This window comes from Psammomys obesus, unplaced genomic scaffold (assembly GCF_907164565.1).
Source record: "Psammomys obesus unplaced genomic scaffold, mPsaObe1.curated_primary_1811, whole genome shotgun sequence".
Taxonomy (NCBI): domain Eukaryota; kingdom Metazoa; phylum Chordata; class Mammalia; order Rodentia; family Muridae; genus Psammomys; species Psammomys obesus.
Genome location: NW_026596166.1, coordinates 10,350,328 through 10,487,681, shown reverse-complemented (window position 1 = coordinate 10,487,681; position 137,354 = coordinate 10,350,328). Strand labels below are relative to the sequence as shown.

At 45.1% G+C, this 137,354-nt stretch overlaps 1 protein-coding gene and 2 pseudogenes across 4 annotated transcripts; all 3 read right to left on the bottom strand.

Annotated features, from left to right (window-relative positions):
- Positions 1-6,694: 6,694 nt before the first annotated feature.
- LOC129667651 (zinc finger protein 844-like) lies at positions 6,695-10,778 on the bottom strand (annotated as a pseudogene).
- Positions 10,779-18,025: 7,247 nt separating this feature from the next.
- Positions 18,026-118,375, bottom strand: Nin (ninein). 4 transcript variants are annotated; one of them, XM_055595512.1, is made up of 30 exons: positions 118,233-118,375; positions 109,070-109,273; positions 96,251-96,332; positions 84,816-84,985; positions 70,558-70,597; positions 68,992-69,182; positions 64,210-64,356; positions 62,895-63,062; positions 62,339-62,475; positions 61,879-62,019; positions 61,479-61,653; positions 58,186-58,296; positions 57,700-57,789; positions 54,641-54,779; positions 52,937-53,058; positions 51,658-52,139; positions 48,739-50,784; positions 47,343-47,468; positions 47,175-47,244; positions 45,528-45,740; positions 42,113-42,226; positions 38,813-38,935; positions 37,973-38,086; positions 36,968-37,114; positions 35,332-35,511; positions 34,092-34,241; positions 32,639-32,740; positions 28,354-28,551; positions 24,493-24,606; positions 18,026-21,892 (listed from the first exon to the last, which is right to left on the bottom strand). In XM_055595512.1, exons 2-30 carry the CDS (start codon positions 109,250-109,252, stop codon positions 21,683-21,685), a joined length of 6,285 nt encoding a protein of 2,094 aa, XP_055451487.1. In that variant the 5' UTR covers positions 109,253-109,273; positions 118,233-118,375; the 3' UTR covers positions 18,026-21,682. The 4 variants fall into 4 exon arrangements, with proteins under 4 accessions (XP_055451487.1, XP_055451490.1, XP_055451488.1 ...); XM_055595513.1 differs by lacking the exon at positions 18,026-21,892 and adding an exon at positions 24,107-24,411; XM_055595515.1 differs by lacking the exon at positions 48,739-50,784.
- A 5,118-nt stretch (positions 118,376-123,493) lies between these two features.
- On the bottom strand, positions 123,494-123,907 carry LOC129667607 (ubiquitin-conjugating enzyme E2 C-like; annotated as a pseudogene).
- Positions 123,908-137,354: the final 13,447 nt, after the last annotated feature.

The window sequence follows — 137,354 nt, the reverse complement described above, 5'->3', positions numbered from 1 at the left end:
GGTGAGGTGAGGTGAGGTGAGGTGAGGTGAGGTGAGGTGAGGTGAGGTGAGGTGGCAATGAAGGGAAGGTGAAACAGAATTGAGGAAGCCACAGCCTAAAATACAAACACAGCTAATAGCTTAGGAGAAGCTTGGGACTCGTGTGAGCCTAGTTTAATAAGGGAGGATAGAAAATACCAATGGAGTCAAAAATAGGCATCCCACTAAAACCACCACCAAAAAGTTGCACCTGACCTAAGAAGAAAAATCATGTCTTTTTCTGAAGAAATCAAATGGTCCTATAACAAAGGTTTTGGCCATCTAATGTTTGTACAGCCTGCAACAGAAAGAGCCAACTCATGATCATGGACAGTTTTCCAGCAAATAGTCTATGGTCCCACTTCCAAATGTGTAACTGTAGGTTTAATGTGTTATTTTTAATATAAATATATCAAGGATTTCCAGAAATTTTAGAAAAATTTGTAACATTAGCGATAGAAAGATAAACAGAAAAATAAGCCCCAAAGAAACTTTAAGCAATGATTACTGCCATTAACAGACAGACAGAAGATACTGCATCCATAAGTAAATGCTATGAATAAACATTCAGCAACCAATAAAGAACTCTTAGAAATTAAATACAAGGATTGCCAAGATAAAAACAGAACAAGGGTAAAAGAAAGCTGAGAAAACTCCACCGAAAACAGAACAACACACCAGGATGGCACATGGGTAAGGGATAATAAAAGGGGCTTTTTATAAGAAACCTAATAAAGATGAGGCCCAGAAAAAGGTAGAGAAGATATCATGAAAATTTAGTGTAAGATGGTTTCCTAGTGATGGAATTTCCTAATTGAAAGGAATCCTGGGTGCCCCTCAAAATTGGTGGGAAAGTGACATTTTATTATGTCATTATGAAATTTCAGAATATCAAAGTTATTAAATATTAAAGTTCTTAAAAGCTAATATTAAAAATAAAAGACAGTTGTAAAGGATTGAGAATCAGGGCTAGTTTCATATTTTTCGTCAACAAAAAAAAATGTGTCAGAAAACAATAGAGCAATGCCTTCAAATAAATGAGGGAAAATCAGTTTACAAGTCCATATCCATCCAAAATATGTAAAAACAAGGAGAGAGTATGAATAAGAGAGTTTGAGAAGATTCAGAAGATAAACTATTTTAATCTAGTAAATTACTGGAGCTAAGGTCTTCTGAAATTAGAGAATAGAAGGGGTTCCCACTCCTGCTTCCCATGAGTGCCACTGAGCATGGGGAAGGGTGCTGAGGAGGGAGATGGAAGCAGGAAATTGTGCTGCTTTATTCAGTGTGGTTGTGCCACAGACTGATTTGCAGAGTGATGGAGGCTGAAGAGACTACTACTGTTAACTGACTAGTGTGACACTTGATTATGCCTACTCTTGCTCCTAATCGTCTAGGTTAAGAGTAATGTGGAGGCCACACAAGGTATTCTGAACGCCTAGATGGAGGATTTAACTTCTGAAATACATACCTCAACTATACCACAATGTAGCCCCACTTGGACATCGCAAATACTTCCAATTAAAGAACAGAACTGATAATAACCATACATGCAACAAAGGAACCCAGATGTGCAAGTCTCAATGCAGTAATATAAGAAACATAAAAAGCAACATAACTTTCATGAATTACTAATTGCATATTAATGGTCTCCAGTGAAAGTGAAGTAGATAAAAACCTCAGCCCACAAATAATGATTATAAATATAAAGAAAGAAATAAAAAGAAGATACCTAAGCTGGGTATAATGGCACAGGCCCTTAATCCCAACATTCTGGGAGGCAGAGGCAGGCAGATCTCTGTGAGTTCAAGGCCACGCTAGTCTACAAAGCAAGTCCAAGAAAGAAAAAAAAAAAGATAACAAGAGAACACAAACAATTGGAAGTAATAAGGAAATCTATATTATAGAAAAGAAGAATTTAATAAAATACAGAAGAAAAACTGAAGTGCTGGAAATGACAAACACAAAAGCACTTTGAAAGGCTTCACTGTTAGGGTAGGTCATGGAGAGGACAGAAAATCTGAGCTTAAGGAAAGGTAGTGGGATTGGAACATTCCAACAAAGATAAAGATAATACGGTGCACTTCAGGGTATTTGGGACACTGAAAATCATGGACATTGAGAAGAAGTCATTTCATTTGAAGGCATAGAAAACAAAGGACAAGCTATACTCATCCAGGAAGAAGCATCTCTAAACATGACCACAACTCCCAGGAAGTCTGAGTTTTACTCAAAAGACCAAACCTAGAAATCCATGGGACAGAATATGCTGAGATAAAACAAATGGATCGGGAAAAGCTATTCAATGAGATTATACCCAAGAATTTCCCAAACCTAGGTAAAGAAATGGACATTCAAGCAAGAAAGCACTTAGACCCCGATAGGTATGGCTAGAGAAGAAACTTTATGATATACCACAGCCAAGATGTCAAAAATATAAAGTGAAGAAACAATACTAAAAGCTGTAAGAGAAAACTGGCAGTTTTCCCACAGACCCAGAAACAGCATATAACAGATCTGTTATCAGCAAACCCAAAGCCAGAAAAGCATGGAATGATATATTTCAAGCTTTGATAGAAAATACTCGTCAACCAAGATTCCTGTGCCCAGCAAAATTATTAAAATAGATAAAAAGGTAAGACCAAACAAAGCAGTTCTTGACAAGTTAGCACTACAGAAAACTCTCAAAGGAATACTATACAGAGAGGGGAAAAAAGACACATTTCATGAAAGCAGTAGATGAATGAAAGAAAACTAGGAAGGAATTAATCTTGTACAATACAGTGAACATTCAACACTACCAGAGAAAGAAAGAAAGAAAGAAAGAAAGAAAGAAAGAAAGAAAGAAAGAAAGAAAACCCTGTCAATTAACCAGTCAACCAGAACAACAAAGTCATAAACAATAACAAGCCCTTTTCAGTTATATAACCTTGAATGCAAATGGCCTTAACCAATCAGTTAAAACACAGACTAACGGACTATATTCAAAAATACGATCCAACCATCTCCTGTCTTCAAGAAACTTAAATAGCTACGAACGAATCCATAAACTGAAGGTCAAAGGTTGGAAAACAAATTACCAAGCAACTGGAAGCACAAGAGGCTGCCATAGCTAAGATGCTCAATCCCCATCCAGAAAGGCAAAGAGGATGGACATCGGAAGAGGGAGAAAATAGGGAACAGGACAGGCGCCTACCTTGGAGGGCCTCTGAAAGGCTCTACCCTGCAAGGTATCAAAGCAGATGCTGAGACTCATAGTCAAACTTTGGGCAGAATGTAGGGAATCTTATGAAAGAAGGGGGAGATAGTAAGACCCAGAGAGGACAGGAGCTCCACAAGGAGAACAACAGAACTGAAAAATCTGGGCACAGGGGTCTTTTCTGAGACTGATACTCCAACCAAGGACCATTCATGGAGATAACCTAGAACCCCTGCACAGAAGTAGCCCATGGCAGTTCAGTGTCCAAGTGGGTTCCATAGTAATGAGAACAGGGACTGCCTCTGACATGAACTGATTGGCCTGCTCCTTGATCACCTCCCCCTGAGTGGGGAGCAGCCTTACTAGGCCACAGAGGAAGACAATGCAGCCATTCCTGATGAGACCTGATAGACTAGGATCAGAAGGAAGGAGAGGAGGACCTCCCTATCAGTGGACTTGAGGAGGGGAATGCATGAAGAAGAGGGAGGGAGGGTGCGATTGAGAGGGGAGGAGGGGGGACAAAGGGGGGATACAAAGTGAATAAACTGTAATAAAAATAAAAATACAAAAAAGCTGGTATAGCACTATTTATATTTGATATACTAGACTTCAAGCAGCTACATAGTGTACTTCATACGGTACACTATGTTACATAGAAATAAAAGGAACAATTACTCTAGAAAACTTAGCTATTGTAAATATTTATGTACCAAATCTTGGGCCTCCCAACTTCATAAACCAAACACTAAAAAGCATAAAAGACCATATAGGTCTGGACAAAATAATAATGGCAGATTTTGAACTGGCAAGATGGTTCAGTGGGTAAAGGTGAGCGCCACCAAGTCTGGGGAGTTGGGTTTGACCCCTGGGAACCAAATGATGGGAGGGGAGAACTGACTTCCATAAATGGACCTCTGACCTCCACATGCATGTTGTAGTACACACATAAAACACATACACATAAAGTAATGATGACAGTGGGCGATCTTAGTACCCTACTCTTGTATCTAGATATATCTTTCAAATTAAAAAATAAGCAAAGACACTTCAGAGCTAAATTACATCATTCATCAACTGAACCTAACAGTTATCTATAGCTAATTCGCATAACAAGTAAAACACATTTGTTTTCCTTTGTGGTGCATGGAATCTTCTTTAAGACTGCCCATACTCTAGCCTACAATGCAAGCTTTAATAAGTCAGACAAAATAATTTCCTGTATCCTATCAGGCCATAGTAGGAAAAGATAAGAGCTCATTAGCAGCATTGCTCTGAGAAAACCCAAAACGCTTGGAGATGGAGCAATATACTTTTAATATGCTGTGTGTACATGTGTATGCACACATGTTTGGTGTGGCATGCATGTGGAGGTCAGCGGACAAGCTGCAGGGGTCAGTGCTCGCCCTCCACCTGTTGAGGTAAGGCCTCTCATATTTCCGCTGTGACACTGTAAACTTCTGACCAGATGGCTGTGGACTTATGGTCCTTCTGTTCCCACATCCTTTATGTGCTAGGACTGCCGGCATCAAAGATGAAAGCTATCACCTCTGGCCTTTTTAATGTGGGATATAGTGATCAAATTGAGGCTGTTTTCGCTTGCATGGCTGTGATTATCCGGTGAGCCATTTCCCTGACCTCACAGGATACTTTTTGGGAGGTGGGCTGTCTCACTATGCAGTCCTGTCTAGTCTAGAACAGAGACACATCTTCTGCCTCCCAAGTTCTGGGATTAAATGCATGCATCACTTTGCTCAGCAATCCAAAATATACTTTTGAACAAGTAGTGGGTCCTGGTCTTTTAATGAAATTAGATTCTTGGAATCTAATACAAAAGAGGGGACAACATACCAGAACTGCTGTGATATATCTCGAGCAGTTCTAAGAGGAAAGGTTAGGGCTATCACTGCTCACATTAAAAGGTCAGAGGAGGCCTTGCAAGATGGCTTAGCAGGTAAGCACACCTGCCACCATGGTGATGACCTGACTTCAGCCCCTGGAACCCACACGACAGAACTGACTCCTGCAAGCGTTCTCTGACCGCCACATGTATGACACGTCACACACATACTCATTCACACAAAATAAATAAATATGAGGGTTTTTGAAATCAATAACCTAATGATGCATTTCAAGCTCTAGAAAAGAAAAAAAAATCCAAATTAAGCATATCTCAGGAAATAACAACGATATAATAAAGATGGTAACAGAAATTAGTGGCATAGAAACTGAAAGAACAATACATACAATTAATCAAAGGGTTGGTTCTTTGAAAACATCAACAAGATTGGCCAACCCCTAGGCAAACAAAAAGAGAGAAGAGATAATAAATTTAGAGATGAGAGTTTCTAGGACAGCCTCCAATGAAATCCAGAAGAGCATTGGGACTATCTTGAAAGCATGTTTTAACAAGTTGGAAAGTCTGAAACACATGAAAAATTTTCTAAACACATATGACCTAATAGAATTGGAGACAAAATATAAAAACAACCTAAATAGAATCATAATAGGCAATGGGATGGAAACAATAATTAAAATTCTTCCCACAAAGTAAAGCTCGGGGCTGGCCTTAATCTGAATTTTTTTGAACTTTAGGGAGGATTTAATTCAAATGTCTCAAACTTAACCACCCTAAAAAAGGAAGCCACTACCAAACCAGTATAATTCTCTACCAAAACCAGAAAAAGACACAACAAATGAGAAATGTAATCTCTCTCATGAATACAGATGCAAAAATCATCAACAAAGTACTCAGAAACTAAATTCGAAAATCATATCAAGATGATTATGCATAATAACCAAGTCAATTTTATCTCAGGGATAGAAGCTTTGTTTAACATACACAAATCAATAAATGTAATATACTACATCAGTAGACTTTTTTCTGTTCATTATTTTTAATTCTGCCTTACTTAATTTTGTAGAACATTGGGAAAAATAAGAAACATTTTTTAATAAAATACAACACAAATGACCTCTAGCTTAATTTTTCACAGACTTCATTTCACATTGAAATCTGTGCATTACTTTCAACACTCCAATCTTCCAGGTCCCACAAGAACAGCTGCTGAAACTCTGTGTACAACTTTCTGTCACATTGAAATTCCTAATATCTTTCACGTTCTTCTAAAAGGACAACATTTTTTTTTTTTTTTTTTTTTGCAACAAAATCACTTTTGAGGAACCATTTTTTGGTTGTAACCTGCTTCTCTTTTGCTTCAGGTTAACCCTCTAGTGAAAAGCAGCTCAGGTAATGAACAGGTTCAACTGGTTAATGTGCCCAGGTCACAGTCCATCTTTGTAGTTCCTTATGGTACAAACACAAACGAATAAAGAAAAGTAAAACCATGTGTAACCCTTTTTTCCTGGCTTCCTCTGTCACATTGTGACTATCTCAGCTAACCCTTCTGTTCAGCCCTCCTTTATGTCTCTACAAAATACACAAAAATGCAGAGGTTGAATTTATCACATTAAATATGCTCATAAATTTTTCTCCAGTATGAAATATTTCATTATAATGAAGAATATATTAATATTCATAAGCTTCATCACATTAAATATATTCATAGGGTTCTTTTCCAGTAAGGTTTCTTTCATGCCTTTGAAGATCAATGAGACATGCAAAGGCTTTACCACACTGGTTACATACTTAGGGTTTCTCTCCAGTATGTGTTCTTTTATGTATTCTGAGATTACTATGTTTTAAGGCTTTCTCACCTTGATTACATTTGTAGAGTTTCTCTCCACTCTGTGTTCTTTTATGTATTTGCATATTACTGTGTTGTGAAAAAGCTTTATCACATTGATTACATTTGTAGGGTTTCTTGCCAGCCTGAATTTTTTTCATGCCTTGAAGATCACAGCAATGTGCAAAGGTTTTATCATGTTGATTATATTCATAGGGTTTCTCTCCAGTATGTATTATTTTATGTATTTGGAGATTACTGTGTGGTGAAAAGGCTTTATCACATTAATTACATTTGTAGGGTTTCTCTCCAGTATGGGTTCTTTTATGTTTTCAGAGATTACTTGGACATGCAAAGGCTTTTTCTCATTAATTACATTTGTAGGGTTTTTCTCTAGTATGGATTCTTTTTTGAGTTTGGAGATGACTGTGTTGTGAAAAGGCCTTACCACACTGATTACATTCATAGTGCTTCTCTCTGGTATGTGTCCTTTGATGTATTCGGAGACTACTATGACATGCAAAGGCTTTATCACATTGAATACATTTGTAGGGTTTCTCTTCCATACATGTTATTTCATTTCTTCTAGAATGTTGACGATGTTCTTCAATATTAGGTCTTCCCAATTGTAGCCTATAGCAGTGGGGTTCTTGTAGGTCTCCAGCATTCCATCCTTGTAGATACTCTTCTGGGAAGGATCCAGTAAAACTTCTTCTTCCTGAGTGAAGTTTACAAGCACATCATCATAATTCATTGCACGCATGTCACAACTTTGGAACTCACCTGAATTCCCCTCACAGTATGGAGCAGCTGGCTCAGACCACATCCAACTAATTATTCAATTCTGCTCACCTATAGAGCTGAACTTGCAGCCTACATTAATTGACTTAAATCACATAATCATCTCTATAGCTACAGAAAAAGCATTTGCCAAAGTTCAGCATGCCTTCATGAAGGAAATATGAAAAGATAGAACATACTGCAACATAAGGTTGTTGCTAACCTTATACTAAACAGGGAGACATAAGATTCTTCGAAAATTTAAAATAAGACAAAGGTGGTCTTTCTCTTCATTCCTACTCAACTCAGTGCTTGAGGTCTTTTAACTAGAGTAGTAAGATAAGGACATAAAAGTGATTTTAAAAAATGGAAAGGAAAAAGTTAAACTATCCTTATTTGCAGACCACATGATCCTATGATTTAAAGTACCTGGGTTTGGTACAGGATTATACTGGTTTGGTACTTTCTTCCCTTTCTAGTGTGATGAAGTTTGAGACATTAAATCCTCTTTTAAAATTCAGAAGACTTCTGATTAAGACCAGGTCTGAACTCCAGAGAAAACTTTTTAGATCTGGTAAATACTTTCAGTAATTTTCAGGATACAAAACCAGCCTACAAAAATCAGTAGCATTATATATATATATATAAAATAACAAACTCACTGAAAAAGAAATCAGGAAAAATAATAAACAAGTAAATGGGTTAAGGAATTAGAGCTTCAAAAAGAAAAAAATACATATAGTCAATGAATATTTCAAATCCTTAGATATCAAGGAAATGCAAATTAGAACTATTTTTAGATTCTGTCACACCCCAGCACAATGATTATCATCAAGCAAATGAATGACTACAAATGCTGGCAAGGATGTGGGCAGAACAGAACCCTTATTTACTCTGGTGAGAGTGTAAACTGGTATTACAACTGTGAAAATTGTTCTGGAGGTTTCACAGAACACTAGGACTTTCGTGTGAGCCAGGTGTGTCACTGCCAGGTCTATATCTAGCAGATTCTATATCTTAGCACACATGCTTGACCATCCTTGTTTAACGCACAGTAGCAAGGAAGTGGGGTCAGCCTAGGTATCCATCAGCTGAACAGATAATGAAACTGTGCTGTGTATACCCAATGGAATTTTAGCTCTAAAAAAAATGACATTTTAAAAAATGGATGGAACAGGAAAACAGAAAATTATGACAACCCAGGCTGAGAAGGAGAAGGGTCACGTGTTCTTTCTCATGTTCAGATGTTGCTTCTGATTTTTACATGTGTATTTGAGAAAATGAATGTGTACAGAAAACCGAAAACTAGAAATGGGTACGTGAAGGGGGAAAGAGGTTTGTTGGTGCGGAGGCAATAGAACACGAGATGTGGTAGCAGAAGGGGAAACTGAGGAATAAAGAGTGTAAGCAGGCATGGGGCAGGAGAGAGGAAGATCAACCAGAATTACATATGTATGGAAAAGCCACAAGGAAACCTGCTGCTTTGTAGTTAATTATAACATAAAAGGAAATAAAAAGGAGTTTTCAATGTTGAATGGGAGTGTTCTATGCACATGTAAAAACAAAAACATTCCTGGAAGCCATACAGTTATTAAATAAAAATTCTAGTGTCAGGCATGGGCTACCTCCTCATAAGATGTCTTGTTGTAAGGACCTCTGTCTTTACAACAAGTTAGGGTTTCTTTTGCTGTGAAGAGACATGACCACAGCAACTCTTATAAATAAAAACACTTATTGGGGCTGGCTTACAGTTCAGAGGTTTAGCCCATTGTCATCATGGCGAGAAGCATGGGGGCACACAGGCAGACAAGGTGCTGGAGAAGGAGCAGAGAGTTCTATATTCTGATCCCCTGATCTGCAGGCAGCAGGAAGAAAAAGTGAGCCACTGGGCCTCTCTCTCAAAGCCCACCCCCAGGGACACACTTTCTCCCATAAGGCCAGGCCTACCACAACAAGGCCACAAGTCCTAATCCTAACCAAATAATGCCACTCCCTATGAGCCTATGGGGGCCACTTTTATTCAAAGCACCCTAACCCCCAAATGGTATAGGCTACTACCACTGTTGCTGGTTATCTAATGGAACATGAAGCGTCCTGAAGAGACCTTACGCTTTAGTTGTAGAACATACAGAATTGACGCTGGTCTGGAGGGACTGGGATGTGGCTCAGAAGACAGAGTGTGCCTAGCAAGCTTAAGGTGCATGCTTTCTATCCCTAATATCACAAGAGAAAAGAACTTGGGATTTCAGAAGTAATTGAAAGAACAATTAGAAATGAAATGTTGGATATGCTTCAGAATATAGAAAAATCTGGAAAAGAGGTGAGGGAAAGACAGTTGCAAATCGTACTTTGCCATGAGCTTTCCCATGTGAACACATCTTTAAACTTTCACCTTGAAGAGCCTAGTATCTTTAAAACTTCACCCAACACATAACCTGGGTCAAGGCAGGTCTGAGCGGGACTTACGGACGTACGATATCAAGATTCTTTGCCTTTGGCTGGAGGTGCTGATTACCTCATGCGGATCGGCACAGAAGACCTACAAATAACAATGTAGACAAAGGCCAGATTGAGCGGATGAGGAAGGAGGAGGGCAGGAACAGGAGGTTGTGGTCAGAAAGGAATTCCAGTTTGAGATGATAGCAGTTATCAGGTATGACTAACTAGTCCGTGGTTGGAGCAAAGGTGGAAATAAAGAAATCGAAAAGGTTAAGCAATCCAGCCTGCTAGAAGTCATGGGATAAGGCTAAAAACAAACCGTGAGCAATTGAAAAGGATGAAAGAAATTTCCTGTAAATGAATAGAGAAAGAAGAGAAAATGTTAGTGTAAAGAAAATGCATAAGGAAATGGAGTTCTTCCCGGTGGCTCCTGCATCAGTGAACTCCTAATTCTTGCGCATCTACCCAGCCACTGGGAATTCCAGACGACTGACGGCCAAATTTTATGTTCCCATTACGTGCTCCACTATTGCGTTCGCAAGGCTGTGAGGAGCCTGATGCTTCCAGACAAGCTGCTGTTGAGAAGCTCCCAGTGTCGCCTGCGAATCTTGAGCACGTGGAGGCTTGTCCACCAGGCAGGACCCGATGAGCTCAGGCATGACTACTTAACGGAATGGAATGCTCACATCTGACAATGACGGTAATCTCCTTAGTCATAGAACCATTCATCTTTCCAGCGACGCTTTGAGGGTAATTCTCACTTGGGATTATGGTGTCTAAAGATATAAAAGCGGGGGGGGGGGGGGGGGGGGGGGGGGGAGCGGGAGGAATTTCAACGAGCATTCTTGCTGCCTCCATTTATTTTACTCTGAGATGAGCCCATGGTCTTTCACTTAAAAACGGTTCCATTTCAAAGCCCAAGTCCTTGTTGGGTTCTAATGTTAATAGTAATAACTACCATTTGAATTACGGCCGCTGGTGGGTATAGTTGGGGGACCCACACTTAGAAGAGTTCAGAGTAACCCTGGACACTACGGCCTTTTACAGTGACTTGAAGGTTTCCTTTTATGATCAAACCAGTGTTTGGTCTTACATGTAAATATCCCTCTACTTGAGTCCTTGCACACATTTCCTCTGAATTCCTGGGCCCAAAACAATAAGGCTAAATAACGATATTCCAGTGACAGTCAGGCCCTAATCTCTAGAACCTATGAGTAGCTTTTTGCCAATTTAATGTAAGCCAGAGTCATCCGGAAGAGTGAACCTCAGTTGAGAAAATGCCTTTATCAGATTGGCCTGCAGCCTAGCTGCTAGGGCATTTTCTTAGTGATGGATGTGGGAGGGCCCAGCTCCTGATGTAAGGTGCTGCTCCTGGGCTGGTGATCTTGCGCTGTATAAGAAAGCAGGCTGAGCAAGCCGTGATGGGCAAGCCAGTAAGCAGGGCTCCTCCATGGTCTCTGCTTCAGTTCCTGTCTCCAGGTTCCTGTCTTGAGCTCCCGCCCCGACTTCTCTCTTCATGATGGACTGCGATGTGGTAGGATAAGGGGAAATAAACCTCTTCCTCTCCAAGTTGCTTTTCATCAGCATGTTCCAACAATAGAAAGCAAACTAGGACACTAGTTTTAGGAGCACGATGGGTTAAAAATGTGCAGGTAGGTTAATGAATTTAGGTTATCCCAGCCGGGGACATTGTAACCACAAGGGTTCTTATGGGTGGCAGGGAGGCAAGCTAACAGAAGTAGCAGACACAGCTGGGGAGGCAAAGTGTTCCCATGATGTGAGGAACTCGTGAGGAGCCAAACTAGCCACCCCCAGAAACTGAAAAACTCCCAGAGCCTTCCAGACGAGCCAGTTCTCTGATAATTGTGAGCCCAATGGGACTGAATTTGGACCTCTAATTTCCACAAATATGAAATAACAAGTTATTGTTGTTTTATATATATATATATACACACACACACATATACGTATATGTATATATATATGTGTGTATATATATATGTGTGTATATATATATATATATATATATATATTTTTTTTTTTTTTTTCCAGACAGGGCTTTGTAGTCCAGGCTAGCCTCGAACTCATAGAGATCCACCTGCCTCTGCCTCCCTGAGTGCTGGGATTACAGGCGTGTGCCAACTTTCCAAGAAGCTAGTTTTAACTTTTCTAGTCTTAGGGTAATCTTCCATGCACAGTAACTTGTTTTTCTCTAGAATGATAGTTCACCCAGAGGGATGTGCCAGAGGTGCTGGTCTGTGTGTTGACTGAGGAGCGCTTTGGCTGTCTGCAGATTCGAGCCGTTTACAAATGAAGCTACCGCGGACATTCAGCGCGCTTCAGCACTTGCTTAAGTGTGAGGGAGTGCTGTGGCTGGATTGCGCCCTAGGCTCACTTTTAACTGTTTAAGAGAAGGTTAAGCTGTTTCCCACAAGCCATTCGGTCGGTTTACAGCCTTTCCTGCAAAGTACATGAGTTGCAATTACTGGCCATTTTGGAATTCTGCTTGGTAGTTTTTAGTTAAGTGCTTTAGCAGGGACAAGGTGCTCTCTCACTGTGGAGGGTGGGTGGTTAAAAGAGTTCTTGATTTTGCTTCATGACTTGGAGAAAGGGTCTCATGCTGCTGCTCTACAAGTTTCCAACTCAAAATCGGCCTCCCAAATGCTGGGAGTATAGATGCTTTTGCTGTAACATATTAAAAATATGCACCATATGAAATATTTTATATGGTACCTGCTGCTTTATTGAAATCTTATTTTGCTTTTCTGGGATTTACTTATGGATGAGTATTGGGTATTCACTAATCTTTCAGTAAATACTTAGATTTACTTCATAACAGTTTTTAAAAGAATTCTTGCACTTATATTCAAGAGGAGTATCCTTATCCTGTTCTCTTATGATGACTTTCATATTGGTACCAGGTTAATTGAATCCTTGTAAAATGAGTTGGTACATATTCCTTTTTATTTTTTAAAATGTTTATTTTTTTATGAAAATAGATTTTTTTTCATATAATATATTCTCATTACAGTTTTCCCTTCCCCAACTCTTCCAGGATCTTCCCTACCTCCCCACACACCCAAATCCACAGCCTTTCCTTTTCTCTCCTTAAAAAACAAACTGGCATCTAAACTAATAAAATACTAATAATAAAAGATAAAACAAAAACAAACCAGAATAGGACAAAATAAACAAACTGAAAAAAGAGAGAGCCAAAGAAAAAGTACATACTCACCCACATACACAGAAACCCCATAAAAGCCCCAAATCAGAAACCATAACAGATAAGCAAAAGACCTGCAAGGTTAAAAAAAAAAAAGAAAAAGAAAGAAAAGCCCAGATAAGTCATTATGATATGAAACAAAACAAAACAAATTTCCGAAACTACCAGTGAATTTATTTTGTTGGCCATCCGCTCCCGGGCATGGGGCCTGCCTTTAAGTATATTTTGTCTAAACAGTGAGACTCTGTTGGAGAAAACCAGTTTTTCCTTCGTGGTTATCGACGGGAGATAGTTTTTGAGTAAGGGACAGGAGCTTGTGTCTACTCCCTCTCTCAGCTCTGTGATCCCATGGGGCTTGGACCTGTGCGTCCTGCTACGGTCACTGTGAGCTCATATGTGTATCTGGACTTCAGTGTCCAGACGGACTTGTTTCCTTTGTGCCTTTCACTCCCACTGTCACTTACAATCTTTCCACCTTCTCTCCCACAGAGTTCACCAAGCCCCCGAGGGAAGGAACTTGCTGGAGACATCCCATTTAAGGTCTCGCGCTTTCTACACGCTTCCAGTATGGTCTCTGTATCTGTTCCCATCTACTGCGGAGCAAGTTCTCCGATGGCTGAGCAAGAAGACACTGATCTACGAGGATAGCAGGGGGACGCTAGGAGTCATTTCGCTGCTACCCATATTGCCATGCTTAGAAGAACATGAGTATTCGGTTTTCCACTGTGCCGACTTTCTATTTAGTCTCAGGTTCTTGAGCAAGCCAACATGGGTTCCATCTCACAGCGTGGGCCTTAAATCTAACCAGATGGTTGTGGTTGCGCCCGCAACCTTTATGCCACTATTGCAGTGGGGTGTCTTGCAGGCAGGTCACCACTGTAAAAGCTTGCTGCTCAGCATGCAGAACCTGCCAGCGTCATGCCCACTAATCAGCTGGGGTAAAGGCTCTAGGCAGGTCCCGGCTCGGCTTCTCTGTATTCTGCGAGTTACGTTCGTGTTGTCTTTAGCAAAAGATCCTTACTCAGTTTGTTGGGAACGACCAAGAGCCTTAGCAATGGCCTAGGTTGTTTGGGGTGCCATGGGGGCCCTTTAGCCCCAATAACTCAGATAGATGTAACCCATCCCTGGTACCGGGGGTTTCATTCGGCGACGAGAGATGTCCACTTGGGGCCTTATCTTCCCCATTATTCGGTGATTCCATTTAGATTTCTTTCATGTATGTATATGTTTTAAGCTGTTTCTACGGTTCTAGGTTCCCATAGTACCCCCCCAAATGATCTTTACTGTTAGTTGTTCCCCTTGTATTCCCTCCCTTACCCCTTATTTCCCGGCTCTCCCTGCTTGAGCCTCCCATTCCTGTCCTCCTATCCAGTCCATCCATAACTGTCCATTCTGTTTCCTCTCTCCTCACCCCTCATCCACTATTAACTGTCCTCTATGGTTGTATGGATTGCTGACTGGTTATCAAACACTTAACTGCTAACATCCTTACGTAAACAAATACATACTGCATATGTCTTTTGGGGTCTGGATTACTTCTCCCAGGATGATTTTTGTTTGTTTGTTTCCATCCATTTACCTGTGAATTTAAATTTTTTTTTTTTTTAGTAGCTGAGCAATATTTCATTGCAGAAAAGTACCACATTTTCTCTATCCTTTTGTCTTAGTCAGTGCTCGATTGCTATGAAGAGATGCCGTGACCACAGCAACTCTTACAAAAAACAAAACAAAACAAAACAAAACAAAACACCACACACACACATTTAAGTGGGGCTGCCTTAGTTTCAGAGGTTTTAGTCCATTATCCTCATGGGAGGGAGCCGCACAGAGGTAGCTGAGAGTTCTGCATCCAGACGCGCAGGCAGCAGAAAGAGAGACTCTGGGCTCGACATGGGCTTTTGAACCCTCAACGCCCACCCCAGAAACTCACTTCCTCCCACGAGGCCACACCTCCTAATCATTTCCAATAGTGCTGCTCCCTGGGAACCAAATCCGTGAGCTTATGGGGACCATTTTCATTCAAACCACCCCATCATTCATCTGTTGGTGGGCAACTGGGCTGTTTCCAGCTCTGTCTGTTAGGGATAAAATAGCGACTAACACAAATGTGTAAGTGTCTCTGGAGGAGGTTGTAGAATCCTTTGGGTACATGTCCAAAAGTGGTATATGTTCCTTGTCTTTTTCTCTTGCAACTTCTAATGTTCTTTCTTCGTTCCGTAACATTTAATGCTTTGATTATTATCTGACATGAGGTTTTTTGTTTGTTTGTTTGTTTTTCTGATCCAGATGATCTGGTGTTCTACCTACTTCTTATACGTTGATAGACATTTCCGTTCTTTAGACTGGGGGGATATTTTCTTCTATGATTTTCCTGAAAATATTTTCTGTCCCTTTGACTGAGTTTCTTCTTCTTCCTCTAGTCCTATCACTCATAGATTTAGTCCCCCTCCCCACCCTTTTTTTTATTTTTATTTTTTTGGCCTTCCCAGATTTTCTGAATGTTTTATGCCCAGATTGTGTTTTTTAAGATTTAACTTTTTTTTTTCCCCTGAAGTATCCATTTCTTCCATCTTGTTTTCAATGCCTGATATTCTTTTTCATCTCTTGTATTCTTCTGGTGAGGCTTACCAGAGGCTCCTGTTTGAGTTCCTAAAATTTTCACTTCCAGTTTTCTCTCAGTTTGGATTTTCTTGAATGATTCTATCTCTACTTTCATGTCTTGAATTGTTCATGTCATTTCATTCATTGTGTTTTCACAGACTTTATTTTTAATGGACTTAATCATATCCTCTTTGAGGTCCTTGAGCATATTCATAATACCTGCTTTGAAGTTTTTGTCTTTTGCTTCAACTGTACTGCATTTCTCAGGGCCTACTATAGTAGGGTTGCTAGGTTCTGTAGAATGTGTTGTCTTGGGTGTTAATGATTGTGTTTTTCTATCTGGATTTGGGATGATTGTAATTCTAGGTGTTGATATCTTGTCTGTTTTGGCTTTCATTACTTGATTTCTGTTGCCCTCTTTGGATCTTGGAATGTGTGGTGGCTGTAGATTGGTAGGGAGTGCTTCTGAGTTCTAGCTAGGTGTGGCCACTGGTGTTCTGGGTAGAATGTTTATCTTGATATTGGGGGCTGAGGCAAAGGAATGGGGATGGTCTAGAAGTGGGGGGGGTCTAGAAGGGAGGAGGAAGACTGGATCTGCCAAGAGGTTTGGAGAGGTTCCCAGGAAGTGGAGTCAGAGAGGACAGACCCTTGAAAGTGCTTTGGTACTGGGCTGGGGATGAGAGAAACAGAGAACAGGAAGGAGAGTAGAGAACATCTAGCTGATTTCTAGGATTCCAGGCAGAGAATGCCTTTGGGTACTGGAAGCTGACACAAAGTAACGGGGTGAGGAAGGCTGGGCCCCCTGAGAGAATCTGATGAATCCCCCGAGAATAGAGGCAGAGAGAAAGGATAAATCACTGGCCTGGGACGAGTTTGTGTAGATACCCTTTATTTTCTTAAAGATTTACTTTATTTACATATATTTGTCTAAGTATATGCCATGTGTATGGTTTCCCTTAAAGGCTGGCTGGAATTATAGGCAATTTTCACCACCTGACTTGGGTGCTGGGATCCGAACTCGGGTCCCCTGAAAGTGCAGCAGGTGCCCTTAACTACTGAGCCATCTCTCTAGCCTCATTTCTTTTGTTTTAAATGAGGATTCCCTATACAAGCCACCTGACCTGGGCTTTCTTTCTAGGATGTCTGTAAGCATAGATTAAATTTATTCAGTGGACAAAATCCTACATCTATTTCTAACTCAGTATGGAAATGTATCTTTGAAAGAATTCAATTTTTGAAAGCTTCATTTTTTTTTTCCATATGTAAAATGGGGATAGTTTCTGCCTCCTAAGAGCAGTAAATGTGAAGTTGGTATAAAAGAGCTCCTGAGATGGGTCTGGGTCGACCAACCTTTGCATTCTACATTTTAGTGCTCGGCTTGTTAACAATGTGCTCTTGCTTTACACTTCGGGGTCTCTTTTTTATCACCTGTATCATCAGTTGTGAGGAGCTCCATTAAAATGGTCTGAACTGCTCACCTATGAAGATGGCTCAGTTCCACCTCTGAAGCATCCTGGATGTCAAGAAGGACCTCTAGGGTTAAGTCAAGATTCTGGGTGAATTATCCACTGCTACAGAGCACAAATACTACAAGCTGGCTGGTATGAACGTCATTACTTCCTTGACAGGGAGGGAATGAATGAGTCTCTGTGCTCTAATTCACAGCAAATTGCTGGGGGATCTTCTTTTTAAAGACTTAATTTATGTGTGAGAGTATGGACCTGCCGGAGTTTATGTGCGCCACATGCATGCAGGTGCTCTTGGAGGCCACCAGGGGGCATTGGATCCCCCAGAGCTAGAGTAACTGGCAGTTTTGGCCTGTTTGATGCAGGTGCTGGGGTCTGAATCCAGATCCTCTGTGAGAGTGGTAAACCTTCTTATCCACTGAACCATTTCTCCAAGTCCCCTGGGGCAGTCTTCTTAAAATGATGATTCTGACTTAGCATGCAGAATGGGACTTTGATTTTGCATTTGCGAAATTTGTTTCCTGCAGCATTTTCGTGGTTTCATTTAAAAGTCTAATGATACACAATGAAACTGCTCGTCAAAACTCCAAGACATAGAAAATCAGAGGCGTATTTGCAAAATTATTTATTTATATTTTAAGCTTCCATTAAGATCTTTCTGAGATAGAATGGCTACGATGAAATTTACAAATCTGATATAAACATATTCACATTGATCTTATCTGAACACAATTCTGGAGATGGGCTCTAGATTAACTCAAGTTTTTGTTTCAAAACATATTCCTTTAAATGCTGTGGGTACTGTTCTTACAATGAGAATAAACTTACATTGTAACATTAAAAAAAAAAAAGTAACTTTAATTTGCTATCAAATAGCTGTCCAGATGCGGGGAAACCAAGCCCTCATAGTGCTGAGAAGTTCAAACCCCAACCGACTGACTTTCCTGCACGAGTGCTTTGGTTGTTAGGCTTCGGCCTGGTTTTTGGCTTTGCTTAATGCCTCTCCGGAATGCTGCACAACCGCGGGTAATCCACTCAGACCAGGACTTGACTAACGCTGCGCTCCAGTGCACTCGGCCTTTCCATGACTGGGAATACCTTTGAAAGAGGCAGACAGAGCAGCGTGCTCTCCTTTCCTTTGCTCAGCAAAGTAAAAACGGAAATCAAAAATTTTCCACATGTAAAAAAAAAAAAAACTTTTCCCAAGAAGCCTTAATTATTTCTTAAAAAAAAGGTTTCTCAAAATAATACCTTCTCCGAATGTCAATTTATAACTGAAACAATAGACCTGTAAGATGTATTCCTCTACCTTACAAGTCTATGATTGCATGATCTGTTTATATAAAACATGCTGATGGCCAGATACACAAACAGCACATTGAAGCTTCAAGGAGAGATTCACATTTAAAGTGGCTTAGCTAGAATTAAAGTTTTAAAAAAACAAATGGAAACATGTGGTTTATTCTAAACCACACCTCCTTACTGCTCTCCATTCACAAATTTACTTTTTAGGTGAAGACCTTTAGATAAAACAAATCCTTTCTCCCTTTATGAAAGAACAAAAGAGTAAGGCCTTTAAAAAGTAGAAGACAGCAGACGGGCGGTGGGGGTCTTCTCAGCAAGGGCTCCAGTACTTTCTCAAAGCCTAAAAAACAGTGCTTTAAAAAAGAAAAGTAGCAGCCAGGCGTTGGTGCACACCTTTAATCCCGGCAGTCGGGGGGGGGGGGGGGGGAGGGCAGAAGCAGGTGGATCTCTGAGTTTGAGCACAGCCTGGTTTATAGAGTTTCGAGACAGCCAAGGCTATAGTGAGAAACCCTGTCTTGAAAAACAAAACAACCAACCAAACAAGACCAAAAAGAAAGAAAGAAAGAAAGAAAGAAAGAAAGAAAGAAAGAAAGAAAGAAAGAAAGAAAGAAAGAAAGAAAAAAAAAAAACAAAAACAACAAAGTGGCTAAATGACCATAAAACACACAACTTGTGATTTTGAAGAGAGTCACTGAAAAAAAATCTAAGAGTCAAATCTATGTATCATTTGAGGATTTTACATTTGATGTCTTTACAGCTTTAAGCTATATTCCACATGGTTCCTTTAAGCGGTTTCTCAAAAATAAACTGTTGTACAAATGCATATATTTAAGGTATTTGTAGAATACCTTAAATTGTTCTTTTTCTTTCTTTCTTTCTTTCTTTTCTTTCTTTTGTTTGTTTTTTTGTTTTCAAGACAGGGTTTCTCTGTGTAGCCTTGGCTGTCCTAGACTCACTTTGTAGACCAGGCTGGCCTCAAACTAACAGAAATCCACTTGCCTCTGCCTCCCCGAGTGCTGGGATTACAGGTGCACGCCACCGCACCCAGCTTCTGTAGGATACTTCTTATATTGATCATCCCCCTTTATTTAATTAAAGTAGGGAAAAACAAGACATGAACACTTCACTAGAGTAGCATTTTGATTTTGAAAAAATTCTAAATTGTACTCTGAAACTTTTTAAAAAATCCTATTTACAGTCATTATACAATTCTTTATGTACACATAAATACAAATGTATAAGAAACACTAACCTACACCTTCCACAATATAAAAAATAAAAATTAAAAAGCATGACAGACTTGGCCCCACGCCAAGCCGATGGCTGGAGAAATGTGCCTGCTGTTCAGGGCTAGTGGCATTAACATTGAGGACTTGAAGCATCTCACATGAACACTTCATACAGGCTTATTTTACCTCTGATCTTAGCTTAGATCTAGCCACAGTTTTAAGCGGAAATATTTTTTTTTTTCCTGCTAAAGCTAATGCCACATAAGTAGCTGAGAAAAAAGATTTAGAGGAGGCATAATACCAGATGTCAAACAGTTAATGTATGGTTATGGGGAAGAATTAATTCTTTTTCCTGGAGGGAAAATCAGAACTTTCTGATAATAACAGTAGTGTGAAACCAGTGTGAACTACTGGACCACAGAGAGCGTGCCACGTCAGAGCCCCTGTAGAGGTCCGGGGCCGGCAGCACTTGACAGTTGGGCCCCGTAGAATCCCACAGAGTTCTAGTGGAAATGGCTTGAGATTTCCTTCTATTATGTAACTTCTCAGCCTGTTTGACTTCTTCTGTGTTCCTGCCCATAAGCAACAGTTCGCTCTTCTCTCGTTCCTCTTGCAAAGCAAAACTTGCTACTTTTTCTCCTTCACCTCTATGGCATGCCTCCACAGTGTGAAGTTCCTATGTGCAGATATGAGGTATCAAAAGGTCAGAAGCATGGGAATCCTGACCTGCACTAAACAAACAGTGAAAACTCTTCTTGAGTCAGAGAGGCTCTCTACAGTCAAGGCCTTTGCAGAGAGCTAAGTGCACTAGAATATAGAAACAAAGATTCTATGGCTGTTAATATATAAGACAGGTAAGGTCATGTGGTCTCCACATCTCCAGTTCTTAGAGAGGCTGGGCAGTAAGTACTTCAGGAAGACAGTTTACAGATAGTTCCCTGAGCTCTTGATGCAAACTCAAAGGTAGGTCCATGAACTCCAAGGCTTGGAGAGAGGAAAGTGCCTCCGCCAATGCTCCACTGCAGTCTTTTTCTAACAGTGGCTTTTTACTCCAAAGCAGTCTGTTCAGTGGGCTCGCTAGGACGTCAAGAACGCAGCTGCATCCATTTTGTAGAAGACAATGTCCCGAACGAAAGCTTTAAAAGGAGGAGAAAGGCTGTTTAAAGAAAGTAAAGCTTTATCCTCAGTTGAGAGCGCAGTTGAGTTAGTTCTGATCCTATTATGTTGCAAGAACTGGCAGAACGTGGGGCTTTTCTGACCTCAGTGGCTAGCTACTGGCCAACCCTCCTCTGAACAGAACTGCAGTCAGCCAGTTAGTTCAAAGAGAAAGAACTATGATAGGCAGAATGATTCCAGTACTCAAATGTTTTCAAAAATAAAGATAATAATATAATAACTGCTCTAGTTAGACGTCAAACTTAAAGGGTGTCTGGATTGTGTACACAATTAAAAAAACCATTAAAAACTGGGATTTTAAGGTTCTTAAAGTTGTTTTCTGGTAGCTATCCAGAATGTAATTTAAAGGTTCAATGCTCATTTGTAGTTTAAATAGTGAAATAGTGATTTGTGGGATTCCTGTAAGCATCCATTTGGAGACTCCAGTTCCTCTGCTGGCTGACTTCGGGGGGGCTTGATGTTCTGCCATTGACAGTTTTTTAGTTAGAGGGTTCAGAGAACCTACTGACGTGTTCCATGAACCTCAGTAAAGTGCACAAAGGCAAGTGCATCCTTTGGTATGGCTATGACCTCAAGGGAGGTGTGGAAGTCAGCGGTGCTGGTGCCAGGTTCCTGACGATGGTGCTGAGGCTGGCGATCTTCTCTTCTAGGAGGTAATTTTTCTTCTCTGCTGTTTTCTGTCGCTGTTCAGTCATTTCCAGAGCTTTCAACAACTGGGCGTTTTCCACGTACAAATCCTTCACCATGGCATCTGCTTTCGTATTCTTGCAGAGCTAAGACAGAACCAGAAACATCTTGATTCCATTTGTGTTAACCGCTCCCAAGTTTAAGGGCTAACAGAGAGGAAGTCACTTAGCAATGGCAAATCATTTCTGCTAGCTGTACTCTTTGCGCTAGTAACTTTTAAAGTGTTAATACTCAAAGAAAAACATGGCTTTGTTCTGTCTGTATTCCCAAATACCAACTCTAATGTTGTAGCTATATTATAAACAAAGAGTGGATTATTCTTTAAGGGCTCCAAAATGAATTTTCCCACCCAAATGAATCCATTTTCTAAAAATACCAAAAATCCTTCTCCAACATAGCACTTTTAGATGTCAACTGTGTTGACACCCACTCTTAACAGATGTTTTTCACCATTCAAAACTACAACCTGTAGTACTTATAAATATAGTAGGATAGTTCCAACATTTAGTGCAGGAATTATTTGGGCAATTGCTTTCCTTCACCCCATTTTCTATCAGTCCTCCTCCCCAAAAGGAATAGCATTTTTTTTTTTTTTTTTTGGTTAGAATCTCTAATCCACATCAAGAGGGCAAATTTGCTAGCCAAGCATGGGTGCTTTAATTCCTGCTCCTGTTAATGCCTTCAGTCTTCTTTCCCATTTGTAGCCAAGTTCAAGCAAGTAACAAAATGAGTGGCTGCCTTGTTAGCATTTCCGGGGTCATAATGATCTAGGGGACTGGCAGGTAGACCACATCTCAGAACCTACCTGTGACTGTGACTGAAAGGTTGTAACTTAACCATTTCTTGCCTTTCCCCTCTCTTTCTCTTAATTAAGATATTTCAATGACCCTTCATTGCCTATAGCATAAACTCCAGGCTACGAGGCATGGCAACGCATGCCGTCTCCTTCCCTGAGTCTCCTCTCCGTTGTGTTCTCCTCTCCCAGGACAGTATGGCACTGCTGTGCATTTACAGATGTCCACACCCCACGTGCTTTCCCCAGTCCGTGAAGTGACTGCTGCCTAGGTGGCCTCCCGTACATTTTTTTCCTACTCTGCCCTCAAGACTTGGCTTAAGAGGCCTTCAGGAAGCTCTCATTAGGCTTCCAGACCGGTTCTCGCATCTCTCGTGGGTCCCGATACTGAAAATAGAGTTAGCTCCGGTCTGTTTTTAAAGCTGCCATCTGGTGAGATGCTTGGCTCCTCCTAGGTATGCTAGAGTTTGCACTTCCCATGCCCGGGGGCTTTGCTTTGTTCGCAGCTGCGTCTCTAGTGCCCAGAACAGGATCTGACACAGCAGCTTGTGCCGACTATACGAACACGCAAAGGACTGCATGGACAGATGCTCAGTAGCAGGGCTCTCTCCTCCCCTCTCCCTTGTTTAAGATACAGAGCAAAGGGAACTTTCTGCTTCTCTTTTTGCCCGCATTCGGACCTCTTTCCTGGGGTTGTCGTTTTTAGGTTCAATGTATCTAAAAACCCAGGGTTGGTAAATTCTGCTCTGTATCCAACCAGTCTGTCTCAGTCTCGGCTTCTCAGCTCTCTGAGGCTGCCACACTTGCCTGGGTGGTACTTCCTGCCTATCTCCCCCCCCCCCGCCCTTTTTTTGTGTGTGCATACACAAGTAGTTTCTAAACAGTATGGTCACGTCTATAATTAGTGGGTGAAAAGATCAAGTTCAGCGGTCTAGAATTTGGGGTTCAGACCCCATTTAAAGCCTATTCTTCTAAAGCCTGGTGATGGTAATGAGGTACTTAAAAACATCCATTTGTGTGCTTGTTTACTTATGTGCGTGGGGTCACGTGCATACACATGTCATGTGTAGAGGTCAGAGGACAACTTACGGGAACTGGTTCTCTCAGTCTACCACGTGGGTTCTAGGTATTGAAGTCAGGTTGTCTGGCTTGGTTGCACACACCTTTACCTAACAAGACATTTCATCAGTTCAAGGTACTTTTTGAAGTTGCTGTAAACTACTGGGAACAGGAAAGCCAACGTTCCACTTATTACCCAATTAAAAAAATGGATATATAATTTTCTGTTTACTTAGAGATATATATTTCATAGCTCTAAAAATATTTCATATTTTATATCTTGGATAAAAAAAAATATCTGCGTATTCAGTTTGAGCTACTGAACTTCCTTAGGAACACTTCGGATAAGAGCCACTGTCAGCAAATGTACATTCATAAAATTGTGGACACATAGGCCTTAAAGGAGTCTAGGAAGAAAACACAGAATGCAGAATTCATATTTTGGGGCATATATATATAGAAGTGATTCCTGAGTTCTCTAGACAGTTCCAGAAGAATTAACTTTTATTAACAACACAAATGAATAGCAATAGGATGCAAAACCTGGAATTAAGACTGGAGCATTGGGGCCGGAGAGATAGCTCAGCCAATAAGGTGTGTTCCTTGCAAGCACAGGGACCTGAGTTTGATTCCTAGTACCTACATAAAAAGCCGAGTGGTGCACAGTGGTAGCTCCTGGGCTGAGGAAGAGACCCAGGTCCTCTCAGAGAGCAAGGTGGAAAGCGCCGAAGGAACAACAGCTGAGGTTGGCCTCTGGTGAGAGAGTAAGAATGCAGTCTGTGTGCCCATAAAAACTGGAAGGTCAGGACAGACAGAAGTGACAAAGAGGCTTACTTGCTCTTGGAGCTGATTGACTTTTTCTTGGAGAAGCCTTTTCACCAGCTTCAGCTTTTGTTCAACTTCAATCATTCGTTCTTCCATGAGATTCACAAGGTGTTCCTGGCTTCCCTAAGGAAAAGAGGGAGAGAGAGGTGCATTATCATTTGAAAATCGTGCCTAACTCCCCATAAGATACCTAGAGAAAGGACAGCTGATGCTTTGTCTTTGTAACCAGAAGGATGGATTTCTAATGAAACAGGAGTTCTGGGCACTATACGCCTTGAACATGTTAAAAAAAGAAGTGCTATCATAGAGGAATCAGAGAAACAACAAAGGTTCTTACCTGTGGCACCATTGTCCCCTGCTCTGAACTCTCAACCCCGAAACTGAAACCCATGTGCACTCTGAACACAGTGGGTGCACAAGGCACATTAAAGCAGTGATCTGCCTTCCACTGTGAGTTGAGTCTTTGCAATTCTGGGAGCCTCTGAACATTGCAAACACTAGGTTTATTTGGGGTGGCCTAAAGTTTCCTATCAGCTTGCAATACATGCCCTTCATTTTTTTCTGAAATGACTAGCGACCCCCAAAGTGTTAACTTTTTATTCACAATCATCAGCTTCTTCCTGCCAGTTACCCTACTCATCTCTTTCCCAGTGGCTTGTCAGTGTGAAGCAAACATCTGGACTCGAGGATGCATTTATCATCAGAGCAGATTAGAAGTGCAAAATCTCTTCCTAGGCATTCTAACCCAGATAAAACCACAGGACAGGAAGAGGCAGGGCCTTTCCTCTCCTTCTCATACAACAAGGGTGGGAATTAGGAGACCGTGACTTTAGGAAGCAAAATGACCCTTGCTTACAAAAATGCCCACCCCAGGAAGTTCACATTTCAGAAGGTACTTCAAGACCTTAATTGGGTAACAGCTAAATATTTTTTAAAAATGCACATTTTGAAAAGAATGTAGGATGGTCAATCATAAATTGAAACCCATTATCGCTTAGATCTAAATAACAGCACTAAACCATGTGAAGAATTTGAAGACAAAAAAAATCTGTATTTGGTAATAGTTTAATATACAAAGCAAATTTCAATAAAAGGGCCTCGAATGTCTGGCTTTTATTTTATTATTTTAAAAAAGCCTATATTTTTAAAAATGTAATCACATTTTAATGTTTATGAGTAATGAGAAATGTTTGTTTCAAAAAGCAAAACAGAAAATCAAGGTAGCAGATAATTAAAAGAACACTGAGTACTGTAAAGGAGAAGGCAGAAGAAAAACAAAGAAGACAGTCATATATTTAAATTTCACTTTATTGTTGCATCAAAATTTCCCTTTTTTTCCGTCAAAAAGTATGATACATCTTATATAAAACAGTATAAATAACCCTGATTTTCTTCAAATTCCATATATAAAAGTAGTACCTTCTTAAAAAATAATTACAACATATGGAATGAGAAAATATATAGAATATATCTTTTCAAGAATCTTACATATCTGCTCTTGAATCCATATAAATAAGCTGACTTGTAACAAGTTCCAGAGTCTACCATAAATAAGAGTCTGCATAAATAAGAGGCAATACTGTGGAGGCAATACAGTGACGGGGACAGCTGGGTAACTTAAAGAGCACTTGATTCCGACATGCCCCGGCCCATGTCTGTGTAGGGTGTGCGTGTGTGGGTGTGTGCGTCTGAGACTTTGTCATGGTAACAAATGCCATCAATAGCAGCCCAGTTTTCAGAGGTGCCCAATCCTTCTGCAGGAATCTGCGTGCACTGCTCGCTGCTCCGGTAGCAAGGCCTAGAGAAAGAAGGCAAGCGATACACTTCACCCCAGTGTCAAGATCACGGCTTCCTGTTGGGGGAGTCTAAGTTCACGTACTTGTAAGGCAAACACACTCAGAAGCACACGCACAGTCACGCCACGTGTGCAAGCAAAGCAACGAAAAGGCAGACAAACCCCTCTCTCCATTCGCAGGCCCCGTGCAGATTGGCTCAGTGTGCAGTGTTCTTAAAACTAGAGTCAGCTCGGCCCCTGGAGAAAGGAGAGGCCTGCACGCCAGTCTATGTGCGCACCGGGCTACTCTCTGCTCTGGCTGAAGTATTTCTTGTGTGTGTGTGTGTGGGGGGGCAGTGGGCAGTTTGGGAGACAGGGTTTCTTGGTGGAGCCCTGGCTATACTGGACTTGATTTGTAGACCAGGCTGGCCTCTGAGCTCACAGAGATCTGCCTGCCTCTGCCTCCCCAAGTGCTGAGATTACAGGCCTGCACCACCATGTCCAGTGGATTTCTTTCTTTCTTTTTTTTTTTTTTTTTTTAATAATTTTATTTTATGTGTGAGGGTGTCAGATCCCTTGGAATTGTCAGGGCAGACAGTTGTGAGCTGCTATGGTGGGTGGGTGCTGGGTGCTGGGAATTGAGTCCAGGCACTTTGGAAGAGCAGACAGTGCTCTTAACCACTGAGCCATCTCTCCAGCCCCTTCTTTTTTTTCTTAACAGTTTTTGTGTGATACTGGGATTATTGGCACAAGAAATTCTCAAATATTGATGGGCAGATTAAGAAAAGCATGTATATGGGAGAGCAATGAGTGTATCTCAGTCAAATCACTAGAGGGTCCTTTGAAAAATGGAGGCCAAGTTTTTGGATTTCAACTACACAATGAAAAACTGAAGCTTCCCTTTCATACTCAACCACAGCAGTTTTTATTTTAAAATTTCACTTTACTGCCCGGAAGTTGAGGTGGTCTGTGCAGAGTTGGACTATCTCTTTAGCAGTCTACCCTAACAATCTTTTTTCTTCTGTGCAGCCTTGGCCATCCTGGATTCGCTTTGTAGACCAGGCTGGCCTCAAATTCACAGGCCTCTGCCTCCCCAAGTGCTGGGATCACAGGCGTGCGCCACCACCCCAACAATCTTCATTCAAAAAGCTGACTCTAATAATGGGAGGTGGGAATGGTACATAGAAAGTTTCCAAAACAGAGTTTTAAAGTACGTAAACAGAGACTTTTTGAAGGTTTGAAGGTTTTGTTGAGAAGGATAAATGACAAAGTGGACAGCACAGCACGGCACAGCACGACAGGTAACAGCTATCTACTGACAAGAGGAGAAAGACAGGAGAGAGAGCTAGTGTGACTTGCAAAGCTCTAAGGGGGTTAAGAAACTGGAAAACTCAAACATTCACTGGGGCATAAGTCTCTCTGAACGAGAAAGAACTGATGCAGGTTTAAACGAAAGAAGATTTTTATTCTGAGCTCTCACTCTTACCTATGACTGATTATATGGGTGAGAACAAAGAAGAAACTTCTGGAAAAAAAATGAGCATGTACTAACGAGAAACAAGGACTTGGAGCTTAAGTAGTTTTTCAAACTTGATTCTTTCAACTATTGAGTGAAATAAACGAGGTAACTAAGAACATGGCACCAGCTAACTAGCTGTGCATTCTGCATCGTTCCTTATGAAAAATCCCCACCTGGGACTTCGCAGACCTTGGCAGGCCACACCGTGTAGGAAGCCTAAGAATGTCCTGTCAGCAGAGATTCCTTCTCGAGGACTGAGTTTGTGACATTTTGGGCATCTGACAAGAATGTTAGGCCAACTATGTACTATACACAGGTAACCTTGGGCCTCCTTTGTCATGTACAAGCATGCAAAGGAGGCCAGCATACCAAACTGCCAAGCAGAGAGCTGGAGAATAAAGTGTAAAACCAAAGCAAATGCCGGCACCATGGCTCGGTGGGTGTGCGACTCAGGGAAGGCAGGACGGTGATGGGGGAGGTGGTCCTTCACCCCACCCTTGGCCGGGCTTCTTTTTCAAACAGTGCTTAAGTGAATGGGATGAGGTAACCTTCCCCACGGAGAAGAAGCCCTCTGTACCTGCGGTGTGTTGGTTCCGGAGGTCCGGGTGTCAAGCTCCTCCTGCAGGCGCTGGCTTCTCCTTTCTGCCCGCAGCAGCTGTTGTTGAAGCTGCAGAAACTGCTCCCTGGGCACCATCGGACAGGCTTGCTGCTGGAGCAGCTGCAGATCCCAGTGAGAGGACGGGCTAAGCGTCACAGTGGACCTCAGGGGCTGCATCTGAGAGACAGGACAAAGCTCGGTCAAGGGCGGGGCCTTCTGCCAAGGAAGGGGCCAAGCAGGGAGCACTGAGCCCAGGATCCCTTCATGGCTTTCTAGTCCCTGATCACTTAGAAACAGGACAAGACCTGGTGGATGTGCATGGGAAAAGCCCTTTTGTCGCCTCTTGGAGATAATACATTAAGTGGCCAGGTTTTCATAAAAAAATTTAAGACTTGAAAGAACGGAGCTTCTTCACTCTTTAGTGACTTTAAGGGCTGGAGGTACATGCTATAGCTAGACATAGCACATCTAAATTATATCTGTGATTTTGATTCTAGAACATTCAACCGCCTTTTTCCCTTTCATTAAAAGTGAGACGGGACCTGGGAACATGGAAGAGAGTGGATTTGCTTTAAGTTTCTCCCATTTTCCCTCTCATCCACAAAGATTTGTAAAGATATTCATGAAATCCATAAAGATTCATTGGCTATGTATCTTCTGACCCCAAGTTAATATTTTAAGAACATTGTATCTAAAATTATTCCAACCTGTCTTAGTTTATCTATTAGGAGTTACGCCCTTACATAGTAACAAGACAGGCAAGCCTGTGGCATCATAAGTTCATAACCCAGAACAAACCAGAATCGGAATAAAAGTATTTGTGGAAAACAACAAGGAAACAGTGTTACAAACATTCCGTTCAAAGCTAAGGGATGGAAAGGAATGCATTTTAGCCAGTGGAACATGCTACTTTTCATCTGTCAACACATCCAACAGATAAAAAAGGCCCAGGGAGAGGCATGCAACACATATGAGCAGGGGCTAAACTCAAGAGGAAGCACCCCGGGCCTGCGGGGAGGGAAAGGGACTCCTCAGACTTAGCTGTAATGAAATGTTAGGTCGTTTCAGAGCCACTATCCATTTTCTTAATTCTACATCTCTGAGATGGGTTACTGTCCATTTTGAAATAGGAGCAGTAGTAGTCGCAGATGTGAAAATATAAAATTATTCATGATTAAAGAATATTATAGATTATGATCCCACAAGTTTCTAACAGTGGGGACAAGTTTTTTTTCATACTGTTTTAAATACCGAGGAACCCCCTTAATCCCACATAAAAGCGAAATGGAAAATGAATACTGGCTCTTGCCCAAGTACATATCAACTGTCATAACCAACAGAAATACTACATGGACACAATGTGGAGATGTCCCCATGCTATGAAGGATCACAGAATGAGAGTGTTCTACCTTCACACACTAGCTCGGGCACAGAACTGCACCCTTCTCTGCCACTTCCAACCACTGAGTTCTAGGTAGAGGTTAGCCACAGACAAAACAAAAACAGAAGAAAATTACAGGAGTTACAGGAAGAGCAAGAAAAGTGCAAGTTACAAAAAGAGCGGGCATATTATGCCCATGAGTAAGAGTGTACAAGCAACCAGGGTCACCTGTTGCTGTGTGCCAGTTTTACAGTAAAGGGCCTTACAGCTGCCATTCTGCCATGGCACCCTCATCTGCTGGAATCTGGTTGGTTGTGAACTTGCCAGCTTTACCCGAACCCAGATCCAGTGAGCACCCAGTCTGAAGTTAAATCCCTTGCTAGATGGACACACAGAATAAAAGCATTTTTGTTTCATCCTCTAAACTGTGGGCTGCCAAGTGACAGACATAGCAGACAAAAAACTGCTAAGGTCTGGTATAAACCTTTCTCTGAATGTTCAAAATAAATCGCTTGCTGAATATTCAACTACTGTTACATTGTTGAAAAAGCCCAGGAACGGGAGTCAGTTTCAAGGCAAAATTCTTCCATTTCTCAGTCTACTTCTTTGCAATCTTTACTTGCACTGGAGTAGGTATTTGTCACACGTGCCCCTTAAACTAGTTTGTAGAAGAGGGAGATTCTCCCAAGGAAGTATGTGCAGCATATTAAGAATCATCTATAAATCATCTATGTCTCAAAGCCCCCGGCCTCAAAGACTCTGATAAGGGAATGCCTCCTCGTCCCCTCACTATCCCTCAACCCCAACAGGTGGGAATACTTCCAGAGAGGAACACACATTCCCTCGGGTGAGTACAGAAGACAGTGTGCAAGCCCCCGTACAACCATAGTGTAACCTGACTTAACAAGGCTGGTGGAAAGAATGGTTAATGCTGAAGGGTTATTGCTGAGAGCGATGAAAGGTTTTAGAAACAACAAACGACTAAAAACTTGAAAATGGTTAAAGTTGCAAAAAGTTGTAATATACATGTGTTTAAGAAGTAAAAACATAGCCCAAGCCCAACTGTATAATTTAAATAAGTGAACCGTATAGCATGTGAATTATTTCTAAAGAGCTGTTAAAAAAAAAAAAAAAAAAAAAAGACTAAAGCAGAGAGGATATAAGTTCAAGGACAGCCTGAACTACATGGTTAGATCCTATCTCAGAAAAGTCAAGGAGGAAAAAAAAAATATTCAGTCTGTATAACTGTATAGTTAATAACTCAATCTTGCTTCCTAGTGAGAGTTTCATTAGAATAGTGTATGAAATGTTTTTAGTTTAAATTCATGCTTTTTCCTCTTTCGGTTCCGGTGCCAGGAACACTGATTTTCCTTATCAGCAAATGTTTACTACTAGCGAAAAAAGAATGGCAGGAAATGGCTGGTGACAGTTAATAATAGACACTGGGGCCCAGAAGAAGGGGGCTTCCTAGGCTAGGGCAAGTAGGTGAAGAAGCAGCTTACTGGGAGAGCATGGGGACAGAGTCCGGAGAGTAAGGACATACAACATGTCACCTTCAATTTCTTACCAGACACACAGAGCTCAGCTTCAGATAGCTTACTCTTTAGAGTCTATAATTATTTCATCAGAGAAGCATAAGCATATCAAAGCCCAGGCTGAACCTACAGTTTTGAAAGCATTTATTATATGCCGTCAAAAACAGTTTAGGTCTCAGTATTTACAGCTCCATCAGTCTCCTCATTAGTGGATAGACCAGAGAATGTAACATTTTCAGAAACCTCAGTGGTCACTTAAATGTCAATGTGATATATTTCCCCAAAGTTCACATTATTTTTTAAAGCTAAGCATTAAAGCCACCTTGACATACATACAGCTTTACAAAGAAAATAATTCACCAGGAGTGGTGGTGACGCACACCTTTGATCCCAGCACTTGGGAGGCAGATACAGGTGGAATTCCAAGTTTGAGGCCAGCCTGGTCTACAAAGCAAGTTCCATGACAGCCAAGGCTACACAGAGAAAGCCTACCTTGAAACAAAATAAATAGAAAATACCTTCCTTCCTTTCCTTGCCTTGAAAAAAAAACTAAAGCAAAACAAAATGTATGTACACAGTATTTAAGAACATGAGAGGTATATTCTATGGGTACTTCTTTATACAAATTTTATAGTTCATTTAATGTGGGATTAATTTTTCATCTACCCACAGCAAAACATCTCAGGGAAGTCTTCACTTACTGAGGGCTGTACATTTGTCCATAGCCTATTACGGTACACAAAGGCACACTAGTTCCTGGGGCCCAATGCATAAACATTGGCCAGTTTTCCAAATCAGCTTAACATTTGTCAGCTGCACCTTTCACAAGGTAGAGCTGAGTTACACATGCAGCATAAGCCACGGACACTGCTTGCTTTTTGACCACTGGGAATCCAGCCCAAGGCTTCACACTTCCAAGGGAAGTCCCCACCACTGAGCTATATCTGCTCAATGAAAAGATGGCTGAACGCAGATGTTCTCAGCCTCCCACATACATCAGAGAGGTGGTCAGACAGTGATTACATCATAAAGCAGGGAAGGATAGCATAGGTCAAGAAACTGTTACATATACACCAATGCCAAGAGGGCCCTGGGCCCCGCAGGCAGGGTCTGTGTGATCCGCATTTATTGGCGTATACAGGTCTCTCCATCTGGGGCTAAAGTTAGTCTTTATTCTGTAAAACAGTGCAGACACCTGTGACTCAGTAAGCAAACGTGTCTGCTCATTTTGGGAAGAGAGACCTAAGAGTTAAGCCTGACGATGAAGACTGTCACCACAGGAACTCAGTGCGATGTCTAGTCTCTCCCATTAAATGGCTCCCGGGCGGGCACCCTCCACAGGACTCACCTCCGTTAGCGTCTCGTCCAGTCTCACCTCTTTCTTCCTCAGACCTTCATTTTCCAAGTGAATTGCTTCTAACTCTTGCTCAAGGGAACTCATCTGACCGACCTGTAAGAACACAAAACAAAACATAATAACTAAAAAAAAAAAAAAAAAAAAAAAAAAAAAAAATGAGTTGCTCTCTTTTATCTTGATAAATTTGTGTTAGAGATCTCTAGCCTTGGAAGAAAGCCAAGATAATTCAGCAAAGAAAACCAGCAAACAACACCTCAGTGCACAGCTGGGTTCTCAGCAATCCAGAGTTAACCAGGGAGTCTCACAGATTCCAGACTCTTCTAAGGCAGCTGGCTTTAAGCGTTTCTGCCACCCACTGCAAGAAAGATACATCACCCCACGACACAGGAGCCATGCCACCAGTGCACGTGTGCACAGGCAGTTCTAAGCACATGCCTGGTTGGAAGAAGAACTCGAGAAAACACAGCCCTTCCCAGTCCCCTTGAGCCAGCACTGCCCCAGAGTGTCGGACACACAATCTTGCTCCGTCTCGGACTTCAGATACTTGTTTCTCTTTAGGGTTTTACTAATAATCTTCATTTTTCCCCCCAGAAGTTTTCTCTTTGCTCTTACACATTTAATTTCATAATCGAGAGTGAAGATAAAAATCAAAAGCTTAAAAAAAAAAAATCAAAAGCTTTTCTTTGTAAATTTTTTTTTAAACTAAAATCTTTCTGGTTAAGATGCGCAATTGTTTCCAAATACTTATCAAACATTAGCTGGGAGGTAAGGAATTTTCCAGTTTCCTAATCCCCTCCCTCGGAGGAGCTCTGGAATCACAGTAGCACTTCCCACGGTCCACTCGGCTTTCTCCTTTTATTAGGCGGTAGCCGTGCCACGCTGTCTGTTTCTATCACTCATTCTTCTTAAAAAATACGACAACAAAAAAACCCTCAGTCTTCAAAAAATTTTCTTTGTTGGTTTGTCTATGTGTGTGTTGCTTTTAAAACCTAGATTTTAGGGGCTGGAGAGATTGCTAAGTGGTTTGGAGCACATGCCACTCTTCCTGATATTCTGAGTTCCTAGAAACCATGTTGTGTGGCTCACAACTCCATCTCTAGAGAGTCTGACACCCTCTTTTGGCCTCTACACTCAAGTGCACATACATTGACATACAATTTAAAATGAATTCTTTTAAGGGTGTATGTGTGTGTGTATGAACTGTCTTCCTCCTGAAAGCTTAAATTTTGTTTTTTTGTTGTTTTTGTTTTTTTTAAATCTTTACTCAATAAAAAAAAAAAAAAAAAAACAAAAAAAAAAACAAAACAATGACACTGTTTTGACAAGACTATAGAGGCATCAGAGGATCCGAGGAAGGCTCAAAGCCTGCCACTCACGGCAAGAGGCAAATGCTGGGAACAGGCTTGTCAGAACACAGCTATGTCACTACACTTGAAAAATCTACCTTCCTACTGGCAGGAGAGGGTTCTTTCGGAGACTGTTCACACTCTCTCTTTAAGGACAATTTTTCTTGTTCTGTGGGTGACACAGTACATGATTGGTTGAGTTGTTTTTGGTGCTTGGTGGGAAGAAGGCTGGATTCCAGGTGACGGACCTAGTAAGAACAAATGTAAGAGGAAGAGATGCTTACTTGTGTAATCACCCAGCCCGGAAAACAAAAATGGCAAACAAGGAATACTTCCAGTTACTATTTGGTTATTAAAAAGTACTTTTTTTTTTTTTTTTAAGCTGGTCAGGGTGGTAGAGGACTGTGGTCCTGGTTACCAGGGAGACTGAGGCAGGGGATCACCTGAGCCCCTAAAGTTCAAATCAGCCTGGGAGACATACATAGCAAGACCTAGTTGCTGAATTCTTGAAGCCTACTTTTTAAAAAATTTATTTCTAAACATCTTTTCTAAATAAACCTGGCTGAGCTTACAGACTCAACATGGGAAGGGCACAGCAGAAGAGGAAACTTCTGGGCCAGCCCCAGGACCCTGGAGCCAAGAGTGATGGAACTGCTGAGCTGAAAAGCAGTCCTGGGTCCTTATGCTGTCATGGAGAACCTTCAGAGAGGCTGAGGCGCAAGGCCGGTTGACTCCAGTTGAGACTGGTGCTGCTGGACTCGTGTATCTACATCTGCTAAGTTGGCTGTCCCATTCCCACCATAGTCTTAGCAACTGCAGATTTTTCTGCACATAGTAGGTGTTCTAAAGAAAAATTCACGGCTCTTAGAATTCCACAGCAGATGCACAGGCCAAGTGGCTGACAATACAGCACAGGTGTGTCACCTGGGTGGTTAGCAAAAACTTCAAAGATTGTTCTTGCCTCGAAACACTGAGTCTCTAAGAAGGGGCACCAAGTTTTCTCTTACAAAGAATTAGCCAGACCCTCAAGCCTTGAGTCTTGATTTTGCCATTTTGTTATTATTGGTCCGGGCAGCTAACCAGTTTGAATGATATCATAATTTCCACTGTCTTTAATAGGAGGATTAAAGTCATGGATTTGCTTTAATATACAACTCCTTATATAAAATGATATATTTAGTTTAAATATATGAAGATAACCATATATAAGTCAATGAAAGATTATTCATTCTCAAAGTAAGCCTGCCATCACAGGGTACTCAAATCTATCTAAAACTACAAACAGCTCGTTTTCCTGTCTAGCGAGTCACTCTCAGCAGTGTGCAGCTTCCAAGCTACCTTCTCCCGGGAGGTTGTGAGGTCTGCCTGGGTGATGTGCACCACAGCTTGGAGTCTGTTGCTGTCTGGACAAAGCAGCTGCGGCTCTTCATTCATCAGATGGTCCAGTCTGTCCCAGGATAGCCTTTTCTGCTGGCCACGGAGCCCTGAGAGTGGAGTGGTTGTTTCCGAGACCCAGTCCTGAAGAGAGAATTACGGAGTTAAAACTTACTAGCAAACTGACAGGTCACTTTCATCATGATACAGGTTTCCTGTTTACCTAATGACAATCCTAAGTGAACGCTTTTCAAGTTTATGTGTATATAGATACAGATATGAAGAAAATGATACTCTTAGATTTAGATTTTTTTTTTTCTTAAGGTTCAAAATGGTCATTGGCAAAATAGTCCAGTCGACTTCGATAGAAAGTGTCATGGAAGGGCTCTGACGTGGTACTCAAAGGACTACAGGGTCTAGAGGTGATATCGAAAAATTGCCTCCTTCATGGGAAGCCCTCTTAGAACCCAGCTAACACTCTTTCGAGTAACAGAAAACATGGAAAACTCAGAGGCACTGCAACTTGCATGCGTCCACAGGCTAATCCTCTCCGGCTTTCACACAGGCAACATGCTCCTTTTGAGGCTCCACCGCATGTGTCGTCTTGTAGTTGAGGCTTGATTTCAGGAATATGCTTCACGCTACCAAAGTAACCTTTTTTTTAAACCCTAAAAATAACTTCAGAAAATGTAAAAGGGTAGCACAGCCAGATAAACTGCTGCCTTTTAAGTCAAACATGAAAAAGAAAAGGAAGTTTAAAAGGCTTGAGAAAAAAAGTCAGCCCTTTGTTTTTTTTTTTTTTTTAATTAAAACAACTACCTCATTTTATTTTAAGTGCTAGCAACCAAGAGATAAAAATAACTGAATTCGGACCTAATTTTAATATAGAACAAAATTTCAACATCCACCAGACATTTGGAGCGTTGCTAATCATTTGTGGACACGTTAAGCAGCTCTGTGACATTTAAATGGGGTGTGTTTTTACAGCCCCACAAAGGCCAGCCAGCTATTTTTTAAGCAGCTTTTCCTAGACTCTCTGTTACCACGGAGGCAAGCCCGCTTGGCAGCTGTGACTTAATTGGCTAAGTCAGCACCATTGTCTCAGGCTACAGGTTTCCTTTTCTGTATTTTTACTCCCCCCTCTCCCCCCCCTCCCCGTAGATGGGTGTTCCTAGGTTAATTTCTCTTCATGTTTTTCTTGGCTGGTTTTATAGGTTCCCACGCATGCTCTTGTTTAAAGTTTGAAAATGCTTTATTTAGTTTTATTATTCTAAAATTCAACTCAGCTACAGTCTTTTAACGTCTTTGGCCTAAGCAAAAATGGTACATTTTGCACCTTTATAATTCCATTCATATGAGGTTCAGAAGCAAATAACCCTGACCTATAGTGGCGGAAAATGCAAGAGTGGGTCCCTGGGGTTATCAGCTGGAGGAGACAAAGGATATAAGGGGAAATGTTTTCCTGTTTGGTCCTAATAATAGCTACACAAACACATAAAGACAAACCTATCTGTAAAAACATAGTATGACATATACATGCAAACCCAATCAAACCGCAGACTAAAAGAATTTATAGCCTAATTACAAAATCAGAAATGACCTTGTCGACAGCATTCTGAAGTTGTCTGTGTAGAGACATCACTTCCTGCTTTAAAGCCTCCTTTTCCTGCTGAGTCACCTGCAGTTCAGATTTAATCTGGGCCATTTGAAGGTTTACATTCTGCAGAGTATCTTCTAAATTCTGAACCTGCATGGTAAGAACAGTTGTGCACAGTGACTCAGGAGTTCATGGTGAGAATAACAATGTGTGGTGACACAGATGTTCACGGTAGGAACAGTTGTGTCTGGTGCTTCAAGCATTCAAGGTTAGAACAGTTGTACTCGGTGACACCAATGTTCATGGTAAGAGCAAGTGTGTACAGTGACACGGCAGTCCATGGTCTCACATCGCACATCTCTGGAGACCAGCAAGGAGCCTTCCGTTACACCTTGCTATATCTAGTTCTCTTTCCAGCTGCTCAGCGGAAACTTGGGATGTTACATAGATTCACAGGATGCCCAGTTATGGTTAGGAAAAGCCAGGTACTGCTGATGCGCGCATCTAACAGACCGCCAGCAGCTGGGGGACAGAACCGAGAAACGCCGGCTGCCGTTGCCAACCACACTCACACTGAGGCTTGAGAAATGTCTTCTGAGTCTAGGCGCTGGTTTGCTAAGGACCTCTTGGTTGAAAGTAATAATTTATACTTGCAAAGTTCTATTTTACACTCATATCTCAGTTCAATTTAACCTTGCAGAAGGCTGGTTGATAGTTTGTTATTTCAGCATTAGAGGGCAGGTACTTGCATTAGAAGTCCCGCCCTAAATTAGGAACAAGCAGTCTCTTTAGGCACTGTCTTGAAATCTTCAGAAGTAAGCTCTGATGGAGACACTGTTTAAATTATTTTGCCATGTTGTACAGATGTCTCAGATGAGGTCCTGGGATCATTCTAAGGCTACTTGGGCCAGTCTCACCTGGAATATTCTTTCTTCTGGGCCTTTTATTGGAAGGTGAAAATACTAGAAAATACTAATTATGGAGACACAGCAAGAACTGTCTACACACCTTTTCCTGGGAAGCCACCAGCTGTGACTTCAGGCTTTCACTCTGCTGCTCCCAGGACTTCTGTTCCTGCTTCATTGTAGCGATCTTGTGCTCTAGAAGACTGGATTTTGCCAACTGTTTCAGGAAGGGAAGAAAGGGAGAACATTTTTGCAAGCTCATACAGACCCAGCTACAGTTTCCACCACTATCATCAAGAACCAGCCTATCTGCCTTTATGAGCAAGTGGGGTAGGGGTGGGGATGGGGGTGGGGGCTGGGAGGTGTCCATCACTTCCATCAAGAATGGGCCTATCTGCCTTAAGGAGCAGGCAGGTACAGGGTAGGAGGTGGGGGGCGGGGTGGAGCGTTCCTGGCTGCGTCCTACTTAATGTCAGGCTTCTCTTCTTTGCTGGGTTTTTCTTTTTCTATTTTTTTCACTCAATGTCTCCTATTTTGAGGGCCAGGAAGTGGGCTAAAAAGGCAATTGGAAATCTTCCGAGTGTATCGTAACAGGAAAATAAATAATGCCTACGGGGCAGGTGGAGCAAGAAAAGCAACATTGTTGTATTGTTAGTGAAAGCATAATAGAAAAAAAAGTGTTTGCCTATGAAATAGATCTCAGGGGATAAAAGCCGTATTTCTACTATATAATAGTGTTTTACATATATTATAAACACAGCAAAGGTAACATCATGATTCGTTCAGTGAGACAACATCATATTCTGGACTTCACTAGCCTAGGGTCACATAATTGCGTCTATAACTTTGGACCAATACCGGAAGCCCAGGGGCCACAGCCCATAGGGAAATGCCTGCTGTGACAAGCACTGTGCAATAATGGAAAGCCTATTGCTTTTACTACCTTATCTGCACAGCTGTTTAATTCTTCACTTAGGACCTCTTTTTCCTTCAGGAGTTTTTCGTTGTAGCTTAGAATGCTAGACATTTTTTGCTGGAAGTCAGAGACGTCAGGACATCTGTGTAGCTGTAAGAGATTAAACAAATGAGTCCTGTCATCACAGCTATGTTTATACTATAGACTTGAAAAGGAGGCATTTGTTAACAGGGCATTTGCGTGGCCCTGAAACCTCAGATACATTTCAAAGGACATACATCTTCTAGCAGCCTATCATTAACTTTGACTAACTGTTCCCAGCTAGCCTCTCACTGTTCCCTAGCTGACTACTGAAATGTCTGCTTCGACATGTGGAGGCAGATGCTGCCAAAGAGTGGTCCTAGCTTTCAGCTCTCCTGTCACAGTTAGACAGCTTGCTGCTCTCCTGCCATCGGTTTAACTTCTGCTCATGGAACACACGTTACATTCTTTTTAATCATGCTTCTTAAAAGATATTCAAAATATATTTCTCAAGCCATTTTAGTCAAGACCATAGGATTAGCCGAGCATGATGGGAGGTGGAGATGGATTTAGAGCAGTGGGTCTCAACCTGTGGGGTGTGACCCCTTTGGCAAACCTCTGTCTCCAAAAATATTTATACATTACGATTCGTAACAGTCATAAAATTACAATTATGAAGTAGAGATGAAAATAATTTTTATGCTTGGGGATCACCACAATATGAGGAGCTGTATTAAAGAGTCACAGCATTAGGAAGGTTGAGAAGCACTGATTTAGAGGATCAGTAGCTCAAGGCCAGTCCTGGCTATATACATAGGTGTTTCTAGTTCAACCAGGGCTTTATAAGACCCTGTCTCCAAAAAGATAAGAAAAGAGTTACATAACATGGTTGTACATACCTATAATCCTAGCACTCAGGAGGCTGAGACAGAAGATCAGAAGTATGAGGCAAGCCTGGCCAACTCATCAAGATCTTGCTTCCAAAACAAAAACCAACTAAGGGATTGGTATTTGCCACACACAAGGATCAGCAGGTGGCAAGTTAAGGCTGTGCCCTTCCCCTGGGAAAAGCCTGATGGGCTTTCCTGTGGCACGCTATTGGAGGGGACATGTGGGCTTCCTTCTCTCCACTGACAGCTGAGGCAAACCAGGCTGCTTCTGTTGCCTTCAGCATCCACGCTGGTACTATCAACACCCGGGATACTTTGCTGCAAAGGTCTTTCTGTACGTTGAAGGATGTTCCACAGCATCTCTGGCTTTAGCCACTCCCCTCCGTAACCCTAACCCCCAACTAGTGAAAACCTAAGATTCCCTGGTGTTGGGAGACAATTCTCACGCCAACCTAACTGGGAACCACTCTTAGGAGCAGATTGTGTCCCACGCCCCTTCCTATTCTTTATACATTTTTTTAATAAGAGCATTCCTCTTGTGTGTTGGTCCTTCCCATATTCAATTCTCTACAACCAGCATGATCAGCCATCTTCCTACCTGAAGGCCTCCCACAGAACATTGGAAATAACTAGGAAAAAATAGATTTTACAGGTTGAAGCTTGTTTTCAACCTATAGCAAATCCAACATACGTCATAAGCCTGTTCAAGTCAGAAGGAGATGAGAAAGCATCCTTTAAAGTAGCTGTGCATTAATGTAATATGGAACCCTCTCCTTTCCCCAGCATCTGGCTACCTTACCACACACCTGCAATGCTTGCCACTTGAGTATCTACAGACCAGCAGGGGACTTTCATGCTTCTTTTTGGCCTGATACATAATATATATGGAGTGCTTCCAGAGCTCTAAATCCCAGTGTCAGACAGGGTAACACATGGTCTCTGGCTCCCAGCTGCAGGGCAGCAAGGACAGGCTGGCAGCCGACGCCACCTCACTCAAAAGCCCTCATGACAAAATGACTTCCTTCCATGTGCACATAGGGATTCATGGCTATCTCATCTATTTATATCAACGCCCTGGAAAAAAGTGTGTAGTGAGGCGTGCCAAGTGATGTCCTCCTCGTGTCGCTCTTCTCCCAACTCTGCTCTTTCTCTTGTGCTCTGTAGCTTAGCAAGGCTCCACAGCAAACATGGCACACGGCATGCACACAGACTGGTCATTATCACTGAAAGGTGAGCAAGCAATGCTTTCAGTGGTCCAGCAGAAATGGGACACTGGAAGCAATGGCTCTGGGAGACTCTCACCTCACAGAAAGACTGAAGGTTAGCTTCCAGCATGGTATATGGAACCAACGAGTTCCTACTTGTGGCAGAAAAGATCCTCTCTACTGCAGTTCCTGACATAGAAAGAGTCTTACAGGACATGTGCTTGGCAGCAGTCCTTGTGGAGTGTTACCAAAGACATGAGTGCTCTGAGGTCTGACACCATTACTAGGCTATGGAGTCAATTAGAGATCAGCTCAAACAGTACAGATGATTTAGCTGTAGCGTGAACCGAATTACACTGACTGTTACAGTATTTAGGGAAGGACACTTTATGCTTACAGGCTGAAGAGACGCAGGAAGGAGCATTCTATAATCTGCTAGCACAAATAACAAAGTTATCTGAGGATAGGGCAAAGGAACGGAACAACTAAATTCTACTATAAAGTGAGACTGGTTCAACGGAAACCTTCTTGCACGTAATAAAAATAAAGAAGATTGGACGATGTTTCATCATTAGTTTTTTTGTTTGTTTGAGGTATACCCTCTTCTACATTTAAAATTCAGTCTTTGTTTGGAACTCTGAAATAGCTTTCTGAAAACCAAACTAATTTTTTTTGAGATAGGGCCTTATTGTGTAGCCTCCATTGATCCTGAATTCACAATCTTCCTGCCTCAGTTTCCTGAGTGCTGGAAACACAAGCAGGCAACATCCTGTTAAGCTCTACACGTTAAATTTATTAATGTGTGAGAGTGTAATCTGAGGATGCTGGAGAGCTTACTCTCCTAGGCAGCATCTCATGCCAGCCACAAAGAAAAGACCCAGGTGGGACCCACTTCATCTGGGTCCCCAGAAATCATAGAACAGTTTTGGAATTCACGAGTCAGAAAGTCACCGTCTTATCGGACAAACTAACATTACTTTTTCATCTGGCTGGGAGAAAGCAGAGCAACAAAAATTTGAAACTAAGATGGTTGGGATTCATAGAATTTTAGACTCTACCACATAAACAAGCTGTTTCACTAGGGAATTAGCAGCCGGAGTCCTTAGGAACACCCTTGTGAATTTAAGTCCTCAACTTGAAAGCTGTTTGAGCAACCATGATGCAAAGGGCATTTGGTGGCTGGAGATGCCACCCCAGCAGCCCAGACTTACCTGTTCTAGTTTCTCCAGTTCATCCTTAAGGAGGAGGTTTTCCTGTTCCACAATGTGAGTCTGTAGTTTAACTTCAGAAAGTTCTGCCTCCAGAGAAGACACCAAAGTGGAAGTCTAAGAGAAATGGCAGGTACAGAACGGACAGTCATTGCCTGGGGAAACTTCACCAAGCCCACAATCTCAAGGAAACAATACCAGTTCAATTGGTATTGCTCTGAGACCATTGATCCTCATAGTTAGTGAAAGAGCCAAATTATGTTCAAAGACTTTCCATGTATATAGCATGGACCTTATGACCGGTCCACGTCTTTGGATGTTTCTCTATTGTAAAGTTTCCTTCCCTTGAATAAAGGTACATTGATATTGTGCAAATTCTTTCCTCGAATTTCTAGCTATCCATCCCACTATACACCAGTACATTCTGGCTACGATTAATTATCACTTGGGGTTTTCCTATGGGTGACTTTCTGTTTTCTTCCTTCATTTCTGCACTTGTTAGGGTTCTATAAGAAAGAGCAACTGTTTCTCTCCATTTGTTTATTCAATCAATCTATGCTAATATGTACTCAGATATCTATCACACTTATTTCATTCTATACTTTATTTCAGTGATCAAACTGTTTGAGTCTGGGTTATTAGGAGTTCCTTTATGTGTGTGCCTGAGTTTTTTGAATTTATCCTGTTTATAATATTTATTTGTGTATGTAGCACCTTTTGCTGTTTGGCATGGTGAGACATTTTTCAGGTTTGACTTTTTTTTTCCCTGTTCTAACTTTGGAATCAGTAATTTTTCCAAGGTGCTTTTATAGGAAAATGGTATTTAGAATTCAAGATCTGGTTATCCTATATGAAAACACAACTATGTTTCTTTCTCTAGCTCTCTGTATGTATAGTGTGTGTGTGTGTGTGTGTGTGTGTGTGTGTGTGTGTGTGTATTTACTAATGTCTTAGGTTGTGAACCAACATCAGAGGGTTCACCTTAGCCCTCCACATTTCGACACTGCAACTTTCTTCTCCAACAGTGAGAAACACAGTTCTTAGTTTATGCTATATTCACTTACTCATTCACTTCTGGCTACACAAAATAACCTTGTATGCCCACATGAATCACGATTTCTGGCTAGATTATTAAAGCATTTATGGACTGTTAATTCTTTTTTTCTCTACTTTGCTTTCATTATATAGTGTCAGTTCCATTTGTTAGTGCTTGTGTTCTATTTTTGTGTTCCCACACCCGTCACGGTTGATTTTGTTTATCTGAGGTCTGTAAAGACTGCGTGAAACAGGGCTTCGATGGAGCTCGGCGGCAGAGCATTTGCCTGGTAGTTGCATAGCTCCAGGTTTGGGAGAAAGGCAAAACCAAACCAAACAATGGAACCAAAGCATGTGAAACACATAAGAGTCAGAGCTTTGTACAAGATAAACTCAACAAAGCGTGGCTCTCACCCTCAGCCATTCTACCTCATTCCCATTGCACTGCGCATGCCTTCCCACCTGACTCCTCTGCAACCATCTCTTCAGTGCCTGTTTATCACTCTTAGAGTTCCTTTAGATAGGTTGGCAGGCATGTGTGCTTCTTCTCCAGGGTCTCCCTTTTGTCCTTACATGCACGGAAGCACACCGGAGATCGTCTCTCTGACCCCACCACCCAGTTAACCTTCTCATTCTTTTTATGTCCCTCCCTATTTAATAGTTGTACCCATAATACGGATGCCGCCACAATGCCTAACTCAGTCACTCTCTCATGCACGAGCGTACTGATTGTCCCTACAAATCTGCAAATATGAACAAAGCTAGGATGAATATTCTCAGGTGTAGGACTTTTCATATTGTTGCAGGGATATTTTGAGGCCAAATTCCTAGCAGTGAGATTGCTGGGCAAAAGGTCAGCACAAATGTAAGTGTTAGGTAGTGCCAAAATACCTCTGCATGGTTTCAGTGCATGAGGCCCACAACGTACGGAGACGTCTGCCAATGCAGCCTTGCCAAGAGAACAGGCTGCTGTACTCTTTAAAATAATCTTCCAAGTGAGGACTTACATGCCAGTACTGTTTATTTTGCACTTCTCTAATTATGATTGATTTTTGAGTCTCTTTTCAAAGCTTTGAGAGACATTTTAATCTTAAAAAAAAAAAAAAAAAAAAAAAAAACTTCTCTGTTCTTGGTTTTTTTTTTTTTAATGTCCCTAAGTTTTTCTCTTCTTTTTAAAATAATTATTTTAAATTTATGGATCTTGAGTGCATATGTATGTGCCTGAATTGTATGTATGTGCACCACATGCACACAGTAGCCCTCACAGGGCAGAAGAGCCATCAAACCCACTGGGACTGGAGTTGTAGGTGTTGTGAGTTGCCGTGTGGGTTCTGGGAAACAAACAAGGGTCCTCCACTCGAGCACTAATGCTATTCGCCACAAGCCATCTTTCCAGCCCCGTCCCTAAATTTCAAGGGTTTTTACAGAGAGAGGCAGCATCTCTTCTTTCTGAGGTTAAAGACAACTTCCCACTAATGTTTTTCTGGTGTCTGAACAGTTTTGTTTCTTATATGTAGTGTCTTACTCCAGTTGGGGTTCATCTCATGTTATAAAATCTGAATCTATTCCTACATATCTACCAATTAGCCCAGGTACATTTTTTTTTTAACTCCATCTTGAACCCAGTAGGTTAAGAAAACACTTTGATTACAGATATTCTCAATATCATGGGGGATTAGTTGCAAGAGTGACCCCTTTCATTCCCCCCACAAGGTATCCAAATCCTCGGGTGCTCAAGGTCCTTTATAAATTGGCTCAATATTTGCACAGAACCTACTTACATTCATTGAAAGGCTTTAGCGCATCTCCAGTAGTACAATGTAAACAGTGAGTAAATATTTGTTACCTGCGATCTTTAGGGAACATCAACAACAGTATCAACTAAAAAAGAAATCTGTGCATTATCTGGCACAAGCGTGATTCTTTTCAAAAGAGATTTCTGATCACAGGTGAGATGAATTCACAGATGCACTCCTGGTTGACAGCTGCTCCGCGAAGCTGTACTCCACCTGTTGTGGAGAACACGCTATTCCCGCTCATAGCTTAGAGAGACCTGGAGTATATGTTAATGGGCCAGTACCATATTGACTTAATCATTAAGGCCTCATGTATAAGAAATTTCCTTTCTTTGGATTAAGAAAGCAAAGGCTGGGGCTAGAGAGATGACTCAGTGGTTAAGAGCACTGGCTGCGCTTCCAGAGGACCCGGGTTCTATTCCCAGCAACCACATGGCGGCTCACAAGCCTCTATAGTGGGACCTGATGCCATCTTCTGGAGTGCAGGCATACATGTAAAAAGAGTACTCATAAATAAATAAGCAAAATTAGAAAGAAAAAAGCATACATAAAAAAAAAAAAAAAAAAGACAGACAGACAGACCCTACCTGCACTTTGCAGCGATCCAGCTCTTCTTTCAGACTTGCATTTTCTTGTTCCCATTTTTCAGAGCTGCAAGTTCCTGGCTCTTCCTTCTGGCATAGCATTTCTGCCAGACGTTGATTAAGTTTTTGCAGTTCCTCCTTGTTTTGGGAGTTCTTTTGGCTGAGTTCTGTATTTTCTGAATCCAACTGTTGGTTTTTGCTTTTTAAATCTGCAACCTAATTAAAATTGAAATATGTTTTAAAAAACTTGCTGCCCTACTTTTGCTGTTTTTTTTTTTTTTTTTTAAAGCAGATTTAGAGATTTTTCTCCTCTCTCAATGTACAGTTTAAACACATCTCTGTAAGAGGCTACCCTGCCACAGGGCAGCCTTTCATCTAGCCCTGGTCCCTCTGACTGTGGAACAGTAGTTCCTGACTGTCCTAATGCTGGGACCCTTTAATACAGACCCTCATGTTGTGGTGATCCCCAACCGTAAACTTATTTTTTGTTGCTACTTCATAACTGTAATTTTGCTACTATTATGAATCCTAATGTAAATATCTGTATTTTTCGATGGTCTTAGGTGACTCCTGAGAACTGCCCAGTCAACCCCAAGAGGGGTCATGACCCACAGGTTGAGAACCACTGCTGTGGAGGAAGCCCCTTTTGTAATAAAGAGCCTTTTTTTTGTAATAAACTTAATTTTCCTTTGCGTGCTCTCTGTTAATCACAGATAATAACAAAACAATATATGCTCCTTATTACAAATTCAACTAATTCAGAGGTGTATAACATTTCTGGGTTCACCTGTTTCTGTTTGTTTAGTCCAGCCTTGCTGACTTACAAAGAAAGCATATACATTGATGCTTTGGCAGAAGGCTCCCAAAAGTCTCCCTAGGAGAGCTATCAGTTTACTCTCGACAATGTAGATTTTATTTTCTCATACTCTTGGATGTTTAACTTTTCTTCTGTTAGTTTAGTAGGTGAAAAAACCGAAGCTATTTAAATTTCCCTGACACTCTGAAGCCGGCCTTCCTGCATGTTCTGTTACGTCTGTGATTTGATCCTTCCCATCTATTGCCTATGTTTCAGCTGAGTTCTGCCACTTATTTGAAGTAGTACAAGACATATTTTGGATGTTACCTTGGCTACTTCGGGTACTAAAAATATTCCTTTTCCAAGTATGTCCTTGTCTTATGACTATTTCAGATATGTCCCTAAATAATCTTCCCATCCTTGAATACATGTTGTAAGATTATACAAAATGAGCATTGGATGGCACAAGCCAGCTGAACCAGCTACAAGTCTGTGAAATGATATGCAGATTTCCTGGCATTCTGTATCTGTGAATTCTGCCTGAAACTTTCTGCGTTTAATCAGAAAAATGAAGGAGCTGACATTAATCAAAATCAATAAGGGCTTTCCACATGTATTGGACATAAAGCTTGTACTATACACTTAGGGTCTATAAATAGTCTGGCTATTACTTTTCCAAGGGCAGGGACCTAGTTTTGAGCCACTATGAGTTGAGTTTCCACTATCAGCCTCAGAATTTACTACCTTACCATTGTGCACAATATATTATTCTAGTAACTTATTTCATTTGTAAATTTTACATTAAAAAAATTTCTGAGTCAAGAAACACTTGGAAATTTTAAGTGTTTCCTTACCTGTTTCTTTAATTTTTCAACCATCTTCTGAATTGAAGCCTTTTCCTGTTCTACGGTTTCTATTTTCTGCCTAAAGGAGCAATGAAAACATGATTCAGGAGTGAAGCTTTTAAAATTGAAGGTAAGTAGTTCCTAGTCCTTGTCAGATTTAACTGTGTTATGTCTTACCATAGTTCTTCCTGAGATCCACTTAATTCCTCTAATTTCAGGCTCGAGATGGTATCTTCTTCATTTAAAGTAGTAATTTCATTTCTTAAAATAGAATTTTCCTCTTGAAGCTTTTCAGATTCATATCTGAAGTGTAGAGATTTAAAAAAAAAGTTACAACATGGCAGTCATCTGGCATCTTTGGGAAATATTTTCTAGTAACTTCCAATATAGTAAGAATTTCATGCCAGTTAAAGTAGAAGTCTAAATTAGTAGACTCTTTGTACTTGGAAATCAAGTTGTACCATATTGAGTAGCTACTTTTGGGAAATAAGAGTTTCACTAAAAGAAACTCTTTTAGTGAAAGAGGGGGTGGGTGGCTGGAAATCCTTGAGCATGGAGACAGGGATCAGGACTCAAAGCCAATGCCGGGTGTTGACTTCTCAATGGCGGGCAGGCTGCTTTGAACAACCAGCTTCATTTACTTCAGTCTCAAGCCTGCCCTGCTCTGAACAGACAAAAGCCACGTTATTTAGGGATTTGAGTTTTAGCTTAGATGCCCAGGGACCTAAAGAAAGGCAATATACCGCATAGGCCAAGGGGTACACCAACATTTATTCAGCTTTATTCTTCTCACTATGTTCTGAGGTTCTGAAGTAATAAACACAGTCTGAGGAAGAGGAAACTCAACATTCGAAACTGAATTATTTTGTTTTGTACCATTAAGATACTTCTGACACCATGTGATATTTTACAGATTAAAAAAAAAAAAACCCAACTTGGCTAGGTATCCTAAATGCGGTCCGGTTGCATTTCACAAAGTCAGGTTGGCAGTTTTTAAAAGTAGTTCACTTTGTCTTCGTCCCCCAAGCATGTTTATTAGGATTGGATAAGGCCTTGGTAAAAAAAAAAAAAAACAAAAAAAACCAGACGTTCTAAGATAAAAATTTACTGTTTGCAGGACACCGGCATATGCTTGAAGTATGGAAGGAAAAAGCATAATCCATTCGGTACGTTTTCCTATGTTAGTGTAAGAACGCTGTCATCTACCAAGTGGGTTAATACTATGCGAGAGGCATTCACTCCATGTAACAAGCTTCATCAGAGGGAGGACAGTAGCATTGAGCGAGAGGGTGCGGGTCCATCCAGAAGAGGTAAGTGCTGGGAAGGGGCTAAGGACGAACACGTGGTTAAAGAGCAGACACCCCCACACGCCTCAGGGATAACACTGATTTGCTACTAGGAAGGGGGACGCCTCCTAGACAGGGTTACTCTAGTTGTTAACACACACAGAAGCGGACGGCTAGGGCTCCGATCTTCTCGGGACTAACAGGTTAGTGTCTCTAGGCACGGCAAGCAGCGGCGGTCAGAGGTCAGCTCAGAGGTCAGAGGTGAGCGGGCGCTCTGCGGGCGTTACCTCAGGAGCTCGACCTTGCGCTGCATCTCGCCGCACGTGGTCTGCAGGTCCTGCATCATGGCCTTCAGCTCCTCCTCCCTCTCTCCCTGGGGAGGAGCATCCCTCTGCTTCACGAGCGCGGCCACTCGCTCCCTCAGCTTTCTGGTGAGCTCCTGCAGCTTCTGCTTCTCCAGTTCCAGCTCGGCGATGGCGGCCTGGTGTTGCAGACGCGTGTCCCGCAGGCCCCAGAGGGCGGCGCTCTCCTCCGGAAGGACCTGACTCTCGGCGCCGGGCTCTTCCGGTGGTGCCCGGAACCAGGCCGTTCCGCGCGCTCCGGTGGCAGCGAGGCGCTGAGCGCCACCCTGTTCCCAGCCCTGGGCTCCCTGCCTGCATCCTTCTAGGTGGACCGTGGACGGGCCCTCTTCCGGAGCCCGAAGGAGCTCGAGCACCTCCTCGTCGGAGATGACCTCCGGGCTCTGGAGGTGGCTGTGGCTCAGCAGCGGGGCGCCCTCCAGCATCATCTCCGTCCTCCCCTGGAGCCTCGACACCAGGGCCCCGAGCTCCTCGTTCTCCTTTTGCACCTCATCGTGACTCCTCTCCGGGCCGAGGAAGGTCTCCATCACCTCCTCCATCTTCCTCACCTCGCCCCGCAGCCTCAGGACCTCGGAGGTGAGCTCCTGGCTGCCGTCCAGCGACCTGCCGTAGCGGGCCTCGGCGAGCCTCAGCTCGGCCCGCAGGCGGGCGTCCTCAGAGGACGCCCTGTCCCGGGGAGCCGCCCCGGGGGCCCGCCCCAGCGTCTTCAATCTCTTCTTGAGCACGGAGGTCTCAAAGAGCAGGTCCCGCTTCCTCTCGGAAGCCCGGCCGCAGTCTGCGCGCGAGGCTGGGAGCTGCCCCTGGAGCTGCAGGACCTGGCTCTTCGGGTCCCAGGATCCTGTCGTGGTGTCCTCAGTCCTGGTATCCTCGCTGCTGTCAGGCTCGGAGAAGCACTCGAGAGAGGCCTCCGACTCCTGCCTGCGCGCAGAGCTTGTTCCTGGGCTGCCCAGGCCCCGGGCCTCGCGGTCTCCCGGGTCACTTAGGATGTACTTGGTGGTTGCATTTTCTCCTCGCCCCATCTGTGATAGAAACGGCTCCGCTTGCCCCCGGGAGCTCCCGGAGACCTCACTCATCCGCTCCTCCGTGCAGGAGGACGCCCCTGAGCCCGGCTCTAACCTCCTCAGCCTCTGCTGCAGTCTCGAGATCTCCGTGGCCATCTTGGCGTTCTCCTTCACTGCCCGCTCGTGGGCTCTCTGCAGGCTGGCCAGGACGTCTCCGTTCTCCTCCAGCAGCCGCTCCCCCTGCCGCAGCAGGCTCAGGGCTCCGCTGCCTTCTGCCTCCTCCTCCAGGCAGCCACCCTGAAGCGCCAGCAGAGAGGCCTGCTGCTGCTGCTGCCGCCGAGCGTCCCCCAGCGCATCCTGCAGCCTGCGCATCTCCGCGCTCATCTCTGCCTTCTCTCGCTCCAGGGCCGCCAGCCTGCCTAGCATCTCTCGCCTCTCCTGCTCTCGCTCAGCCTGCAGCCTCTCGAGCTGCCGGCTGGCCAGCTTCTCGGAGGCCCCGGCCTTGCCCAGCCCCTGCTCTCGCTCCCTCCGCTCTCTCTCCTGACCTCTCTTCAGCTCACAGATCTGCTCGGACAGGAGGCTGCGCTGCTCTTCGGACGTGTTCCTCAAGTCCTCCAGATCTCGCAGCAGCTGCTCTCTCTCCAGGCTCAGGCCGTTAAGGTGTTCCTTGTACGTCTGCTCCACCGTCTCCAGCTCCTGGCTCAGGGCCAGAGCAGTGGCCTTCTCCCTCTGAAGCAGCTCCTTCAGCTGCTCCTGAGCTTCCGTGCACTCCTGAGTGAGCTCATCCTTCTCAAACTCCCACTGAGACCTCTCCTCCATGTGCTGATCCAGGAGGTCCTTCAGCTCCCGGCGGCAGCGCTCCTCCAGGCTGTGCAGGGCATGTTCACAGCGCTCAGTGACTTTCTCATAGTCAGCCTGAAACTGGGCTTCTAGCTGAGAGGCTCTTCTATTACACTCTGTTTCCATTTTTTCCCTAAATGTGGTCAACATACAGCATTACTGAAACCGCTGCCAACTCTGGAAATAAACCCAGCATTTTTCCCACACGCAGAGGCTGTCGGGCAAACAACAGGACCACTTTCTACAATGATCTGATTCCTATGTGGTTCATGTGTACTGGGGAGGGATCTCTCTTCTGGGAGCTAGGGCCACTGGCCATGAACGAAGAAAACTTATCTTTCTCTGAATCAGGGGGAAGCCTACAAAACCAAATCCTTTCAAATCCTGAATGTACTTGGGTGGTTTAAACGGATGCCTTGAAGTGGCATTTCACATTAAATGACCATAGTGACCTCATTCCTCATCCGGGAAATTTTTTTTTTCACCTGAATAAAGCAGGTATGGTAGTATTTCAGTTGCATAAATCAGACATATTAATAATTGCCTTCTGCGTTTGCTTCTTAATAAAACAAGGTGGGAAGCTTGAAATGCCTCAGATATACCTGGGCTTTCACACAGGGACAGTAAACACAAAATGCTGTTTCGTAACAGGGAGGAAATGTGCGCACATCCTGAACCCAGTTCCTAAATAGGTTTTCTCAGAAAGCAACAGCACCCAAGTAGGAAGGACCTAGTCCTCACCTGAGCAGGGAGACAGTAGGTCTCAAACAGAAACAATTCCTCCAACTGCCCGTCCTCCCCCACAGGCACACACCTCAGAACAATTCAAGTGACACCCCCGTCCCCAGACACCAAGGGAGGCTCCCTGGTCAATGGGCAAAACTGGTTGGGTTAATTTTTAAAGCACCTGCTCAATCTATGGGCTGCTCTGCGCCCCCTCACCAGGCCCTCCAGTCCTCCAGGACCAACAGGAAGCTGTGCCCGGGCTGCCCCCCCCCCCCCTTACCTTCCCTCCTGAAGCTCCCTTTGGTGCAGATCCGAGAGCTCATTCCTCAGCTCCTCTTTCTCCAGGGCGTGCTTCTCCGCCAGGCTCAGCAGCTGCTCCTGGTGCGACCGCTCCAGGTCCCTCGCCCTCTCCTCCGCCGAGGCAGCCTCCCGAGCCAGCGCCTCTGCCCGCCGGCGGAAGCCGTCCTCCGCCTGCTGCAGCCCGGCCTGCAGCCGCCGCTCGTACTCCTCCCGCAGCCGAGCCTCCTCCTCGCCGAACACCGCCTGCAGCTGCCGCTTCTCCTCCTCGTGCCTGCAGCTGGCCCTGCGCTGGGCCTCCTTCAGCACCGCCACCTGCCCCTGCAGGTCCGCGATCTCGCCGCGGAGGTCAGCTAGCTGTCTCTCCAAGGTGTGCGTTTCCCGCTCGTACTGCTGCTTCATGGCCGCCTGCTCCTTCTCACGGGCCGCCCTGCTGTCATCCAGCTGCTTTTCGTAATGGTGCACCTAGGACCGGTTGGTGAAAACCATTGGATGCCTGGGTTCTAGGCAATGGGGAGGGGGTCTGGGGGTAGAACATGCTTCTGTCTGTCCCGTGGGAAACTCTTGTTTTCTCATTCTGCCTGAAAGTGACTTAGCTCAAAATTGCCTCAATTGTAAAACACTAAGCTTTAAGCAAGCTTTAAGGTCCGCTTTTATTTGTTTAGGTACATCTCTGTATATGTGCTCGTAGGTGTGTGTGCAGGAGTGAGTGTGCAAAGGTGAGTCACTGCAGCGTTATCCCTTGTCCCTTCTTTCTTCTGATAGTTTTCTCATTGGCTTGGGATGCAGCAAATAGGCTAGGCTGGCTGGCTGGCTGGCTGGCTGGCGAGCTCCAGGGTCGCTCAAGGAACTAACAATTTCTTGCACAACTCTGTGTTTCATGCGGCCTGCAGAGTACTTTACAGAGTTGGAGAAACACTTGAAGGCTTACGCTAGATATTTTATGACCCTGAGTTTGTAGTAGGTGAGGAAAGATGTGAGGGCAAAAGGAAGCACATGTGAAGATCCGCTCTCTTCATAAACCAGTAAAACTCGAGTGAACAAATGAAAGCAGAGGCTGGGGAGACAGGTAACGAGAATCTCAGGTTGATCTCCAAAGTCCACATAAGCCGGGCATGCTGGCTCTTACTGGTGATGCCAGCACTAGGGAAACCGAGGCAAAGGATACCCTGGGCAAGCTGCCTAGCTAGACTAGCTGCAGAGACGCCCATGCGCAGACAGAACTCAGCCGTCAGAGAGTGAGACTGTGAGGCAGAACTTACTTTCTCTTCCAGCTCCAGTCTCAGGTGACACAGGTCCTGGTCGTGCTGCTCTTTCATCTGCCCGATGACCAGCTCTGCCTCGATGCTCATATTCAGTGGATTGCATTCTTCAGAACCCAGCCCTGAAATACACAGAACTGATGACCCTGTCTTGAGCTTCTGAGAGTCAGTGACACACTCTGGCGAGGGGGGTGGCTTCACTAGGGAACCCTTTTCAGCCTGATTTCCCATGTACAAAGCACTTGGAAACAACAGAAGTCATGAAAAGATTCTCTGCTCTTCAAGCATCAAGGCAACAAAGTGGGAGAAGGCAAATAGATCCTCATAAATACAGGCGGTGTGCCAAACCTTAGCAGGATCCATCATTTTGAATGATAGACGGGTGTGTGTGGGATACGTGGACTGTGAGCTCTCAGCAAAAATGCTATGTAGTGAGGAGACAGCATGAGGTAGAGTTTGATTAAACTAACCAACATTCTGTCTATCCAGAAACTACCCAGTGACAAATTCAGATGGATGATGCGGCAGGGGACCAGATGAATGGCTAGCACTCTTACTCCTGTGTCTTTCGGAGCTAATTTCATGGGCCGCGATGTTTAATCCAACCCTCAATACTGTACATGATTGCTTTACTGTCATGGTGTCTAGGGGTCTAGCTTATTTTCACCTTAAACAATCAGCTACAAACGGGTTGGGTCAGCGGTATGGGTGCAGGCAACTCTGGAGAAAATCCTCAACACCTTCATGTGAATTTGCTTCTCCCACTGCCCACGATAAGCACCAAGGGATAATTGAAAATATGAGCAGAAGCTGAGCGTTGAGCTAGCGCCGGGTCAAGTATATCTGTCACTAGGTAGAAATCTCTTAGGGAGGTGAGATTCAAATATTTTTCATCTGGATACATGCATGCAGATGGAGAATTGTTCTTGAGTGGGGTTCTAGCAGCTGGGATTGAGTGTGTGGCCTTGGGCTTTCTCCTCATGTATTTTGGCATATACCCACTCCAGGATGGTAGAGTTTCTTGGAACTAAGAGCTGACATTCAGGTGAGCTACATCAAGTGAGCCCAGAAAACAAACAAACAAAAAACAAAAACCCTCACAACTTCATACACCTCTTCCCCAACCGCCTGTTGATACTATAGCAGAGAGGTGAGGGAAGGAATAAAATACCTTCCTGAGAACCAAAGGGAAGGGAGAAGGCAGAAGAACCCATAGGAGCCTTGCTGAAATGAGGACCCACGGTACTGGGGAAAGAGGCAGGATTCAGGCAAAGAGCTGAGAGCAACTGTATGACGGATCCCAAACAGTACTGCCACCCAGCCTCGCTCCTCATCATCTTGCTCACAAAGCCACAAGCTCTTATTTGCTGTTCTGCAGAGGCGAATAAGGCATTTAGCCTAGCCAGCCTATGAAAATCAGTGATGGGTTCTGTAGTGTGTGGCTGGCTAACTCTTCCAAACCATCTTCATACCAGGCAGACCCTGGAGAGGTGGAGTCAGCAATATCAAAGTCACAAATATTTTTTTATAGAGTCCTCAAGGACAAATGAAAAACCCAGCCACGAGTGAAATAGCTCAAGAGACGAGACTGCCAGAGTCTCTCCCTCCCTACACTCCAGTGTTCTGCAGTGTGGCACGAAGCCATGGTTCTAAAAACTAAGTCAAATGCAGATACCAAAGAGAGCGTGTGCAGAATGTGTTTACCTTGGTTGGGCTCAATACCGCCACTGTGAACACCGAGTTCTTCAGACAGCAGGTCCTTACACGGGAGCCGGAACCCTTTGCCTTGTGCCCGGTATTCCTCCAGCTCCGACTGGAGCTCGTCCACTTGGTCTTGTAACAGCTGGAGTGGAGAAACCAACGCCAGTCTTACATGTGGCATCAAGAGCACAAGCAACAAGAGAAACAGATAAACCGGAGAACGCTAAAATATAAACCTTTGTGCTTCAAAAGGCACCAAGAAAGTAAAAAAGATGGGGCCTGAAGTGAGAACGCGGGTAGGAGCCTGTCTTGTGTACAAGCAACCTTTATTCTCCTGTTTCAGTTGTTGTCTGGGAGGCTTACTGCCTCCATCTGCTAACCTAGGCCTAGAATGTTTTCTGCCTCTGAGACTTACTGCTTAATAAGCCCACCCTTTCCTGTTCTTTCTGAGCTCTGGGCTGGGTGGTTTAACTCAACTGTTGGCTCAGACTCCTCTCCCAGCTGACTTATTCAGTCTGGCTGTTCTCTAGGCCTCTGAACTGCTCTGCTTGGCCTCAAACTAACTGCTCTAATCTCCTGGCTCCTTCTCATTCTCTGGCTCATTTGGTCTTCACCTGAGTTCTCTCTCTTTGTAGCTCATCTCTGTATTACTGTCCCAGTAAAAACTGTGTCCCTTCCCTCTCTCTTCTCTGAGAGTTGGGTATATCCTATTCTGTCAAGTCTTTCTCTGACTCATCGCTGTTCCTGCCACTCAATTAGACATCACTTTTAAACATGGGTACTTTCTTCTACAAACTAACTTTACTTTCATTGTTTGGGATTAAAGGCCTGTATCACCACACCTGGACCTAAGCTTTTCTTTACCTGAAACTTACTCTATACCAACCTAGCCTTGAACTCAGATCTGCTTGCCTCTGTCTCCTGGATTAAAGGTGTGTTTGTATTCCATCCGGATCACACAGACCTAGAAGATCTTTGTATGTTATTAGATCTCTTATTAGAGCAGCCATGTTCTGAATCAACATTCCTCTACAATCTCGCTCACGCACAGGATCTGAGTTTGGTTCCCAGCACCCATGTCAGGTGACTCACAATCACCTGTGACTCCCACTTCCGGGGGGATCTGAGTCTCTCTCTTGGCCTCTGTGGTTACTGCACTCATGAGCATAAACAACACAGACAAACACATATACATATAATGAATAACAAAAAAAAATTTATACAAGTAAAAAGACAAAATATGTAATTGGAAGACAGTTTTGTCAACTATCAGATAAGACACTTGTATCTGGAATTTATAAAGACCATTAGAATTCACATTAGAATTCAAAGACAAGGAACTCAAGTTAAAAACGGGCAAAGGCTATAACAGACAGCTGCCAAAGAAGATACACAAACAGCCAACAAGTATGTTAGAAGACCGTCAATACCGTTATCTATCAGGGGGAATGATAAAATCCATGATGGTGTGTGGCAAAAATTGTAGACAAAGATGGGAGAATGGGCACTGTCGTATAGTAGGAAAATGACATGGTGCCACCACCACAGAGGAGGTCTACCAGTTCCTAGAAGTTAAACACTGATTGGTCTTGTGGCCCGGGAGAACTCTTCCTGGGATAAACCGTAAGAGAAATAAATCATAAGCCCATGTAAAAATCTGTATAAAACTATTGTTCATGACAGCCCCTAAAAACCCAAACGTTTATTAACGATTAACAAGCTGTCTGTACAATGGGATTTATTCCCCACAGAAGGAACAGGACACAGATACATGTAACAACATGATGCACCTGGACGGCATCCATTTGTTACATGAGAGAAAACAGAGCAGTAGTTGCCTGTGGCGGAGGAGGGGTGGGGTGGGATGGCGGTGGGTGTAAAAGGAGGGTGGGAGAGGAGGTGGGGGGGGGCCAGGGAGGGATGATGATGGGGGCAATAGGAGAAGCTGGCTGAAGTGGAGCAGGGTTTTCTTGGGGGTGATGACAACTCTCACACTGGGTTAGAGTCAGGCTGTACATCTGTTTGAATAAAAGACACATTGTACTGCTTGAATGTGCAGAATGTATGGTATATAACATGGTTTCAGTAACAGATCTTACTGATGAGTTCATTAATTTACATGATTAGACCTAAAAGACAAAACTTAATGCAGCCACCAGAGACGTGTCCCTTCTTAGATGAGCACTCATGGCTCCTGTGCAGCCAGGTCAGAAGCAATCACTTGAGGGGAAAGATTTCCTCATCTCTGCCCAAGTATGGGCTGTATTTAAATTAGAACTCAGTTCTGCGTACCTTGTTAAATAAGTATGTTTGGCTTAAGAAAAAAAAAAATCAAATTCCTAAGCTTAGGGGAGTTAACTTAAGAAACAAACAGGGCAGGGCAGTTGTGCTACACGCCCTCAGTCCCAGCACTGAGGGAAGCAGAGGCAGGTGGATCTCTGGGCTCAAGGCCAGCCTGGTCTACAGAGTGAGTTCCAGGACAGTCAGAGCCACATAGTAAGACCTTGTCTTACAAAACAAAACAAAACAAACAAACAAAACAGAGACAGACTCTTGCTATTCATAAGAACAGCTGTATCGGCTAGGCACTGGAAATGGCGTACAAACTAAAAATTTGAATGGTTTCTGCTCCTAGTTTTTGCATTTTTCAAACAAAGGAATATGTTCAGAAAAATATCACAGAACAAAATCAGGTCATATCAAGTTCAACGATCAGCTAGGGAAAGCTAAATTTGGGATAAGCATATCAATACAGCCACATGTTTCTTCACTCAGCATAAAACCTGAAGGCTCTTAGTATGACTGCTTACAGTCTAGGATACTGAATAATATCAATAGCTAACATTCCTGTATGTGCTTAGTATTTCGCTGGCTCCCTTCTCAGCATTTAGACAGATTCTCTCTGACCCTGCGCAGCCGCCCTCTGGGAGGGCACTCATTTCAGTGTTTAAAGGAAGTTAGGGCATGCACAGATTTCGGGAGCTTGACAAGTCCCGGAAGGGCTGAGGCTCGGATTCGAACCCAGGCCCACTTGTGTTTCTGAGTTTTCATCAGCCACTCACCCTGCACTGTTGCTCATATTCATTTCTCATCTGCGCCAGCCTCTCTTCTTGAAGAAAGAATTCAGCACTGCTGGGATCGAGGTCACCAAACTAGAAAGAACAAACAAAAAAAAACACAAAAAACCAAAGCTGTCATTTTTCCCAAGGGCCCTTCTTTGACCTATCACATTCCAAAGATCCCAGTTTCGGGTGTCACCCAAGCTCCCAAATATGACAGGAATGAGGCCTTTAAGCAGAGACACCACCAGCAGGAAGAGGAGGAAAACATCCAAGAATGACGCATTCAGCTTGGGTAGGGAGCCCATCTTGGTGCCAAGCAATGCTTCCCCTCACAGCCACCACTCTAAATTCAATCCTGAGACGTTACAATTTCCTTTAGGCACCCAAACAGTTCCCTAATAAAAATGCTCTTGGCATTGCTTCTGCTCTTCCGGGTGAGTGACATTTTGGGCAGCTCACCAGGAAATAGGAAGTAGACAGCTTTACCTTTTCCGCTAAAACGTTTTCCAAATTGCGCTGAAGTTTGTTTGTCAGGTTCTCATATTCTGCCAACTTCTCCGCGTTTTCCAGAAGCTCATTTTCCAGGCGATTGTTTTCCTTGAGAAAGTTGGGAAAATAAACGTGGCAGAAATCAGAAAAACTGTTTCATCATTTTGTATGGAGTACAAACCAGGGCTTAGGATTAAGAAACCTGTCTATCATGAAAGCTAGAGAAAACCAGAAATCAAGCGATGATGAAAAGGCTAATACCTAGCTCGTGACACAAAAATCTGCCTTTAACAAGAATCTTACAGGGGCTGGAGAGATGGCTCAGTGGTTAAGAGCTCTGGCTGCTCTTGCAGAGGACTGGGATTCAATTCCCAGCACCCACATGGCAGCTGTGTGACCTGAATTTAACTCCAGGTCCAGGGCTTCTGACACTCTCACACAGACATGCATGCAAGCAAAACACCAGGGCACATAAAGTAAAAATAAATTATAAAAAATTAAAACCTTACAAAATTGTGATGTTCCACGTCTTAGCTACCCATGTGGATACTGAGCACTTGAAATTCATCTATAAACAACCGAGCCAGGCACCATCACAGGAAAACCCACACTGGGTCACACAGAACAAGTCACAAACATAGAAGACAACACGGTGATTTGTGCTCACTGGTTCCATTTCAAAATGGTGATGCCTTGTAAATACTGAATTAAATGACTCAAACTTAATTTCACTTTTTAAATATGGAAACTGTATCTTGATAGCAATAAACGATTTTTTAAAAAAGAAAGTATGTATGTGTACACATATATGGAGCTTTACTTTAATCCTATACAGCCTTACACTGGAGCATTTTAAATGACATATTCTTCATGTATCGTTGAGTGTAAGAAGCCTGGTTATAAAGTTCCACTCCTAGTTCCATTTCAGCAGGTTCTGGCACAAAGGCACTCGCCATCAATCTTGATGTGACTCACCAGGACCCACACGGAGGAAGGTGAGAAGTGTCTCCTGAAAGTTGTCCTCTGACCTCCCCGTGTCAGCCAGCGTGTGGCCCACCCCACAAATTAACATTACAAAGAAAGAAAGAAAGGAAGAAAGAAAGAAAGAAAGAAAGAAAGAAAGAAAGAAAGAAAGAAAGGAAGAAAGAAAGAAAGAAGGAAAGAATCTTCTTGTCTAGCCATAGCAAGAAACTCAGAAGAACTACAAAAAGAGTACATCTAAAACTCATTTTAATTCATTGGACATTACAGGTTATAGTTATTTTATAAATAATTTTGGTTTAAGGATATAGAAGTTACCCATAAATAGTTCATAACTAATATGTATAAGCTAAAGTCACACACCAACTGAAACTCACAAACTTTCTTTCCCATTAAAAAGGAAAAAAGATCTTTCACAGTTCTCTAGAAAGATGTCACCCACATTTGTTAAAAAAAAAAAAAAAAAGCCGTATAGACTTGCCACTTGACATATTTTCTTTCTTCTCCAGTGTTAAGGGCTGATTGGAAGAATGTTATTTTCAAAGTACATTTTGCCAAAAGAATAAAGAGCCAGTATATTTTTAATGTATTCTAGTTCACACTCTCACATAGCAATATGGAGTTTAAAAAAAAAATGTACTTAGAGCCTTCAAAAAAAAAAATACTACCTTCTCCTAGAACACCAACTCTTACTTTTGTCTCTCAGAGAGTATCCACACTCTGCTGCTGAGCCTATAGGAGCAAACCCTGCATTCCAGATATTTGCTGCTGCTCTGGAAACCAGACCAGACACTGCTCCCATGGACCGCAAGAGGGAGGCAGGGATGCAAACCGCTACAACAGCAAAGCTAGAGCTCCTGATGACAAGAAGAGGAGGTTTAAGGGGTGTGGAGAGGGCAGGTAGCCCATAGGACATGGTGAAAAGGGCATGGTGGAGGAACAGCGGCTTGTGGGAGGGGCGGGACACTGCGAGTAGCTGAGGTTAGAGCATCGATTCTCAATCAATGGGTTGTGACCCCTTTGGGAGTGGAATGACCCTTTCCCAGGGGTCACGTAAGGCCATCGGAAAACACAGACATTTACATTATGATTCAGAACAGTAGCAAAATCACAGTTACGGAGTGGCAAGAAAGTAACCATGGCTGGAGGTCACTACAACGTGAGGGACCGTGTCAAAGGGCCACAGCAGCGTTAGGAAGACTGAGAACTACTGGGTTGTGGCAGCGAGGATGAGCACCGCGGCAATGTCTGTGATGGCCAGCACTCCATTTTTTAAATTAACTTTTAAAATTGATTCTTTGTGAGTTTCACATCATTCACCTCTGTCCCGCTCATCTCCCCATCCCTTGCAACCTCCCCCATAAAGAAATAAAAAACAAACATAAATTTAAAAAAAAATAAACAGGACATAAAACATCTTGTCATGGAAGCTGTAGTGTGTCACAGTGTGTTCCACAGTATACCTTTCATTCACACTTCTTTGCTTGCAAACGTTCACTGCCATGAGCCTTTGGCCTCTGGCTTCTGCTACACTGTCGATACTGGATCCTCTCAGATGTCCTGCTGTTGCCCCGTGCCATAGAGATCCTGCAGCTTTGGATCTGCAGGACTGGCCCTTTCCTACACTCATTGGCTCGGCCTCTCTGCAACTGTGTGGACCTGAGCTGAGGGGCACCTCACAGTAGCAAACATTTTCCCTGGACCTGCGGTTCTGCAGACACCTTACTTGTACCATCTGATATGATAACCACACTAAGGTAAGGAGTAAGAGCCGCTGGGCGACCTTCTGTCCGTTAGGAAACGGGCTTGAGTAGCTTCATCAAGGCTCCCCTCCCTGTAGGCAGCGGGCCCCAGAAGCCTAGTACTATGCTGTCTGGAATGGGAGTCCAGAAAAGAGGTTGGCTCCCTCCACTGGGGCAGAGGGAGGAAGAGGATTACAAGAGGGAAGTCATGTTTGGAGGTCCAGAGGATGAGACTAGGGGGCAGATAGGAAGGGGATGCTGAGGATGAGGACAAAACTAGGGAGCGTCTCTGGGACTGAGGATGTCAGACAAGTCCCAACTAGTCCTGAGGAGCAAGTGCCAAGGCTGCTGGGAAGAACAGGCTATCCTCATGGACGCTGTCCACACACCAGACCTGGGACTCCTTTAGTCCAGATGCTAGCAAGGCCACCACTATGTCCAGGCCATAACCAGGGAGAATCCTTGGATTCTCTATGCCCTATGCAGACTTACACCCTCAGGGAGCTAGTGTTCTGTGTAGAGGCCTAGCGTGGACCCTGACCACGGCGCTAACAGGAAGAAGCTTACCTTCAGGGAGAGGGCAAGGCGGTCCCGGATGTAATTCTCTTCTGTTTTGGCCTTCTCGATTTCCTGCTCCAGCTCCACCCGCTGCTTGGCTGCCTGCTGCAGGATCTGTTCCCTCTCTTGGCGGAGTTCGCTCTTTAAGGCTGCTATGCGCTCCTTGTATTCTTCATCCAGTTTCCTGTAAGGAAGGACGATAGCAAAACCTAGAGGTGGCCTTTACGTCCCTTGGAAGACAGTAGGTGGACATCCCCAAACTGGACACGGAAGCACAGATTCAGTGTGTCCTCAACCTCTGCAGTCAGCTCTTTCTTCCCTGCCTGCCCTGAGCGGGGAAGGGTAGAGGTGAGAAGCAGGGTTTGGGAGGGATGGGGAAGGACCCTGAACCTCGCCCTTCTGGTCACACCTGAGGTTGTACTCATTCCTTCGCTCGATGGCCGCATGGTGATCGTCCACCTCTGAAGCCATCAGAGACTTCAGCTTTTCCGCTTTGTCCAGGTCCAGCCGTAGCTTCTCCTTTTCTCTAACCACTTGGTCAACCCGTTCCCTAGAATCAGAAATAAAGTGAGTTAGTAGAAAGCTGTTTCTAAGCAACCAGGAGATTCACCCTTCCCCACCCCACCCCCCCAAAAAAAGCCTCTCATCTGGCTTGCTTCAGTACAAACACAAAACCCAGACAACCAAAACCTTCCCCAAACAAAAAGGCCTTCAGACGCTCTGGCCAATCAGAACCCCTGCTCATTCCCCTTCAGCTGAGATAAAGGACAGCCACACTGGCCTGTGGATGGGAAAATATGCCCAGTGGTGGTGATATGGGAGGCAAGCTGTAAAGGGAATGGGCCAGGCAAACCTTCTGCTCAACTTACAACAAATGCCGGATCTCAGCCTTGAAGCTAGCCAGAGCTGCCTGGTGGATGCCATTCTTGGTAACCAAAAGTTCATTTTCAAGAGCCAGCGTCAGCTCTGTGAGGTTGACATTTCCATCCAGGCTGAAATCCAAGGCCTGGGAATCAGAACACCACATAGAGTCAAAACAAATGACAGGCCCCAGCTTCAGAAAACAGAAAGTGTGGAGGCAGACTGAAGCCAGCCTAGAGAGCAGGGGGCGGGGGGTCCCTCTCCTTAGGAACAGCTTTCATTTAGAAACACTGTTCCTTAAGGAAATTAAGCTAGGCTGCTTGTATCTTATGAAACCCATCCCCCACCATACACACACTGTAAACAAATGTAGTAGTATAATTTCAAACTCTGACAACCAAAGATGAGTTAAGAGCTTTCCTGTATCACTAATTTGAGGTTAAACACAGAAATACTCAGCCATAAGCTTCTGGTTAAAGCAAGCAGGAAAAATTAAAATTAAAAGTATGTTTCAAAAGATAAGCTGACACCCCTTTCCTGGGATTGCAGTTTTAGCTGCCACACCTTCAGGATCTCCTGGCTGTTCTCAATGCCTTCTTCCTGCCAGGTGTCCAGTATCCTCTCCACAGACGCGTGGCCCATCCCATCATCCAAGCAGGAGAACACCCGGAAGCCAATGGTGCTTGTCATTCCTGACGAGGTTGTGGTCCGCCGTCCACTCTCGTCAAAAGACTGGAAGAAGAGCCTTATGAAAACTGAGTTGGACTGCGGAAACCCAGCTAGATGCTGATCAAGACTGGGACTGCCCAGTCCTGGCTACAGAGAGCAGAAGTTAATTTACAAGGCAAGAGGGAGAAAGCCATGCTGTGTTCTTGGGGGTTGGTCTGGCGCTTGTATTATTTTGATGCTAATAACTGGCCCTCAAGACACTGTTGCTGCCTGGATACGCCTCTCCTTGTTGTGTAAAACTACCTGATTGGCTGATTAAATGGCTTATACCTGGGTAGGGCAGAACTGGTAGGTGTGGCTGAGGGTTTTTGAGGACAAGAGAATCATGGGAAGAATTAGGGAGAAGAGAGGATACCACAATGAGTCAGCGTGGAGAAGGAACTACCTGGGCTGGGAGGAAGGACTCCAAGGACGATGTGGATGGAGAAAACACCAAGATGAAAAATATAAGCAAGTCTCATGGGATTATGGATGGAAGGGAGCCCAGACCAGACAGGAATGGTTAAGGCAGATGACATTGGATGGGGGATGGGAGATAGATGGTGAGGTTGCTGAGACAGTGTAGGTGAAATATCTGGCCAGCCCAAGGTAAATAAGGCAATTACAAAATCTAACAGGTGTCTGTGTCTTCTTATAGGGCAAATAATAAACATTATTTAGCCCAATACCTTTTAAATTTACAATACTGTGTCTTTAATGTATGGTTCCCAGTGACTCAAGCCCACAAGCTTATCAGAAAGAAACAATTCTGGGAGAGCTTCTTCACCCTAGAAGAGATGCATCTCTACTTGATACCAGGTTTCTTCTACCCTTCATCAAGAGGCACAATTAGTGGCCTTCGTACTCTGTAGTTTGTGGCCGTTTTTCAATCCTTCCTTTCCTTTCGAATGGCTTAGTCTTTCTCATTCACTGAATACTTCTTCTCCTTGGTATTTTGCTTTAGACAACAGGTTAATTCACTCAGAATTACTAAATGGGTTTTAAGCACTTATTCTGAAAGATACTGTTCTGTTGGTTCTTTCCTAAGCTAGGGTCTCATGGTGTAGACGGCGCTAACCTCCAGCTTGCACCGCCCCTCTCACCTCTGCCGCCAAGTGTTGGGGCAATAGGTGTGTGCCACCACTCCCAGCTCTGCACACTGATTTCTTACCTGCATAGAGAGATGCCGCTTTAGCTGCCTGTAGGGAGTAGATGCCGATGGCGTGAGGGATTTTCCAGTCTTAAAAAGACCATAGAAAAAGTCTTCGACACTCATTGTACCGTCAGGGTCAAGACTGAGAAAGACCTCTTCTAGCATCTAGGAAAGTAATCATGTGTTGTTATTTTTTTTAATTTATTTTTTATAGTTTATTCACTTTACATCCTGATTATAGCCCCCTCCTGCATCTTCTCCTGGTCCTGCCCTCCCTCGCTTCCATCCCCCCCATCCTCCTCCCCTAGTCCTCAGAAATGGTGAGCCTTCCTCCCATCTGATACCAGCCTTTCAAGCCTCATTAGGACTGCCTGCCACCATCCTCCTCTGTAGCCTGGCAAGGCCGCCCCACCTGGGGGAAGTGATCAAAGAGTATGCACCAGAGTCCACGTCGGAGACAGCCCCTATTCCTTTTATTAGAGACTGAGCTGCCTATGGGCTATATGAGCAGGGGGTCTAAGACCTCTCCATGCACGGTCCTTGGTTAGTGCATCAGTCTTTGCAGGCCCCCCTAGGTCCAGATTTGTTGGTCTTTTTATGGAGCTCCTTTCCCCTCTGGGTCTTTCTATCTTCCCTCTTCTTCCCTAAGACTCCCCGAACTCTGCCCAAAGTTTGGTTGTGAGTCCTAGCATCTGCTTTGACCCCCTGCTGAGTGGAGTCTTTCAGAGGATTAAACACACAAATACCACATTCACAACACACCTCTGGCCAGCAGAAATCCACACCACTGTTGACTCCTAGGACTCCAGACACATAATTTTGTCTCTATTTTCTCATAAAAGAATTTCCCTCTCCAGAAATGATTCCCTCCCCCTCACTCAAATGAAATAAAACTCAACTTCCATCACCTCTGTAATTATATGCAGTCATAACAATCAACTGTTTTTTTTTTTTTTTTTTCTTTTTTATTCATCCTTCCAGGACAGGCAGCCTTAAATGTCACAATCTTAAAAAAAATTCCTTAAAACATACAGCTCCTCCTAATCTTAAAATCTAAGTTAGACATTCATTATTCCTTTAAAATGTGGTGGTTCTAAGTGATATCTTGCTCATATTCAAGTTTTCAAATTGGCGTGTGTGATGGTTAGTGCTAACTGTGAGCTTGACAGGATTCAGGATCACGTGAGGGGGCCTCTGGCCATGTCTGTGAGGGGTTATCTTGGTGAACTGAAATGGGAATCTCTGCCCACTGTGGCTGGCATCCTGGACTGTCCAAGTGGAGCTGGGCAGTAGCATGCATTCATCTGTTACCTGCTCCTGATTAGGAATGTGATAACCAGCTGATTCAAGTGCTTGCTTCTTTATAACTTCCATGCCATGATGGACTATGCATGAATGAAGGGGCAGAATAAATCTGTGCTGGTTTGAATGAGAACAGCCATCAGAGGTCCATATAATTTAATGTTTGGTCCACAGTGGAAATGTTTAGGAAGGATTAGGAGGTGTGGCCTTGTTGGAGGGGGGTGTGTCACTGGAGAAGGGCTTTAGGTTTCAAAAACCCACATCAGGCAGTCTTCCACACCCCACCCCCCGACGGCTGCCCACAGATCAGGATGTAAGCTCTTAGCAGCTGCTCCAGTCCTGTGCCTATCTGCCTGTAGTCTTGCTCCCTGCGATGATGACCATGTACTCGGCCTCTGAAACTGTAAACAAGCCCCCAGTGAAATGCTTCTATAAGTTGCGTTGGTCATGGTGCTTTGTCATAGCAATGGAACAGTGACTAAGATAAAACTCATTCTCCCTTAAGCTGCTTTTGTCAGGGCTTTTTATTAGAGCAACGAGGGGGGGAAATTCAGACAGCGTACTAGCACAGCAAAGCTGGTCTGAGAAGGACTGCAGTGACTGCTCCTTGGAACATGCTGAAGTTGTGTGTTAATGTGTTAGTCCGGGAAAGACCAGCTCTCTGTGAAAATGATCTTGTGTGCATGTGTAAAAGGAGGATCTCAAGATATAGACAGATGAGGGAATTTTGGCTCTCCACTTTGCACTCTCTGAGGGCCTTCATATGATTTTCCTCATATAACGAGGAACAGGGAGACTGGACCATAAACCATGTGGGCGCTTGTCAGAGATGGTTTGTTCTTTAGTCCCACAGGAATGGAAAGGGGGAAAGGGTAGCATGAGTCACAGAAGCCGCATACAAGAGGAAAGGCACAGACCTCCTACCATGATAAAAGTTTATTGTGAGCCAGGCCTTTGAGAACAGAATAGAAATCACAGAGATCTTCTAATATGCATGCTGTATTAGGCTAAGGGAGGGGCCTAAGGCGGCACTGCAGCTCCCATGTGATGTCCAGACCACTGAGAACATATGATTCCTTTGGGACAGTATTCTGAGACAAGGAAACTCTTTTAGAGGTTGGAAATCTGGGGAAGACACAAGAGGTTCTGACAGAATCCTGTACACTGGGGACAAGACGCTGAGGTTGCCAAAATCCTTCAACTTTTCTTTCTCACTCTCACCAATCAAACAAAACAAAACAAAAACAAAAACAATGTCTTAGAGGAAGTGGCTTTGAGAACCATCCAACCAGAAGTGTCCGTAAAACCCCATGACCTTAGGCAAATGAGTGTAGTTTCTATGTGGCCTGATCACCCGTCATCACTTATTCTATTCAGATTGCTGGAGTAGTAGACTCTTGCCAGTTATTTTAGGTCAGAGCTTAGGGTGAGAAGTGGTGGGTATGACTATAGAAAGGGCTCGGTGGTCAGAACTGGGCTCAAGAGAATGCAGGTTACCTGAGCAACTGAGGCACCTGGCCTCTTTGGGGACAGGAGCCCCACTTAGAACAAGGACATTTTCATTTCCCACCCTGGCCAGGTCTGTGGGTAGCTGACTTCCCAGTGCGTTGGGTTGGAAACCAGTGTGTAGAATAAGGTTCAGGAACGGGGACAGCCACAGTGGGCTGAAAAGTGACACAAGTGACCAAGGCATGGAGGCTTCAGAGACCAGAAAGCAAGTGGCAGGGACCAAGCTTGCTGAGCACATGGCTGCCTGTGGCCTCCGGAGAAAATGGCTGTGGCTTGCTATTACCAAATATTCAGGGCAAACTTCCAGTTTCAAAGAGTGTGCCTCAAAGTCCAATTTTTGAAATACTGAACGGGGCCAAACGAAGTCATCCTTGGGTTTGATGTGGCTCTGAGGGAGCTAGCCTGACCACCCTGCCTTCTTCGTTGTCCTCGCTTACAGAAAGTGGGGTGTGAGTGACTGCCAGAGAGATCGAATCTAGTCCTCCTTCCTAAAAACAGGGAGCAGCAGGGACGTCACTGGCTTCCTCTGCAAAAGGCTGATGAAGTTCAAACCTCTAAATTCCAGGCTCCTGCGTTGATAACATCAGCTTGAACTCAGCTCCTCTGGGTTCAGAGCTTAGGGACATGAACTGCAGGGCATCTGCTGACTCCTCTTGGTGGGAGGGGGTGGAAACACTGGGCAGGAGCACGCTGGATGAGCAATGCCTTCCTAATTCGCATAGCTCGGGGAAAGAACTGAATGTGCCCCTTTGTCGTCTCAGGTTTTAGGAGCTCCTCCCGTGGAAGAAAAGGAAGCCAGTTCCATGTGAGTGGCTGCAGCTTCTCTTCCAAAAATTGTTCTCAGATCAATAACTCAAGTTTGTGCAATGTTTCTTGGTAAAAGATAAAAAAAAAAAAAAAAACAAGAGAAAAAAACAACCCCGAGGCTCTTTGTACTGCACTGGTTCAGAAATTAGGACAATTAATTTAATTTTATGACTCAGTAACCACTGTTGAAAAATAAATGAGCACTGAGATGTTACAAAGGTTGTCAGAGGGTTTATATAATGGTCACATCATATGAGAAAAAGAAAAAGAAAAAGAAAAAAAAAAACCCAATTTTTTTTTTTCCTGCAAGTCAGGCTGCTTGGCAGCTTTTAAAGATCCATCTCTTTCTTGGTTAGAATTTGCTGCTACCACTTTTTCCCGAGGAGGCAGCCAGCATGGTGTCAAATATCATTATAATCAAGGATTCTGGAGCAATGACTGTATTCCTAGCCTCTAACTCCCCCTAATCTTTGTTTGTAGCTTTTTTGAAACACAAGTCTTAGAATTCAAGGTTTTTTCTGTGCTTCTCAGCTAATCCTGAAGATCCCCTCTTGAGTCTTCAGAAAAAAAGTAAAGCAGAATCTTACACCATAAACTCTCTGGGGGCTTCAAGACTCTTTGCACTATCAAAACTACCAACCTGCCGACCCCACTCCCTCACGGCCAGGATCCGGTTGCTGTACACAACCAGGGCTCCCCTCACAGCAGAACAGACTTCGGTCTGTGGCTAGTGAGGCCGCCTGTCCTGTGCACCACTCAGTCTACCCAGGGGCCCGGGAAGGACATTGAGATCTTTCCAAAATGGAAAACGCATCAGGACTTCAAAATTCTCTCCTAACTCAAGCCCGTGGCTCTCCTTAATCCTTCCTCCACGTTTCCCCACATTTTACTCCTTGGTTGATGTTTCTACAGCTTTGTGTGGCTGGATGTGCTCGACTCGTCTGGTTTCTCACACGTAACACAGCGGGCGACCATACCATACATTCAGGAAGTTCAGCTGTGTCAGCGTCGATCCCTGTCACACAACATGACCTTCCCCAAGACAAAACCCTTCTAGGATGTCTTTTTTTAGGAGAAAAGAACGCCATGTCTCTAATGTGGAAGCCTCAGTATGGCTCTTCCCAGCAAGTGGGCAGCCAAGCTCTTCTCCTCATTCTCAAACGAGAACAGTGCGGGGCTTACCGCTCCGTCCACGTTCTGCAATCCGTACTGTTGGCAGATGGAAACCAGCTTCTTCCGGTTCAGGTGACCATCCCGAGTGATCCCCAGGTCTTCACAAACCTCTTGCAGTTTCTCTTCTATCCAGTCTTGAGGAGGACAAGACCCACTGTGCGATGCATTCAGGTCATCTGGGTTCCAAAACCTTAGCTGGCCTAAAATCAGAGCAAAAATTGTGTTGCCTCCAAAGGAATTGCAGACAGACGGTGTCTATTACATATATGTACATATCAATGTACCCTTGGAAAGTAATTCAAATGTGTTTTTATTCTTTCGCATGTGTGAGTATTGTGCTTGCATGTATGTCTGCACACTGCACACACTTAGTGGGAACTAGAGTTACAGATGGTTGTGAGCCGTCCTGCGGTACTGGTGACTGAAACTGGGGCCTCTGAAAGAGCCATGAGTACTCTTAACCGCTCAGCCATCTCTCCAGCCCCCAGATAAGTACTGTATGAGACAACTATAAATGCTGACCCCGCTTTGATTTTTGTGCTGAAGTCCCGGTGTAAGTGGGGGTACTTTGTGCTCTGGGACAGTCACCCATGGGAAAGGAACACTGTCCTGTATGCACGAACTCAGATGCCTTGACTGTGGCTTCCAGGAGCTTTTTCACTTCTGCTTTCTTTCTGGTCTGAGTATTAAAGCCTCTGTTCCTCGGAAGGAAACGATCAATAAGGAGCCTCTCAAGGCTCATCTATTTTCCAAATCTTTCTGACCCACGACCGTAAACTTGAAAGACACCCAAGACCGTAACTTGAAAGAAGAGGATGCAAACTACAAGTCTGTTGGTGTTTGTAGACGAACGATAAGTTCTGTTTACAGAGAGGGTCAAACCCTCCGGGATGCCAAGGCTATTCTGTACTAACCATCCTGCTTCTATACCGGCGGTGTATACGTGTGCCAGCCCCTGAAGTTATCATTTAGACGTGGGATAATTATGAGCACGATTTTATGTACCTGGAAGAACCATGGAGGACTGAAAGGGGTAGCTATTTATTGACGGAAATTAAGCCCATTACTGTCCTGTTATTCCAGCTCCGAGAGCCAGAGAACACATTGTTTTAATTAAACTTAACCACATCTCATCTGGGCTTAAGCAGGAAAGCGGCCTGAGGGTCCCGAGGCTGAACCACAGTGCCATCTGGTGGCTGTAGGAGTGTTGTGTTCGGCGTCCGGTGTATCTATAAATCCTGGCCACTTGGAAGGGATGTATTAATAAAATAGTACATCCTTCACGCTGGGGGTTTTCACACATTTCTTTGAGAGCCTACCCACAGGGTAAATGGTATGTATGTAAGCCGCTGCTGCAAATCAACTGCCCTCTCTCTCACAATGCTAATAAGATTTGAAGAGTACAAGTGCACTTGGAAATGATTTTTTTTTTCCTGTTTCTATTGGTCCTACTGTTAGCACTCAGCTTACTTCCAGTGGGAAAAGCAGGGAAGTGGGTGCCAAGAGTTCCTTAGCCACAGAGGCTGGGGCCTTCCCTCCTCAGCAGTCCCTCCCCACCTCACTGTCATCTCTTACCTTCCGCTTCATACTCCTCACTGCGTTGGGTCTCCCAGCGCTAGAAAAGGCAAGAGACAATTAGTGAGCATTTGAACCCAGCTTCTGGACCAGATTACTTCTAGCTCACAAATCACCACGTGGGTTAGTCACGTGACTTTAGCCTTTTCAGTCAACCAACCAATCAAGACGCTGAAACCTCTTGAAATAGACTGGTCTTTGCCGACTTCACCAGCACAAAGTGCTGTCTCTTCACACCACTAGGAATTTGTCTTATCGTTTTCAAGGTTCCTTACTCAACAACAGAACCTACTACAACCCATTAATCCAGCCCATAAAGGAACATCCAAAGTTCACCAACCAGCAAATGTTCATCCAAATTTACAAATCTATGTTCCAAGTGCTCACCTTCCTGATACATCATGGGAACACATGCAAGAGCAGCATATTTCTTGTCTGAAAAAGTCCATATGCGGAAGAGCGGGCGGAAAGACTGTAAGGGCCCGAGGATCAGGGGCTTCTGTGCGCATGTGTCCTAGTAACGCCAGAAGCTACATTCACAAAGTCTCAGCAACATGACTGCCTGAACGTGAGCTGGACAAGGAGGACACTACCAAAGCAGACATGCCAAAGTGGATGGGGCCTCAACCCTACACAGAAAACTGCCGGCAACTAGGGAATGCTGAGAGCAGAAGAAATTACCTTTCCCAGGAAAGAACACACCAAGTGCTTATGCAATACCAAATAGTCAGCCCTGAAAACACACATATAAGTAACATTATATAAAATGAGCAGGCTATATTTAGGCATATCTATGTATATACATCAATCTATGCATGTAATAATAAATTAATAAATAAAAAGGGGGCACAAATTTGAAAGAGGGCAAGGAGGGGTAGAGAGGAGGGCTTGGAGCAAGAAAAGGAATGGAGAAATGTAATTATATTATAATCTCAAAAAAGTACACGTGCTAACAAAGACACAGGGACCAGAAAAAGGGGAAGCTGGATATGCTGGTTCTTAGGTAAGACACATCAGACCTAGAAGAAGAAGAAGGTGACTTCCTAAAAGAAGCAACGGCTAAACTCTGAACTACAGGGAATAGGGGGAACACAAGTCCATAACATTTGCTGAAGAAAGAACGATTCTGGTGCTCCTGCTGCTGACAGAAATACAGATGCAGTCCACACAGTCAGAGCAGAAAGCCGACTTAGGTACACCCTGTGCTGGTTGTAAATTACATTGACCACAACGGCATTTGTTTGAACTTGGCACCTTATCGTGGTTAGCTTCGAGGGAGTCTTCTCCAAGGTCAGACCATGTGGTTTTGGTAACCAGCCTCTCATCACAAGTCAGGAACAAGTCAGCCCTTGCTGCACTGGCCAAGCTCTGTCAGTCTTCTTCGGATCAGTCACAACACGTAGGTCCTCCCTGGCTTTGGGTCCCCTGCCAATGGCTTGGGCCTCTTGAGCAAGCCTCCTGATGCCCCATCCCACAGGGAGGCCCTGCACCAGTGAAGGAGGTCCTAGTGAGAAAAGAGGACTCTTCCTTCTATTTAGAACTAGGCTACTGTCTTAGCAAACATACAACTTTAATCCACAAATGCGGTGGTCCTGTAGCTAGCACTCAGGAGGCAAAAGGAAGGGGACGGGAGTTTTGGGTCAGCCTGGGCTTCATAATGGCCACAGGTAGAGTGGATGAAACCCATTTTTTTTTTTTGTACACCAGCCAAAAAATGATAAAATATTAAAAGGGGAAAAAAAAACAGATATAATTGAATGAATAAAGTTGTCTTTCATACTAAATAACCAGCCCGTTCTCTGGGATGGCTGAGCTCTATGATGCTAGTTGATTTCTTAGACTCTGAAATAAACACAGCAGAAGGTGAGCCTAACTAACTCCAGTCTGCAGAACCTGGATTCCCACGGCAGGTGCTGTGGCACACACAAAAAAAACGCTTACCTCAAACACTGTCTTTCAGTAGCTCGAGACGACATGACTTAACGTTCTTTCAAGCAACCTTGGCACATCTGCTCCGTTCCCCACACTGTTTCACTGCTTTGGTTAGCAGACGGGAGCAAAGGAAGGATGGGAGGGTTTGTTTCAATTTACAGTTCTAGGGGACACAGTCCTTCATGGAAAGGAGGGTGTGACACAGGAGCAGGGGACAGCCAGACGCACTGTGTCCCCAGTCAGGAAGCAGAGAGCAGTGTCTGCGTCTGCTCATGCTCGCTTTTTCCTTTTTGCTCAGTCAAGGACGGTCAGGTGGTAGTGGCCTACAGTTGACATGGGTCTCTCCACTTCAGTTAACCTGACTTAGATTACCCCTCACCGGCATGCCCGCTGAGTTGACTACATTAACCATTACGTTCACGGCAGTTATGTCTTCAACTAGAGACAAGTGTTACTAAGAGTCACAACTCTTATTCCAGAGGGACCCTAATGATGCCATGGACTCAGGAGGCTGAAACCTCAAAACAAAGTCCTAAAACAGACTATTCTTGCTGAGCCAGAGACAGCCAAAGGTCATGCCTCAAAGCGGCCAGGTAGGCTGCAGCCCATCCGGATCACAACTGAAAGTGACTGGGGGACAAGGTATCGTTGGGACTGAAGCACCAGGGCCAGGTGATTTCTCCTTGTTTCCTGTGGTTACAGTTTCATCAGCCCGCTCGCCCTCCATTTCTAGATAAAGATGGAGTCCACAGCTGCAAGCTGTGTGACCTGCTGAAGCAGGGAGCGAGCAACAGTCAACCTTCCTCCACGGAGCCCCCCCAGCTACCGTTTCTGATCAGAATTAAACCATTAGTTATAAAGGCTTTAAATCAATAGAGGTCCAATACCAGAGGCACCGTGCCCGCCAGCAGACTGATTCATACGCTCACCCTACCTTAGCATCTGAAATTATGCAAGTTCATTATTATTCAGCATCTCAGGACCCTAAAATTAAACCCACTAAATCCTAAGAAACGGAATTTATGACCTGAGAACCACTGGTCCAAACGAAACCATTCAAACACACGTTCTTCTTGACTTTTGTAAACAGTAGACACGGATGGGGGGAAAGGTCAGGAAAACGCTATCACTGAGCTCAGGCCATAAACCACCTCGGAAGGGGCATAGCATCTTGGAACAAAAATGAAACACAACTTCAAAAGACACCTTTGGCAGCAGTCCCTACGGTGACGGGGTACGTGTGGTTTCTCTCATTTGCTCATGTATTTTCCCATGCATGTTAAAATGGTGAGCAAAGCATTGGAGGAACAAAGAGGCTCCCACATAGTTTCCAGTGTCTCACAGGTCTGCCTGCTTCCTTCTCTCTCCATCTCTCACCCCTGAGCAATGGAAGGTCTAGCCTGGAAGCTACTGCACAGATTTGGAGCTAGGCTGCCTGGTACTTGATCCCAGCTCACTTCTGGGGTTAACCTCATGTAAGTTCCCTGACCACTTTGGACTCAGTTTATTTATCTGTAAAATGGGAATAAAGTAGTGTGAACTTACTGGGGGAATGGCAAAGTGCTTAGCACTGGGTCTGGCACATAAGCACTCTAAAGTCCCGTTACATCTGTGGATGTGACACATATTAAGCTTTGTATTTGTGGAATTCTTTTCAACCCTGTATTCAGAATTAAACCATTCATCCAGGTGTGCCTCTGGAAATATCTGTCTGTGCCTTTTGAAAAGGAGATTTTAAGAAAATTATCTGTTCGCGTGTATCCATGTTGGCTACACGCATGTGTGGTTGGAAGAAGCTGTCAGAGTTCCTCAAGTCAGGGGTCCAGGCAGCGGTGAGCAGCCTGACATGGATGCTGGGAACTGAACTGAACTGACAGCAGGGCTGGGGGTGTTCTCGGCAAGAACAGTACCCTAACCACTGAGCACCTGCAGAGAGGCATGGAATGCAGATGGTCGCCTCACCGTGACAGCAACTCACCGCAGCTCATTTGGCACAAGGTCACAGGAACTGAAGCCGAGGGCTGTTGATTGTCATTACTTAACTGTTATTATTGAATTATCTAAGTATTTAAGCGAGAGCTCTCACTCCCAGCAAGACTGAAGTCAGAAGCAGGCCTATCCACGTGTGAGTGGCAGCCATGTTCATGGATATTATTATTTTCATAATGAAACCGACTTTATCAAAGTAAAAATACTCACACCCTTCAACCCAATAATTTTACTTGCTGTCTAAAGGCAATTAAAAAGATGAAGAGAAAGCCATGTGCCCAAGATGTATACTGTGGAGTTTTTCTAACAGTGAAGTGTTTAAAACAAATTAAGTATTCAACAATGGAGCATAAAGCACAATGGTACAAGATAATGTAGTCATTAAAAGTAATTTCAAAACCATGTAGGAACGTGGAAAAACATTTCAGCAAATGTTAAATGAAGGAACACGACAAAAACATGATCTGCGCTATGATCATTGCTGGCAACGAATATTTACATAACTAGACGAAGACTGGAAAGAAATAGATAATAAAATAATTCGGGTTGCAGTTGAGGGGCTAGAAGAGAAACTCTTTTTATTTCCTCCACTGTTTTTGCTGCCCCCTCCCCCCTCCCAGGCCCTGCTAACCTAACTGCAATCACTCAGGTTCGCTCCCATTGGTAAGTTACCTTCTGCAACAGAATCTGCTGGGTGCAGGCTTGGAGGAAAGCCAGTGTTGCTCAGGTACCGAGGCCTCTGGAGCTCAGCAGAGCGTGGGACCGATCAGGGCCTGCCCGTTAAGACCTGCGGTGGGGACGGCAACCATCCCAAAAAGCAGTCTCTGAGCTAGTCCAACACTGGTCACGCCATGGACACAGCACTGGAGCTCACAGCATCGCTAACAACGCTCATAAGATCGCTTCACACAAAACCGGTCTTGATACCTTCAACATTCTGTCACGGAGTGGGGAGGGGCACACAAGGCCCCACCCTGTGGGTGGGAAAGACATTTTCTTCAGCGGGATAGCCAGCTACTGGTCAGCTGTCCATTCTCCCATAAAGGACTCCCCCTAAAAACCACCTGAACTAAACACAGGGAATCACCAGAAAAGATGTGAAAGTAGGAGGGGGAGTGGTTAGCAATAGAAAGGGAATCGGCAGTGAATGTAATAAAAACACATTGAATACATGTATGCAGATCTCCGAATGAAACCTATTATTATGCACAATATACACTAGTAAAAAAATTACAGGGTAGCCTAACACAGCCATGGCTTTTAAAGCCCTGGCATCACTTAGCAGCAACGGTTTCTCATAATGGGCAGGCAGGGTGAGGGGTAACCAGCAGAGCTAACTCTGGGGCGACAGTGCTCTTCCATAATCTTTGATAAGAGGCTTCTCTGGTGGACCTGGGGTCATCCTGCCGGAACCACAACTGCTCCATCTCATTCCAAGGTCACCTCTGCCAGAGACTGGAGTTCCTCACCCTAACATGACAGGAGCTCTCCCTCTCCCTAGACGAAAGGAAGGGTCTGTCCCTTTAAGAGGGAGGGAAGCACATGAAAGCTGATTGTTTGTTATTAAATTGCAATTTTGGTGGGGGTGGAGTGGAAAAGGAAAGATTCAATTCATTCACACTTCATTGACTTTCATTCTTACTGCCGGGAGCCAGTGAGCCCAATTAAAAAAGCTGGAGGGGCGGGGAGGGTACAGTTTAGAAGGTTGGGGATTCAATCATTCAGCCACTGAAAAAGCACCAACAAAAGGAGGCGTCATTGTGGAACGGGGTCCTTTAATGGCTGATGGTCACCCAGGCGTCGTGAGAGTTGGCAAGTGGCCTCTAGACCCAGGTCAGTCCAGGGCACCTGAAAGGGTAATGAGGAAAGTCTCTAAAGGGCAAGAGCAGGGGGGCGCAAAGGCTGAGCTGCTGTAGGGGTGCTGAGTTCACCAGAAGAGACGGCTATTCACCCCCGTGAAGCCATGGGTCCCCTGAGTGGGTAGGTGCCTGTGAAAAGGCAGAAAAAAAAAAAAAGAAAAAAAAAAAAAAAAAAAGAAAAGGCGGGTGTCCACACATGTAAGCATCATCCCTTTATACTCAGCCACTCCAGACAGAAGGCAAAGCTACGAGCAGAGAAGAGTGGGGCCCAGACTGGGTTCTCTGTTCAGTCACCTCCTGTCACCGCTCAGGAACTTATTTCAGCCACAAAGTGGGGACGGTACACCAACCTGTGAGCAGGGCATGGAGGTGTAAGCATGCAATGGCCAGCTGCTGCTATTGTCCTGCCAGAATAATGCTGTGCCCAGGAAGTTGAACCCGAAAGCCAAACCGTTGGGGCTCATTGTCCTTTGGGGAAATGGGGACTTTGGCCAACTCACTTAACCAACTTGTGCATGCCTCAGTTTCCTTATGAAAAGTTCACAGCGACTCTTCTCTGTGAAGGCATGCTTCATACTGGAAGCACCGGACAGGGCCAAGAACTCAGTGAGGCTTGGGAGGGCCTACTTTTAACCAAATAAAACAGGTGGCTCTTGGTAGCTCTTAGTTACTCTCTGCCACTTGGATGCTCAAAGCAGAATGAGGACAACAAAACAAAACAAAACCAGACAGGCCAATGTCCACTTTGGGAATAACCCAGAAGAGATTAGCAACTCCAGCTCTGACATGTGAACTGGCTTGATTAACTCAGTTCAGACCGTATACACCTAACAAAATATCCTCGGATATAAAACATCTTCATGACTGAATATTACATTTGTTGCCAATTATGCCTTCAGAAGACTGGGGGTCGGAGGAGCTACAGGTTTGGCATGGTGATCGTGATGAAACAACCAACTGGGAGTCAACGTGAAATGAGAGCCTCCCCCGGGACCTTCTGCTTCACAGAGGACCCTGGGTGGTACGATTTGGCAGGGGCTACCCTGTGATTTCTTACTTACAGGGCAGACACAGAACCTGGGGTCAGAGGTTGTCCGGCCCCCAACGGCTACTTCAGAGAGTGGTCCTCACCGTCCTCGGTTAGACAAAAGATGCCCCTGCACCAGTCCCAAGGGCCACACATCTTAGTGTCACCCTGGCCATTGTGGCCAGATGGATTGCTTTACAGCTGGCTGAGGTACCTCGCACTCATCAGCCACGCAGGCTGCACCAATTTCAGGAACGCTTTCTTCGGAGGGACACCTGCTTTGGGGGACAGCAGAGCAGATGGCCAGAGTCTCTTGGATCCCCGGCTTCTAGCCACAAAGTGGAGCCGGCATCTGCAGCCTTCGGGCCCCGGCGTGGCCCCTGCCTACAATAGGTCAGCCACTGCCTCCACTAGCCATCTGCTCCAGCCAAGACCTTTGCGCCCTACAGAATGTATGGCTAATTAAAATGATTATGGGCATACACGAAGCTATTCTTCCGAGACAGAGGTTGCTGAGCTGATCTCTGCGGCCCGGGAGACTGAAGCACATTAATTTTGAAAAGGGAAGGGCCTTGTAAGCCCAGAGGAAGAGCAACACAATTTCCTCTGTTGACAAAACGGCATAGAAGGCTGAGCTCAAGTGTCTCCTTTCAATGGGGGAGCGTAACTAGCAAAGCAAAGGGATCTCTGAAGAGGACCAAAATTCTGTTTAGGGTGCACTGCATTCGGGGTGTGTTCAGTTAGTCTTAAATGTTCAGAAAGCGGCACTCTAAGCTAGGTATTGGAAGCTGAATGTGCCTGGAGGTCTGGCTTTTGTTTCTGCAGGGACACGCTTCCCGGGACTGGGGGCCCGTTTCCCATTCTGCCACCTTTGAAGGCCACGGCAGTGGAGAACCTTGACAGGCCCAGCCTCCAGCCTCTCCGTTTTGAACTCAGGGAGGAGCTGCTGGACTGGAATGCAAATTAGTGCCTTCATCTCTGAAGAACCTGGCTTAACGAGAATTAATGCATGGCTTTTAAGTGCACGCATACTCACGTGAGTCCTAGTGTGCATAGCCAAAAAGCCTTTAAGCGCTGCAAAGAAATGCTCGGTGTCAGCCTTTTCCATTAGCAAGGCTGGAGGTTAGTGAATTTTAAAGTCCTAAAAGGAGGAAGTCTCCATACCCCTTTGGAAGGTACATTAGATTGAACCTAAATTTAGAAAAACTCTACGTGGGTTTCATTAACTAGAATGGGTAGTATTTATACTTCTAATCATCACAGCCGCTGAATGGATAGTAAGCAAAACTCTTGTCTATGGAACATATTTCACGGTTTGGTTGGGCAGGGTTATAATCATCGCTAGAATATGGATCATCACTAGCTGGATTTTGATTTGCTGTCAGTCTTAAGTTTCCAGTTGGAAAGTATCAGAAATTTCTGATCTAGAAGGCTGTGGAGTAGAGATGGAGGGTTTTTTGTTGTTTTTAATGATTGATTGTAGTTTTTGTGCCTTGCTGTTTTACTTGCATGTATGCTTGCTCGAGGCTGTCAGATTCCCTAGAACTGGAGTTACAGAGAGTGGTGAGCTACCGCATGGATACCAGGAACTGAACCCAGGTTGTCTGAAAGAGTACTCAGCCATCCCTCCAGCCCCAGAGATGGACTTCAGGGCACCAAGGTCTGCAAGCCTTGTAAGAACAAGAGTTGTCTTGTTATCTTTGAAGAGGCTTCCGGGGTCATGGGTCATGTTCAAGGGATCTACAATCCCATATGGGAGTAGACATGTGATCAACGAGACTGAAAACACAGAAAGGGAAGACTGAGGTAACATTAACAAAAACGCGTGTCCTGAGGATGTCATCCCGTTAGTTGGGAAAAAAAATGGCATCAATTAGGAGACTGTTTGCTTTGTCAATGGTGTTTTAAGGATACAAATGGGACAATGGAGAAAGAATATGTATGTTTCAACTACGAAAGATGTGAGTAGAATTTCTCTTAGTTACTAAAAAAAAAGCATGTGTGTCCCACAATTAAATATCGACCCATACGATGGAATAAATACCCATACAATGCTTTCAGCACCAAGTTATACATATATGAAAATAACATAAGGAAAAGATAGTTTCAGATTTTTCAAAGCAGTTTGAATTGATGTAGGCAGCAAATCGGGGTTTTTTTGTTTTGTTTTGTTTTTTGTTTTAAGGGTTTATTTTTGGGCGTGGGGGTTGCTGGCGGACTAACCAAGCGCCATGCTAGCCTCTCACCTGCACAGCCCAACAGAACGCCTGGACTCCCCGACCACCCCTGGGCCCGTGTGCCCGTCAGATTTAACTTCTCCCTCAGGTTCTCACTTAACTGCAGCCCGTGAGCCAGCGGTTTTGACTTTCATTATTATTGTCTGCAGTTGAAGAAATAATCGTTCAAAACCTCTTGTTCTTGATAAGGATCTTATAGACCCAATTTATTCCCTGTAGAGGAAAGCAGTTAACAAGGTGCCCCTGTTTTTTCAACTAGGGCAGAAAGCGAAGTGGCCCTGCCCCAATTGTATTAATTACACAGTCTTTTCTGCCGAGCTTGAAGAATGGAGGCTAGAATTAAAACGTATGTGGCTTTCTGTCCCCCTCCCTGCTAGCTACCTGTGAGGGAACATGGGCCTGAAGCCCAAGCTATTCATCAAAGGGGCTAAAAATGTACTCCTAAGATCCTGAAATCTCACTTCTGTTTCTTAATAAAGTAAAGCACAAACAGTGTCAACCAAAACCCTCTTGATACTCACACCTTAGAGCAGGACCAAGAATGTGCCCTTTGTTGGCTGGGATTCACTCAGAATAGAAGGTCCACTTGAACTGACTCGGGTGAAAATGATCCCATAAGAAAGAGAAAAATCACCATTCCTTTCAGTCCTAGCCAAGAGGAGAGGTCAGACTCCCCAGGGATCCAATCGCCAGATAAACACACTAAATCGGAGGCCAGGCACATCTCGGCCTTTGGTGGGCTCTACCTGCCCTAGGAAGTAACACGTTCTGTGCCCTGCTTTCCAGATGGAATTCCGAAGGACCATACACAGCGCTGCAGAATTCGCAGAGGTCTTCTCCTATAGCACGGCTTTACTGCCTTGTAAATTACGCTTGGTAGGGGAGACATGCTTGATAGCTGGGTTAGGCATTTTCTCTTTCAGCAGGAAAGAATCAAATTGCCTGGTAAAAGCTCAAGGGAGTGGAGAAGGGCTGGAGATGGTGAATTCACTTACAATTTATTGGAGCTTCAACACAAGCAAACAGAAACAAAAGCCAAGCCTGACCAAAACCGCCTCATGGCAAAGTTCATTTTCTTTCTTTCTTTCTTTCTTTCTTTCTTTCTTTCTTTCTTTCTTTCTCTACTTTTATTTCTTGTGTACTAGAGTCACAGACAGCAGTGAGTGGCCATATGGGTGCTGGGAATTGAACCTAGGTCCTCTGCAAGAGCAGCCCGTTCTTTCAACAGCTCAGCCGTGTCTACAGTCCTAAGACAGTTTCTTTTCATATATTCTGTACAAGGAGAGGCACAGCAGCTATGCTGTGACCCTGTGAGCCTTCACCCACAGCTCAGGACAAAGGCGTGCTGTAAGGATAACTATGAGCATCAAGTTGTGGTGCCTGACTAAGGAAGCCTGGAGCTTCACACGGGCCTTACATTACATATGTATTTGGCTGCTTCAAAGCAATCTCTCTAATAGCCTTGCTCACACTCGTCTACGTATGTGGACCTTTCCAGGAGTACGAGAAAAAGTGCCGTTACAGGTAAACTGCAGAGAATTACCAATAGCCTGGGTTGTTCTTATGGGAGAAGGGCTTTGGACCAAACAATGATACAAAAGACATGGAGAACTACCATCTCCAGGGCCAAGAAATAACAGCCTTCGTGCAGAAGCGTGAGCCTGACTGGATAACCCCAGAGGGAAGAGAAAAATTCTTTTCAGACACAGTTCGCTCGTTTGTCCTGCGAGAGTGAGTTCCTAGTGGGAAATGAGCCGCCCGGGGACAGCTTTGATAGGTGAGTGGGACATTGTTTCATCCTACAGCCCACGCCTCCAGAGGACCTCAGTGAAGTCATGATTGGACTCAACCTGGAGCTAAAATTAGTTTCCCGTCAGGGAACACAGCCAGACCTCCCCCTGTTCAAATCCTGATAACTGGTTCTGATCCTTTTGTTGTCTTCATCAGGAAGCTCTGAGGCCGCTCTGGAGGGTGGGTTGGGGACAGAGGTGGCAACCAGACCCGTTGAAAGCAGGAGAAATGGCAGACCCAGAAGGCCAGCCAAGCAGTCCACCTATCAGATAGAAGAAGTCCGTCCCCACCCCTGACATTCAGCCCAGGGCAGGCCCAGCCCCATTCCCTCCCCGTGATGAAGCTCAACACCCCCAAAGACATGAAACATCGGGTTCTTAGGTGGCAAGGAAGGAGGAAGAAATGAAGACAGTGCAGAGAACCCCTGACAGATACAAACTCCCCACACTCCGCAGCTGAGGGACTATCCAACGAGGACGACACCTCTACCTCTTCGCCCCCTTGGATGCATGGACAGCTTCTGTACAAAGGACGGCGATTCCAGAACAAGCCCCTTGGACAGGTAGCTTTTCATTGCTGAGGCTCAAGCAGAAACCGACCACTGTTGGGGACACAACAGTGACATGCTCCATAAAACTACAACACAGGGCCTCCTGCCCCAGGAAAGGTGGCCAGCGAGAGCGAGACCTCGGCCAGGGTGCAGCCTCACAAAACTGGGATTCGCCCTTTGAACCTCAAAGGAAACATTCAAAACTTGAAGAGATAAAGTGATTTGGCCTGGGGGCTCAGCAGGAGGCCACTTGCTTAGCATGACCAAGCTTTGGGTTCCATCTATAGCACTAAAAAGACAGAAACGGCAGATTGACTCAGGTTTTTTTTTTTTTTTAAAGGGAGGATGCTGTGTGACAATCTCAGCAGGCAAGGCATGAGTGTGTTATCTGGCGCCCTGATGCTTTGGTGTGGGATGCAGCAGCTGATAACAGCGGGGAGCCTCTGCTGGGAGCAGACACCCAGAGAAAGGACATCGTCCAGGCCTCGGCCTACAGCTCTTTTAGAGAGGGTGGTGAACAGTGCAGGTTCTGACTGGGGTGTCAAAGGGTCCTCGCTGAGGTTTCTGGAGGATTCGTGGGAAGCTGCAGCACACGGAGGGTGAGGGCAATCTCTCGATGAGACTGCTCTTTACCAACAGCGAGGTTTCTCCGGCCTCGGGCTTCAGCTCATGTTTGCTTACGGATGAAATCAGAGGCTCGCTTTTTTAAATAACAACTCCAGCAGAGTCAGTTACCCCGTAAGTCGGTGAAGGGGCTAACAAAGCCCAATGATACACTGCCAAGAATGGCCACCTCTGCCCAGAGGCTTTCTGGGTATCCCTGGAGAGTAAGTAGAAACTACTGTGTGAAAAATAAACGGTTATGGGGTTTCTTGGCACCAAGTAATAATATCTTGAGACCAGTTCAAGAGATAAGATACTGGACTTAAAAAGAGTCTCTGAATAATTAAGCTTACCTCCTAAAGCGTTAAAGACTCTTTTTCGAGATGTATATCCCAATTAAATTTCATATCACCCAGACTCACGATGAAAGAGATTTTATATAGTAAGAGGACACCCTCCCTGACAGCAAGGAAAAACACAGTGTTATGAATATTCAGCTACGTAATGTACGCAGACTTTTGCCCCCTTAAAACTGTCTATGCAAAATGTTTGTGCCTGTGTGAGTATGTGTGTTTTCCTAGGCAAAAGTCTCTGTTTTAATGTTTCAAAGGGACCAGGAAAGGAAGGGACCACCGAACTGAGCACTTGAGAAGGCCAGCGTCCCTGCCCAGGCTGACTGGGTGTGTGCGCGTGTATTTATGGTTGGCTAGCATCCCCATTTACTAATATCTACTAATATCCTTGCTCCCAAGGGTGCCCTCAGCAATCAAACATCTGTCCTCAGCATCCTGATACCTGCAGACCTAAGGGACACTAGGTGTGGGGAAGAAATGAAGCTGGCAATAAATACTGAAAAGCACAAGAGCACTCACACATATACACACACACACCCAGTCAGCCTGCAGTCGGCAGACTCTTCCAGAAATCGGAGGGGCTTTGTCTCTTCCAGCTCATCTTCGTGTCTGGAATATTTACAGCTCCAATCTGGGCTGAGATTTGCAAGAAATATTTAGAGTTTGCTCAGCAAGGCATTCTTGATCATGCATGCTCTATAAGTGGGCTGTTGGCAAATGAGCCATGAAAAAAGACTAAAGAAAGCGTCACTACTTCTTCTTCTTCTCCTCTGACAGATTACAATGGTGTGCAGGATGAAAAGGGCACCAAGGAAGACAGGAGGAACTAGCCTGAGAGCTGAGCCTGGGGGTGGCAAGCCCAGAGAAGAGAAAGAGGTCTGGGAATGGCCAAGCCCTGGAAAAGCACTACTAGCCCACGCTTTGAAGCAAGAACAGTGTTTGAGCTGGTTTATCATATCCTGAGAGATAAAATGCAGACCATTTTAAAATACCAAAACATGGAGCCGGGGAGATGGTGCGGCAGTTAAGAGCACCGGCTGCTCTTGCAGGCAAAACATTTATGTGCATAAAATAAATAAATCTAAAACAAAACAAAACAAAACAAAACAAAAACCCTGGAAAAAATTGGAATGTGTGACTTCCATTCTTCTGACACAGAAGCTAGTTCATGGTTTGAGGTTGGAGACAGTGAAAGAGTCCGTTATTTTTAAATTTCTTTTTTTTTAAACTTGTGCACATGTATGTGTGTGAGGTGTGTGTTTGTGAGGGTAGTGTATCCTCACGTGTGTGCATGGATGGTTGACCCTTGTCTGTGGCGGGACCAGGGGAGAATGGTGTGCGTACTGTTTCAGCATTCTCCACCTTATTCCCTTGAGACAGCGTCCCTCTCTCATGACCCTGGAACTAGGCTGACCACCAGGAAGCCCAAACAATCCTGTCTTCATCCTTACAGCTACCTTCCTCCCCTTCTACCACCCCCACCAAGGATCTTCCTGCCTCTGTCTCCAGTCCCAAGCACAGAGGCGTTCTGGGGATTTGAACTCAAGTCCTCAGCACATATTCTTACCCGCTGAGTCCTTGGTTAGCTTTTTGAGTCACTTTTTAAGACGAAAGTGCCATAGCAGGGTGGGGGCGCGGGGTGGGGGGAGATACAATTCCAAGGAGAACTACAGGAACAGCAAACGGTATAAAAATAACTGAGCAGAAACGAGACACAGACATGTCAGTTTCCCAAACTCTGAGACACGAGTGAAAAACATGCAGGCTGGAAGATTAGCATCTCTGTCCAAGAGTCATAAGAGGGAAAACTACAAAGGGGCCAGGTCTGAACAGAGCCCGTTGCACCATGAACGCCTGAATTCTGTCTCCCGCGCAGAGCATCCATGCCCACGATCAATGACGGCCTGAGCTCCTTACCTCACTTCCGTCACTGGCTGGGATGTGTGACGGCCTCGCCTCCTCATCTAGCGGCTCAAGCACTGTCACCTCTGCGAACTCTTCCACAGACTCTTGGAACTCGGGTAGGGATCTTCGTCCGTAGCGCTTCCCGCCTCTGACATATTTGGGCTGAGCTTCTAGTGAACAGTCTAGACAAGGAGACGAGAGTTAAGGCCCCGTTACAAGAGAGGAAGCCCCGAACTGCCACTTTCGGGGTGGCGGGGCACAGCCTCTTGTATGATGCCCCCAAAGAAACCAGCCCTGTGAGCTAGCGGGGGCGGCTGTGCGCCCGTGAGTCCTCAGGTCAGATGCAGAGCAGTTTCTGCCTCAGATGGCCAGCAACCCCTGCATCTGTGTGACTGGCAAAAAGGGGCAAAGGTGTTGATGACGATTGGTTATGTATTTAGTAATTTGGTGGCTTTAAGTGTGGGAGGGCAAAAGAAGGAGAGAGAGGGGGGAACAATCTAAGAGGCACCTTGTGGGAAGTCCTGAACCTGGTAGGGTTCTGAAAAGTTAGCGTCCACACCAATGAGGAGGAAGCACCCTCAGGGACCTCTTGGTTAACTCTTCTACCTTCTGATCTCCCAGAGAAGCAGAGCTGACACTGGGGGGTCCCATCAATTATCAAGAGCGCCTCCCTTCCGCGAAACCTGGCATGAGGTTTCACTTTAAGATCTCAGAACGGTAAGGTGGGGAATAAAAATGGCGCCGCTTCTGTTTTCAGCATCAGAAAGGGCTACGTCCAGGGTAGAGTAGCCTCGGGCTCCGAAGAACTCCAGCATTCTGGAGTGGCAGTTCTCGGGTTCAACAGCTACCGCTTTCACCTTCACCACCACTGGTGCCCCCCACACCAAGCACCGCGCCTACAACCACCATTACTGCCGCAGCCATCACCTCCTCCACGCCACCTCCACCAGCAGGCTGCCCCCTCTCTACTCTGAGTGCTCTGAAGCAATAAAGATAAATACTTCACTCCATTCAAATGTCATCCTCAAGATCTGCCAGCACTTTGCATCGTACCAGGGGGATAAACATAAAATGTTGTGCTAAAATACAAAAAAGACTGGCGATGATTTGTTCTCCGTTGCGTTAGCATCTGTCTCTGCAGATACACACTTGACTCTGCAGATACACACACACTCTCTGGGTGTTGTTTGGACACGAAAGTCTGGTCACACTTCAGAACTCAGATACAAGAGTATTCATTGAGGTGTGTACATATCATCAGCGCAAGCACCAGTAATCAGATATGAGCTGAAGAAACAAAACCTTCTTCACCCTCAGTGGAAGCCTGGTTGGGTGGGTGAACTCTTACTTCAGCATTCCTGGGAGGGCAAATGGCCCTTCCTTGGGCACAAGCTCAGATTCTGCGATGCTCACAGATGCAGCTCACTGCATTCTGAAATGCTCAGGAAAGCTAAGAGTGAAGTATTTATACCAGCTATGCAATTTCCAGCGGTATTAATATGCAGCTCTTTCATAAGTCCCAGCCAAGTCATTTCATTAGATGGAGCTATTCTCTTACGGGAAGTGCTTAAGCATACAGAATTTATATTGAGAATGACATGCACCCTTGAAGGTACCTTTCCTCGGAAGGGAGTGTGTCAGCCTGTGTCTATTCGGGAGTGGCACAGACACTCGAGCTACTTGCTGGCAGCTGACACCCACGGATGCTGGTCAGACAAGAAGCAACGCAGAAGCATTCTTAATTTATTAGATGTTCTTGGATTTTAGTGCCGGACAACAGGATACACCGTTAGTGACTAGGAGGGCTTCGAAAAGACTAAAAGGAGAACAGAAAACCCGGGGCTTTCCGAGCATGAGCATGAAATTGCACCTGGGATAGGACTGGCAAAGGCGTCCTTACCGTGTGCTGCAGTGCACCCGAAAGGGAAAATGGACAGAAGGGGGAATCAACGGTCTCTCCAGAATCTACTGGGGATGGAGCCCTAGGCTTACCTGTGGGTGAAGCGGCTTCCTAGCTAGTATTGTTAACTCTCCCAGCACACAGATTGGTGGAATCTAAATAGCTCTCCTTCTAAACAAACAAACAAAAAGTGGCTGATTGTGAACTATGGGGGAATTGTTGTAGATTTGGGGGTTACTTTTTTGTTTCCTTTAGGAACTTTAAGACCTCTTAAATTACAATTTATTTTAATAACCAACTGTAAGCAAATTTTAAGTTAATATCTTGTATAATATATATATGTATGTGTGCATATATACATATGTATATCTATATAATGCACATATACAATAGGCCAGCATGTGTTTCCAGGTCCTGTGAAAATCTTACCAGAATGAAGATGTTAGCACATACAAAAGAAAGGTGGACTACTGAGCTTCCTTGTTAGAGTTTCCCGAACCATCTATGTGAGCAATAAAAAGTAAGCCCACCTCAGCAGTTAGAAATAGTTCCCTCTTAGAGGCACACACCCACACATCCCTGTTCTATTGAGAACATCAGCATGGCTGAGTTTATATGAAGGAAGGAGAGGCCCCAGGAGTAGGAAGGTCCAGAAAGAACATTCATCCTCTCAACAGGACTTCCCACGGTAGCAGCTGCAGTCCAAATATCGGCCACTGTGGGGACTTTAAGATACTCTCACTCAAACTGAAGAATGCAGTGTCTGCCCTTAACACAACTAATAGGAAGAAACTGCCACCCTGGGGCAAAATTGATTTACTCTGGGAGTGTACCCAGAAGCAAGAGTTTTTCTCTGAGCTTCATTCTGAAACAATCTTACTGGGGCCAGATAATATGGGGTCCTTTGGTTTATGGAGAAATGAAACTGTTTACATCTCAGGCTTTCCTTCAGCATAGGCCAGAGCTCCAAGGATAGACCTGAAACAAGGCATGACATTAGGACTGTCCTGTCCCTGGCAGTTAGCTTTTGCAAAGGATAGTCACGAGTCATTTTCTCTTCTTTTTCATTTCTACTGTTTTCAAGCACAAAGATAACCGGGGTAGGTATGAGATGGGAGTGCCTGTTTCACGAGCTTGAGAGCGTGAGCTTGCAATGTCAGCACCTGGACCTATAGTCCCAGCTGCAGCTTCACCTTCAATGTGAGGTGGATTCCTTCAACTCATTTTTACTAGACTCCTGAGCGATTATCTCATGACCATTGAGGGACATGATGAGTGTTTGTTTTTAATCATGTTTTAAATCAAACTTCTGTGAATGTTCTTAGACTGTTTCCAAGGATGAAGAAGAGAGTCCAGCCATCGTCCAAATGGCTCCTGCTTCCTGTCTCCCTTCCTGACCCTTTAGTGAGCCAAGGACATCATTGCCAGAGACACCAGGAACACTGGCACCTCAGTCCACGACTATGCCTCTCTCGTGGAGTTTCTGCATCTGCTCAAGGGGTCTTTGCCGAGCCCTCTCTAGAGTCAGTCATCACATCCCCCTTCCAAAGACTCCAGGAGGGTGGCAGTGAGGTGCTACTTGAGAGCCTTCAAATCGCATTTCTGTTCAGCTCACAGGATGCCTGAAATCAGCTTGAAAATGAGAAAGGATAAAAAATGAACTGTGTGCGAATCTCAAGACAAACATCCCCAAAAAGCTTTGTTGGAAAGGCTGTCAGCGCAGCCTAGGGGGTCACATGGTCCTGTTGTACAGCCCCTTACTGCATGGTCGACTGTATCACCCCACCCCCATCCTGTTACATCCTGAGGGTAGAAGGCTTTGGGGAGTCCATAACCACAACTGAGCCTAAATACAATCAAAGCAAAGGGCTAGAATCCAAGAGCAATCAGGCTAGACTACAAAGACAGACAGACAGATAGATAGATAGACCAGGATGAGTGGGATGGGGATGGGGATGGGAAGAGAAGGATGAAGGTAGAACTATGACGGCATAGGGAAACATGGAGATGGAAGGGGAATAAATGAATTAGACGGGGGTGGGGGGAGAAGATCAAGAGGAGATCAAAGGTGAGAGAAGAGGAGAGGAGAACAAGGAAAAGAGGAGGAGGGTAGAGAAGCAGGTTAGTGGCCAGAGAAGGTAAGGAATGGGTTTGGCTCAGAAATGGGAAAGAGAAGAAAGGACAGAGGATGAGTGGCACAGAAAGACTTCAGCAGTAGCCGTCTGACGTGGCTTTTGCTTCCCAGAAAAGACAACATCAGTAAGGGTGCATGACCATCCCACACACCCTTCCCAAGACAGCAGTTTTGGGGTTTTGGAACATTGGTACGTCATTCCCCAACTACTCTTCTCTCTGAGGTCTCACTGCACTGGCCTTGTTCAGCGACAACCCCATCCCCACCCCACAACCCCTGGGCGCAGCTGAGAGAATTCTAGGAGCAGTCTGTACATCAGTTATTATTCAAGAGATGCTTCTTGCAGGAGGATACGGTTTTAGAAAAATGCTCTGATCAGCTCTGCCAGATCCAGAAGGCTCTGAGGGGAAAGCTTGCTGAAGAGAGCAGAGGACTGTGGTGTGGCCCACACCCTGGGCTGACTGGACCAGTTCCACAGTCTATCTCAGATGTACAGAAGTCAAGGATCCACGGATAGGGGAAGCTCTGTACCAATAGCAATTACAGAGCTTCCCAGGCTTTGCCTGGGAGGACTGATTGGCTGACCCACGAGGAGGCTCCGCATCTGCCATCACATTGCAGAAGAGCGCAATCACATTTCCCTGACTGAGTCTTCCCAGTTCTTCAAGGCTCAGCTCTAAGCATTTCCTTCAAGGAACTTCTTGGCACAACTTTCGAGGTACTTTTCTCCTGTGCTGTTGTGTAACTCATACTTTCTGCAGCTTCCAATTTAATAATGGCCACAGCCACGTTTTTCTAAAAGCACTTTTATGTGTTAAGAATTTCCTATCCATTTTAGACTGTGACACTTTCTGGGGCATTTGAACTTCATGGAAAGAATACGGGCATTGGAGCCAAATGAACCCGGAACAAGATACTTCCTCCACCAGGGTCTTGAGGGTTAGGAATTCCTAACTTTATGAAGGCTTCACTTCCTCCTTAAAGGAGTGCCGCGGAACAAGGTCATGTTCCTGCCTAGCAGCTCATCATAGGAGCTTTGACCTGTACTCTAGCCCTTCCATCCAGGCTGCTGTGTTGCTGGTGGCTTCCCAAAGCCATCAGAGTAGGAAGCGGTACCCAGCAGTAGGCACCTGGAGAAGCAGGGTCAGGAAGAGTCTCCCAACCTTCAGGTCACAGCACATTTCCTCAGTCTCATTTTTTTTCGAACATGTCAGATTAGTGGCAAATGTACCATAAGATACCAGAAACCAGAGCCATTCTGATCTCGATCTTGCGTTGATTTTCTCTTCCCTGTTACTTGGTTTCACCTTCATGCCTAGGCTGCTGCGAGAGAGATGAACAGACACTCAAAGACTCTCATGTCCTTTGTGTCCCCCGTGTGGGAGCCTCCTTACACACTCGCCGCAATTGAAATAAAATGTACTACTCCCAAGCACATTCTTTCATTATGGAGATTAGCACCCTGTTCTCTAAGTGTAAGCAGCACGGGTCTTTGTAGGCCGTTGCACGGATTGTTAAAAGATTGCCTTTTATTTTTAGTAACATTTTCCTAACAATAAGCAACTCCCTATGGCATTTTAATAACTGCTTGGTCTCTAAATATACACACAAGCCACAATTTGCCTACAGACACACTGCCAACTTTTTTTTCCCCTGCCACACGCATACTATCCAAAGTGAGTACCCTTCCATACTCGTGATTATTTACGTTACGTAAAATCTGCGAGAGGCATGCCCTGATGAGCCAAGAGCATCGTTATAGTTCACGGCCAAAGTTCTATCATTTTTACTGACTACCAGCAGGCACAAGTTTTTCACAACTTGCAGATACCCTCTTTTTTTTTTTTTTTTTTTTTTTTTTAAGTCAGAATCTCAATGTACAGCCCGGGTTGACCTTGAACTTGCAGTCCTCAGCCTCCCAAATATTAAGACTGCAGGGCTGCCCCACCATGCCCTGAATATAAACATTCTAATACTCACTTCTGTGGTTGATTCTGGTGGTGGGAATGGCGGTTTGGAGAAAACTTGTGATCACTGCAATCAGCATGCTACTAACATCAGGCGAAAAGAGCCCATGTTCTTATCTTAGCCAAAGCAAAGTCACAGACAAGCCTCCTGAGCTTGTCCATGTATGTACAATGATTTACCAAGTACAGACTGCAGCCAGACTCCAGAGCTCAGCCCAGTGCCTCTGTAAGGGGCTGCAAACACGCCTTTGATCACTGTGAATCAGGATAGAGTATAATGCCCAAAGAACTCACTATGCCACATGCTTGCTAAGTGAATGAAAGAGAATGTTTTTTTTACATTTAAGGCTTTTTTTTTTTTTTTTTTTTTTTTTTTTTTTTTTTTTTTAATATAAGGGAAACAACTACAATTAACTGGAATGGCTCTCTCAGAATTAAGGCTCAGAGACGGAAACTAGCACCTGCCAGAACAATGCCTCATCCTGTTTTCCTGGGTTGGCTTTTCCAAACTGAGCTCTCTCAGCCCCATCAACAAAGAAAAGGCAGTGGGCTTCTTGCATTATGCTAACATTTACTCCGCAACAGAAACCTAGTGGAAAGAGGCATCAAAGGAAGCCAAAAAGCCCTGGAGACTGGAGCCAGGAGTATTTTGGCACTGTGCATTGTAATGCCAGCATTTCCACTACAAAAAGCCAGCAATCCAAAGTCATTACAAATTGGATAAATAGTTAATAAGTTGTTGCCCCTCTCTTATTCCAGACACGTGACTTAAAACTTAAACAGCCCACGCCGCACTGGCATTACTTAGGCTGTTAATTAGGCTGGAAGCAGCAGAGGACACCCTATCATCCACAGTCCATTGTCCTGTCCTTATCTAAACTTCATTGGGTCTCTATTGTTACTGCTTCTTACAGGAAAAAACTCCTACAGTCTTAGAATTAAAACTATGGTGTTATCAAAGTGCTAAAAATAGCACCAGAGAAGTTATAAAGGGCAGAGCTCAAGACTACGGAGTAAAAATAACGACAGCTCCATATCCTCTCAAATCTCCTTAGAGCTTTGCTTTGTATTATTTATGTGCAACTGCCTTTTATCGGAAGACCAAGAGAGCGCGGAGTGCAGTGAGCAGCTGCCCTTCAGAGGACTTTACAGTGTCAATTTGTGTTAGGTAAAATCTTATAGAAAGAGAAAGCTATAGTGTTGACCGGCTTTCCCCAGAGATGTAAATGATGCCATCTGGGCAACAGGAGACAACTCAAGTGAAACTCAGAGTTGAAAGGGCTCCAAACCCTCTTAGATATCAACTGGTCAAAGATCACAAAGGTACGCTGTGCGAGGTCACACCGCTGAAGAGGCTGAGCCAGTACCTTTTGGCTCTAGGCTCTTCACACCTACCAAGAAGTCTTTTCTAGACTATTGCTTGGTCAGGTGCTGTAATGGATGGTTGGATTGTCAACTTGAGTGGATTAGGAAGTATCTGTAACTGATGAAACCCACTTGTGTGACTGTGAGAACATTTCTAGAAAGGACTGACAGGTGAGGGGGTCATGGGGAGTTGACCTCATCCCCGAAGTAGGCTGTGCCATCCCTCCAAGGTCAGCCATGATTAAAAAATCCAGTGAAAGGGCTGAGACCGTGTGGGACACCCGCCTTGCCGTCTTTGTGAGCGGGTGGGTCTGTAGCTGTTCCTGTTCTCCTCTATCGACATCATATTCCAGTATGTTTGTCCTTAGGTACCTAATACCAGTGACTCTCCAGGGGTGGGCATTTGTGGGTGTTCAGGGCTCACTGGAGACTGCTGTGCTCCCTGTTCTTGCTTCTCTAGCATGTTGACAACCATTGTTGGGTTGTCCAGGCACCATCATGTAAGCCAATCTGGAAAACTCCATTTTATAAGCAGTATGTGTGTGTGTGTGTAGATATACTGCTTATGTATTTCTTATGTTCCTTTGGTTCTGTTCCTTCAGAGTCTCTGACTAATAAAGATGCAGATGCCTTGTGCTATAGACATCTTACCATTGCCACTTCATGACTATCTGGATTTCTCACACTGTGCACTGTAGCCCTGTCTTTTTAGTGTCCTTCCTGGTTTTATCTTTTCTCTCAAAATCCACTAGGATTCCAAAGCCTGACAAACACACCACAATGCAGGACCATGTGGTAAGAGAGGAGCATCCCAATGATGCCAGGACACGGACAGCTCTCTCTGTCACCCACTGTCAGGCATAACCTGCTGCGTGCTCCCTCCTGTCACCTAGGACCCCTTGGCAGACTCTGGGACAGGCTGCACAGACTGAGGGCCAAATCTGAGGGTTAAAAGGCTTTAAACTAGGTTCTGGAGAGATGGCTCAGCAGTTCAGAGCACTTACCACCCCTTCATAGGACTTGGTTTCGTTGCCAGCACCCATGTGGTGGCTCAAAATAGCCTGTAACTCTAATTCCAGGGGATCAGATGACCCCTTCTGGCCTCTTTGGACACTGACACACATGGGGTACACACACATACATATAGGCACATACACATAGTGTAAGCTAAAAGCAAATGAATCTTTAAAAAAAAAAGGCTTAAAGCTAGGTTCTGTGCATGTGTTGGTGACACAGTATTAATGCCTTTCTCTATAATTTATTCATGGGACTTCACATAGGCTCGGCCCTCCTTTAGGCCCACATTTGGGCTTATAGAAAATGACAGCCCTAAATGCTGCAGTCTATCATTTAAGGGACGGTTATTATCATGGAGAGGTATGGGTGAACTCAGTCTGCTACACAGCCCTTGAGCCCCTTCTGTCTCTGCACACAAACACACACACACACCAGTCAGTCTGAGTGGGTAGAAGAATCAGATTTAGAGTGAGTAGGTGCATGTGTTGGTGGAAAAATGGCCTGATAGCCATGAGCAACTGGAAGGACCAGGGAGACAGAGGCCAGTGACAGACAAAGCAAGGGTATGCAAAACAGAACAGGGAGCGTGGGTATCTTGGGCCATGATATATGCTTTCTAGTAGGTAAACTACTCAAGGCACTGGTTCTGTTCTGGATTTGTATCCTGTTACAACAAGGGTTAGTTAGCAGCATCACTGAAATACAGGCTGAAATGCTGCCCTGTCCACGGGCATATTACTGCCACATTACACAGGTTTGAGGACAGCTCGGGCACATGCTGAAATGACAAAAATCCTTTCTGTGTTTGGTCCTGGAAGTGTGGTCCAAATGGCAGCCTTTGCTTGAGTGGCAGCGTGGCCCACATGCAGAAATGAAGCTGCCGCCTGCAGCCAGCTGTGTCGGCTCGGCTCCCTGGCAGTGCCCAAGCTCACAGCTCTTCTATTGTTAGGCTCCGGCACGGTGCAACTCCAGGGGCAGCCTTCACCTGTGCTGTCCCCACAAGCCTGTATTTTCACGGTGACAATTTCCCGTCAGATGACAGCACGGGTTTTCGAGAAAGGGATGGTGACAGTGTCGTGTGGGTTAATGTCAAGGCCGCCCCTTCCAAGTTCACTTCAAGGCACAGGAAGACAACAAAACTGTGTCTAACTTGCTCACATAGCCACAGTCATCACCTCCACCCAGCACCCCCGGACCTTGTATAACTGCTATCAAGATGACAAACTTTTAAAAAGCAAAAATACCAACAAATGTGTGTGATCCCACAAGTAACACAAGTCCATGCTCCAGTAGTGGTCACCTATGGGCAGTCTTTAATAGCCTAGAAAAAAGTCTGAAGAAGGCAAGAACCTCTCTCCCAGGCTCAGAAAGAGCTTCCAGGACCTTACCTGGGCCTTACCGAAGAGAGATACCATTAGCCAAAATCAGGAGACTTAACCCACAATCCAAAATATGATTAAAGGGAAGGCCCAAACACATGAGCCAAATCTGGGACACTTTACAAAGTACAATGGAGACCTAGGCCACCAGTGAAAATAAGAAATGAGTTCCCAATCTGGGTTCTATGTAAATAGGTCACACCAAAGAACTTCACAGAAGGCTAACGATTCCTGATCAGACTGAACTATGATTTCTTGTTTGTTTTCTTTTTTTAAAGTTGGGTTTATTGAGGTGTAATTTATGTAGTATAGTTATCCCTGTATGGGGAGGAAAAGCTCATGTGATCATGGGGTTCTCCTGATAAGAGACAGAAGTTACAGCACTCAGAATTTCCTGATGCCCCTTTCCAGCCCTTATCCCTAGCCCATGAGTCCATAATTACTTATACTTAAATACAAGTTTCTATACTTCAGAATTTCCCTCAAATATTTACCATATTTCTTTGAACCTAAGACATTCGTACACAAGTGCCAGGTTTGAACATGTTTTAATTAGGATATATTTTATCATCAATAACATTTTAGATTATTATTTGACATTTTTCTTTTTTGAGATATGTAACTATATATCTTACAATAAATGGCACTCTTTAAAAAAAAACAGATCAGTGAGGAGAAGGGTGTGGTAGAGCATGCCTTTAATCCCAGCACTCAGGGAGGCAGAGGCAGGCAGATCACTGTGAGTTCGAGGCCAGCCTGGTTGACCAAGTGAGTCCAGGACAGCCAAGGCTACACAGAGAAACTGTGTCTCGAAGGAGAACAAAACAAAACAGAACAAAACAAAAACAAACAAACAAATCAGTGAGATACAACAGTTATTCTTCTTTTATGACAGTTACTAAGTGTTCTAGTTACTAAGTGTCCATGTGCTAGAAATATACACTTGTGAGTGGGGGTCACAGAGACGTCATCACACTGTCATCTGGTCATGTCTATAAATAGAGGATTTTCTACTCAGTAGGACCCACATAGAATTCTCTCTTGTTGGGCTCATTTCTTCTTTCAGGAAAGTTTCCCGAAGATCAAACGCTCACACAGACAAGGGGAAATAAGGCCAAAGGAGCTACTGTTCAGCTTCCCTCTGCATGATCCAACCAATCACTGCTACACATCAACCCTTGCCTAGGAATAATACCTCTTCTGTAATGTGCTGCTGTGGTAAAGAAGCCTCATTTAAAACTCATTGCTCTCGTGATGATGTCCAAAGAGACATCTCGGGCTGGAGAGATGGCCCAGATGTTAAGAGAACTGGCTGTTCTTTCAAAGGTCCCGAGTTCGATTCCCAGCAACCACATGGTGGCTCATAACCATCTACAATGAGATCTGGTGCCCTCTCCTGGCCTCAGGCAGAATACTGTATAATTAAATCTGAGAGAGAGAGAGGGAGAGAAATCTGGGGATAATGGTTTAAATAACCCAAATCCTCCACATGCATGCTACAAGGTCCTCATATATATTTTTTTTTTTTCTCCAGGAAGCTTTTCAGACTTTTTCGTGGAAGAGCTGGGGCCTGAACTCAGGGCCTTGTGCATGCCAGGCAAACACTCTACCACCGAGCTACAACCCCAGCCTCTCCCAGAGATCTTTTAAACGGGAATGTAGGAAAGAAACGTCAGTGCTCTTACCTGACTCTTGAAAGTGCTCCTCACTGGATAGAGTTCTGGACAAGATAAGTATCAACGCTTCTTTAAATTGGTCAAAATGTACCTAAAAGGCAATTAAAAATAAATGTAAAATCATTTTCTGCAGCCCTGAGAAGGCAAACCCATCTGCAAGGTGTCTGTACTCTTTGTTCCCATCTGAACAGCCTCGAAACAAATCATCACCCACGTTTGTTCTCTTCTTCCTTCATCTTTCTAAGGCAAGGGAAAAACTGGGCTGATCCTCTCTGACATGCAGAACCTCGAACACACTGGTGTTTTCATGCAAACACGCGAATCTGTTCAGCTCCCAAGGAGAACAGCTAGCTAGCAGACCCTCTGTGAACTCAGGAAGATACATGTTGAACTCCCAACTGCTTTTACCTTTTAAACAAGATCAGAAGGGGAAGACATTAGGAAAAACTTCCCAAGTGAATGACCCATTGTCACGCTGCCCCATGGATGCTTTCATCTTTCAAGACAGTCTGGAAGTGAGTGAGCTCTTTTGGGGAAGTCTTTCATACCGTTTTGCCTGGGGCAAGTATATAATATTTATCTCCCAGGTCCCTTCGAATATACAAACAAGCAAAAATCAATGGCAAACACACAAACTGAGAAGCACTTTCATCAGTTCATGAAAATATAATTGCCTTTCCTAGCAGGGGGCCACCCAGGCTGACTTACAGAAAGTAAGTGCTTCTAAGGGCAAACGATTTCTTTTGCACCTTCAGTTTAAGTAACCTCAGCCTCGGACAGAAAGAAGGGAGAGGTGGCATTTCTAGTCAACATAATTCGAGTCTGATTGTGTGCCGCTTATTTTCCCAGAATCCTATACAGTCATAATACAAAAATGAAAGTTGTTAAAGGTGATAGATATTTGCACCACTATAGGGCTCTTGAATGTCATTCCAAAGCACTGGCAGGTGGGCCTAGCCTTTTTGACAGTGTGACACAGTGCTGTCTTCTACCAAGTTCATGCTCAAGAACCACACAATCACTTTTTTTTCAACAAATAAACAAAAAGATCTTATAACGCTTTAAGTAAATTTATGGTTTTTGTATTGGGCCACTCACAGGGCATGCATGGACAGCAGTTTCAATGGAAATAATGAATAAAAAACACTTCCAAATTAAAATTAGAAAAATCAACGAAGCATATTACTTATTTAAACATTGGAAGGATCACATACTGTCCTATCTGCACAAAACAAAGCAAAGCAGAGGACTCCATCCTGAGAAGACCAAAGTCTGGGTCGGCCTCAGGGATTGCCACCTGTAATGACAACTACCAAAGAGCCAAGGCACCAGGGCTACAAATTTGAAGCTTGCCAGAGTAACAGAGTAAGTTCCAGGCTAGCCCAAGCAACTTAGTAAGATCCTGTCCCTAAATAAACAAATAAAGAATGAATTTAGATGGGCTTGTAATGTAGCTCAGTGGCAGCACACTGTTCGACCATGCTCAAGGTCTTAAAATCAATCAATACGGAACAACAGCAAAACAAAACAAGCCAGGAATGGTGGTGCTTGCCTTCAGTCCCAGCACTCCAGGGGCAGAGTCAGGCAGATCTCGAACAGTTTGAGGCTAGACCGAATTAGAGCTAGAGTGAGTTCAAGGACAGAGAAACCCTGCCTTGGAAACTAACAAACAAAACCCCACAAAACAAACAAGACCTTATTTAGTTATAGTTTGGCACATTCTTCCTAAGTAGATGTGAGGTCTACTACACTAACTTTGATTCATTAAAACCTCCCACAAATTATATTCCTCTTGGAGATTTAAAAAAATATATAACATGTGTACTTGTGTGTGCTCACACCTGCTTATTGTATGTGCACAGAGGTGCCCATCATGGCCAGAAGAGGGCATTGGGTCTTCTGGAACTGGAGTTACAGGTCTTCTGGAACTGAGCTACCTGGGAGGGTGCTGGGAACCAAATCCAGATCTCCGAGAGCAGCAACTGCTCTTAACCATTGAGCCATCACTTCAGCCCCTACATTCCTTTTAGATCACGTGGGCTTTACTTAACTTTCTAATTGCTGTATAGAGCAATTATACTCTGTAAAGAGTATAACTTGATTGTAGAAGAATTTTAATTAAGAACATGGCTGCTCTGGCAAAAGATCACATCCAAAGACTTTCTAGGTCTGTGTGATCCAGATGGAATTCAAACATGTCTTTTATCCAGGAGACAGAGGCAAGCAGATCTGAGTTCGAGACTAGGCTGGTAAAGAGCAAGTTTCGGGTTAAAAAAAAAAAAAAAAAAGCTTAGATCCAGGCACGGTGGTACCTTTAATCCCAAACAATGACGGTAAAGTTAGTTTGTAGAAGGAAGCACCCATGTTTGAAAGTGATATCTAATGAGTGGCAGAAACAGTGACAGAAATCTGAGAAAGACTTGACAGAATAGGATACGCCCAACTCTCACAAGAAGATCAAGGAAAGGGGCAATGAGGCAGAGAGGAGGCATTTTTACCGGGACAGTAAATAGAAAGATGGATTGCAGAGAGAGAACTCAGGTGAAGACTGAATGAGCCAGAGAATGAGAAGGAGCCAGAAAATTAGAGCAGACTGCTTGAGTTAGTTTGAGGCCAAGCAGAGTAATTCAGAGACCTGGAGAGAAGCCATATTGAATAAGTCAGCTGGTAGAGGAGTTTGAGCCAGAACAGCTGAGTTGAAGCAGCCTGCTATGAGCTCAGAAAGAACAAAAGTGAGCCTATTAAGCAGTAAGTTTCAAAGGCTGAAACATTCTAGGCATAGGTTAGATTGTAGGAAGGCTAGAAGCTTCCAGGACTAGGCCTAGGTTAGCAGACAGAGGCAGTAAGTCTCTGAGACATAAATGGAATAAAAGTTACTTTTATACTTGATGGCTTGATGCATACATACATACATACATACATACATACATATTTGTGTATGTGTATATAGAGAACAGTTAATATTTACTGTCTTGGCAAATTTTCTGTAAGATATGGACTTTTGAAATCAACACGCTAGAATAAACCTTAAACGGAGGTCTGTCCAAGGAGAGCATCTGCTAAAGCAACAGGATGGTCCACGAAATGATTGAACACTTGCAGGAACGTAAACTGTGCTCATTAGGCTGACACGACAGGTGTGTCTTAAGGCCTAGAACTACCCCTCCTCTTCAGGGCAGGCAGCAGAGGGGCTGGTAGTCTGCTGCTGCTCCCCCACTGTGAGCTGCCTAGCTTGCCTAACCGTGAGTCTTCGTCTGCAGCCCTGCAAGAACTGGAGCTCTCTAGCAAGTGTCACATAGGACCCATTGGGCAGGCACGTACTGACGCGGTTCGTTGTCTTCGTGCGTATCAAGCTTACAGGAAACGGGTCGCAGGACAATGAGGCAGGCACCGTGCTGAGAGCATTGTATGAAGTTTGTGACTTCATAATGCTACTTCCCTAAAGCAGGGCTAGGGAGGTAAAATGGAAGTCATGTAAAATGTCTAGGGCATTCTATGACTTACTAGGCCCCCACAAGAGGTAGTTAATACTAACATAACTAATCGTGGACTGACTGTTCCCAACACAGAAAAAAACGGGGCCATATTTTGAAGCATAGCCACAGTCAAGCTCCAAGAGGGTGGGATAGCAGTGGGGAGATTCTGGGGCCCGTCTACTCCAGACATCTGTGGAGTTATTCAGAATAATAATAATAATAATTATTATTATTATTATTTATATATTAACTATTAATAATAATAATAATAATAATAATTATTATTATTATTATCCACATACCACGCTGCTCTGTGGTATGTGGAGATCTCTGAGTTTCATAACGACTTACTCATAGAGGGGCCTGAATGAAGCCCCTCTCCCCCCTCCTGCAGTGGTAAAAGGGGTTGGGGTGGGGAGGGCAGAGAGGGGTGCTCATTTAAAAGAAAAGCATTTGTCCTGAGAAACTCAGGTCCTTTATACGTGACTCCGGAGGTCTCTTCGGCGTTTCTAAAGTTCTGTGTTTTGATAGTCATAGAAGAGAGTCTTCCTGAGTACTGGGCATCGTTGTGCTTGCCTGTAATCCCTGGACTTGGAAGGAAGTTCAAGGTCAGCCTCGAACAACAGAGCAAGTTCCAGGCCAGCTGGAGTTATAGGAGACTCTACCTGAGTAGACTCTATGCCGAGTTTGGGCCTCACTATTTCAGCTCGATGAGTATTAGTTATAAAGCTCACCCTGGAGTCTGCCAACCTCCCCTGACACAAGGCACAGGCACCTATAACACGGAATTACTTTCAATCAATGGTAAAGGCCTTCTATAGGGCCTTTACTAGAATGCAGCAGGCAGAAGCATCTGGGATGGTAGGTCCCTAATCCCGAAGCCTTGATTATCTGATTATCTACCATATGGCAGACAGCGAGGAGACCAGAGGGTGGCTACAGCTTAGAGTGCACCTGCCATAAGAACTGCAGGATGCCTAGGGCCCATGCAGGAGCTCTCAGCTGTTGTTGTCTTAAGATGCATCCACTTTATGAGTGTCTCGCCCACGGTGTGTGTGCTCGGAAGGCAGGAGAGAGTGCTGGGTCCCATGGAAGCAGAGGTGTGGATGGTTGTGAACCAGTGCAAGAACACAAGCGCTCTTAACTACTGAGCCCTGTCTCCAGTACCTCCCACCACACATGCGCGCGCGCGCGCACACACACACACACACACACACACACACACACACCTTCCTGTGGTTGTTAAGACAGCAAATGACTATCTGGCCTCTGACTTACAGAGATCAGCCTGCCTGGGCCCCCAGAGTGCTGGGGTTAAAGGTGTCTCCCTCACACCTGGCTCTACCATTGCTTTTATGCAAACGCCATCCTGCTGTGCTCCACCCACTACAGCCCAGAAACAGCAAGCAAAAGACAGAACTTCCCCCCCACCCCCTGACAAAAGGAAAAAAAGTAACTGACATTAACCAGCCTTCCTCAAACACAAATAGGTGATGCTTTTATTAAAAAAAAAAAAAAAAAAAAAAACTATTTTAATAATTCTATGTAACCTATTTTAAAAGATGAAATATATACACTCAAAAACTAATAGGCTGGGATTGTTTAGTTTGGCATGAGAACGTACATGCTGCTAAAGGAAGCCTGAGGTCTCCCTTTCATACCACATTGAGAAAGCTAATATGGCAAAAATGATTAAGTACAGTCTAATTATGTGTAATAAACCCTTTGATCACATAAAACCAATTTTTTGACTCTCTAGTGGTTAATCTTTTTTCCCGTGGTTGTCAGTACATGGACTAAAAGGATTCCGTTATTGGAAAGTGTTATTCGTGTACGTCTCAGATAATCCAAGGTGAGCGGGGCACTCTTGAAGGTTTTCTCCTAGACAGCTTGTCTTTGAATTTTACAGCACCCATCCAAGATCCTACCTATGAGTTTAGGAGCTAATGGTTCCTGAGAGAAGGCTTGTGCCTCGCTCCTGCCCACATGTGTTAGACCTGGCAGGGGTTACCTGGGGAACCAGACCTTCCGATGAGGCTCTCCCAGATGCAGCCTGACTCAGGCCCACTTCACTTGTGACCTGACCTCTCAAGAGAGCCTGCTACCCAGTAGATTGAAAGGGAGCATCGAGCAGAGGAGAACTTGAACTCAAGACACCTGACCTTTGCTCTCAAGGAGTTTATCAGCTACACTCTAGGGAGCAGGAGAATGGAATGTGGAAGAGAGGAGAGTGTATTATCGACAAGAAGATAGAATCTGGTGAGTACCTGGAAAGAGACAAAGCAAGCTGGCAGGGGCTCCTGGTCAGTCAGCATGTCCTACTTGGCCAGTGGAAAGGGAAACAGGGCCTGGTTTGTGACCTTGGCTTCTCAAAGATAATCGCAGGCAGAGTTAAGGGTTTCCAAAATGAACATACAAAGTGGAAACTCGGTCTCATTTTAGGACATAAAGCATCTATGATTGTTATGTCAGAGGTTCTTCATTGTCTAATGTCACTTATGCTAGTCAGTCCGTTCTTTTGAGCAAACCTCAGACAGCACTCAGCAGCCTCGTTGAACAGCTTTAAACAATTAGCACAGCTTCAAGCCTCCTTTTATCTTCCTTTCCTTCTTGCAAGGGCATGCCGACACTGGGCTCCGGGATTTAAATAGCAGTAAATGCCACATCTTTGATTCAAGGAGACCATTCTGTAATGGAGGTAGGTGATTGCATTTTTCCATCAGTGCTCATGAATACTGATTCGGTTAAAAAAAAAAAAAGCCCCTCAGGGTTCAACCCAGAACCGAAAGATGCTGGTAAATGGCCCCTATTGTTAAGAAAGACATCGAGAGTGAGCTCACCGGTGTTCAGTAACTAAGAAGTTTTAGTACTCTTTTTCCCCTCCGAGGGAGCTTTACCACTGGATTATGTCCAAATGTAGAAATATACAAATATACAAGGCAGCGGGCTTCCAGGTTGCGGGTGCCCGGGCTGGTACTTCCCCATTTGAATTAGAATTGCTGCCATTCACTTCATAAGCACCTCTCTATCTATGCCCCAAAGGGCAGTTTGCAGCATTGCAGGAATTACATGCCTGACTAAACACACATATGACATTTAAACTACAGTGATAGGAAGACTAGTCAAGCCTTAGTGTCCCAGTCTCTCTCTCTCTCTCTGTGTCATGTGTCACCACCACCGCTTGACAGAATTTACCTCATCAGTATTCCCTGCCACAATTTGTATGAATGCTGTTTTGGGAAAACAATTTGCCGTTCTGGAAGGAAAAAAAAAGAGTTGAAGTGCTGCAAAGCGGTGTTTGCTAGTTCAGAACAAGAACAGCTGTAATGCGGAGCAGAATAAAGAATGTAAAGTTGTACACAGTCACCTTGCACAGTCATGGAGATCAAATGCGTACATCTCCCACAGACGCAAACTTAGAGAACTCAAACCAGTGTTGAACAAGGTAAGACAAAGCACTACGTAAGCGTGATTGAATATAGTTTGGTTTGTATCTCCTAACACACAAGGAAATCCATGACAGAAACTTCAGGACGTGGTTCATTGAGGTGGGTACAGAAACATGAACCCATCAGAAAATAGTCTATTCAAGGGGAAACCTCATAGACTAGCAAACAGGTGTGTGCTTCCACAAAAGACCAGGTTATGAGATGTTTTACTCTAAATAAAGCCACCATATTGGTGGCCAAGATGCTTAGCAGTCATTTGCTGCAGACAGCTCAGAAGCAAAGACCATCTAAAAGGTGACAGCAAGTTTTGAACATTTGGCAACTGTTATGCTTCAAGACTGGTGTAAGGAGTCCTGCTAAAGGTAGGAAAAGACATGCAAAACCACGAAAGCTTCTAGGAAATCCATTCACTACTCTCACAGCTTTCTTAGAAAAATCACCATGGGCAAAGTCATCATTTATCAAAGAGATGCATTCTTATAGAGGGGGAAGATTCTACCAGCTGCTATTATCTCTTGCTCTCTTTGAGGCCTTTGGTGTACACACCTCAGTCAGCTCCCATCAGCCTTGTAAGGAACCTACTGATTGCATTTCCCACTCTGCAGGTGAAAAAAAACCAGGCTTGGAGTATTTGACACGACATAGTTGAAAAGTGGTGGGAGACAGTATTTGAACTGAGGTATGACGTCAAGAAGTGTACTATGATAGTACATTGTCTCTGTGAACTTGTCACAGTAGCAGTGACCGTGGTGGTGATGTTTAGAGGGAGTGTGAAAAGTGAGATTCGCCTTTGCAAAGTTAGTATAGAAAACACTGCAGAGGCATGCGCTTAAATGCAAGGGCTGGCTATTCCAGCATCCCAGGCTGGCATTGCCTCAAATGAGTCATCTGACCTTGAACAAGCCTTTCTAGGTACAAGGATTCTTTGTCACACAGATGAGACCTGATGACTAATAGCTGTGATGGACAACTGAAGGACATGAAATACCCATTGGCAGACAAGAAGCTACCCATAAAAACTATCAGGAAATATTGGAAAATTTTAATGAGCCATTCTGACTGCATCGTCTCTGGCTGCGAAGTCGGGCGTTATGAAAACAATGCAGACAGATGAGAGTGGCCATCCAGAGCTTGTCTTGTCCTGCCCACCTTTTCAGAGTCCCTCTGCCCTTGTTTCCTGTCACACTAAATACTCTGAGATGGAAGGAGTCACAGGATTGGAAATCTGAGTTCATTTTGTAGTGGGTTTGACATGAAGTCATCAATACAGAATAGACTCCCCCTCCCCCATCAGGTCGAGCACAAGCATGGTGGCACTTACGTCAGCCCTACTGAGGCTCTTGTAGAGGAGAAGGGCGACTTACCCAGAGTCACAGAACCAGCACAAATAATAACAGTCCTGGCCACTCCAGGTTAAACAGAAGGAAAACGAGAGCGCCTCCCATCCCTCGGCAGCATGATTGCGCGAGGGTATAAATAGGCAGGAGCTGATGATCGAGTGTAATTGCATACACTCGGGATGAGTCCAAATAACCACTGCCAGAAAGCCCTTCTCTGTTTCAGATTTACTCTTCAAATAACTATGTGTAAGAGGAAGAAACCATAAGCTTTTAACAACCTGGAAATGAAGGGCAAATCCACTGTTCAAACTTAATTGTGATATTCCTTAAAGAACCCCAAGCACTTTGAAATGAAAAGTAAGTGGAGCTAAATTACATGTTTGCACAGCTATCAAATTTTAATATTAAAACTTTTCTTTCTAGCTGGGTGCGGCGGCACATGCCTTTAATTCCAGCACTCTGGAAAGGTAGAGGCAGGCAGATCTCTGTGAGTTTGAGGCAGCCTGGTCTACAAAGACTGGTCTAAAAACTCCAGGACAGCCAAAGCTACACAGAGAAACCCTGTCTTGAAAAAAAAAACAAAACAAAAAAAAAACCCAAAACAACAACAGAAGCAACAAACTCTTTTTTTTTTTTTTTTTTTTTTTTTAAGAGGGAGGAGTGTTCAAGACGGAGATTATCTATATGGCCTTGGCTGTCCTGGAACTCACTCTGTAGACCTGAGTTTGAGTGGCCTCAAACTCAGAGATCCTCCTGCCTCTGCTTCCCAGCGCAAGAGTTAAAGACACCGCTATGCCCAGCTTAATGTTACTTTCAAAGCCCACGTACCCACGGGACTCTGAGAGGTGGTGGAGTTCTGCTTTCAGGTGGCTTGTCAAAGCCCACGTACCCACGGGACTCTGAGAGGCAGTGGAGTTCTGCTTTCAGGTGGCTTGTTTTCACTGGAGCAGCCGTGCCAAGAGCACAAGTCATTTTAGATTCGTGTCAAGGAACACAGCCACAGAAGCCTTCAAAACTTCAGGGAACTGTCTTGTCTCAAAGTCGCCATATTGGATAAGGAAGAGAAAATGCACTGTATAACATGAATATAGTCTGAAGGTTTGCAGATCAACTGAATCTAAACTATCAGGCAAAATCTAAGCTATTTATCTAACTCAAATCCAAGCTATCTATCAATCACCTCTAAACTAAATCGAAGCTATCTATCAAACCAAAGCAAGCTATCACCTTTTATCCTAAATGCTGATAAAAGAGGATCAAGGGAACACCTCATCTAAAAAAACACAAGAAACAAAGTATTTATAAAATCCATTGCTAATTTTAAAAACTGATACAAATTAATAAAAAATAAAGGCACAAGAAACAGGAGGCACCTAATGTCGGGTTACTTGCTTAGTTAAAGTTAACATGGCATCCTTCCTGTGTGAGTGCTCTCTATTCCTTCACCGCCCACTTACCAAGCACATCCCCCAACCAGACTCCCAAAGCTTCCGTGTCTTGAGGAGGCCCTAGTGCTGGGGCCTCACATGTGTTGGGCTGATGACATGGACTGAACACGCGCACCAGCACCTTTTCTTTAAATCAAGGGTCCACAAGTTCCGCCTTTCAAACATCCAGACAGTAGGATCCAACAGGATCCGGGTAATACAGACTTCAGTTGTGAATCCAGACAGATCAACTCACTCTACCTTGAAGGGAAGTGGTCTATTAGCAAATGCGTGAAAATGCACATACACACATAAAAGTTACGTTCAGTTAGGGTGTGCATTTATATTCAAAAGGTAAGTCTAGTCATAAGCATCTAAGAAGATGATGGATCCTAATGTACCCAAAAGCCAATTTTGTAAACCTCTACAGTGTAAGTAGACATGAGTAAATTGCACCAATCCAATGGCTGTCACATAGGACATACAATATATCCTTGTTGATTTAATAAACTGGTGAATATATTAAGACTTGTCAGGCTACTTTTTCTACTCTTTAAATCAAGCTTCTAGTCCTTATAAACTCCTCCCAGCCTTTGCTGGTGGTAGAACCGGAGTCTGAACCTGGGGCCTTCCCTGGTAAGCACCTTACTATCTAAGCTATAGGCCCAGGCATGAACTTTTTCCTCTAATGAGAAGAGTGCTGACATAAAGAACCAACAAGCAATCAAAAGGAAAAACGGGATTGGCATGGTGGCCCACACCTTTAATCTCAGCATTTGGGAGGCAGAAGCAGGAAGATCTTGTAAGTTTGAGGCCAGCCAGGGCTACAGAGTGAGGCCCTGACTCAAAACAAAACAAGCAAGCAAACAAACAACAACAAAAACTTGTAAAAAGCTTTGCCGCCAAGGCCTGATAGCCTGAGTTTAATCCCCAGGTCCCAAACGGTGGAAGGAATGAACCTACTACCACAGGTTGTCCGCTGACTGTCACACTCTAGTCTCTCACACACACACAGCATAAATAAATTAAAATGTAAAAAATAGAATAATTACAGTTGATAATGATTAACAAAATATATTTTCATAAAAGATAATAGAAAGGATTTGTGATACTCACAGAACAAGGAAATGCTGCCCTGATCATGATGGCACACGGGGATTGAAATTCCACACAGTTACTATGTGTCATTTAAAATTAAGGTAATTTTTAACATTTATGCCTTAACAATGTGTGGTTCCCTACTCAGTGTAACATGAAGTCACATAAAATGTAACATAACACGGCTCCAGTAAACTCTAAGGGATGTATTGCTTTACAACTTAAAATCATAAACTGAGAGACATCTTCAGAGCATATGGCCAAGTTTATGCGCTCAACCAAGGAGAATAATTCAGTTTCATAAAAATGCAAATTTAATAGTAGCGAATTAATTTCGTGCCAACCCTGTCTCTCAAGACAATCACCAGGGACCTCCCACATGAAATCGATGTGCAGACATCTATTTAACTTTATCACCGGCTCACTAAGTAAATATCACACTCTGGACCGCTTAGGTGTTCATTGCTCAGGCAAATAGCAAATGTAAGAAAGCAGCCTGTAAGAAAGCAGGCTGATGGTGTCAGGCCATCAACAATCAATCGATGACTGGCCCCTGGTTTGGGCCTAGCATCTGGAGAGTGAACTGTTAGCTGGCTGCGGCTGCTGCCAGTGGGACGTGGGTGCGGTGGAGGACCCCCCTTCACTCGGAGAAGTTCTCAGGGAGACCGTCAGTCAAAGCATGATTCCTCGTGCTTTCTGAAGCACTAAAGCAACTACTCTCATCACCCCCCAAAGACGGGAATCCTCTGAGGAGATACTACTCTGTTTTCCACTGGGCCTGTAACCTGGAGCACATCATACGACCTGAAGTAAACGGTTTGACTGTCCACGCAGTTTGTATTGCCTTCGGAGTGAGTCCTTTTAGCACTTCCTAAGCACCACATAGACTCACAAACACCCAACCTTTCTCAAAGTGACCAAGAATGGCCCTACTTTTTGGGCAACAAATTCAACGTCTCTTTGCTTAAGTGTGAGCTGATTGACCTCACACCCATGATGTCAAGTATAATTTTTTTTTTTTTTGTACATTAATCTTATGGTTGATGCTTCGTCTGTCTCCTTTGCATGACATGCGCCCAATGTTTACTGGGTCTGCCCTGGGTCACTCGTCCATTTTTCCGTTAAAAGACAGTGAGCGAGAAAGGAATAACTGGAAGTCCAGACTCAGGCTAAACTTCATGCCTGCCTCCTTGAGTTATCAGAGCACACGGCAAACCCTGTGTACAAAGTGACACAATTACCCGAAGAGCTCTGAGGTCCCGCCTCTTTTATTTTTGTCTTGTCCCAATGCCAAGAGCGGAGAAACTCTGCACAAGGCATTGTAAAAGAGGCTCATGCTTACGAATGGGAGAACTGAAGGCATTCTCAGACTGGAACAGACCTTCTCACTGCTGGGGGGTGGGGCAAGGGGTACCTCTTTCCTCTTTCTCTTACCTATGACTTGATCTGGGGCAGGGAGGAGGAACGTGGCGGCAGTTGTCGAGTGTGCAACTGGCTTTCACATACATGTATTTCCAGTGTGTGTTGGGCACGTTGGATTGGAAATTGCCTGAGCTGTGCTCACTTTCCTGACTTACTTCCTGGATGGAAGGTTTAAGCTTCACCTCAAAATGATGTCCCCCATCCTACCCCACCCCAACCCCCCCCTGCTCCCCACCCCTCCACCTCTATACACACAAAACAGCTTTTTAAAAGTCAAGCTAGAAAGCTAGTCTTCCTGTAAAGGGCAGCTCCCTTCCTGCCCTTTCCTTCTTTTCCATGGAAATCTCAGCCCTCCCTTTTCTGTCCCAATGATGAATGTGGATTCAATAAAATGACCCACAAAGAACAAGGAAATATGTCTGGGAAACAGCCTACTTCGCTGTTACCCATCATGCTCTGTGTGCAACTTAAGTCCAAGCACAGACTAAATTTATCACTGGAGCAAACTACAGGTCCCAGGCTAACGGCTGGGTTGCAAGAGACATGTTGCAACACACCTGTGGCTTGCCACCACTGGCCCCACTTCCCACAAACTCTGCTCTTCCCCAGGTCTTACCCTGCCCAAGAGGTTGTCCTGAAGTAATGTCTGCTGTAGCACCGGGGCCACTTCCTCCAAGCTCAGGACATGGCAGAGGTCGGCGAGCTCCTCTTGACCCAGAGACCCAGTTCCCAGGGTGTCAAAACTGTCAAACAGCTCCTTGAGTCGGGCCTCATGCTGGTCCTGCTCCACCTCATCCATCCCATAGCCCACGGCGCTCACCTGTGTGGGATGGAGAGGAAGACAGGTTGGGGCAAGTCACTTCCGGATGCAAGCATCTCCCCCAGACCCCATCAGCCACTTGGAACACTCTGCAGCAAGGCCCTGCCAGGCCACTGGTTCTACACATCATCACCGGGGCACAAGTGCAATGTTACATTACCAGCATGAAGGGTTCAGGCAGGCAGTTTGCCCTCCTGACACATCCCTGGGTGATGGCCTCTCTCTCTGAGAGGCTTTCTCCCTTATCAACCCCAAGGACTCAGGAAAGTGAAAGTCTCTTCTGCCAGCCAGCCAGGTCAGATGAGATCGGAGATCAGAGCTACCAGGCAAGGCAGCAAGCTCCAGACAATCTGCCCCCATGCTGGGATCTGAGGTGTGGCCACGCTGATGGCTTCCACTCCATTGGCAGCACAGTGCAGCTACAACAGGGGCATTGGCTCAGCTGCCTCCCAATTTACAGGGGCCCAGATGCCTTTTACTCCAAAAGCAACTCAATTAGCCTTGCTAGCGCAATTACATGCAGTGTGACAGAAAGTATTCCCTGAGGATCCCCTCTGTATTCCCAGGGGGTTCTAGGTGAGCCTTAGTTGCCTAGAGAAAGGGCAAAACACCACAGCCTTTCCTGAGGAGCCTCTGCTTGTTTTCGGAGAGTTAAAGAGCATCTCTACGCTCCACCATCTCCAGCAACTCACTCCTGGCTGCCCTGTCTTCCATTACTGATCCCCCACCGCCTCCCAATCCCCAGGTCTCTGGCTCTCACCCTCCCCAGGAGCGCCAAAAACCTCAAGTCATCAAAGACTCTGAGTCATCTTTTGCTAAAAATAAAACCACACAATTCCAGGTATTTTACTTCAAGAATAAGATGTTCGTAGGACAGGCAGTGTTGGCACACACCTTTAATCCCAACACTTGGGAGGCAGAAGTGAATGGATTTCTGAATTTGAGGCCAGCCTGATCAATAGAGCAAGTTCCAGGACAGCCAGGGCTACACAGAGAAGCCCTATTTCAATAAACAAAAGACTTTTTTTTTTTCTCCTTGTATACAATAATCAATTTTTAATGTGCTGGATCCACCCAAGTGCTGTACACCTGGAAGAAACTTCATGACGCAACCAATGGGTACCAAACATAACACATACCCGTGGGATGGTGACCTCAGCTGTTTGCAATCAGGCTTCTAGCCAACTCCTTGACTACAAACACAGCACCTTCCACCAGGCTTGGGGATGTAGCTCAGCAGTACATCACGTATGCTTAGCATGGGCATGCCCTGGGTTCAGTCTCCAACGGCACTGACAATGAAAGCAGCACCTTTAACCAAAAGCCCTGAGTCAGAATCCAAAGAGCAGCTCCCAATAACACAGATATCCTGTAATTCAAGCTGTGACACACAGCAAGGCACCAAGGCAATGGAGCTCTCTGAGACAACTCCGTGCTCACTAGGTTGTTTGCTTTCTTTTCACAGACAACTGTAGAAACTATGACAGGCCTGAGCAAATTGCCGGGCCTGGTGGCACACACCTTTGATTCCTCGATCTCTGTGAGTTCGAGGCCAGAGTGAGTTCTCAAAACAGACAAAAATCAATAACAAAACCAAAGACAAGCCCATGGCCTCCCAAACCAGGTGACCTCAGAGGATGAGCCGAATGATGCTGCAACACAGCTGAGGGTCAGGACTTCTCAGGAAAGCACCACTGTGGCATCCGGTGAGCCCAAGCTTCCAGGCCTGGGAAGGTTTCTTCCATCAGCAGCTAACCACTGAGGTGCAGCCAGCTCTGGCTGCCTTCCCAGGGTTGGTCTGTTGGGTTAACTCATCAGTATGTAAATGTTTTCAAAATATGTTGGGAGTGCTACGTAAACATCAAAGCTTCAGAAAAAAAGAAACACCAAGGTGTCAAACCAAGCCACAAAAAGAAGAAACTCAGACAAGGCCAAGCTTGGCTAATGAGATTCGCCTAGAGTGGGCCAGTTAATTGTCAACCAAGATCTGCTAGGATCCCTCCAGGGGCTCTGGAATCTTCACAGCTGGGAGGCTCATCCTCAGAGTCCTCTCTGGGTTGTGATCTGACCAACTTCAGAAAAGCCAGACAAGTGTACTTTTGCTTGATAGCTGTATATAGGTTTATAAACTTGAAAGAATCCAAACACTTTCCCTTTCCAACATTATTTTAATGTTTAGAAACATTACCCAGTGCTTCTCAGCCTGTGGGTTGTGACCCTTTTGGGGGTCAAATAACCTTTTCACAGGAGTTGAATATCAGATTTCCTGCATATCAGATACTACAGTATGATCCTAACAGCAGCAAAATAACAGTTATGAAGTAGCAATGAAAACGATTGTATGGTTGGGGGTCACCACAGCATGAGGAACTGTATTAAAGGGTCACAGCGTTAGGAAGGTTGGGAACCACTGGTCAGAAGTCAGTGAAAGAGAATGAAACTCAGCCAGTGCTGAGAAGACCTGGCCCTATCTGCTGCTTTGAATCTGGCTAGCTAGCATATCTGATTTAGGGAGGCTGTTGGGTTTTCACTAGATCAAAACGTCTTTCACTGGAAAGCAGCGTTTTTTCTTCCTTTTTCCCTGCACTTCATCTCCCAGGTGCCACAGACAGCAAGCTTAGGAGGGTGTTCTTTTGACGAAGGAAGGCAGGAGTGGGGGTGGAAGGCGAGGGGTGCATGGGGGTGGAAAGGGAGGGGTGCATGAGGATAGGAGGTGAGGGGTGCACGAGATGGGAGGTAAGGGGTGCACGAGGGCGCATGGGTGAGGAGGGCATGGGGGCAGGGTGGCATGGGAGAAGGGGGGCTCTACCCCAGTGGGACAAGTGTTCCATCCCTGAAGGCAGGGGTGGTGAGGTGTTACACATGGCGGCAAGCTGTCAGTTCTCATCTGGCACCAAATGCATCCCTGCCGGTTGATACAATTCTCCAAGTGTTCATCTGTAATCTCCCCGTGCAAGAATGTTTCCCCTCCTCACTTGCCAGAAACTCGAGGGTAAGGGCCATAGTTTCTGCTTCATGATTGTCTTTCCTCCCCCACCCCCAACCGAACAGCACAATCTGCTCTTTAAGCCAGGGACTAACGGACTGACTTCATGTCCTGAAGGTTCCAGAAAGGGAAACTTACCCCGGTGGGAGAGGCCAGATGGTTTCTGCACTGACCTCTTCCACGTGCACCTCTCCCCTTCTCAAGGGCACTCTCAGGCTCGGGCATAACTGAGGGGAAACGGAGCACCAACAGCGGCTCCAGCCTAAGTCAGGGCATTCGTGATTACACCGACGGGGTCACAAACTCCAGCTGCACTTTCCGGCTAAGAGACAAGACTCGAGAGGAGATTCTGTGCTAAAACTCCAGTCAAGTCCCCTTGTTTAGACAATGAGAATAACAGCAGCCATCTGGAGGGGTTGTTCCGGAACTAAGTAGGGCAAGCTAGTGGAAGTGGCTAGGCTCAGAGAAAAAGGTCCAAGAGAAGCAGCTGAAAAATCAAGCAAAAAGACACTGGGGGTCTGGAAAGGACGCGTGAGCTTAGGAGAGGAATTTACGTCAGCCAGGCCGAAGCCGGCAGAACAGTGAAGCAGCTGACTTGGAAAGCTGACTTGGAATGCTGCTGAACAGAGGGTAGGAATGGGCAGAGGCGCACACCTGTGATCCCAGCACTCAGGGAGGCAGAGGCAGGCGGAGCTCTGTGAGTTTGAGACCAGCCTGGTCTACAAAGCGAATCCAGGACAGCCACGGCTACACAGAGAAACCCTGTGTCAAAAAAAAAAAAAAAAAGAGGCAATTGATATTACCCAGGTAAACATCATTATATTAATAAGTGATGATGATAGCGGGTCATGCTTGGCTCCCTGAGCCTGAAAGGCAGATTACTGACAAATAGCAGGGAATTCAGAAGGTATCATCCTGTTCTTCCCAGCACTTACTGTGAGCCGGGCCTACACCAAGTACTTTGTGGAGACCACCTCATTCGTATAACTTAATCCTCCTAATTCAGGGGCACAGATAGAATCACTTCCCCATTTCAAATGTAGAAATTGGGGTCAGGCAAATTAAGCAACCTATTTCAGGCCACAGCAGTAGAGTGGAGGAGGGGCTAAGAGTCTACCAGTGTGACCATTATTGTCCCTCAGCCTTATCTGTGATGAATGATGGGGCTACTGAAATGACACCCCTGGAAACGTAGGTTCCCTTCCTGTGTCAACCAGATGGACAGTACTGAGGAAACCTTGGCCAGTCTCAGTCACACTATTCCAAATCGAAATGCAAAGTGGGTGGAGGAACCCATAGTTACCTTGGTCCATTGACCAAATGAGTACGGTCTACAAGTCTCTAGGAATACACAGATACAACAGGCACTCTCTTTTCCTAAAGCGGCTTTGGGGTTTGAGGCTGAAAAGAAATACATTTTTATATAAGGTGGCCATGTCTTTCCCCCAAATGAATACTTAATGACTAATCTGGGAAGCCAGTGCTTTCCAGAGTCAAGGCCCAGCAGGAAGCCAGCAGCAGCAGGAACTTAACAATTCTGAATGAGGGTAGTAAATCCTCCTGGTAGTTTGCAAAGAACAATTCCAGTTTAATGATGACAGCCACCACCTCAGGAAAACCTTACCAATGCTGCCCTCCCCCCCCCCCCCCCCCCCCCCCCCCCCCGCTTCAATCAGCTAGCCAGAAGCCTTCATGACACCTTAGGACTAAAAGGGCTGGTATGGGCAACACGTTAGCATTCTAACTAGAGACAGTTAAATAAGAGACCCACGGGCAGAATGAGCAATCAAAACACTGGCTATCCAATAACTGCCCTTCATGACAATTACTTGGAGCATCTTTCTCCCAAAGAACCCAAAACGAGCTGTCACTAGGCCACACGCTGCCAGAGACGGCCATCACAGATCTGTGCACCCCAGCCAATGAACACACAGTGCCAGCTAGGACTTCGAAAGAAACAGGTAGAGGCGGGACTGGTGAAATGAAGTGTTCAGCAGAAGGTCAGTGCGAAGCACACGCATCAACTTCCCCACACCTGGCTACAGGAAGGAGCTTGGAAGAATGGAAGCCCAGCCAACATGGGTGCCTGTTCTGGGCTGGAGGGAGTGGAAAGGGGACAAAGTCTGGCTAGTGCAAACCAAATAATAAACAAGCACAATGCCAGAGCCCCTAGCCCAGGCCTTTTATTTCCCTTCCAGATGGCTCAGCAGCTGAACAGCTCTGCGGAATGTCTGCGTGCCCCTCTAGCCTCAGCCTCTTTCCTTTCGAGAGTATCATAATAGATGCTTTCGGACCTGTGTTCAGACACAGCTGTTGGGGGTCCACAGCCCAGGCAGTGACCACCAAGTGACTCATTTCATTACTGTGGGGCTGCAGTGAGGAGCACAGACAAACCCTGCCTGCTAAAGCTTTTCATCTACACCTTCATTAGACCCTAATAATGCCCATGGTCAGATTAAAGTGTTTCTTTTTCTTCCCTCTTTTCTGCCAACATTTTCACCAGCTGCAAAATTTCCCAGGCATAATCTTGTACTAATTTTGGTAGATAGAGATATAATAAGGAGAATAAACTCAAGTGTAGCACTGGCCCCATTTTTACCTAAAACACCTCTTCAAAGTACTGCTTGCTGCTCGGCCACAAACTGCCAAATGCCTCCTCCCTTCAAGCTGAAAACCAAAAGCATCACCAGGAATAGAGCTGAGACAGAAAAAAAAATATGTAACATGAACTCCGACAGGCCACCGAACAGGGAGAACTCACATTCAAATGAGTTTGCAAGAAAAACTTTGCTAACCATACCCTAAGATTTTATTGTGCCAAGGGCGTCCTGCTAGCATTTACCCTCAACTACGGATCCTAAACAGGCTTTAGTGTTTTCACGAACCCAGGCTTTTGGTACACCTAATAGCAGGTGGATTACCTAATCAGTGAAGGGAAAAACAGCTTCGCACAACAAAGATCCAGTAACCTGTATTCAACGACTAAAGCAAAACTACAGGAGCCACAAAACAAAACAAAATGAGAAAAACCCCAGAGTTTTGTGTTTGTCACTGTTTTTGTTTTTTGTTTTTTTTTTTTGTTTTTTTTCTAAAAGAGAGAGCCTGAAACAACTTTCATTTCTCGAGCTGCATTTACATAAATTAATTTAGGATGGCTGAAGCTATGAGCTCCCTAGGGCAAGAGCAGAGAATGTCTGTTCTCACATCTACCAACGCTATTTCCCCAACTGTGCTGAGGTGTTAGGATATTGATGCTTTGAGCACTTTCCATGTAGAGTGAGTGTCTAATTGCTTATACAAATTGCAGTAAAGAAATGAGCTCATTTCTAATGAAGTTTTCATTTGCATAATTCCACGATGTTTTAAATCGTCTTATTTGTAAATATAATTGGATAAATGTATCCTTTCTGTGAAGTTCAGTGAGCCCGCCCACAAGTCTCTGGCCAACAGATGCAAGATCAATAGCCAGAATTCAAACTGCATTATTTATTGGCTTACAAATGAGTTGGCAACTATAAAAGTAAATCTTCTGAAAAGCTGGGGCTGTCTGAATCCCTCTAAAATGTCCTGGTGTAACTGCCAATCCTCCATCAGGGTAAGACTTATAAAATGTATTTTCATTATCAACACAAAATGGAAGCATCAAGGCTGGTAAAATGCTAGTTTAGAAAGTCATTTACAGTGACATTTAAAACAATTTATTTTAACAACATTTGACTCGTGATAAGAACACTGACTATTAAGATTGGCTGTTCAGAATTCAGTGGCGCCCTATTCCTGTCCTGTGAGTTAACATTTTTTGCTATGAAGGACCGTTACATATCTGAAATGAAAAAGGAGTAAGAAAACAGAACGTGTGACATTCTGAGCAAGGACCTATTAAAATGACTGCACCGTGACATTTCAGACAAGATGACCACATCAAGAGTGGCTTCCTCTTCCTTGCCCCAGAGTACCCCTGTTGGCAATGCCTTTGCTTATGGCAATTCATTTGCTTTCTCAACACTGCAGCTCAGGAGGCTTCTCTCCAGAGCATCAGAGAGCCGTGAAAATAAACAGGTTTCCAATACCCCCTGCCCGGAACTGTTCCCATCACCTCCCTGTGAACACCAACCACAGCTGAAGAGACCACACCAACTCTTTTTTCAGCCAGCCTGAAACCTTACTGACAGTCAGGGTATTTCAGTGCTAGGTCCTCTCTCTCTCTCTTCCTCCCTCCCTCTTTCTCTCTCTCTTCAGTTTTTTGAGACAGGGTTTTTCTACATAGCCCTGGCTGTCCTGGAACTCGCTTTGTAGTCCAGGCTGGCCTCAAACTCGGATCCTCCAGCCTCTGGCCCCCAAGTGCTAGGATTAGAGGCATGCACCGCCACGCTCGGCACAGCTACTTTCAGTTCTACAGCAAGACATACTAATATTCCAGGGCAGCCCACGCTCGCCATTGAAGAAGCCGCTAGAACAAGCCACACAGGTGCCACCAAAAGTCCTTCCTCGGGGTTTGTTAAGCCTCGGGAAGCATGCAAACAGACAATTTTACACCAGCACGGCGCATCTGAGACACAGTTCGTGCTTTCTTTCAAGACCCCCAGCTCAGGCTGCTGTGATGAGGTTAATTGGGACGAGCCCCCTAAAAGCTGCCACTTAGACAACCGCACAACCTGTCCTGGTTGAGCCGCGTTGGAAAGCCCTCTCAGGACTTTCTCAACGCCTGGGGAGGGTCTAGTCCAGGTGAGGGACAATGAGACCGTCTCATCAAAACCAAGTTGTCTGGAAACACGATCAGCGGCGGAGCACTCTTCCAGATCGCCTTTCATCTGCACCTTCGCCTGGTCTGTCCCGGCGGCTGGGGCTGGGAGCTCCCCCCCTCACGCCCCCATCTCTCAGTGTCACAGAGCTTTGAGCAGAAGCTGGTTCCCATCGGCGGCGACGTCTCTTTAGGGGCGGTGGGGGGGGGGTGCTGCCGTTCAGCCCCGAGTCGAGTCTTGGCTACTTCTCCAATACCTACACCCTGGCCTCGCTTCACCCCACACTCCTCCGCTCCGGAGACCGCGCGTTTCAGAGCATCTGTCCAGATGTCCCGTCGTCGTCCCCCCCCCCTTTTCCTGCTAGCTGTCCCCCGAAGCCTCGACCTGCCCCGGATCCCACGCACCTTCTAAAAATCTCCACTTTTACGACTCCAGATAGCTCTGCGCTCTCAGGAGGCGCATTCCGACACCCGGGGGGGGGGCTCCCCACGCAGGCCTCCCCCCTTCGGCTTCTGGCGGTCGGGGCTGCCCGGGCGGCCCGGAGCCACGGAACAAGAAGCCCTTTCTGTTCGCCCTCGCCGTGGGAGCGAGAGGCACAGCCGCGGCTCTTAGCTCCGGGAGCCCCAGGGCGGCCCGGAGGCGGCGGAGGTGTGGCCGGAGGGCGGGCCGGCCCCGCCCAGGTCCCTAGCAACCCGAGAGGCGTCCCGGCTCCACCTGTCCGCCCGCCCACCGGGAGAGGGGGTGGGGATGCTCACCCGCCAGACCCCCGCGCGTCCGCCCCGGCCGCCCCCGCCTACCTCCCGTCGGCCTGTGGGGAGCGATCGGCCGCCTCCGGAGCTCCCCGCCGGGGGCCAAGCGCGCTTTGTTAGGGCCGCCGCCGCCGCCGCCGAGCCGGGCACGCGTCCTTCCAGGGGACGCGACTGGGGACCGGCGCGGGCGTCATTTCCATAGGGAAGGACCCAGCGCGCACAGGAGCGCGCCGGCACCGCCCCCGCCCCCGCCCCCGCCGGCGCCGCGGCCCCTCCCCCCGCCAGCCCCCGCGCCCCCCCCCGGGCCCCCCCCCCCTCCCCCCCCCCCCCGCGCCGGCCGAGAACCCCAGGATCCGCAGCTCTGCTCGGCGAGGCGCGTTCGGGGGGGTCCCCCCGCCCCCACCCCGCAGCCCAGGCCTCCCTCCCTCCCTCCCTCTGCGCTCCCCCACCCCCGGGCCGGACCTCCCCGGCTGGTAGCTCACCGCGTCCCCCCGAGGGGTGGGGTGGCTCAGGCGCCCCGCGCACCCGCGCACGCCATGCCCGCGGCGCTCGGGCTCGGCGGGGCCCCCGGCTGGGGACGGCCGCGCTCGCTCCCTGGCTCGGCGCGCTCGCTCCCCGCCGCCGCCGCCGCCGCCGGGAGATCGGGCCGCGGGGGGAGGAAGAGCCGGGCCGCGCGGGGAGGAGTCGAGGGGGGACGCCGGGCCGGGGCGCGGCTCCTCCTCCCGCCGCGGCCGAGGAAAGGGCGGGGGTTGGCTGAGAGCCTACGGGGTGGGGGAGGACGAACCCCCGCCGGGGAGATTTGAACTCGGGGACGCCCTCCGTCGGCGTGCCGCTCCCGCTACCCCTGCAGGCCTCCTCTGCGCCCCGGCTGGCTCTGCCACCACGCGGTCCCTTTGGCCCTCCACCTCCTTGTCCTCTCGAAAGCATCCGCCGGCACGTGGCCCTTGGCGCAGGGTCCACGACGTTTCTGGAGGCTGGAGGCCCCGGCCTGGTCGGCTTTAGTGAAGGTCCGGGGTCCCTCTGTCACCTACAGGCCACCCTGCGTTTTCTAGCCCCCAGAAAGCCCTTGGAAGGTCATGGGGAAGGGCCCCAGAGAGCAAAGGGCCCAGGGGACCTCCCTGGCTGTCAGAACCACTCCTGGGAGCAGCAGTAGCTGCCACCTCATCCTCACAGCTGCCCTGCCCCTGGTGCCGCCATCGGAGGGTGCAGGCGACCCTGTCACAGCCTGGCTGGATGGAAAGTTGGTGGTCCCTGGGCCGTCAAGGTGGCCGGGTGGGTCTCCGCCTCTCGCCCCGCCGCCTTCTCCTGTGCCTGCTCCACACAGCATCCTCAAAACAATTGCTGACTTCATCTCAGGGCTTCCCCCATCCCTATGCTTCCTAACAACTATGTAGTCAGACAGGACCGCAAATCCAGGCCAGAGGTGGAGGGAGCTACAGGCCCGAGGCAAGCGTCTCTGCAGCATCCACCTCTATCCCCTTGGGGAAGGGTCTACCTGGGTTATTACACCCACGGGTTAGCTCCGCAAGGAAGCTGGGCAAAGCCCCCATTGCCGCTGAGCGTTCTAGGTGACGAGAAAGTAAACTGGCAAAGTTCAGGCAGGATCCTGGAAATAACAGATGTGACCTGCCCCTCGTGACATCACCCTGAGGAGGTAGACACCACAGCGTTTGAAAAGCAGGAAGCTGGAAGTCCCGGAAGCCAGAGCTTCCCACAGAAAGCCCTTCACAGACAAGAATTCAGAACATCACACAAGTGGTATAGCTGCCTAGAACTCAGTGCCCACAAACCAGAACCTGTGAAAACAAACGGTGAGATTTTCCTGCGCCCCCGCTGACCAAGGCCTGGTCCCTCGTTTTCTGATTGTTTTGTGCTACAGTTCTACAGAGTGGGGGAAACTGATTAAAGCATTCAGAGGCTCTCTCTCTATATTATGTCTTACAACTTAAAAGAATCTACAATTATCTCAAAATGTAGGAAACATATAGCAAAGCCAGTTATCTAAAAATTCCAAATCTTTCTCCAACCCAGAGCATCTGGGAGAATAAGGGGCATTTCATGCTCCTGTGCCCTTTTAGCATAGAAACTTACAAAGTGAAATCACGTCTGTTCAGTTAGACAATACCGTTCATCAGCCCACCACCAGGATACTTACAGAGATGTCATGAGCAAGAGAATGACATCTGCTGGACACTCAAGCCGCCTACAGCCTCAGGGGGGGAAGGGCGAGGAGGCAGCTTTCTTGCTCTGCCCAGACTTTGCCGAGTTCGCTATCGTGCTGGACATTTCTCCATATGTCCCTTTAACCGCCAAGAATCCTTGAGGGTGTGGTAGCGGCTTGGTTCTAAGCTGTTTTCCTTGGGGCAAAGGGTACTGGAGACTTGTGTAGGAAGCACAGATTGCTAGGGATCGTGTGATTAGAAAAACCCAGAACTGGTTTTCTGCAAGGGTGGGATGGGGTGGAGTTAGTGCTGGGAGTGCCTCCAGCCTCTCACAGAGGAAGAAGCTGCAGGAAGGCAGGCAGCCCAGCTCCCGCTGGGCAATACGGGGTTGGTGAGAGCCTGTCTGAGGCAGGTTTTTGTTGTTGTTTGGCTGGTTTTGAGGCAGAGTTTCTCAGAGTAGCCCTGGCTGTCCTGGAACTCAGAGATCGGTCTGCCTCTGCCTCCTAAATGCTGGGGTCAAAGGCTTGTTCGGCACCTCCAGAACTGACTGTGTGTGACTGCGTCCTAGGTTGCACAGGGCAGGAATTAGCCTTGGTCCAGGCAAAAAAAAAAAAAAAAAAAAGACTTCCCTCAGAACCAGTCTAAGGCTTGGCAGAAATAGTTTTTTGTTGTTGTTGTTTTGTTTTTTATATCCCCTTTATAGCTCCCTCCCTCCTCTTCCAACCCTACTCTTCCTCCCACTTCTCTACCCATGGCCCTCCCCCAGTCCACTGATAGGGGAGGTCCTCCTCCCCTTCCCTCTGACTCTAGCCTATCAGGTCTCATCAGGACTGGCTGCACTGTCTTCCTCTGTGGCCTGGTAAGGCTGCCCCCCCCACCTCAGGGGGAGGTGATCATAAAGCAGGCCCATCGGTTCATGGCAGAAATAGTTTTAATTCTACTTTACACATAAAATAACAAAATAAAAAGACATGTGAACGTTTGCCTAGTGAAATCTTTCAAGCCAAATTTCACCTTTTATTTGTTGATTTTTTGAAAATCTGCTTTTGATTTTAATTCTCATTTTACAGAACCTTATTAAGAGAGCCTGGGTCCTTCAAGTATTTGCACTGTTGTTTGGGGGTTTTCTGCTACATTCTACAGCACAGGGCTGAAGGTGTCAGTCGTTTAAAAAGTTGATGTTTGCTGAAGCACAGGTCCTAAAGAGTATGTCACTGTGTTTCTTCCTGAGGAAACTTTATTATTATTTTTTTGTTTGGTTGGTTGGTTTGGTTTGCTTTGTTTTGAGACAGGGTCTCTCTACAAAGCCCCAGCTGTCTTGAAACTCACTCTGTAAACCAGACTGGCCTCAAACTCATAGAGACCCACCTGCTTCTGCCTCCTGCTGTTGGGATTAAAGGCATGCACTACCACACCAGGCTTTAAACTTCATAAATGATCAGAATCAGGACAGTTAAAATGTATTGGACAGAGAGAAGAGGAAAGTAGAGATAAGAGATGAGAATGAGGGATGAAAAAGATAAGATTATAATCCTGGCATGGTGGTGCACACCTCTAAACCCAGCATTCAGAAGGCAGGGGCAGGGGCAGGCAGATCTCTGTGAGTTCCAGGACAGCCAATGCTACACAGAGAACCCTGTCTTGAAAAACAAGAAAGAGGAGGAGAATGAGAGAGAGTGAGAGAGAGAGAAAGACTGGGGGAGAAGTGAGAAGAGAGTTTAGGAATGTAGACTTTTTTTTTTTCCTGGCTAGCCCAGAAACTGAGTGAAAGGAGACATCTGCTTTCTCCCTGAGGAGATAGGGTAGTGAAAGAAAGAGGGAGAAAGAAAAAATCTGTATCCCAGAGATGCACGCCAGGAACTGGGAGACCTAACAGCCAGGCAGGAAGAAAGAACACAGGCGGAGAAAAGGAATGGATGGAAGGTGGCCCATTTAGCCTTGGCCCCTGGGGACTCTCCTGAGGACTTAGGCTCTTCACTCTCCTTTGTGATGTATATGAAAGTGGAGGAGATGCACTCAGCTCAAGTTTTGAAAGTACCAGGCCTGTCTCGATGTTCCAAGGAAGCATTCTCGGTTCTTGCTCTGAGAGAAGAAAAAAATATGCCCACATGTGAGAGAGCAGGGGACTGCTAGGGGCAGCACTGGGTTCCAACTGGATTCTTTGGTGGGCAACACGCACCAAAGCAGAGAGCAAAAGATATTAAAAAATGACTGCTGCTCAGACCGCTGCGTTCCACATGCTCTCCTGGGGTTCTGCTCAGCCCTTGTGAAAATGCCTCTCCTCACAGAAGCCAACAACCTCCTCCCAACCCCCGCTCCGCACATGCACCTCTGAATCTTGCCGCTGCTTTTCTTTCTGTCCAGATCACCAGTCCTGTGACATAGTTGGCACCTTTGTCTCTGTTCCATGTTCATTCTTTGGTGCAAAACTTAAAGCACGGTAGGAATCGGCCCTTGGACTCCAGATCTTTCAGGTTGAGCATCCTCACACTGAGAGGATGGTGTGTGCTCATGTTTCCAGGAACCATCCTGTTCCAGGAGTCTGGAATCTGGAAATGGCCCCCTCTTCTAAAGTGCCAGTCACTGCAGCTTCATTCAAAGGAGAAGGAAATGGCATTTTAGCTTAGAAAGCAGTGATGTTCCTTCCCTAAACACTTGACCAATGTGATGTGGAATCTTCATTTAAAGTAAAAGAGCTTTGAATGAAAAATGAAGTTTTCCCAAATGAGACCACATTTGAACAAAAACTCAAACCTATTTAAAACAGCTCTGTCGGGCTGGAGAGATGGCTCAGCCGTTAAAGGCTAGGCTCACAACCATAAATATAAAACAGCTCTGTCCAGTAGGAAAAAAAAAAGTAAGCCACATGTGTTGCTCAAGCTTTTGCTGATGGCCCTATTTTCAAAGGTAAAATGAACACATACAATTATTGTTTCATATTTTATTTGATCTAATATGACCCCAAATATTATCTTTTTTAACATTTAATCAGTATTAAAACCAATTAGTTTTTTTAAATCATGTTTGTGTGATTCTTTGGCTCCTGGTGGGTATTTTTGCTTATAGTCCATCTCTCTTCAAAGTGGTCATATAGACTGATGGCTACTGCTGAGCTGAAGATCACAAACTGGATGTATCTGACCCCCAAGCCTGGGCATGCCCCCATTAGCATTTGCTCCCTGGGATTGATTAGAGATGACCCAAATAGCTGTGTTGAAATAATGCAAGTTGTCACAGTAGTAATAATTAGAATAATGTAATAGTAAATAATAATAATAGTAACAATAAAGACTGGTCACCTATGCCGTTCAGCTCTTCAAAAATAGTTCTTAAACTAAATTTTCAGAAGAAAGAAGCCCATGTACTATGTATCTATATCTATCTATATACATATATAGGTTTATGTTTGTTTATACAAAAATACACAATAAATGTGTATTTATTTAATCTACATTGTAAGGGTTCAAGCAGACTTAATTAAAAAAGAAAACAAAACAAAGTAACATCACAACTTAGAAATCAAGGAAAGGACAGACCATCATGAACAAAGATGACACTAAAGAGAAGCTGGACAGTTTGTATCAGGGCTCTTGGCTGGAGACCTGCTTTGAATAGGTTTCTTGCAGGTACTTCTTAAACGCTGTGGGGTTTTCCAGAGCTCGGCAGCATGTGTGTTCAAAGGGCTATCGATGTTGGAATCGCCTAGCAGGCTCTGCACAGAGAGCAAGATGGGCCTGACGTCATACGGTGCGGACCGCTTATCCTTGAGGCCGTCCAGGCAGATGCCGCCCTGGTGCCCACGCGGGGGTGGTAGCGGGGCGTGAGGAACTTCTCTGTGGGCGCCTGTAACCGGGGAACTCTAGGGAGAATTTATACCTCAGCTCTTCCTATACTGTGCCGGCTGCTCCATGGATGGTCCCTTCCCACTTGAACAGGTTGTCTGATTCGGGAAAGGCGGAAATTCCTTTCTCACCAGACGTCCTGAGTGTCATCAGCTCCTGCGGGTGGCCTCTTGCCCGCAGGGCCCCTCGGCGATGCTGGCAGCAGCTGGGTCGTGTGCACGGTTTTGTGAGGCCATCCCAGGAGCGCTGGCGCCAAGACAGGAGTGGGGAGATGAAAGGACAGCTCTGTTTGTTTGTTTGTTTGTTTTGTCTTTTGAGACTGTGTTTCTCTGTGTAGCCTTGGCTGTCCCGGACTCGCTTTGTAGACCAGGCTGGCCTCAAACTCACAGAGATCTGCCTGCCTCTGCCTCCCCGAGAGCTGGGATTACAGGCCTGCGCCACCACATCCAGCCCAGTGCACAGCATTTTAATAACTAGAAATGACAAACTAGGAAACGGTTTAAGTTCACCTCACCTGTTCCTTGAATCTGGTGGGAGCCTAGCAAAGAAGACCAGAGACCAGGAAGGCAGTGGCATCTGCTGGTCCGCCAAGGAAATGTGAGAGGGTGCCTCGGCCCCATCCATCCTCCACTTACATCCGCCCCCGCCAGCATCCTGAGGACCCACGTTGTTCCCCGTGATTAATCTCAAAGGCCCTAGGTGATTTTTACTCTTACTCTCTCAACAGTTCGAACCTGAAACTCATGGGAAATGGCTATTATGAAAAGAGAAAATGAGACCAATGAGAAGATATTGCTGTTCCCGGGAAGAGGGACACTGGGAAGTAATCTAAATAATGATGGCCTCTCTGCACAGGTTGATGAGGGTGCAATCAGATAGGTTTGGCCGTGCAGATAGTAACGTGAAAACCTTTGATTTGCGTTTTGTTTTCAACTGTGGCAGAACTGGTGTGTTTTTCTAAGGTCACATTTAGACCTTTGTACACCAAAACTCCAAGGTCAAAGGGGCACTAAATCTTTACGGCAGCGAACTCTGCGAGTCGTGTCCAATCTACATAAAGCTCTGTCACGGAGGCTGCTGTATTAGAGCCAATATGAAGTACCTGGTGGCCATACCCAGACTCTAATGAAAATGCACTTAGACTTCCTCTTGATTGTTAAGGGCCCTTGCTCCCACAGTTGATAGTCTGTCTCTGGGTCCCCCAAGGTGAAAACAAATAAGGCAGAAGGGGGAAAAGAAAAATCAACAGGGAGAAAAAGGGGTGTCTGTTTATGCGCATCTGGTAAAGGCCGGAGAATCAAAACCTGTGTGTGTGTCTGTCAGTCAGTCTGTCTGTCTCTCTGTGTCTATGAGAGGTAGGTATGCTGGGTAGCTCCCATCTGTCCCTCCTCATCCACTCTCTGCCCTTCTCCACCTGTGCCGTGCCCTAGGAGGACACCCTTGGTGACCATGAACAGGTTTCCCTGAACCTGGAACCCTATTGGTTTCAGCCGATGGGGATGCTGGCAAATTTTAAAGGGAGGCAGGAAATAATGCAAGTTATCAAAGTAATAATAATAATAATTATTGTTGTTGTTATTATAGTAATAGTAAATGATGATGGTGGCTGGCCACTTCCTAAACCCCTCAGTTCTCCAAAAAAAATATTTCTTACCATCAATTTTCAGAAGAAATGAGCCCACTGTACAGGATCTCTGTAGGATCTTGGTAGGGTCAGCCGCAGAGACCAGCTTTCGTCACATAGCTGTCTTTCCACAGCTCTGTCAACAGCTCTCAAAGCCATGCTCTCTTCTCGCCAGTGATGTCCAGGGTTGATAACAGTCATTCACGACCCCTAGGACCATCTTCTAGGATTCACTCTCCTTGCTTCTCTGCCTGTACAAATGCCAACGGCAAATGGACCTCCCTCCCATGATTAAGTATCCTGTAAACTCCCAGTTGGAGTTTTGTCTCTGAATATGTGTGTGTATTGTTCCTATGTGTGCATGAGCTCACAGATGAGAATATGGTGGCCATAAATCAATGTCAAGTGTCTTCCTCAACTACTCTCCAGCTTATATTTGGAGATTGAGTCTCTCCCTGAACCTGAAACTCATCGATTTAACTTGGTTTCCTCACCAGTGAAGCCGAGAGATCCTCCTGTCTTGTCTCTGCTTCCCCAATGCATGGTTCTGTGGGTGCTGGAGATTTGAACTCAGGTCCTGATGTTTGTGAAACAAGCCTCTTAGGGACCCAGCTCCCCAGTTCACCTTCTGAGATCTGGGTTCATAAAGTAGAAATGCATGCACCCCTTGCTCTTGAGAGTGTTGCCCTCTCTGTTATAGCATGGTAATTACGTGTAATACCTACCGTGCAGGAGCACTCCCAGAACTGTTCCCCTGTCCACAATCATCTTAAGTCTGCTCCTGGGCAGACCCTGAGGTGAGGCTTTGTACAAGAGTTTTATTAAGGGTAATTAAGTGTGTGTGTCAAGAAGAAAGGGACAAGGGAGTGTGACATGTGGCTCGTGGGGTGGAGCAAGACAGAGAGAGAGAGAGAAGGAATCACATAAGGGTGTTACCTCAGGCAAAGTACTAGCCTCAACCTCACATTGGCAAGAGCTCTAGGGCAAAAAAATTCACCTCCGAGTTGTCCCTAAATTAAGTCAGGGGAGTCTGAATTTCCTTCTGCTGCACTAGTAAGCCACTGGCTGTTAGCATGTCGGGGCTGCAGCAAGTTTCCACGAGTGTCCGGTTCTCTATAAAGACGTTGTGAACCTGCAAAAGGGATGCCGGGCCCCCAGTCCATGGCCTGATGAAGTGTTTCAGGAGTGGAGATGCGCCGATGATCTACTGGCCTGAGGTGGAGAGCGAAAGCGGCCTCTGAAGCCGTGAGGACACACTCCGCCAGAGCTCTGCTTGTGAACCGAAGGCGTTTGCCCTTAGCAGACCCCGTGAAGACACTTGAACCTCAGCGAAGCATCAGCTGGGATGCACAGGGCACTCAGAAGCGAAGGCGTCTTTGTGGGAATCTTGGTCTCAGATGCCAGTAGTAGTTCCAAGGTATGTGTGCATGTGGTTGCTGGGGGCTGGGAGTCTCAACACTTGCCATTTCCCTCTGAAGCTTCTCACGCTTGGAAATTTGTCATAGAAGCTTTTTCTCATCTGCAGTTCAAACACTTTTCAGCAGGAATTCAGCTGAAGTTGAAATCACCATCTGCCATCTCAGATTGAACCAGGTTCGCTGCGTGCCAAGAACTCCTTCTCTTGGCAGCGAGGCTGGCTCTGATCTTTCAGAGATGATTCTCGAGTTGGCATCTTGACTGAACAGAGCGAGCAGCCTGTCTTGGAATGTTGGAAGAGATGTGCTGAGCACGCTGCTGTACCAGGAAGAAAAGTTGGACCTCCAGTTCTGAAACCCCATAAATTATAAATTTTATAAGCTGAGCTAAAAAACCCCTGGGGTGGGAGGAAGGCGTGCCAACAAAATGATCAAAAGCCATAGATCGAGCAGTGTCTGATTTGAGTCAATAAATGCTATTTAAGCCCTTACCAACTGCAAGACGATACCCTGTCTGCGGTAGGGATATAGATGACTAAGGAGCAGCCTTTGCTTCCTGGTGTTTCAGCATCCACTGTAACCATGCTCAATCCGATGGTTCCCAGGCTGAGTACAACAATGCCCAAGGCTGCCGTTGCTCTGAGGTCGTTTTATGAGCAGCTCCAACATGTTTCTGGTTCCAGTCACCTGCCCCTACCACTCTTCATGAGTCAATGGGCAAGAGCAGGAAGTGCTGGTGGGGAAGGGGCAGTCTCTAGTCAGCGACTGCTCAGTAAGGGAGTATGAATGCCCAGTGCTTTGTCATGGAGAAGGACAAACGCCTACCCAGAGAGTTCCAGTAAAGGGCTCCTGAGACTCCCTTGAGGCTTGGAGTTAAACTCTTCCCCTTTGTTTAGTCTCTTTCCCTCTACTACCTCCTACACTCACTCACTGCCCTCTTCCGGGAGCATTCCCATTGCCCACACATCCTCCTCTCAGAGTATGATTCTGGCAACTTGACCTAGGGCAGGACTTGAATAAAGACTTGAATAAAATAAGAAGTGAGGAATTCTGCCTTGAGATCCACGGGAGGAGGGGATATTTGAGCAAAGCCTTGAAAGGCACTTTGGAGCCTGCCAGATGGATACACCCAAAAGCATCTTAATGAATCTGGGGGAAAGATGCGTCTGTGGAGGAGCGATCGTGGGGAGTGATTTGTGCCAAGGGAGATCTGAACATAAGTAAAGAGAATATGCTTTTAAGAAACTAGGAATCGTGAGCTATTGTAGATACCTGAGCAGGGGATAAATATGATCTCTCTCTCTTAGAAATTATAAAAGATGAGCTAGAAAGCAAAGAGGCAGATAGCAAAAGTCAATATGGAGGCTACCACAATATTCCGGGAAAATAGTGATTCAGGATCCTGGACATGAAAAGAAAATAAATAATAATAATAACAGTTCTTTGAACTGAACACTTGGGCTTAACAATTAAGTGGGTGTGGGAAGCAAAATGAAAGCTATCACAAGTGGCAAAAAGTTTGGAGTTGGATCAGAGGAAGTATGAGGCTGGTGTTGACAAAGAGCTAGGACCCAAGAGGAAGCCAGAGGGGAAAGTCCAGAAGATCATTTTCATACATGTTGAAACTGAAGAAGACACCTAAAAAGAAAAATCCCCCAAATTCAAAGAAATTTGAATAAAATATAAAAACCCAAGAATAAAAACAAACAAATAAAAAAATGGAGGTATTTACAGACTCACAAAGTTCTAGTTCAAGTTTAGATCAAATGCCTGAAAAAGAAACAAAACTAGCTGCTTGGGAGCCAGTGAAATGGCCCAGAAGGTAAAGGCACTTACCACCAAGCCTAATGGTAGCCTGAGTTCAATCCCTGAGACCCACACAGTAGAAGGAGATAATAAACTCCTAAAAGTTGTCCTCTGACCTCCACACTGGCACTCAGATATACATAAATAAATAGATGTGATTTATTTTTAATCAGCTGCCTCACCTGGGGCTATATCTCTGTCAGCATGAGAACCTTAGCTGGGTCCCCAGAACCCATGCAAACACACTGAGTGCTGGAGAGATGGGAACAGGAACAGGTGATCCCAGAGCCTCACTGTCCAGACATGGCTAATCGAGTGATAGCCAGCAAAACGAGATCCTGGTGATCCTGAGGGTGAAATACAAGGCTGTTCTCTAGGCTCCACGTGGACACACGGACACACACACACACACACACACACACACACCACTCCCCTCCCCCGCCCCACCCCACCCCTCCTCCGGTGAAGATGTGCACACACAGCACAGCTGTCTGGATAAGATTCAAAGCAACAGAATCAACAGCAGAAGACTTGCATGTGCTTCTCGAATAAGAATAATACAATTTTACACACATGCCGGCGAAAAGTGCGTCGGTTCCCGGTTCCCTTTGTCCCACAGTTTTGCTCTGCTCTGGAGCCGAGTCTGCTTGGACTGAAGACGGCGTCTGATACCTTTACTCTGTGTGGCTGTTGGAGCAATCCTGGGGAGCAGAGCCCCGTGATAATGGTACTGAAAGGAAGAAGGAAAACAGTGCTTTTAACGCTCATAGCCTATTACCTGTCTAATGCAACAAGCGGCTTGCAAAGAGGATGTTGGAGCAATGGTCCCATCAACTGACCATGGCCATTTCCTGGTCCTTAATTACTGCCATTCATTACTTATGACCTCAAATCGCTTTTAAGAAAATAAATCAGTACGCCCAAGAAGAAATTGGCACCCCTTCATTCCACTGACATTTCAAAGAGTACACAATTAGAAGAAATAGCACAAGTCCAAATTACAAAAAAAAAAAAAAAAAAAAAGACACATTTTATGTGAGACACATTGTTTCAAAACCTGAGTGACTTAGAAGGCCAGCAGAGCTGCTTTGCTAGGTTACAATGTTACAGTTCAACTTTCTCTTTGAGAGCCCCTAAGCCTCAGAAACCCTGACAGTTCCTATCTTACGTGACACTTAGTTTGCAGAAACAAAGTTGCTCCTGCACATTGCAAAGGAAGCAGAGGTGGGAAAATGAAACAGAAACACTAGCGCTTTCCCTTCTTGTCTCTCAGTCCCTCCCGCCCCCCTAAGTGCAGAGGAGTACTAGAAGTTACAGACAGAACTAAGGGGCGCAGGCATGGCTCCCGCACCGTGCAACATGAGCGTGTAGAAGCAAGCTGATATCCACTGTTCCTCATGCCTTTTCTTCTCCACCTTCACATGTAGAAAGTGTGTCAGGCTCAGCGGTGATAAGCATATCCATAAGGCTGACTCCGCTTGAAATCCGCCTTCCTGCTTGTACACTTTTATTTTATCAGATGGTTTAGCTTTTGTGCCCTCTGTGTCTAGGAAACACAGGTATCAACACAGCCCTGACGGGTTGTTGGCTTACGACAGTTAATTTACTCAGAACTTACAATAGGCTCAGGTGTATGGAGAGACCAACTGAACTTAGCCATTACGGCGTAAAAAAGATGAAATGGTCTAAATTTTCAGCCTTGGGGGAGGAGACAGACAGGTACACAGATAAGGAAAAGAGTGAACTGAGCATTAATTTTTCGGTTTAATGGAGGGGTCACAGCGAAGGGAGTGGTGGGTTCTTTTGGTCAACTCTTTTGAAATGGATGGAATATCAACCCAAAGCAGTTTCTAATTTCCCTGACCCTTAGGTAAATGATCCTTCCTTATTAAATGCCAGCTTTGCTCTCTTTATTTGTCCATAGTTAGTCCCCTGTGAATAACACATAAGCGCAAATGAAAGCTTTTGTGAAGGGACACCGTGGTCCCTCACTGTATACTCCGAACAAAAGAGCTTCCTCGAAGTGGTAAAAACAGGTTATATTTTTCTGACTCCTTATGGTTCATGTTCTCTTCCTATGCCTCCTTCTCTCCCCTTTCCTTTTCTCTCCCCCTCCTCTTCCCTCCTTTTCTTCTTTAATCCCTCCCTGTCTCCCTCCCATCCTTTCTTCTTGAGACCCCTTTTTGCTATGTAGACCAGCCTCAGACTCTCTACATAGCCTAGGCTGGTCTTGGCCTTTTGATCCTTCTGTATAACAGCTGAGTCAGTGCCCCATTTCCTCTAGAAACCAGAATTGCTACTAGGTGTGGAGGTAGAAACCTGTATTCCCAGTCCTTGGGAGGTAGAGGTATGAAGATATCAAGTTCAAGACCAGGCTGGGCTACTTAGAGAGCCTCTGTCTCAATAGAGCCAAGAGTTGAGTATATCTAGCAAGCACAAGACTGTGGGCTTAATCTGTAAAAGAGAAACAAAAGCAAAGTCAGAAAGATAAGACTATTTGTACAGATAGGGAAATCAGGCTTTCTCTCATGCTGGAGCATGGGCACATAGCTGAACTCTGGCCTATGGGCCCAGAGGAAGTAGGCTGGGACTCTGGGAAAGAATTTAACAATCATGGAGGATGTGTCTGCTCTTCTTCTCTGGGTGTTGTGTAATATCTGTGTACACGTGATAATCTGGCCACGGATAAGATCTACAGCCATGATTGAGATACTGCTGTTAGCCTAAGAACTGCAAAGTAGAAATACAGAGATAAGATGGGTTGCTGAATATATCTTTAAGACACTGGGCTTTCTAGCTTAGACCCCATCTGCCTCTAGACTTATGTGGAAGGAGAAAACAACCCTTTACTGTTTACAAATGCCATTTTCATCAACTCTTTGTTCTGGTGGCTAGTCTTATTATTCCCCATCATCTGGGGCACTTCCCCTCAGGAAGAGCTCACGTAATTATAAGCCTAGGCATGACCAAACGATCTTTCTTTCTTTCTTTCTTTCTTTCTTTCTTTCTTTCTTTCTTTCCTTTTCTCCAATGAAGTATGAGTTACAATGTAGACATTTCCAGGTAAAAGTTTCTAGGCGTTAACATGTGGCTTATTATACTCCATTCTCTCTGTTCCTATGTCCAGGGAACCTTTAGTGATGTCAGCCTGGTTCTTCAGAGCCATAAGGAACAGGCATTCCCATCTCTCCCATGGCTTTGGAACATAAGCAAGACGTGATGGTTATTTCAAACTGCTGACATGTGCTGTCTTTGTTGTTGTTACCACGGAGAAGCCTAGTCTGGTTTGTCTGGTAGACGTCTTAAGCTCTGTGGTGTCTAACAACAGCAGAAGCCAAGCAAAAACCCAAGAGGCGGAACCTTGACTGAGTAGCTGGGTGGGTGACGTGGATCACTGCCCTTCTGAGCACAGCAGCCACTACCTTCACCAGAGCAGCTGTGACTGCTTGCAGGAGATCCTCAAGATCAGGCCTGCTGACTGTAGACAGTCTTTCATAAAAGACTGTAAGGGTAAGGGGTGGGGGAGGTCACGACCCTACACCTCCGGCTGGTTGCGCATCACCCTGCCCTAGTTACACAGGAGCTCACTGTATCTGAAGGTACTAGACTTAACAGACTGTGAAAGGCAAACTGAAGTGGGGACTCCATCTAGGAAGCTCTAGGGAAGTTATCATCCACTCTGGGGATGAGACTTTTTGGTGGCGTAACTATTTTTGGTTCACCCAAGTTCATGTAAGTAACCCCTCAGGCATGTTCTGTAAATAAGACCTATAAAACCAATGTTTTCCCAAGTCTGATGGCATCAGACTTTGGTTTGTTTGTTCTTGGTGTCCATCTCTGAGGAAGAAGACATCTGTTGCCCTCTCCCTGGGGGACTGTTCATGCAACAGTAGAGACCCAGAGGGGCAGAACCTGCTAATAACTGGATACTTACTGTTGAGGGCAGAATCTCTCTGCCCACGCCCTATGCTTAATGGCTAGTGAATGGAGCCTTGGGACAGCCAGGAATTTAATCCAAATAAAGCTTCGGCGAGTCCTCGCTTCAATGCATTATTCAGAGTAAATTAACCACAAGTTATTAAATGTCTCTTTGAGCATCTGACACTCACCTCATCACTTTGCCCCATCAAGCTTTTTGAATGACCTTGCGATGCACTTCCCTAGCAGCCTGCTCTCAGCCAGGGAGGTTGACGCTGGCTCAGTCATCCAAGGCCCACCATTTTGCCATCTAAGTGTGATGTGTTAGCTGTATGAACAGGAAAATGATGCTGGGAAGGAATGCACTCAGTCCATTGCAGGCTTATTCCAAGCGCTTTGTAGAGAGCCGTTCCCTCCGTCTTCGCTTCAGGGGCAGAATGGTTAGCACCTCTCCCTCAGAGGTGAGAAAGCAAGCACACAGAGATTAAGTATCTTGTCCAACTAAAATATGGTGACACTTAGATTCCATCTCAGCCTTCCGAGATGCGTTCTACCAGGGACACTTAGCTTATGGGTAAGAGCTGTTTCTAGAGTAGTTGTTTAGTGCAGAAGTTCCAGAGAAGCAGGGGACAGAGGAGGCTGGGGACCTGGTGAAAAGTCATGTCACTTTAATCCTCTCTGTGCTTTCACAGTTTGCAGACCAGTGGAGGGCAGTCCTGTTCTCTGGAAGCTGTGACAATTGAAGCAACGAGTCACATGCAGACCCTAGGATTGAGCTGGGTCCTTCCAATGTTTCTGGGGCTGTTGCAGACCCTCAGAAGGAGTCTCGGCCATGTGAAGTGCCATGCACAAATACGAAGTGGGGCCCCTGATGAATCTATAGGCTGGGACAGTGCCCCGCATGGAATAGGCTGGCTAGAGGACAGGGCACTGGAAGGATGGGCTTGTGATTTGGTGTTTCTGTTCACTAGCTCTCACCTGGGAGCCTACCCAGCCACCTGTTCTAACACAGGATGCTTCCCAGCAAATGCTAAGGGGTTTGGAGAACAGCTTCAGAAACCAGGGCAAAGCCCTGACTATTAGATCTGAGGTCGCCCCCGGAGTCTGTCTTTTAGAGAATTACGAAGTGCAGCCTCAACGTGTTTCGTTCTTGATTATGGATGCGATGTCACCAGCTGCTCCCATTCCCGCAACCTTGACGTTCTCACTCTGATGCTTGGACCGTGAGCAGGTATAATCTCTCTCTCTCAAGTTGATTTTGTTGGATCGTTTTATCACAACAAAGGAAGTAGCTAGGAGACAAAGGTTTTATTTTCTCCATGGTTGGAAATAGAAACAGAGAGAAAAAATATTTTTGTTGTGTTACAATGGCCTCATCTTAGACAGGGAGGTTTTTCTCAGAATGCAGTTTGGTCTTCTTTTCAATACATACCCAGGCCCAGCGTAACTTCCTAGATTCTGTTTCTCACTAACACTTTCTCCACCTCTCTGGTCCTGCTGGCCTTTGTATTGGGAGAACACAGCAGGCTCCATGGTATTATTGAGAGCCTTTGGGAGTCTCCTTCCTCATGCTCTCCTCACAGCTCTGATCCTCACCAAAACACAACCTTTTCTAATTCCCTGACCCTGACCCCAGGCCTTCTGTCACCCTCTTCCTGGCCACTATCAGTGGCCAAAACAAATTTCATTTTATTTGTCACTGTTTGAAAGTGTCCTGTTTGTTCATTGGCTGAGCTGTGGTCTGAAGCCAATTTCTCTAGCTGTCTTGGATGAGCTTCAACTGTCTCTTTCTTGCTGTTCCCCAGCTTAAGGAGAATCCATAATTAAGAAAGAGTAGTAATTTCTATTTAATTTCCATCAGTAATATATCTCAACTAATTTATTCATATGTTCCAGTGGCAAGTGAAGATGAGAAAATATTAATTCTATTTACACTTAATCAAATATTGATGTATTTTTTAGATGATAACAACCAAACAGTGATATTTGAACATACTTTTATAAGGTTAATCTATGCCTTCAGAAGTGGAAATTACATATGGCTTAGAATAAATTAGTTTCACATAGAAAATTAAAAACTCAAGAGCCACTATTGGTGGCTCTTATAATACTTTATAATATTTTAAATATTATAAAAAATGAACTTTTAAGTATTATAAAAATGTAAAGTCCAAGCTCTGTCTGTGTAGTAAAGAATGGATAGTAGTGGAAAAAGATGTCAAAATCTAACGTTTTCATGGGTTGCTTGGAAATAGTTAATGGGATAAGATGTTTCGTTGGAGTCCAATAATATATTAATATTGAACTTGAATATTAATTACACTCGCCGACTTGTTTCAGTTCTGGATTCAATTCAGCGTTTTTTTACACTTAGAGATTTGTAATGGAAAGCCTTCTGGGGTAATCACTTTCAGGTCCACATGGGACTAAATTTGGTCCCTTTTGCTGATGGTGTAAAAGGCCCCTCCTGAGAAGTAAATATTAGTTCTGGCTGCTTTTGAAATAAGAGCCCCTCAGGGCACCTCATCTTCTTTCCATTTTTAGGCGCTGCAGTGAGATGCTTTAACACTCAGTGGAAGTGTTTTTAAAAGAGCTGTGAAGATTTGGAAGAGATCTTATTTTTAATATCCCAGATTGCATCCTCTGCCTTCGCTTGGCTTTGTTGAGGGTGTTCCATCTGTCTTGGAGAGGCGGAAATGGAAAGGGCAAAATGGCTTCTGTCGATTTAGAAAGCGTCTAAAAACCAGTCCATACAAGGATCCAGTGCTCGGATTCCTTTACTTCTGACTTCCAAAACCCTACCCAGGTGCCTGTCAATCTGCCAAACCAGCTGCCTTGGCTCCGGAAGCTTCTGCTCCCCCCTCTTCCCCGCCCCCTCCTTTTCTTTTAGCCCCTCAGGTGAAACACATAGAGAGCGCTTTCCTTATAAATTTCTTTAAAGGGGGGTGTAATCGGTTCATCTGCAGGCTACAGTTAGCCTGGGATTTCTAGTACCTTTCTTCACTGTTTCAGACTCCTCATTAGGTAATGTTTTTCTTTCCCTATCTCCAGTCCTTAACAGAGAAAGAAACTGAAATCTCACTCCTCGCTGGACAATTGCATCTTACTTCAAGCTCTTGTTATCTTTTCTCTTTTAAGCTGCCGGATAATACCCAGGAGATGTATTTGTTGATCATATTTGTAATTGGATCACTTCATAGGTGGGGTTTCTGGGAGAGCTAAGAGCTTTTTCCCACTCTACTATTGTTTAAGGCTTATTTATGTGTTTATTGAGTATTTTGTAGCTTTAGAACATGAACTTTCAAAGATGAAAGATCTTTTATAATGAATTCACCATGGAAGAAGGGGGGGAGTTAGAGATGGTTCTGTATAATCTCAAAAAAATACTTTTAAAGTAATTAATTTATTTTTATTTTGCATGCATTGGTATTTAGCCTGCATGTGTGTCTGTATGGAGGCATCAGCTCTTGGTGTTACAGACTGTTGTGAGCTGCCACGTGAGTGCTGAGAATTGAACCTGGGTCCTCTTGAAGAGCAGTCAGTGCTCTTAACCACTGCTCTCCAGCCCCCTCAAAAAAGAATTTAATCTGTATCTATAAAGTGACTATTCATGTGTGTGCGAGCGTGCTCAATCATGCCCAGTAGTGCGCATATGGAGGTCAGGGGCAAAATGCAGAAGTTGGTTCTTTTTTTCCACCGTGAACTCAGGGGATTGAACTCAGATTGGGCTTGTATGGCAGGAACTTTTACCTAGTAAGCCGTCTGTCTTGCCCTTCGTGTTTTGTTGTTTTGAAATACTATGTGGCCCAGCCTTGCTTGGAGCTTGCAATTCTCCTGCCTCTGCCTCCCAGGTACTGGGATCACAAGTTGTATATTTGTTATGGTTTTAAGATGAGCTACCCTCAGCCATGTGTTGAGTGCGTGGCACTCTGCTGATGGTGCTGTTTTGGGAGGTGCTGGAATTTCAGGAGGAAAGAGGTCAGTAGGACTCATCCACTGAGAGTCATGCTCAGTTCTTGGTCCTCTTTTTTCTCTGCCGTGAGGATGTGTGTCTCTCACCACTCCCTCTCTGGCAAGTTAATGGAACCACCAAAATGATGAGCATAAGTCACCATTTCCCTCCCCTTTCTTTCTTTCTTTCTTTCTTTCTTTCTTTCTTTCTTATTTTTATATTTGGTCACAAAAATGTAAATGATAACTACAGGACATTGGTATCAAAGGAGGATTGTGGCGGTCATTCTCTGATGATGAGGTTCAGAAGCCTGTAGGGCTGGATTTCAGAAGAGTTTGAAAAAGTTTGAATTCTAGCCATTCTAGTTAAGTCTAGAACACTGTGAGTGGTGACAGCCTAGAACACTGTGAGAAGTGGAAGCCTAGAACACTGTGAGTGGCAGAAGCCTAGAACGCTGTGAGTGGTGACAGCCTAGAACACTGTGAGTGGCAGAAAGCCTAGAACACTGTGAGTGGCAGAAGCCTAGAACACTGTGAGAAGTGGAAGCCTAGAACACTTTAAGAACTTAATGGATGATGTTTATGGGAGCTCAGTGTACCAGAACGACATTAGATATGGTGAAAAATACCAGTAATTCCATCATCTGAGAGTAAGAGGCAGGAAGATCAGGAGTTCAAGGCCATCCTTAGGTACATAGTGAGTTTGACAACAGTGTAGGCTACTGAAGACCCTGTCTAAAAATGTAAAACCTGAACCAACACCCCCATACACACCACCACCACCACCAATACAACCACCACTGCCACCAACACAGCTGGGAGCAAGGACTGGCTTGGGAACTGGAGACCATTCACATCCTATTGTAGCAAAGAATTTGTCTCCATT

What these genes read in the sequence shown, in the direction of transcription:
- Nin (XM_055595512.1), bottom strand. Translation starts at nt 109,252, where the DNA reads ATGGATGAGGTGGAGCAGGACCAGCATGAGGCCCGACTCAAGGAGCTG. An exon ending in ACAGCCAGGAGATCCTGAAG is followed by an intron (nt 62,476 to 62,894) that starts GTGTGGCAGCTA and finishes TCTGATTCCCAG; the next exon opens with GCCTTGGATTTCAGCCTGGA. An exon ending in TGGACGAGACGCTAACGGAG is followed by an intron (nt 28,552 to 32,638) that starts GTGAGTCCTGTG and finishes CCTGTCTCTCAG; the next exon opens with ATGCAGCCCCTGAGGTCCAC.